At 43.3% G+C, this 110,448-nt stretch overlaps 4 protein-coding genes across 8 annotated transcripts; 2 read left to right on the top strand and 2 right to left on the bottom strand.

Annotated features, from left to right (window-relative positions):
- Nucleotides 1-41,961: 41,961 nt before the first annotated feature.
- On the bottom strand, nt 41,962-58,178 carry PTPN18 (protein tyrosine phosphatase non-receptor type 18). The gene is made up of 15 exons (XM_017662116.3): nt 57,896-58,178; nt 55,755-55,863; nt 55,421-55,497; nt 55,246-55,341; nt 55,093-55,131; nt 45,647-45,715; nt 45,033-45,095; nt 44,684-44,826; nt 44,258-44,324; nt 44,088-44,165; nt 43,914-44,003; nt 43,595-43,683; nt 42,738-42,946; nt 42,383-42,457; nt 41,962-42,159 (listed from the first exon to the last, which is right to left on the bottom strand). The coding sequence occupies exons 1-15, from the start codon at nt 57,986-57,988 to the stop codon at nt 42,092-42,094; spliced, it is 1,365 nt and encodes a 454-aa protein (XP_017517605.2). The 5' UTR covers nt 57,989-58,178; the 3' UTR covers nt 41,962-42,091.
- A 13,894-nt stretch (nt 58,179-72,072) lies between these two features.
- On the bottom strand, nt 72,073-82,437 carry IMP4 (IMP U3 small nucleolar ribonucleoprotein 4). Of its 2 annotated transcripts, none has more exons than XM_017662113.3 (9): nt 81,935-82,437; nt 81,717-81,825; nt 73,982-74,065; nt 73,163-73,272; nt 72,952-73,084; nt 72,710-72,848; nt 72,533-72,627; nt 72,343-72,416; nt 72,073-72,261 (listed from the first exon to the last, which is right to left on the bottom strand). In XM_017662113.3, exons 1-8 carry the CDS (start codon nt 81,935-81,937, stop codon nt 72,373-72,375), a joined length of 717 nt encoding a protein of 238 aa, XP_017517602.1. In that variant the 5' UTR covers nt 81,938-82,437; the 3' UTR covers nt 72,073-72,261; nt 72,343-72,372. The 2 variants fall into 2 exon arrangements, with proteins under 2 accessions (XP_017517602.1, XP_017517600.1); XM_017662111.3 differs by having other exon boundaries at nt 72,710-72,864; nt 81,935-82,428.
- A 131-nt stretch (nt 82,438-82,568) lies between these two features.
- VMA22 (vacuolar ATPase assembly factor VMA22) lies at nt 82,569-86,672 on the top strand. Its single transcript, XM_017662114.3, has 5 exons — nt 82,569-82,742; nt 82,818-82,921; nt 83,009-83,091; nt 83,696-83,827; nt 85,662-86,672. The coding sequence occupies exons 1-5, from the start codon at nt 82,569-82,571 to the stop codon at nt 85,772-85,774; spliced, it is 606 nt and encodes a 201-aa protein (XP_017517603.3). The 3' UTR covers nt 85,775-86,672.
- Nucleotides 86,673-100,786: 14,114 nt separating this feature from the next.
- PSMA4 (proteasome 20S subunit alpha 4) lies at nt 100,787-107,539 on the top strand. 4 transcript variants are annotated; one of them, XM_017645457.3, is made up of 9 exons: nt 100,787-100,925; nt 102,256-102,277; nt 102,523-102,565; nt 102,845-103,007; nt 104,252-104,329; nt 104,638-104,726; nt 105,176-105,306; nt 105,820-105,943; nt 107,084-107,539. In XM_017645457.3, exons 2-9 carry the CDS (start codon nt 102,275-102,277, stop codon nt 107,236-107,238), a joined length of 786 nt encoding a protein of 261 aa, XP_017500946.1. In that variant the 5' UTR covers nt 100,787-100,925; nt 102,256-102,274; the 3' UTR covers nt 107,239-107,539. The 4 variants fall into 4 exon arrangements, with proteins under 4 accessions (XP_017500946.1, XP_036866112.1, XP_017500947.1 ...); XM_017645458.3 differs by having other exon boundaries at nt 100,801-100,891; XM_073212243.1 differs by lacking the exon at nt 100,787-100,925 and adding an exon at nt 101,007-101,191.
- The last annotated feature ends 2,909 nt before the right edge of the window (nt 107,540-110,448 follow it).

Below are 110,448 nucleotides of genomic sequence, written 5' to 3'. Positions count from 1 at the left end.
CTATATGCTGCTTACAAGAGACTCACCTCAAACCCAAAAACATGCACAGATTAAAACTCAACGGATGGAAAAAGATATTTCATGAAAACAACAGGGAGAAAAAAGCAGGTATTGCAATACTAGTATCAGACAAAATAGACTTCAAAACAAAGAAAGTAACAAGAGATAAAGAAGGACATTACATAATGATAAAGGGCTCAGTCCAACAAGAGGATATAACCGTCATAAATATATATGCACCCAATACAGGAGCACCAGCATATGTGAAGCAAATACTAACAAAATTAAAGGAGGAAATAGAAGGCAATGCATTCATTTTGGGAGACTTCAACACACCACTCACTCCAAAGGACAGATCCACCAGACAGAAAATAAGTAAGGACACAAAGGTACTGAACAACACACTAGAACAGATGGACCTAATACACATCTATAGAACTCTACATCCAAAAGCAACAGAATACACATTCTTCTCAAGTGCACATGGAACATTCTCCAGAATAGACCACATACTAGGCCACAAAAACAGCCTAAGGAAATTCCAAAAGATTGAAATCCTACCAACCAACTTTTCAGACCACAAAGATAAAAAACTAGAAATAAATTGTACAAAGAAAGCAAAACGGCTAACAAACACATGGAGGCTTAACAACATGCTCCTAAATAATCAATGGATCAACAACCAAATTAAAATGGAGATCCAGCAATATATGGAAATAAATGACAACAACAACACAAAACCCCAACTACTGTGGGATGCAGCAAAAGCAGTCTTAAAAGGAAAGTATATAACAATCCGGGCATATTTAAAGAAGGAAGAACAATCCTAAATAAATAGTCTAATGTCACAATTATCAAAATTGGAAAAAGAACAAATGAGGCCTAAGGTCAGAAGAAAGAGGAACATAATAAAGATCAGAGAAGAAATAAATAAAATTGAGAAGAATAAAACAATAGAAAAAATCAATGAAACCAAGAGCTGGTTCTTTAAGAGAATAAACAAAATAGATAAGCCCCTAGCCAGACTCAATAAGAGAGAAAGAGAATCAACACACATCAACAGAATCAGAAATGAGAAAGGAAACATCACGACGGACCCCACAGAAATACAAAGAATTATTAGAGAATACTATGAAAACCTATATGCTCACAAGCTGGAAAACCTAGGAGAAATGGATAACTTCCTAGAAAAATATAACCTTCCAAGACTGATCCAGAAAGAAACAGAAAATCTAAACAGACCAATTACCAGCAACGAAATTGAAGTGGTAATCAAAAAACTACCCAAGAACAAAACCCGTGGGCCAGATGGATTTACCTCGGAATTTTATCAGACATACAGAGAAGACATAATACCCATTCTCCTTAAAGTTTTCCAAAGAATAGAAGAGGAGGGAATACTCCCAAACTCATTCTCTGAAGCCAACATCACCCTAATACCAAAACCAGACAAAGACTGCACCAAAAAAGAAAGCTTCACACCAAAATCCCCGATGAACGTAGATGCAAAGATACTCAACAAACTATTAGCATCCCAGGGATGCAAGGATGGTACAACATTGGAAAATCCATCAACATCATCCACCAAATCAACCAAAAGAAAAACAATAACCACATGATCGTCTCCATAGATGCTGAAAAAGCATTTGACAAAATTCAACATCCTTTCATGATAAAAACTCTCAAAAAAATGGGTATAGAGTGCAAGAACCTCAACATAATAAAGGTCAATAAAGGACAAACCCACAGCCAAGATCATACTTAACAGTGAGAAGCTAAAAGCTTTTCCTTTAAGATCGGGAACAAGACAAGGATGCCCACTCTCCCCACTGTTATTCAACATAGTACTGGAGGTCCCAGCCACAGCAATTAGATAAAACAAAGAAATACAAGGAATCCAGATTGGTAAAGAAGAAGTTAAATTGTCACAATTTGCAGATGACATGATATTGTACATAAAAATGCCTAAAGACTCCACTCCAAAACTACTAGAACTAATATCAGAATATGGCAAAGTTGCAGGATACAAAATTAACAAACAGAAATCTATGGCTTTCCTATACACTAACAATGAACTAATACAAAGCGAAATCAGGAAAACAATTCCATTTACAATAGCATCAAAAAGAATAAAATACCTAGAATAAACCTAACAAAGGAAGTGAAAGACCTATACCCTGAAAACTATAAGACACTCCTAAGAGAAATTAAAGAGGTCACTAACAAATGGAGCTCCTGGGTTGGAAGAATTAATATTGTCAAAATGGCCATCCTGCTCAAAGCAATGTACATATTTGATGCAATCCCTATCAAATTAACAACAGCATTCTTCAATGAACTGGAACAAATAGTTCTAAAATTCATATGGAAACACCAAAGACCCCAAATAGCCAAAGCAATCCTGAGAAGGAAGAATAAAGTGGGGGGGATCTCATTCCCCAACTTCAAGCTCTACTACAAAGTCACAGTAATCAAGACAATTTGGTACTGGCACAAGAACAGAGCCACAGACCAATGGAACAGAACAGAGACTCCAAACATTAACCCAAACATATATTGTCAACTAATATTCGATAAAGGAGCCATGGACATACAATGGGGAAATGACAGTCTCTTCAACAGATGGTGCTGGCAAAACTGGACAGCTACATATAAGAGAATGAAACTGTATCACTGTCTAACCCCATACACAAAAGTAAATTCAAAATGGATCAAAGACTTTACCGTAAGTCATGAAACCATGAAACTCTTAGAAAAAAACATAGGCAAAAACCTCTTAGACATAAACATGAGTGACATCATCTTGAACATATCTACCCGGGCAAGGGAAACAAAAGCAAAAATGAACATGTGGGACTATATCAAGCTGAAAAGCTTCTGTACAGCAAAGGACACCATCAATAGAACAAAAAGGTATCCTACAGTATGGGAGAATATATTCATAAATGACAGATCCGATAAAGGGTTGACATCCAAAATATATAAAGAGCTCATGCACCTCAACAAACAAAAAGCAAATAATCCAATTAAAAAATGGGCAGAGGAGCTGAATAGACAGTTCTCTAAAGAAGAAATTCAGATGGCCAACAGACACATGAAAAGATGCTCCACATCTCTTGTTATCAGAGAAATGCAAATGAAAACCACAATGAGATATCACCTCACACCAGTAAGGATGGGTACCATCCAAAAGACAAACAACAACAAATGTTGGCGAGGTTGTAGAGAAAGGGGAACCCTCCTACACTGCTGGTGGGAATGAAAGTAGTTCAACCATTGTGGAAAGCAGTATGGAGGTTCCTCAGAATGCTCAAAATAGAAATACCATTTGACCCAGGAATTCCACCTCTAGGAATTTACCCTAAGAATGCAGTACTCCAGTTTGAAAAAGACAGATGCACCCCTATGTTTATCGCTGCACTATTTACAATAGCCAAGATATGGAAGCAACTAAATGTCCATCAGTAGATGAATGGATAAAGATGTGGTACATATACACAATGGAATATTATTCAGCTATAAGAAAAAAAAGATCCTACCATTTGCAACAACATGGATGGAGCTAGAGGGTATTATGCTCAGTGAAATAAGCCAGGTGGAGAAAGACAAGTACCAAATGATTTCACTCATATGTGGAGTATAAGAAAAAAGGAAAACTGAAGGAACAAAACAGCAGCAGAATCACAGAACCCAAGAATGGACTAATGTTTACCACAGGGAAAGGGACTGGGCAGGAGGGGTGGGAAGGGAGGGATAAGGGCAGGGGAAAAGAAAGGGTGCCTTAAGATTAGCATGTATAATGTGGGGGGCATAGGGAGGGCTGTCCAACACAGAGAAGACAAGTAGTGAGTCTACAGCATCTTACTACGCTGATGGACAGTGACTGTAATGGGGTTTGTGTGGGGCACTTGGTGAAGGGGGGAGCCTAGTAAACATAATGTCTTTCATGTAATTGTAGATTAATGATACCAAAAATTTTACAAAATAAATAAATAAATAAAAACCAAAGCAACAAAACAGCAGCAGACTCACAGAACCCAAGAATGGACTAACAGTTTCCAAATGGAAGGGGCCTGGGCAGGAGGGGTGGGAAGGGAGGGATAAGGGGATTAAGGGGGCATTATGATTAGCACACTTAATGTAGGGAGGTACAGGGAAGGAATTATATCACAGAGAAGACAAGTAGTGCCTCTATAGCATCCTAACATGCTGATTGGCTATGACTGTAATGGGGTATGTGGTGGGACTTGATAATAGGGGGAATGTAGTGACCACATGATGCTCATGTGAAACTGGAGCATAAGATTGTATATCAATGATACCTTAACAAAATAAATGAAATAAATAAAATAAATAATACAGCCTGTAAGGTTGCAATTTCAGAGATCATGAATTTGAATAAGAATTTTAAAACTGATAGTTCATAAGAAAGACTTTTGAATTCTGAACTTTCTAACCCTTCAAAAAGCTCATGGGGTCATGATGTGGATGTTTCCAAAAGGCCTTTATGAGAAGAGGTTTCTCCATTTTGCAAAGGTTTGGGAAATTCAGACAAGGGCACTTTCTTTCCATGTAAGAGACAGAAGCAGCAAATGGTGAGAGTGCACACAGGCTGGTACAGACATCTTGGGAAAGCTGTCTTGCCCAATGTCATCTGCTTCAATTTTGGAAAATCTTTATTTTCAGGTCACCAGATGGAGTGCAGGCCCTATCAGAGTCTGGTGTTTTCTTAAGATGCTGTGTGAACCCAAGTCTATTCCCTGAAGTTTGGCAGCACAAGGGTTGGTTAGCAGCTCCTGATGAGGACCTTTCCACTGAGATTAAAGGGTCATTCTGGAGGCATCTTTCCAAGAGATGAAATCTCCAAGTTAGGTGTGATAATTTAAGGTTGTCATCTCCTTGGAGTACACTGTGAAAAGACTACTTTACCAAAGCATGGTTATTTTTAATAGAAGCCAAATAAATTGAAGTATTTCGTTTTACCAGCAGTGAGTCAAAGGAAGCAGGGGCAAGTGCATTGTTCATCCTGTGACTATCTTGAAGGATGAGAGTATATAAGTTCCAAAGCAGATGGATCTGAGGCTTACAAGAACCATCAGCAATGCTTTTGTCATGGTATTTGGAGGGTCTCTACAAATCTTGCCAATTTAGTCTTAGTAGTGTCATCAGTGAGTTTGACTAACCCTGAGGATTGAGGATGGTATGCACAGAGGAAGTATGATAAGACCAGTCTAACACTGCAGCGTAATCAAGGTACCTAATCAGTAAGTGGTTCCCTAATCACTATGAAGTTTGACAAGGGTTCCCTAGGTAGGGATCATCTTTGCTAAAAGAAATTTTAGTCACAGAAGAAGCACTGGCCTGACTACAGGGGAAAACGTGTTCAGTGAGAAAACACAAACTGTGACTACATCTTTATCCATGACATGGGGGAAGCTGTATGAAATCCATTTTCCAAACCTTAAGTGGCCCTTTGGGCAATTTAAAATGCCCCTGGGCCATATAGATAGGTGGGGCAAGTGAAATAAGCACATTTTGAAGCCTTATCAACACTTACCAATCAATAGTGTCTCACAACACTGTAATTTTGTCAGTAGACCAATGATTTAATCTATGTACAGTGGTAAGTAGTGGGAATTTTAGAATTTCAGGTAGGATAAGATGGTTATTTGGATGAAACCAGAGGTTGCTTTTCATTGAGATTAGGTTTCAATAGATTTCATTACATTTCATCAGTATTAGATTTCCAATAATTTTTTCTGGAAACTGTTGGGTGTCTCTGGTCAGTTTTCCAAATTATCACTTGGGAGAACATCCCTTTGCGTGATAAAGGTTTGGATATGGGCTTCCTTAAGAGCAGCATTTTTGGTTGAAATAGCAAGGTGGCGTCCTTTGGCCTTTGGGTATTTGAGTCTATAATGCCCAGGAACCTTGGTAGCCAGAGCTGCTGGCCAGAGTATAGAATCTAGAAAATAATGGGGCATAGTAGCCATTTAAAATTTTATGCCCATCATAGGTTAGGTAACTTCATTGTTTCCATAATGTTCCAAAGTCATGAGGTACCCAAAGGCATACTATCAGTATAGATGTTTGCAGTTTTACCCTTGGCCTAAGGTAAAAGCTTGAGTAAATGCATGTAACTCTATTTATTAGGCCAAAGTAACTAGAGGTACTGACTCAATGATTTCAAAAGTAGTTGCAAAAGCCATAAGCAACATGACATTTACCATTTTCATCCTTTAAATAAGAACCATCAGTAAACAATGAAAAATCTGCATTGGTTACAGAGTTTCCCATAAATTGTCACAGGGAGTGAAAAGGTGATCTGTCACTACTAAGCAGTGTGAGAGGTTTCATCTGGATGCAAATATAGTCCTGTTCTGAGGTCAAATGCCATAAATATAGAAGTTGAGTTTGAGCAAAGTGCAATTTTTCTTAGGAGACTTTGTCCCTTTAAGGACAAAAATTCTAACAAGTGGATACTGTCTTCCTATGAAGAGTTTTGACAATGGAGCAGAGAAGCCAATCTGGATATTGTAACCAAGTACAGCTTGCAGAAACTTTATATCATCCAAATCAGCTTTAAGGTTTGTGAAAAGGACTCTGTATGAAACCCTGTGGCATTACTATCCAATTGTTTTTCTATTTTTCCCAAGTGAAAGCAAAGAGATATTGGCTATCCTTATCAACTGGAATACTAAAAACACCATGCATAGATCAATTACAGTGTAAAATGTGCTTTCAGTGGGAGTGGATGTCAGCATCTTATTGGGGTTTAGGAAGAACAGGATACCAAGTGATAGCAATGTTATTTATTGCTCACAGGTCCTGGATAAACCTCCACCCTTAGACATTGTGTTTTCCCACTGGTAAAATAGGGGTATTATAGGAGTAGTGCTGGGGATGAGGCCCTGAGCCTTATAATCTTCTACTACAGACTGGGATGCCTTAAAGGACTTCTTTATTTATAAGGTATTGATTAATTCTGGAAAGATTTTGACAGATCTATTCTTGATGGGAGGTGCACTGTAGATTATACCAATACCAACTAAAGGTTTTGTCCATAAAGAGGATCCAATAGGAACAAATGATCAGTCCCCACACTCACCTATACTGCTATGGCTATATTTTCTGAGAAATTAAAGATGTTTAAGGGTCATTTAATTCCCCTAGTTGGGAATTAAATAGTTGGCTATTTTGATTACTACTATCAAAATATTGGATTATTTTCCCCTTTTGGGAGAAAGAAATTCTGGCATACACACAATCATGTATATATTTTAAAGAAATCATGGCCCAATAAATGAATAAGGTGGAGGAACTAAGGAGAAGAGGGTGTGTATATCTCAAGGACTTAGACAAAAGGGAATGGATTCAGAGACAGGAGCATACTGAGGTTTCCTTTAGGTCCCCACTATCAAAACTGCTTTAGTACTCTGAGTCATGGGCTGCCTTATAGCAGTAGGGTTGAGCATGGAAAATGTTCCAGTGTCAAAAAGATGGATTCATTCCCAGTTCAGAGTGGTTCTTCCAAGCCAATTAGGGAAGAGAACTGGGAAGATCCCCTGTAGTTCCCCAGAACGTGATCACTGTGAATTAGGACACTGAAAGGCTGGCTATAGTGCTGAAGGTGTCTAAAGTGCTTAAATTTGTAACAGTCTGTAACTCCAGGGGGAAAATATTTTCCCAGCCTGGGGCAAAATACCTTTGAAACCAAAATCATTCGAAGGGAGAAAGAAAGTGAGAGAAATCCATTTATTGATTATAAGCAGTCATACACTTCTGCTAGTCCATTTCTCTCATGACTCAGCTGCAAAAAGGAACTCCTCCAAACCTCTCCAGTCCAGATATGCCCTCACTATCCCTTGTAATTACCTACTGATATGGAGATGGCCTACTTCACTCCACCCCTTGGAAACACCTATTGATATGGAGATGCACTAAGGCCAGGTGAGAGATTCTGGAAATACTTCAATTTTACCCACAGCCAACTCCTCCAGAAAGCATGCCTCACAATCTACTCACTTCCCATCTTTTGCAATGGCCCCTGTGTCAGAAGATCAGAGCAATGTAACCAGAATAATGACATACAGTAGCAACAGCAATAAAACAATGATAATCCTCAAGTTGGAGGATTCAGGTAGGTTCAAAGTGCAATGCAGATTAAGTCCATAACTCACACATTACACAGGCAGTCAGTAGCTGAACAGGTAGGGAGTTCAGAGCAATCACCACACGACACCTGCAGCCACGGGGTGGGTCAAAGCCACAAGGACTGTAGAAGAAAATGACCTTAAGGGTGATAAAATACATGTTCTAATGACACCAGCATAGGGAAATCTTGTCCATCAGGTAGGATGCATGCAAGAGAGTGGTCCTGATATAGGACAGTGGCAGGAATGGGATCTTTTCCTGGTCGGGTACAACAGACTTTCACTCCCCTCCCTGTGGGAGTTACAGATGGGTCAGTATATAGGGCTACAGGGGGTACATGTACAGGCCATAAACATAAACCAAAATTTCCCTATAAGATTCTCTTACCTCCCAGATATTTTGGGTACACTATCATGATCTTTGGGGGCCACTGTGCTATTACTCCAGGAATACACAAGAGGCCAGCTTCCAGGACATTTCAGCAAGATGCCAGAACGGCCAGACATCACTGGACCAGGTGTTGAAATGTCCACATCCATATCCACTCAACAGTCTCCAGGACTTAACACAATTGGGGCTGGTAGCAGACTGAGGGAAAAGGAAATGATATGACCTGTAAATGTAACATATCTTATCTGGTCATATTCTGGTCTCAATAATTCCTGTTTGTTTGGCACATACAGTTGTATAGGAGAGGCAGCGATATGTGTTAGCATGACCAAAGGGCTGAAGGCTCCTTTTTGGGCATTCACATTCAAAAGCCATAGCACTGTCCATAAGCGAACTGACCAGCCCCATACACTGTTGGTGTCTGACTTCAGGTCAGATTTCAACAAACCATTGTACCTCTCTATCCTGCCTGCCCCTGTAGGGTTAAATGGTACATGAAACTTCCACTTAATTCCTAATTGCTGTACCCATTCTTGTAATATATTTCCAGTAAAGTGGGCACCTTGATTGCTCTCAATCACCTCTGGCCAGCCATAGGCCACAAAGAGACGCTCTAGGCCACTCAGTGGTTTGCTGATCTGCATGAAAAGAAAAAGCCAGTAGTCCAGTAACTGCATCCACACAGGTCATGGCGTACCGATATCCTTCTAATATGGGAATTGGCCCAATATAGTTTATCTGCCACCTGACAATGGGTACTGGCCCCTTTACTATTGTCCCATGTTGCAGTGGTGTAAGTCCCTCTTAGAGAACACAAGGCACTCCTTCTGGGCTCTGCTGACTTCCTCAAAGGTCAATGGCAAGCCCCAACAACGGGCTACAGACCACACTGTCTTTTGCCCCGTATGCAACAAATACTGATGCAACTATTGAACCACATCAGAGGCAGGCTTTCCTTGTAGCCAGCACACCTGGGCCAATGTATCTGCTTCATCATTCCCTGGGGATGCCAAAGGCAAATGGCCAGTCACATGATATACAGTAACAATCTTAGTCTTGCCAGAGGCCCATAGGTCTTACCACAGCTCTTGTCCCCTAAGCGGCCAGTGACCAACCATCCAGTTGGCATGGTACCATGTCGGTAGCCAAAGGGTCAAGCCCTGATAGACAGCCCAGCTGTCAGTGCAGACAACTATACGGGAGGGCTCCTGGGTGATCATGAGTCATACTGCCTGCAACTCAGCCCATTGGCTGCTCTTCCCCTCTCCATGTTCCATCCATAGTCTCAATCTTAGGGTGGAAAGTCTCAGCCCTCCACCTCAGGGGCTGCCCATGACTGGATCCATCTGTTCATTAAGCATCTTCAAGTATAGGGTCTTTTCCCTCCTGATAAACATTCTCAGCTACCATGGGGGTTCCTAAAAAAACTAAAAATAGAAATACTATTTGACCCAGAAATTTACCCAAAGAAAACAAGATCCCTGATTCAAAAACACATATTCACCCCTATGTTAATTTAAGCACTGTTTACAGTAGCCAAGATATGGAAGCAACCTAAGTGTCCATCAGTAGATGAATGGATAAAGATGTGGTACATATACATAATGGAATACTATTCAGCAAAAAGAAAGAAACAAATCTTACCATTTGCAACAAATTGGATAGAGCTAGAGGGTATTATGCTCAGTTAAACAAGTCAGGCAGATAAAGACAAATACCAAATGATTTCCCTCATTTGTGAACTATGCAACAACAAAGCAAAACTTAAGGAATAAAACAGCAGCAGAGTCACAGACTCTAAGGGACTAGTGGTTACAAAAGGGGAGGGGGGATGGAGGGAGGGAGAAGGGGATTGTGGAGTATCATGACTGGTGCACATGGTGTGTGTGGAGTCACAGGGAATACAGTGTAGCTCAGAGAAGACAAATAGGGACTCTGTGGCATCTTACCACACTGATGGACAGTGACTGCAATGGAGTATGAGGGGGAGTTGATAATAAGGGTGAATGTAATAACCACAATGTTTGTTTTGTGAAACCATCTTGAGTGTATATGATACCTTAATAAAAAAAGACTCTCAGCTACCAATGACTCAAAAGCAAGTTATTCCTGCTTTCTACTGGTATATATCACTGGTTCCAATAAGTGTTAGAGTTTTCCACTTAAGGGGCTGTTGGAGAGGGCACTACACTGCTGTATGTGCCCCATTTGGCCATTGCAGGCATCTGTACTATATCACTCCGTGGCCTTTGGGTCCAGTCTTGTACCCACCCATGATGGGGTAGGTGGTTATTACCTTGGTCAGAGCTGTTCTGGTGATGGACTCTATAGCTAGCAAGGCATACTATACAGCAGCCAGTTGCTTCTCTATCAAAGTGTACTGGACCTCTGCTCCTTTCCAGAGTTTCGGCCAGAATCCAATAGGTTGGTGAGTTCTTCAAGCCACTGCCAAAGTCCTCATCCATAACCATCTTCGGTTACATGTACATCTAGTTGACAGGGCCGTGATGAGTCCATTACATTCATGGCCTGTATGGCCTTGACTGCTCACTTAGCAGCAGAAAAAGCAGCTGCACATGTCTCATCCCAGTCCCACTTGATTCACTTTCATACCAACCAGTATAAAGGCCTCAGAATTTATGCCAATTTGGGAATAAACACTCTCCAGGAGCCCAAAAGACATAGAAACTCTTGTAATACTGCCACAATGGTAGGGGTAGAGAAAGCCTGGATCTTATCTATGACTGCTTCTGGGATAATTTCAGTTTTACTCAACCAGACACCCCCCAAAAACTTCACTGACAAACCAGGTCCCTGAACCTTGGTGCTGCACACAGCCTGTCCTTTCTTCTGTAGATGTTGCAGCAGTCTATGAACTTCCCCTTCTAAATCTGCAAGAGACCCAGATGTGGGCTTATCATCAATGATATCATACAGCTGCACCATTTGTGGTTTCTTCCATGTGGCCACGTCCAGGGCTACAAGTCTGTGACAAATGGTGGGACTGTGGAGATATACATGTGGAAGGACAGTGAATGCCACTGCCAGCCTTTCCACGTGAAGGCAAAGTGTTCTCGACTTTCCTGTGTTATGTCAACAGAGAATAATGTATTAGCAAGGTCCATAACCTAATGATACTCCATAGTTCACGACTGAAGGTGTCCATAAGGGCTCCTATAGAGGGGACGGCAGCATGAAAACGGGTGTGTGACTTTATTCAATTCCCTATAATCCATGGTGATATGGTAAGAGCTGTCCAGCTTTCTCATTGGCCACATCAGGGAATTAAAAGGACTGAGTGGGTTTTATGATGCCCACCTTCTCCAGCTTCTGCAGAGTTTCTCCAATTTCCTTGTGTCCCCCAGGCAATTTATACTGCTTAGTATTTGTCACTCAATGAGGTACAGGCAGTGCTACAGGTGGGTGCTTAGCATATCCTCTCAGAACTGCCTTTACCAGACATACCCTCAGTCTGAACTCACTGGCAGTGGTCTGTAACCACAGACTCTGCGGGATATGTACTCCCAAAATATATTCAGGGATGGGAGATACATACACAGTATAATCCTTTGGTGAGAAACGGTCTATCCCCAATTTTATTTGGGCTTTCTTCACTTTGGTTGCCTTACCCCCATAGCCATCTATCACAGCAGGGGTCCCAGGAAAACACTCAGCATTGCCATAAATCAGCGACCATTCAGCTCTTCTGTCCACCAGCATCAGGACACATTGTACATTCACAGAGGACACATGAATTGCTAATTCTACCTAAGGCCTCTGGTCCCCACCACATCCCCCAAGGGGGGGCCTTGATCCCCACATCAAACTGTGATGCCCAATCATCCTGTGGGGGTGAGGGCCCAGGTGGAGCCTGAGTACTGTCCCCCAGGAAGTCTTGCAGGGATACAGGCCAGACATGGGAGTTTGCCTCTCACTTCTGCATCCAGGACCTCAGCGGCTGGAACTGCTGCTCTGGCTTTAATTGTTTCCACAGTTCTAACAAGATCCTACTGGGCTTCCCATCAAGCTTTTCTTTCACTTCCCTGGCCTTTATCAAATCAACCCACATTTGGGTCCTTGAGATCTTTATGGGGCCCTTCGCACTTCTCCTTTCAGTTTTAGCCCATACTTCCTTCCTTGCCCTTATTGTTTCAACCTCCCCCAGATCTGCTAAAGTATGAGGAGCCTCACTTATGGGTTACCGTACATGGGGGCAAGAAGAGTCACAAGGGACCCAAAGAGATGGGAGAGCTGTATGGACCACCAGATTTCTCATTCCTATGGTGAACAACTCATCGGGGCCCTGAGAGTCTATTTTATAGATGATATTTTTCATGGCCAGCTCCCATAACACCCGCTGGAGCTCTGCATACATTTTCCAGCTAGTGGGTAAGTATGGTAAATTACCTTGATTAGGCCAATGGCTGCTGTTAGCCAATCCAGAAGCACCTGATTCCCTGAGGTGTGACAGGCACTTTGCAACTGCTGCTGGAGGGAAGGGTGAGTTGTCAGGGAAGCCAGTCTACCCATTGCAGAACCTGACATAACAATGTCTTCCTCCCCCATATCCCAGAGGCTCAAAATCCATGTAGACAGAGGTTCTGATGACCTCTGCCAATACCGGATACTCCTGTCCACCAGCTCATCCTGGATATAGGGACAGAGAATGGAGTGCTCCACAATGTGGGGACAGGGAAGCTCCTCCCCCTGAGGAGCTCACAGTTGTTGCATTTTTATTTTCTTAGTTACAACTGGGCAGACCTTCAATAAAGGAGAGGCTGGTGCCTCGGGCAGTGGTCTCGGTAACAGATTGGACCTCAGCCTCCCCCCCTCATCCTCTCGTGAAATCTCCTGTACCATCTCCAGGGATGAAGGCACCATTCTTTCCTCGCCCTGCCCCATGGTCTCCTGCGACACAGATTCTCCTGATATCTTCTCCCTCTCTGCCATTAACGTATCTTCCAGGAGCTCAACCCGTCTTGTCAATAAATGTTTTTCTTTTTTGAGACTTAGTCTACTTTTAAACACTCAACACATATTTACTGAGCACCTACTATATGCCACACACTGTTGTAGTCACTGGGGTTGCAGCAGTGAACAATAGCAGCTGCCCTCATGGAGCATATGATGTTCTGGTGTGTTAGTTGTTTAATGTGAAGACTTTTATTTTTATTTTTTAAAATTTTGGAATCATTAATGTACAATTACATGAGCAACAGTATAGTTACTAGACTCCCCCTATTATCAAGTCCTCACCACATACAGTCACTGTCCATCAGCATAATAAGATGCTATAGAATCACTACTTGGCTTCTCTTATACTGCCTTCCCCATGGACCTCACACACACATTATGTGTGTTAATCGTAATGCCCCTTTTTCCCCCTTATCCCTCCCTCCCCACCCACCCTCCCAAGCCCCTTTCCCTTTGGTAACTGTTAGTCCATTCTTGGGTTCTGTGTGTCTGATGCTGTTTTGTTCCTTCAGTTTTTGTTTCATTCTTATACTCCACAGATGAGTGAAATCATTTGATACTTATCTTTCTCTGCCTGGCTTATTTGACTGAGCCTAATACCCTCTAGCTCCATCCATGTTGTTGCAAATTGTAGGATTTGTTTTCTTCTTATGGCTGAATAATATTCCATTGTATATATGTACCACACCTTCTTTATCCATTCCCCTACTGTTGGACACTTAGGTTGCTTCCATTTCTTGGCTATTATAAGTAGTGCTGCAATAAACATAGGGGTGCATATGTCTTTTTCAAACTGGGCTCCTGCATTCTTAGGGTAAATTCCTAGGAGAATTCCTGGGAACTGCCTTTCTTAAAGGCATCCCATAGGTCATTGCCCAGCTCCTCCAAGTGATGATTAAGTGTATTTCTCTTAATAAACCTTTCCCCTATCTTGAGAAACATCCCACAATCCCAGCTGCTGCATATCCACTCAGAGTCTCTAAACAGTCTTCTGTCTCACAGAGGGCTAATTCCACAGCTTCTGGTGTCTCCACCTTTCCCCAAGTCTGGGGAAAGCCCCACTCCTCTAGGAGGTAGTTTACCCTATACCAATTCCCCACTAGGGGCTCCCCAACTTGAAATCCCACAGATAGGGAGCCCCTAGGTAAAGCTGCACACTCTACCACTGCTATGACTGGGGCCTCCCCACCATCCATAGGGGGTTTCCAGGTATCTCCCCACCATCTCTAGGGGAAGCCTGCCCAAGGGTCACACCCATGAAGACAGATTTCAGGTTCGGAGGTCCTGCTGACTACCTCCAGATATAACTCCAGGGGAAAAAATTGAGGGGCAAAGTACCTTTGAATCTGTAATAAAAGAAGGAAATAAAGTGGGACCAACTTGCTTATTTCTTACAAGCAGTCATCCACTTCTGCTCACCAGTGTCTCTCATGACAGCTTCAAAAAGGAAGTCCACCCAACCGGTCTGGTCCAGATATGCCCCAGCTCCTCCTTGTAATTACCTACTGATATGGAGATGGACTTCTCTCCACCCTTTGGAAACACCTACTGATATGGAGATGCACTAAGGCCAGGCAGGAAAATACTGAAATTTTAACCAAACAGCCTTTTTTCTCTTTTTTCAGTGTCCAGGCTCTTTATAATAATAGCAAAGCCAGGAGGCTTTTGGTTTCACGTAGGGGCCTTCATTTGCTGGAGTTGAAAGTTAAGAATTTTAGCAGTCGTTCTTTAAGTAACTTATCTAGGGTGCAAGCAAGCTGGTTTAGCAATTTAATTACTTGGAGCGAACAGTTTCCCATTCCATCTGGTATCTTGTACTTTTAACTAAAAAGAGAAATATCCAAGTTCAGCCCATTAATGAAGAGTGAAGTACTAACTGGTTAGACTCAACATCTAATGGAAGACTATAAATTTCTTTAAAGATGACTTTCACACCAAAAATTCCTTTTGGCTTCCCAGACCTGACTCCAGTGCACATGTGTGTGTCAGAGGGAGTCTTCCCATGCAAGACACCAAGCAATTCTGAAACACTAGCAGGGTGTCCAAGAACTAAATTCAGTCCTGATGCTATCTGCCTGAGGACAGCACCAGATTCCCAGGTTATGCGCTCCATCCCACAAAACCACCCTCCAGCCCAGACCCCAGGTGCCAGTTGTAAGGACAAGCCTGTTTCCTATACTTCTAACCAACTGGCTACAGATTAGAGGTTCCAACAACCTCCCCCTTAGGTTCTATTAATTTACTAGAGAGGCTCACTGAAGAACTGAAGAAAACAATTAAATTTACCAGTTTAATAGAGAACACTGTAAAGGATGTAAGTTACCAGCCAGAAGAGACACACATGGCAATGTCTCAAATAAAGGAGTGTCTATCCTCGTGGAGCTTGAGGCCTCCCTTGGTGGCACGTGGATACATTTTGGTTCCCCAGGCATGGAAGCATTTCTCCAACATAAAATCAGGATGCAAAAAAGGATATATATTCTCTTCCCAAGGGTTTTGTGAGGGCTTCACTGCACAGTCATGATTGACTAAATCATTGGCTCATGGCTGATTCAACCTCCACCCTTTGCCCTTGGGTAGGGTCAAAAAGTCTCTCAGTCACATAACAAGACACCTATTTCACTTAAAGGCTCTGGTGTTTCTTGGAACTGTGGATGAAGACTAAATATACCTGGGAAATACATATTAGGTTATCAGAATGACCAAATACATGTGTTTAATATAACTCATTATATCACAAAGGACAATCTATAATAATTGTGAACAGGTTCTTCAGTGTTTTCTTTTCCAGCCTTAACTTTTCCAATCAACAGACTTAGGAAAAGCTACTGTAATTGCTTGGGGGAGATTTCCAATGAGTGTTCAAAATTAGTGACCCAAGTTTCATATCTGTTTCTCTAAATCCCTTTCAGTATATTCCCACTATTGCCAGGCAGCTGCATCTGGGGAGGTCTCTCCTTGCATACCAGGTGAAACTTCAACCTGGACAGGGGAGAGTTCTTGACTCTGAATGAGAAAGAATTCTCAAGCAAGTCAGATGAGTATAGGTAAGGAAGGATTTCATTAAAATGAGAACAGCAGGGAATGGCAGCACCTTGAAGGCATCAGAGAGCCCAGAAGCTGAAATAGGACAGAGAGAGTGAAGACTTGTGCTAAAGTCTAGAACACAGAATTAAATAACAAAGTCGCAAAGACACGTAGCACTCAAAGAGCAGAGGGACAAAACATACTTACTTGAGCCATGAGAATTTATTTAAGGCAAAGAGTACATACTCAGAGAAATAGGAGTGTGGGCATACTCAGAGAGGATGTGCACTTAAGGGCTAGATTCTGTCTTTTAAGGTGTTCAAGGATGGGACAAAGGGTGTGGGTGGGGGTTGTTGGGCCAGGCTTGACTTGTGGTGTCAAGAGTCTCTCTCCAGTGAGACATTATGTCACCATCCACAGTCAGTCCTCTAGATAATTCTGCAAGATAAACTTAACACAAAGAATTTGTTTATCCTGTTCCTCTCCAAGGTAGTGGTGACCCTCAAGCAGTGGGGACATGTCATTTAGGACTGCTCGCCCGGTCTTAGGACAGGGTTGGTTGTTGGCTAATCACCATAAACTATGTGAGGAATCCTACCTCCTAACCCTGTTTTTTTAAAGGTATTATTGATATGTACTCTTATTAAAGTTTCACATGAAAAACAATGTGGTTAATACATTGACCCATATTATCGAATCCCCCCCATACACCACCAACAGTGTAGTAAGATGCCACAGAGTCAATATTAGCCTTCTCTGTGCTACACTGTCTTCCCCATGATACCCCCACCATGTGTGCCAATCATAATACCCCTCTGTGGATAAAATGAGAGTTCCTGAGGCCAGGATTCTCACCTGTCCCTGGTTGACTAGCTCACTGCACATCTGTGGGCAATACATGGCTGTTGACTCTATATAAAGAGCTCTGCCCAGTGCTCTGGGTGCAACACCATGGCAGGGCTGCAAGGCTGCAGGAGAGAAGAGCAGAGCAGAAGCTGGAGTGGTGGCAGTGCTGAGGATAGAGGCCCAGAGTACGGCTGTGCAGGACAGCTGTGCAGAGGCCCACAGGACAGCTTTGCAGACAGAGGGGCCCAGAGGATGGCTGTGTGGAGAGAAGGGCCCAGAGGCAGAGACTGGCTTGCTGCATACAGACTCGCTCTGAGTGAATGGGATTCTAGTGACTGCCCTGCCACCTAGAAATAAAGTTGGGCATAACCCTTTCACCCCAAAGAACGTTCTGCTGTCAATTTTCTTTGGTCACACTGAATCCACAGCAAACTTGCCCAGGGTTAAAACTCATTAGCAAGACAACCTCAGTCCTCCTCACTCTCCCTTCCCTTCTTCACTCCCCCACCCCTCCTCTTTGGTAACCACAATGCCCTCCATGGGGTCTGTGAGTCTGCAGCTATTTTGTTCCTTCAGTTTTGCTTCATTGTTATACTCCACCAATGAGGGAAATCATTTGGTACTTGTTCTTCACTGCCAGGCTTATTTCACTGAGAATAATATCCTCCAGGTCCATCCATGTTGTTACAAATAGTAAGATTTGTTTCTTTCTTATAGCTGAGTAGTATTCCATAGTGTATATGTACCACCTCTTCTTTATCCATTCATCTACTGATGGACACTTAGGTTACTTCCTTTTCTTGGCTATTGTAAATAGTACTGTGACAAAAATAAGGGTGCATATGTCTTTTTAAAACTGGCCTCCTGAATTGTTAGGGTAAATTCCTAGGAGTGGAATTCCTGGGTCAAGTGGTATTTCTATTTTGAGCTTTTTGAGGAACCTCCATACTGCTTTCCACAATGGTTGAACTAATTTACATTCCCACCAGCATTGTATGAGAGTTCCCACTCTCCACATCATTGCCAACATTTGTTGTTGTTTGTCTTTTGGATGTTGGCCATCCTAACTGGTGTGAGGTGATATCTAATTGTGGTTTTAATTTGCATTTCTCTAATGAATAGCAACGTGGAGCATCTTTTCATATGCCTGTTCACCATCTGAATTTCTTCTTTGGAGAATTGTCTATTCATATCCTATGCACATTTTTTTAATCGGGTTATTTGCTTTTTGGTTGTTGAGGCATGTAAGTTCTTTATATATTTAGGATTTTAACCCCTTGTCAGATGTGTCGTTTACAAATATATTCTTCCATACTGTAGGATGCCTTTTTGTTCTGCTTATGGTATTCTTATCTGTATTGAGGCTTTTTACCTTGATGTGGTTCCCATGTGTTCATTTTTGCTTTTGTTTTCCTTGCCTGAGGAGATGGGTTCAGAAAAAAGTTGCTCATGTTTATATTCAGGAGATTTTTGCCTATGTTTTCTTATAAGAGTTTTATGGTGTCATGACTTACATTCAGGTCTTTGATCCACTTTGAGTTTACTTTTGCATATGGAGCTAGACAATAATCATTTCATTCTCTTGTATGTAGCTGTCCAGTTTTGCCAACATTACTTGTTGAAGAGGTTGTCATTTCCCCATTGTATGTCCATGGCTCCTTTATCATATATTAATTGACCATATATGCTTGGGTTTGTATCTGGGCTCTCTAGTCTGTTCCATTGGTCTATGGGTCTGTTCTTGTGCCAGTACCAAATTGTCTTATTATGGCCTTGTAGTAGAGCGTGAAGTCAGGGAGTGTAATCCCACCTTCTTTATTCCTTCTCAGGATTGCTTTGGCTATTCATGGTCTTTTGTGGTTCCATATCAGTTTTGGAACAATTTGCTCTGGTTTGATGAAGAATGCTGTTGGTATTTTGATAGGGATTGCATTGAATCTGTAGATTGCTTTAGGCATTTGGGTCATTTTGACAATATTAATTCTTCCTATCCATGAGCACTGGATGTGTTTCCATTTATTGGCATCTTCTTTAATTTCTCTCATATATTGTAGTTTTTAGAGTATAGGTCTTTCACCTCTTAGGTTAGGTTTATTCCTAGGTATCTTATTCTTTTTGAAGCAGTTGTGAATGGAATTGTTTTCCTGATTTCTCTTTCTGCTAGTTGATCATATGTGTATAGAAATGCAACAGATTACCATGTATTAAGTTTGTATTCTGCAACTTTGCTGAATTCAGATAATAGATCTAGCAGTTTTGGAGTGGATTCCTTAGGGTTTTTTACGAACAATATCATGTCATCTACAAACAGGGAGTTTAACTTCTTCTTTACCAATCTGGATGCCTTTTATTTATTTGTGCTTTCGGATTGGTGTGGTGTAACTCTCTGGTTTTTAAAGTGGAATCTTAGCCTTAAGATGGGGTCCCTCCTGTTATTAGTATATTGTGTATATCTCAGCATTTTCATCATAGGCAGGGAAAGATAACCATGATGCTTGTCCCAGGTCCCTGCCTTATGTCACCATCATGCCAGTTTCTTCCAATGCTTTGCCTGGCCTTCAGCAACAAGCATGTAGATTAATTAATATAAATCTGAGAAACCAAGTTGGTTAAGTGTGAATAAACTGTGTTAAATTATCAACAAATTTTATGGGGGTCCTTAGTGACTTTAAGAAACTTTGTATGGTTCACAGTTCACCTCAGTTCAGGGAACATAAGAAACTTGGGATTTATTTTTAGATCCTCAGAAGCTTGGCTTTAAAGGGGCAGGTTAAATAGGTTCAGGATAAGAGGGAACAGAGGAGATGGGGGACAGAGCACAGGGAATAGAGGGAAATGGAAAGGGGAGGTGTGACCTGAGCACAGGTGGCTGCCATGTGTCTGGAGACAAAGAAGCAGGGGGATAGGAAAAAGAGGCTCAGAATCCATTTTGGCTTGTTCCAACGTTTGTTTGCTTCAGTTAATTTAGAAATAGTATTTTGCAAAAAGGCACACTTGGAATCTTGAAAACATTTGGAACCCTCAAATATCAATTAAAATGGCTCCCATTCACTTTCTGTGTTTTTTTGAACCATGGTTTTCTAATCTGATTCTGACAAAAACATATTAGGGGAGATTGAAAGTTCTCCATAGTGGCCATTGATGTTTTAAATTACTTTTGGTTAAGTTGGCCCATTTAGTCAGAATTGCACTTGAAGAAGAACCATATTTTCTATACCTAAAACTGGCTGGGGTCCAGATAGAGGGATGGCATTCTCAAAGCATTTTGATGGCTGATACCTCATTTTCTTAGAGGTGTTTCTCTAACACAAATGAATAATTCCTAACAACAGAGCTTCCACAGAACAGTCCAGTTCCAAAAGGAATCAGACCAAAGGCCAGCACAGTTTCACTAGAAACAGTCTAGTTCCAAAGTAAATGGAATGAAGGCTGGCACAATTCCATCAGGAACAGTCCAATCCCCAAAAGGATATGTACCCAAGGCCACACAGCTCCAACAGGAACAGTCCAGCTCCAAATGGGAGTCAGACCAAAGGCTGGCACTGTTCCACAGGAACAGTCCAACCCCTGAAAGGATATGGACTGAAGGCCAAAGAAGTACTTTGAGAAAGGACAAGCCTTACAGCATATCTTGGATAAAGCCTGGAGAGTTAAAAATGCAAAGCTTGCAGACCTTGAAACCCAGGAGAAAACTTACCCTCCAACTCTGGGGCCAGCAAGACAGCTGGGAGCTCAGTGAGCTCTGTGGGTGCATGTTTGCTCACCACACTCAGAGCTGTGTGAGGGGTCTTCTCAGGATCCCACTGTTGATTACCAAGTAACATTAACCTTAAAAATAAAAGTTTTTTTACCAGCAAAATGGGTTTGTTCAGAATAGCAGAGAATTGCAATCGGTGACAGGCAAGCTTTTATAAACCATAGGCAAACAATAAGCATGTCCCAAGAAAAAGGGGAAGAAGGCTCCGTTCCAGAGGAAGGCATGAGTTGGGAGGGTCATTTCTAAGCAAAAAGTCCACTGGAGGAAACTGAGAGTCCCATGTGTCGGGCTTCTCAATGGCTGAGTTGTGACAGTCTCTCATTGGCTGGGCTGTTGTGGGGAGGCAGGAAGTGGAAATGTTTTCTGCTTCTGCTGGATGGTTAGCTAAAGGGAGTAAAGCAGCTAAAACAGTATAGACTTGCAAGGTGTTCCTCTTTTATGGTGTGGTCTGCAATTGAGGAGTGCTGGTTGTGAGCAAGAACCCTGGTGGCCTCCCCACATCATAACAGTGAGGTTTCCCTTTTTAATTTTCACATCACTTTTTTTCTTAATATGCAAAGAATCTTTCCATAGAAAGGGATGAAAAACCGTGGTAAAATGACAAAGGATATGAATGCTGTCTTAGAGAAAAGAAATATACTTGGCCATAAGCATGTGATACATGATCGGCCTCACTGATAGATAAAAATTGTAAATTTAAGCAATGAAAGAAAACTATTTTATAAGCAAGTTCTATAAAGTTTGATAACACTCTGAAGGTAAGGTCAGGGGAAACAGCTACTTTCACTTCATCTTTGCAGACATTTTGATTGACAAGGTTTTAGAGGATAATTTGGCAATTGCTGCAAAACTTTAATATGTATATATGCCTTCTCATCAGCAATTCTAAGACTAGCTTTTGCAGATCCACCTACAAAAGTACACAAAAATAAATGAACAACTGTATTCATGTATAATTTTTCATAGTGAAAACTAGGGTTTTAAATCTCCACACAGGGGAACAGCACCAAGACAGGAGGTCGGTGTGCCCACGCAGTACCTATGTCTGCTGAGGCTATGCTCAGGGTGTGCAGCTGGCACAGAATGTCCATACATTTGAGTCCATTTGTATTAACATGAGTAGTAGGAGGCATCTATCATTCTTCACTTACTATTCTTTATACTATTTGAATTTTGTAAAGAACATACTACTTTTGAAATGTAAAACATTAAAGAAAAAGAAAACCTGTTACTTAAGGACAAGCAATGAACATAATTTTTATGTAATTAGGAGTTGATCATAAAATAGGTGAAATAATATTTTCTTTCCTATCAGAACTTGCCAGTATGTTTTTTTCTCCCATTGGTCACTTGCATCATTGGTCAAAATGTTGACATGGATATCAGAAAATTATTATTTTGCTGCACTCACTGAATAAGTCACTGGGTTTCTCCATACTGTGCTAGAAACTGGGTAGGAAATTAAAAATCTCATCACTTAGGGATAAGAAAAATTGAAGCACAAAGAATGCACATGACTACCCACAGCAGAGTGGATGGAGTCAGGAGAACGTGACCTGGGGCTACTGCATCTTTGTTCTCTGCTGCCTGAGAATAGGTCTTCTGCACCTAACTCAACTTGACACACACGCAGCTGTGAAGCTCTGACCACTGTCCACAGAGGTTAGATACAGGCCCATATCAACACTGATGTGCCTCACATCCTGGGACCCCTGCCACTCCATGGCCACCGGAGCATTACTGTCCAGCAGCACTTCCTGCCATGTGAGATATTCTGGATCTGTGTTCAACAGGCCACCACAGACCACCAGCACTTATACAGCACTGGGATCAGGGCTTGTGCAACTTAGGGACTGGAGCTTTTACACTGTTGAGTTTAATAAACCTATGTTTAGATAGTTGCACATGGTAACTGGCTATGGCTTTGGAAGACTCTGCAGAAGTGGGTTACAAGGAAGACTGGCAGCCTTTGGTGGGGTCTGCTTTGAGAACGCTGACAGAGCTGAGCACACCATGTTGCAGTGTGGCTAGCAGGACCAAGTAAATCACTTCTCAGGGTATTTTGTGGACAATGCAAGGATGAATAGAAAACAAAGAAGTAGTAGAAGAAACAGAAAAGGGAATGAGAAGGGGCATGTTTTTGAAATATGGCAAACTGGGAGGGCCTCCAGGGTTTGTGTCTGTTTTCTGACGGCTGTGGCCAGCATCCCAGCCTGCATGGTGTCAGGCTGCTCAGCCACTGGGAAGTGCCTCTGTTGCTTCCTGCAACAGAGCAGAGCGGACAGTGCCTGTCAGGACTGCATCCCAGTGGGTCTATTCCTAGCAATGACAGCCTAACCAACATTCCCAGGCACGTAGAATGGCAGCGAGAAATGTTACTGTATACTTTGGTAAAAAGGGCAATCACTTCGTAATGGATGGCTTACAAGTCTTGGTGTGCATAGAATGGATTTTCCACAAAATTAAACATGACTTAGTTTCTCCATGACCCAGTCTAGTGCGAATGGGGTGATGTGTGCACAACAGAGGAGTTAGCCGCTCTGCAGGCCAGCACTCAGTCCCTCTTGGATTCCTGTCATACATGATATGTATCAGTGCTTCCCAAGTGATCAACTAATGGGACACTTTTCAAGGCAATCACTCTTGAGAACATCTGCCAAATCATCCAGGGACCCCATTCAAGATATGCCTTTTCTAATTTATTAGAGAGTTTATTGCAAGCCAAATTCAATTTTACATTTTTTTATCTTTAAAAAAGTTCACACATTCTTTTTCATTTGTTTTGGTCACACATGTGGCTTACAAATATGATCATAAGATATACAGAGACTCAAGATGGCAGTGTGAGAGTGAAACAGAGAACTCCTCCCAATACCACATATGATATGAAAATATAGTTAATATAACTAATCCTAAAAGAGCAACAGGAAAGAAGGCTGTGCCAGACTGCACAAACCTGGAGAACAGAGAAGACCTCACAAAACAGGGTTAACATACCAAAGCCTTGATTCGGAGGGACCCAAGCCCTTTCCCCACCAGCTCACAGGCAGGAAGAAGAGAAACAGAGCAGGGAAGGGGTAGAAGACTAGGACTGCTGAACACCCAGCCCTGGAGATCTGCTTTGGGAGCACAAACCTACATTGCAAGGTGCTCTGGAGATTAGTGGGGTTGGAAAGCTAAGACAGGCGGAATACTTGGAGAGACTGAGATTACAGCCATTTGTGAAGGATAGGGATCCACACCCTGCTGCTCTGGGACAAATGAACGGCAGGTGGTCTGAGAGGCTTCCTAGCAGTGAGAGGGCTGCTGAAGGGGTGGGTTTTTCACAGAGCTTGCCGCGTGGGAGAAGGGATAGGTGGACAAGGTTGTCTGGGTGCACTCTGCCCAGGAGGTTGGGAACTTTCAGGAGCTTCAGGCGCTCAATCCCCCTGGCTGGCTATTGGGCTCCAAGGCCCTCACTGTGATACGCAGCCTGCTGCGCCTTCATCCTGGCCTACCGGCACTGCCTCGCAAACCAGCAGTCCCTGCCCTGAGTTCAGGCAAGCCAGAGGGAGGCCCCTTCTACAGCAGCTACAGACTCAAAGCACAGAGGCTTACACCTCTGCGCTTGGCCCACTGGCTCTGAAAGTAGAGACAGGCAATGCAGCCAGAAAGCAAGAAACAGCTCTTTCCTCTGCCCAGGCACCGGCACAGATATTCTGCAATCCCTGACATCACTCCAGAGGCTGAGCAGCTCCAGAGACTAGAGTTTCTGGGCAATAGCGGGCGCCACATACAAATATGAAACGTCAAAGAAAACTGGTTCAAACAAAAATTGCACAAACACCAGAAAAAGATCCAAATGAAACTGAACTCACCAATCTTCCTGAAAGGGAGTTCAAAATAAACTCATAAAGATACTCATAGAGGTACAGAAAAATATTCAAGAACCCAGGGATGAACTTACAATGGAGATTCAAACATTAAGAAATTCCATATCTGAAATGAAACATACAATAGAGTGACTTAAAAGCAGATAAGTAGTAGAAGAGATGGTAAATGGAATAGAAATTAGATAAGAGGAATACAAAGAAGCTGAGGCACAGAGAGAAAAAGGGATCTCTAAGAATGAAAGAATATTGAGATGACTCTATGACCAATCCAAATGGAACAATATTTGCATTATGGGGGTACCAGAAGAAGAAGAGAGAGGAAAAGGGATAGAAAGTGTCTTTCAGGAGGAAATTGCTGAAAACTTCCCCAATCTAGGGAAGGAGATAGTCTCTCAGGCCACAGAAGTGCATAGATCCCCCAAAACAAGGGATCCAAGGAAGACAAAACCAAGACATATAATAATTAAAATGGCCAAGATCAAGGATAAGGGCAGACTTTTAAAAGCAGCCTGAGAGAGAAATAAGATCACATACAAAGGAAAACCCATCAGGCTATCATCAGACTTCTCAAGTCTGCTTACAGGCCAGAAGGGAGTGGAATCATGTATTTAGTACAATGAAGCAAAAGGGCCTCAAAACATTCAAATTTGAAGGAGGGATTAAACAATTTTCAGATAAGAAAAAGCTGAGAGAATTTATCTCCCACAAAGCACTTCAAGAGTGCATTTAGAAGGGACTGCTATACATGGAAGTATACCAAGGCTAAACAGCTGTCACCAGGGGAAATAAAACTACAGCAAAGAAAGTAGAACAACTGATTACTAAGCAAATTCAAAATCAAATCAACTACCCCCAAAGTCAATGAACAGATAGATAGACAGCACAGAATACGATTCCTAATATATAAAGAATGGAGGAGGAAAAAAAAGGAACATTTAGATTTCATTTGTAAAAGCATACTGAGTTAAATTAGACTGTTAGATAGTAATGGAATTACCCTTGAACCTCCAGTACCAATGAATTTAAAGCCTGCAATGGCCTATCAATAATCACCCTAAATGTAAAAGATCTGAATGTACCGATCAAAAGACACAGAGTCACTAAATGGATAAAAACACAAAACCCATCCATATGCTGCCTACAAGAGCCTCACTTCAAACCCAAAGACATACACAGACTGAAAGTAAAGGGATGGAAAAAGATATTTCATGCAAACTAATAGGGAGAGAAAAGGAGGAGTTGCAGTACTTCTGTCAGACAAAATAGATTTTACAAAAAAGAAAGTAATGAGAGACAAAGAAGGGCATTACATAATGACAAAGAGGTCAGTGCAACAAGAGTATATAACTATTATAAATATCTTTGCATCCAACACAGGATCACCTACATATCTAAAACAAATACTAACAGAATGAAAGAGGGAAATAGAATGCAATACATTCATTTTAGGAGACTGCAAAGCACCATTCACTCCAAAGGACAGATCAACCAGACAGAAAATACGTAAGGAGGCAGAGACACTGAACAACTTATTAGAACAGATGGACCTAACAGACATCTACAGAACAATCCATCCAAAAGCAACAAGTTACACATTCTTCTCAAGTGTACAGGGAACATTTTCAAGAATAGGTCATATACTAGGCCACAAAAAGAGCCTCAGTAAATTAAGAAAGATTGAAATTGTACCAAACAGCTTCTCAGACCACAAAGGTATGGAACTAGAAATAAATTACACAAAGAAAATGAAAAAGCCCACAAACACATGGAGGCTTAAAGACATGCTCCTAAATAATCAATGGATCAATGACCAAATAAAAACATAGATCAGGCAATATATGGAGACAAATGACAATTCAACGCAACAAAATATGTGGGATGCAGTGAAGGCTTAGCTAAAAGGGAAGTACACTGTATTACAGGCCTACCTCAGGAAAGAAGAACAATCCCAAATGAACAGTCTAAACTCACAATTAATGAAACTAAAAAAAGAAGAACAAATGAGGACCAAAGGCAGTAGAAGGAGGGACATAATAAAGATTAGAGCAGAAATAAATAAAATTGTGAAGAATAAAACAACAGAAAGAATCAATGAAAGCTGGAGCTGGTTCTTTGAGAAAATAAACAAAACAGATAAACTCCTAGACAGACTTATCAAGAAAAAAGAGTCTACACACATAAATAGAAGAAGAAATTAGAAAGGAAAAAACATTATGGACACCACAGAAATGAAAATAATTATTAGAGAATACTATGAAAAATTATATGGTAACAAACTGTATAATCTAGAAGAAACAGACTTTCAAGAAAAAAACACCCTTCCAAGGCTGACTCAGAAAGAAACAGAAAATTGGAATAGACCAATTACCAGCAAGGAAATTGAGTTGGTAATAAAAAAACTACCTAAGAACAAAACTCCTTGATGGTTTCACTGCTGAATTTATCAAACATTTAGTGAAGACCTAATACCTATCCTCCTCAAAGTTTTCCAAAAAGTAGAAGAGGAGGGAATACTCCCAAACTCATTCTACGAGGCCAGCATCACTCTAATACCAAAACCAGGCAATGACACCACAAAAAAAGAAAATTAAAGACCAATATCCTTAATGGACATAAATGCAAAAATACTCAACAAAATATTAGCAAACCAAATTCAAAAATACATCAAAAAGATCATACACCTTAATCAAGTAAGATTTATTCCAGGGATGCAAGGATGGCACAAGATTCGAAAATCCATCAACATCATCCACCACATCAATAAAAAGAAGGACAAAAAGCACAAGATCATCTCCATAGATGCTGAAAAAGCATTCGACAAAATTAAACATTCATTCATCAAAAAAAACTCTCAACAAAATCGGTATAGAGTGCAAGAACCTCAACGTAATAAAGGTCAATAAAGGACAAACCCACAGCCAAGATCATACTTAACAGTGAGAGGCTAAAAGCTTTTCCTTTAAGATCGGGAACAAGACAAGGATGCCCACTCTCCCCACTGTTATTCAACATAGTTCTGCAGGGCCTAGCCATGGCAATCAGACATCACAGAGAAAGAAAAGGCATCCAGATTTGCAAGGAAGAAGTTAAACTGTCCTGTTTGCAGATGACAGAATATTGTACATAAAAAAACCCTAAAGAATTCATTCCAAAACTATTAGATCTAATGTCTGAATTAATACACAGATATCTGTTGCATTACTATACACTAAAGATGAACTAGCAGAAGGAGAAATCAGGAAAACAACTCCTTTCACAACTGTATCAAAAAGAATGAAATACCTAGGAATAAACCTAACCAAGGAAGTGAAAGACCTATACTCTGAAAAGTACAAGTCACTCATGAGAGAAATTAAAGAAGATACCAATAAATGGAAACACATCATGTGCTCATGGATAGGACAAATTAATATTGCCAGAATGGCCATTCTGCCTAAAGCAATCAACAGATTCAATGCAATCCCTATCAAAATACCAACAGCATTCCTCAATGAACTAGAGAAAATAGTTCTGAAATTCATATGGAAACACAAAAGACCCTGAATAGTCAAAGCAATCCTGAGAAGGAAGAATAAAGCAGGGGGGATTATGCTCCCAACTTCAAGCTCTACTACAAAGCCTCAGTAATCAAGAACAGAACATAGACCAATAGAACAGACTAGAGAGCCCAAATATAAACCCAAGCATAGGAGGTTCATTAATATATGACAGATGAGCCACAGATATACATTGGGGAAATGACAGCCACTTCAACAACTGATGTTGGCAAAACTGGACAGCTACATGCAAGAGAATGAACCTCGATTATTGTCTAACCCGATACACAAATGTAAACTCAAAATGGATCAAAGACCTGAATGTAAGTCATGAAACCATACAACTCTCACAAGAAAACATAGGCAAAAATCTCCTGAATATAAACATGAGAAACTTTTGCCTGAACGCATCTCCTTGGGCAAGAGAAACAAAAAAAAAATGAACAAATGGGACTACATCATACTAAAAAGCTTCTGTACAGCAAAGGACACCATCAGCAGAACAAAAAGGCCTCCTACAGTATGGGAGAATATATTTGTAAATGACATATCCAACAAGGGGTTAATATCCAAAAAATATAACGAACTCACACACCTCAACACTCAAGATGCAAATAACCCTATTAAAAAATGGGCAAAGGATATGAACAGACACTTCTCCAAAGAAGAAATTCTGACTGCCAACAGGCACATGAAAAGATGCTCCACATCACTACTGATCAGAGAAATGCAAATCAAAACCACAATGAGATATCACCTCACATCAGTTAGGATGGCCATCATAGAAAAGACTATGGACAGTAAATGCTGGTGAGGATGCAGAGAAACGGGAACCCTCCTACAGTGCTGGTGGGAATGTAAACTACTTCAACCATTGTGGAAAGCAGTACAGATCCTTCTCAAAAAAAATAAAAATAGAAATACCATTTGACCCAGAAACTCCACTCCTAGGAATTTACCGGAAGAAAATAACTTCTCAGATTTAAAAAGACATATGCACCCCTGTGTTTAGTGCAGCACTATTTACAATAACCAAGATATGGAAGCAACCTACATGTCCATCAGTAGATGAATCGGTAAAGAAGATGTGGTACATATACACAATGGAATACTATTCAGCCATAAGAAACAAATCCTACCATTTGTACCATCATGGATGGAGCTAGAGGGTATTTTGCTCAGTCAAATAAGAGGTAAATAAAGACAAATACCAAATGATTTCCCTCATTTGTGGAGTATAACAACAAAGCAAAACTGAAGGAACAAAACAGTAGCAGACACAGAACCCAAGAATGGACTAACAGTTGCCAAAAGGAAAGGGGCTGGGGAGGGTGGGCAGGAAAGGAGGGAGAAGGGGAATAAGGGGTATTACGATTAGCACACATACCATGGGTGAGGGGGCACGGGAAGGCAGTATAACACAGACGCGGCAAGCAGTGACTCTATCAGCATCTTACTAAGCTGATGGATAGTGACTGTAATGGTGTACATGGTGGGGACCTGATAATGGGAGGAATCTAGTAACTATAATATTGCTCATGTGACTGTATAGTAATGATACCAATATCAAAAAATTTTCACTGTAAGTGAAAAAAGAAAGTAGAGCATGATCACAAAAGAACCCTGTGCAGGAACCTCCTTTAGGTTTCAGCTTCTCTGAAATATGAGAGGAAAGCAGGACAGGAGTGGTGGTTTATTAAGTGTACACCCTTGGGTCTCCCCAATAGGCCACCTGATGGCCCAGACTAAGTCTCCCTTTTCATATCCCTTCCAGGGGAGTGTTTTATCCTGCTGCCCTTAACAATCACACCTCACTGTCCCAGTGGGTGACCCCCTTCATGGTCAAGCTACCCCCCAGATCTAGAGAAAATCATTTTCTCAAAGGAACTTTTGAGAATACATCCACAGGGTAGAATTCTAGTGAGCTGGTTTCTTAAAGGGTAGGTATTGCCAAATAATTACTGAAAACAGTTACCCCAATATATTCTCCCACTGCCATTATATGAAAGCACCAATTCATATGCTACAGGGTCTCTGTGGTTCCCTTGCAATGAGCTGGCTAGGAGTGCACTTAAGGGTAACTGTCCCTGGTAGTTAACTTAGGAGACAAGTAACTGAAGTCAGCAATCACAGCTCACCAGATGTCATTTCCTCAGGATGCCCTTCCTGACACATCCTTCTCCTCCCACACTTCTTACTGGACCTTGATATGCCCATCCATGCTCCCCTGAACTGTTCATGGCACTTTTCATACCAGACAGGGTAGCACTCCCTGGTCCTGTGCCTCCCCTCCTTCTCCTGTCCTGCGGGGCAGCATATCACCCATGTCTGTTTCCCTTTACTTATGTCTAAATATGTCTGTCGTATTTGGGGAAAAAAAGAACTACGGTTGAATCTTCTTTTTAAGGGGGATGTCATAATCATGAAGATTTTCCCCACTCCACAGAACAAACCTAAGGTGAGAAAGAAGAAACCCACTAAAATATCCATAGTAATTGCTTCTTATGTGTTTTTTCCATCACTACCAAGTAATTCTCCAGTTCTCAATGGACACTGTCCAGGCATGCCGCAAACTTAACTCAGTTCTGAAATCAACGTGGAGATAGTGTCAGATCCCACAGGTAAAGGGCACAGTCCCACAAGACCACCCCCACTTTAGATGCCAATCTCAAATCCAGGTTGCCTATGCCTCTGAACGACAGGCTATAAATAAATTGGAGGTTCCCACAACCCTTCCTCAGGTTCAGGTAATCTGTGAGTGGCTAAGAAAACTCAGGAAACGTTATTTATGAAATTACTGGTTTATTACAACAATATTAAAGGATATGAATGAATAGCCAGATGGAGAGATACACAGGGTGAGGTCTAGAAGTGTCCCAAGTACAGGAGCTTCTGTTCCTGTGGAGTCTGGGGTGTGCCGCCACCCCAGTAAGTGTAGGCGTTCTGGTCCACTAACCTGGAAGCTGTCCAAAACTTGCAATTGAGGGATTTTTATTGAAGTTCCATTGCATAGGCATGATTGGTTAGATCATTGGCCACTGCTAATCTCAATGGTCAGGACCCCAGCACCCATGTTCAAACTTTCTAATCATACGGCTGGTCAGCCTCTAGCCCTAGTTACCTGTGGGCTTTCCAAAGATCACCTCAGTAACATGACTCAGGTGTGGTAGAAAGGGGTTTGTTATGAATAACCTGACACCCATTTCACCTTGATGTCTCCGAAGCAATTTCAGGAATTGAAGACAAAAGACTAAGTGTTATAACAAAAGATGCTCCCATCCCTCTTACTGCTTAAGAAATTTCAAGGGTTTGGGGACCTGGGAGCCAAGAACTGTAAGTGAAGCCCCAAATATATATTTATTATGAATCTGTTATCACACTGTTACTATTTCTATGTTGACTGATTTAAGAGCACCCACTGTACAAATGACAATGTAAGTCTGAAATATTTCCTGGTAGTTGTAGAACTGCTGATCCCCCAGTCTTGCTGGGGCCCTGACCTGTTTGAAGAAGTTAAGGATTGAGAAGGCTGAACTTTAGACATGGATACACTTTAGACCTCTTTCCCACCAACAGTTTTCCTTTCTTATTACATTCGATAAATATTTACCATGGGAGAATCCAAAGACTTTTAAAACTGGGATCCTGCTCTCAATGATATGTTAAACAAGAAGAGGTGAAAATTCCTATTTCTGGCACTTGAAAAAGTGCTGAGGGCTGGAGAGGTCATGGCAGTCAGCCTGTTGACCCTTGTCAGCCACCAATCCCCAAACAGACAGGCCTCTTGGAGAAGTCATCCTCAAAGGCAAGGCTGCAGAGCCACAGGTTTCCTGAGATCTATGGATCCCATTGAAATAACTTCAAATGCATTTTGCATTTACATTTGGACATTCATCTCCTGAAGCTTCTGAAATAGATTAGAATGCTGGTGTGGCTTTGCAAGCACTTGCCTTTCTCATAAGTTCTTAAGGATTCATGTTCCCTGGACCAATCTGTATATTCTAAAAGAAATGTGCCCTAAAATAAGTAAATAAAACAATTCTCACTACTGGATAATTTATTCATACACTGACCCTATGTTTGGGCTAAATTTAGCTATTATCACGTATTGGTAGCTGCTCAGTGAAATCTTCTGTGAGTCATGAGACTACAGCTGGCATTCCAAGCTTTGCGACAGGGCCACAGGTACACAACTGAGCAATTCTGCTTACTAAACTGAAACCCCCAGACTTTTACCAAGCACTGTTCTGTGCAGGGTGTGTGCCAAACATGGAGGCAGCAAAAAGGAGCAAGACACATCCTGATCCACCAGACTCCCCGGCAGCGGCAAGAGAACACCAGCCCGGGGAAGGGGTTAGTGGACATACCAGATGCTCAGGGAATAGGAGAGCAGCGTTCTTCCCAGGGCAGGAAGGAGGTGGGCAGGGTCTTGTGCAATGAGAGAGACCCTGACTGAAGGAGAAAGGCAGGAGCCCTCTGTGAAGGCAGCACCTTTTGCTGGGAGTGACGACGGCATGTGGGTGCGGATGGAAGGTGGGGAGAGGTGGTGGGAAAGGGAGCTAGGCAGGCCCAATTATGGAGGTTGTTAGCCTCTCAGCAGCCACAGACCTCAAGGATTCCCATGCATGTTAATATTGGAGAAGCTGGCTGGGGTGCCAAGGGCATAATGCAAGTTCCTCACTCTCCTTCTGTCTGCAACATGGGATCAGACAGCTACTGCCCGATATCCAGCAGCATCCGGGGTGTCAAGCTCTTTTTTCTGAAGGTGATGGGATATATATGCAGGGGGGATCAGTGAAAAGAAGCTGAATTAAGAGTTAGGAAACAGAAACGTTTCCATCACTGTGTCAAATAGCTCTGTGCATCTGGCATTAAAAAGAAACCCAGCCACAGACAGAGCCTAGTTTTTCTCAGAGACTTCAATTTCTAAAACAAACAATACCAAACACAGAAGAGAAGTAAAGTCAGAAGATGTTGAAAACGTAAAGGAGAGAGGAGTGACTCCTGCTCAAAGTAATGGGCAAGAACTGTATGGAGGTGTCACCCATTGACCCTATTGGAAGCCAACCACTCAGAAGTTGTGTTTTGTGGGTGCTGGTGGGAGACACCAGATTACTGGGTCAGAGGCAGCGGAGCATGAGCAACATGCATGCCTTTGCCAAGCCCCAGTGGGCATGGTAGAGACTGATGCCATTCACACAAATGGGCTGCATCACAGCTGAGGAACAGCAAGCTCAGGGAACATTCCAGAGGGAGACATCACCTCCCTCAAAATTTCCTGCTGTAAACACAGATGGCCCAGGTGAAGTGTGCTCAGGCCTTGCATTCTTGGAATACTGACTTTATGACTTTCCTATGGCTGCTGTAACAAATGACCATAAACTGGGTGGTGTTTTAAACAACCATTTTGGAGCTCAGATGTCTTGAATCAAGGTGTAGGCAAGGTTGGTTTCTTCTGGAGGCTCTGAGGGAGAATCTGTTCAGTGCCTCTCTGTTAGCTTCTGGTCCTTTGCTAGCAACCTTTGGCATTCCTTGGTACTTGGGCACATCAGTCCAATCCTGCCTCCATCCTCACTGGTCCCTCTCTGTGTCTGTTTCTCAAGGCTCCCTCTTTTTTCTCGTATAAAGAAGGACATCAGTAATTGGATTGAGGGCCCATGCTAAATCCAGCATGATCTTAAGGAGCTTAACTTAATTATATCTACAAAGACCCTTTTTTCAAATGAGGTCACCTTCACAGGTTCCCTGAGTTAGGATTTAGACATATCTTTTGGGGGCCAATATTCAACTCACTACACCCACCAGACATGCAGGAAAGGAAAAGAGCCATGGAGGATCACTGCCCCAACAATGAGTGTCTTTTAACAAGAGGGTAGCTGTTGTGTCAGCTTGAGGTGATGCTTAACATGAGCAGTAATGAGCATGGAAAGGTTAAGAGGTAAATTTGAAACAAGGTTCCATATTTTACCAAAAATAAAGAACTGTAGGAATAAATGGTGTGAGATAAATTAACTTGCACATCTATTAAATACCAGACACTGTTCCTGGTGCTGTGAATGTAGCTGTTAACAAAACAAAAACCCCTGCCTCCATGAAACTGACATTCTGGTCTGGAGAGACAGATTTAGTATAATGTGAGGAGGTAAAATTTCCAATATATTAGGAGTGGAAAATGGGAGAAAAGCTTCCCAGGCAAAGAGAATAGGCAGTGCACATCCTAAGGGAGGAGCAGGTTTGTGATTAGATGAAGGATGAGGCTAAGCAGGCGACAGTAGGAAACTGGGAAGGCTCTGTGGTTGGATATTCCTGCAAGCTAACAGGTTAGCTTCATGCATATACATACACAAATCTATATATCATCAGACCTCAGAGTCAGAGAAACAGTGTATCACTCATTGTAGAAAGAATGGCTGGAAGAGTATCTTAAATCAGTTTCCCAACCACAGGGAGACACAGGTATCACCCTGTGTACAGTGAGTTCATATCATGGTAAAGGAATCCTGAGATTAGGAGGCATTGAGATCTTCTCAGGACTGCTGATGACCTGCCTTCCTTCTTCTCTCAATGTAAGCAAGTACCTCTTGGAAGACACAGAAAAGGGTCTCTGGGCATATCACCCTGGACAAGGGCTGATCTCCAAGGAATAGTGGGGGAGTGTACTTGACATGTTGGACATTTTCTGTCTTCTGTTTGCTGTCCAGTCACCCTAGGAAGCTGGTGAGTGCCCTGTGCCTGGACATGCAGGAACATAAGGGAGCAGGAAAACTATCTCCCAAAGTGGGTAGAGATGTCAGGGAACAAGAGCATCACAGGGACAAGGCTAGAGAGGTAACAGCCTGTGTGTGTGGACACCACCATCAGCACATTGGCATGTATTCTGAGGGTTCTGATCACATGAATTTAGTGATCTGACTTCAGTTACAAAGTGCTCAGTATAGCTTCTATGTGAAAACAGACTTCAGAGAAGCATGGGTGAGGTAGGGAAGCCATTTTAGGAGGCTATGGTGGGGCTGGCTGCAGCAGGTGACAGCACAGGAGGTATGAGAGGCAGTCAGATTCTAGGTGTGTTGTGAAGGTAGAACTGACAGGATCCACCGACAGTTTACCTCATGGAGAAGAGTCTCCAGAAGATGGCTCCCAGGTGTGAATGCAGAGGGAGCCACCATGAGCTTCTTTCCCACCTCAGTTCAAGTAGGAAGATCAGGACTTCAGTTTTGGAAACGTTAAGTTTGGGTTATGCAAGTGGGGACACAGATATAGTGTTCCCTCGTCTATATTTGAGCTAAGATCAAAGATTCTGGGTTGTGTTTTAAAGAATTCAAAGCCTGGATCACTCACTAAGGGGTGTGTTTGAACAAAGGGGCCCAGGGCTATGCCTTTGGTCAGGAAGAGGAGGGCAAGAGATGAAGAAGAGAGGCAGGGGAGGCAAGGAAGGAGGCAAGTGTGGGCCACAAAACACGCAAACAAAGCAAGTGACTCCAGGAGACAGCCCAGTGCTGCTGAGCAGGGAGTGTGATAGGCCTGGGAGTGGTGCACGGCAAGGACCTTGCCAGTAGCAGTTTTAAGGGCGTGGAGGCAGGAGACAAGAGAAGAGAGGGAGACACAGCAGAGTCAGCTCTTCTGAGGAAGCAGAGGAGCAGGGCAGGGCAGCACAGCACCGGGAACAGGAAGTAGGGTCTCAGATATAGATTGAGACAATGGTTGGGGAAAGCTGCTTATTTGGGAGGTTCAGGGGTGAAGTGAGCCAGGGGAGGGAATGCAGCTGGTCAAGGATCCCTGATAAAGGCAGAAGTTCTTGACTTTGAGGAGTTTCAAGTCTCCCCAGTTTCTGCCACAACTCCTACATCCTTTGCTAATCATACATAAACCGTCCCTCGGCTATCTGGACAAGATAGATGTGGCAAAGGCTCCCTGCTTTTCATTGGGCTGCCCTTCTGACAATAAAGCTTTCTCTACTCCGACCTGATGACTCAGAAATTGAATTCCTGCACACCGGGCATGCAAATTGTACTTGGGGGTTTTTGGTAACAGAGGAAGAGGAGGCTGGTCCTCAGAGTAGGGTGGGACAGTGCTGGACCCAGCACCACAGGAGCACACACAAGGCCAGAGTGGATCACTGGGAGCTCTGCAGAAATGGGATGACAAACACAATCAGAAGATCTGAGGAAATGAAAAGTGGTCAGGGTGGCCAGAGCACAGTGCACAGATGCAGAGAATAATCTGAATAGTCCAGATGTCTAAGTCCTGCCATTTAAGTCCTGCCAAGTTTCTTGTGCTTTTCTCAAAGATATATGCTTATGTGCATTCATCTAAAAATATATTCTTTAAAAGTAATTTAATATACTTTTTTTTTTCACTTTACAATGTGATTTGGAGATTTGTCTCCACCAGTGCACTGAACTGCTCTCAATCCTATTTCTTTTACAGCTGCATAATATTCCATCATACCACTTACTTAACCAGGACCTCATCCAAGAACATTTAAAGTGTTCCAGCCACTTGCTACTGCAGACAGTGCTATAGTGCAGGAGCTGCTGTAACAGACATTTTGGAGTTCTCTAAGTACCCACATAGGATAAATGCCTAGAAATGAAACTTGTGGCTCAAAGAAAATGTGCACTTTTAAATAGATAATGTGAGAGGGCTCTTCACAGAGGTTTATGAATGTATACACTGACTGGCCCTATATGAGACCATCTTATTGTGTTGGCTAAGATTGTGTTTCCTCATCTTAGCCAACACATTGTTCTTAACTTGTTTGATCTTTGCTAACATAACTGAAAATGGGCATCTTAGTTTAATTCTAATTCTCATGTTTTTTATTATGCATGAGGCAGGGCATCTTTGCAAACTTTTATTTTGAGTTGCTGGCCTTATTGATTCATAGGACATTTTCATATCTCAGAAAATAGCCTTCTGTTTGATCTCAGCTGTAAATTTTTTCAAGTTTATCATTAATTTTATGACTATGCTCATGGTGATTTTTGTGAAGTTGAAATATTTTTCTGCATTAAAATTTATATTTCTTTTGGGCTTCTGATTGATCTTTAACAAGGACTGCCACAGTCCAAGATTAGAAAGAAATTTTCCCATAATTTGTTTTAATCTTTTTATGGTTTCATTTTATATTTAAATCTTTGACACATTAGATTTTATCCTGCTGTAAGGTATGATGTATGACTCCAACTTTTTTTTCCTAAATGGCTAGTTATCTCAGCAACTTATGTTAAATAAAACATTTTCCTGCCCCTAATTTGAAATGCAGCTGTTTAACACAACACTGTGTACAATAGCCAAAATATGGAAGCAACCATAGCATCCATCACCAGATGAATGGATAAAGATGTGGTATATATCCTGTGGGTCAAATTGTAGTATTTCCAGAATATCTCGCCTGGTTTTAATATGTCTGCGTATCAGTAGGCGTTCAGAGGTGGAAAGAAGTATGACTTCAGTGCGTTTGCATCATTCCTCAGGGGTGGAAAGAAGTTCACCTCCGTATCAATGGGTAATTACCTGGGCAAGGAGGGCTTACCTATACCCGAGAGGTGAGGGGAGGGCCGGTTTTGCTTCTGCTGGAGCAGGAAAGAGAGAAACGGCCCCAGACTGCATTTTTAAGCAATAAATGGATTTTAAACCTTATTTCTCCCTTTGACTGATTTCAGTTTTTAGAGGTATTTTGCTCTGGGATCTCCTCTCCCTGAACTTACAATACAATGGACTATTAGCCACAAAACAGAATAAAATCTTGCCATTTGTAACAACATGGATGGATCTAGAGGGTATACATGGAGTAAAGTCAGAGAAAGAAAGACAGACACCATGTGATCTCACTTGTATGGAAAATCAAAGCAATAAAACAAACAAAACAAGTAACAGACTGGAGGTTGCCATGGGGAGGGGGGACAGGAAGGGTAAAATAGGTAAATGAGAAAAAAGTGAGCATGTTTCATATCTTTATCCAGGTGATGGTTACGTGAGTGTATACGTGTCAAAATTCATTAAACTGTATACTAGGATTTGCATATTTTATTGTATGTACCTCAATGTTTAAAAATGCGACTGTTATCAGAGACAAGAGCTAGTAGGTTTTAAGCAGGAGAATATGTAATCATATTTACTTTAATTTATTTATGTCTTAGATAGAGCATTCTATATTATCACTCCAGCTATACAGAATTGTTTTATTCTTAGATAATTCCTGAAAAAATAGATCTTCTTTCCTATGTTTGTTGAAAAACTCCAGATTCACTCTTGCCCTAAAAAATCTTATGTGGCAACCCTATGATAGATGTAATCAATTTATAGACTAGGAAACTGAACCAGAGAGAAATTAAGAAACTTGCTCAAAATGACACAACTAGTGAGTAAAGGCCAAGGAATTACCCACTATGATATAGGCCTACTTAGTTTAAAGAGACATTAAATTATGTCGGGTCCACTGCAGTTCTTTCTGGGCTCTGTAAAGTGAGGTAACAAAGTTACCTCTATAGGGAGTTTGCTCTGAAGATTAATAATTCAGTCCATGCGCATACCACTCCTTAACTTTTTGTATTCATTTAATGATTTAGGGGCTCTTTCACTCAGAGCCATATATTTATTTCTACGCCACTAAACACTGAGATCTAGATCTGGGCTTGAATCTCAAACTAACAGCTGTCTTCTCTAAGCCTCCTTTTCATCTTTAAAATGGCTCAGCAACAATACCTACTAACAAACATTGTTTTACAGATTAAATGAGATGCGAAGAGCGTAGCTCAACGCTCTTCTGCAGGCTCTGCCTTCCAATACTATGGACTTCAGTGTGTTGCTGGGCTGGTCATAGGAGTGCTCTTCCAATTTCAGAGCTGCTCTTCATTCTGTCCTGGATGGGCAGCTAGGAATTACAAACAGCTCAGCTTCAAATATAATTTCCAAAAAAATCTTACCTGAATCTGTCTACTGTAGCCCCATAGTCATAGTTTCTGGTAGGAGACTGGGCTGAGTGGGTGCCAGCCTCAGACAGATCTCAGGAGACCGATGCTCTCACTGGCACTGGTTTCCCTTCCCTCAGGAGGGAAATATGCCTCTTTCTCCTTCCATAGGCCCCCTCTCCTCCGAGATACTACTGCTCTTCCCCTTTTGGTCTCCAGAGCCAAACAAATCTATTTCTGGCTTTAAGGTTGATCTACACTCTAAATGACACTTTGCCTCTTGTCTGGTACCAGCAGCCCTGCGGATTCCTTCTTGCCTCTCTCCATCAAGGTCAGCTACAACTTTTGCCTGAATTTGGACTCCAGGTGATTCTGGCTTCCTGTTCCCCCTTAAGCCAGGGAATTCCTAGGTTTCCCAGTAATTCCTGGTTTCTTCTGGCTGAGCTTCTTGTGCAGCACTTGACAAATTAAGTCACTGCCGGCGAGCATTGATGTGCTCAAGGAAGGCAAGTTTCATCCTCTTTTTACCAATACTCAAGGGCAAATGACTTGTCTCAGGACCTACATGGAATGCAGGGGCCTAGCGCTGATAAGGATAAGTCTTAACACTTATCCAGCGCAGGAGACACTCCTGATCTAAGACTTCATATCTTCTCTTTCACTGAACTCTCAAACAGTAACTGTATAAGGAGTGTGGTCCTGCCTTGGCAGGTGGCAGACGGAAGCCTTGGTGCTCCGTCCTCATCAGACAGGACAGCTTTCTAATAGCATGGTGGGGGCACTGCACTGAGGGGAATGGCTGCAAGCTAGCCTAGATGAACCTGGCACCGCCAGATAAACATTGTCAAGAAGATGGTATTGGGAGGAAAGCTTACAGAACAGGACCAGGGTTTTGAGGCAAGTGTAAATTTACTCTGGTCTTTCTGTCCATCTGCGGTTGTGTAGTTTGAAGATCTATCTGGATGGGGGATTGTTTGTTCTCTGGCTGGGTGGCCCACCTGTCTGTTCAGCTGGAGATCTCTCTTGCTGCTTGCTGCTGTTTTTCTGACTTGGGATCTGCATGTCTGTCCAGGGTCTTATCAAGCTGGGAGTCAGTCTGTCTGCAGTTCACTTTTCAACCTGAGTCTCTCTACTTGGGGGTTCACCGGTCTGGGTAGGAGTCTGTCAGTCTGGGGTCAATCCATCTCCCTGTGAGGCTAGAGGTCTCACTAGCTGCAGATTTAACTGCCAAGCTGCCAGTCTGGGTGCATCTGCTGTCCAGCTCAAGGGTTAGGGGGCCTGTGTAGCCAGGCCTGCGTCTGACCTGTTGGGGGATAATCTGTCCAAATGGGGGTCCACCTTTTCATTTGCGTTGGGGTCCAGCCAGCCAGCTTGGGATCTAGCTGGCCAGTTGGCCTGGAGTCTATCTATTTCTCTGGCTGCAGATAGTGTCTCACTGTCTGGCTGGGATAATCTAAGGGTCCATCCATCCTAACTATCTACAGAGTTGGGGGTCCATCTGGCAGGCAGAGATCTAGCCTGTTTGAAGAGATCTGCAATGTACGGGCCACTGGGAGATGGTCTGGAAAGTGGGGGAATGCCTGGCTCACAATGCTGATCTGAGGGTCCATCTGTCCATCTGGCCTGTTGACTGCCTGGGGGCCCACCTGGCTGTCTTACCAGCAGGAGGTGTATCAACTTGTTAAAATGTGGGTTCTGTGCACCTGGTGAGTGGGTGGGTTCAATCTACCTGTCTGCCACTTGGGAGGATGGCTAGCCGGTTAGGGTTATCTGTGCAATCAAGTTGTTCTGACTAGTGGAGAGTCTGTCAGTATGTCCAGCCACCTAGCTTGGGGTCTGTCTGTTCAGCTGGGAATCTGTTCATGTGTTTAGGAGTCTGTCCACCTAACAATACATCTGGATGGTGTTTGGCTGGCTGCCTAGCTGGGAAGAAGATGTCTTTTTGACAGTCCCTTTGGCTGGGGGCAGTCTATCAGGCTGTTGGTTGGTCTCTCTCTCTGGCTGGGGGTCCATCCATCCAGCTATGGGCTTCCCTCTGAAGGTCTGCTTGTCTAGGGGTATGGCTATTTGCCTGTCCAGGTTGGGCATCCATCTGTCTGTGCACCTGGAGATCTTTTTACCTGTCTGAAATCAATCAACTTGCCTGCTGTTATGCCTAGTGTGGAGCTGTCTGAATGGAGAATGGGGGTTCCATCATTCCTTCTCAGGATCCATCTCTCTGTGCCTAGCTGAGTGTCTTGAGTGAGGGAGGCTCAAACACTGAAATGGGCTAGTCCACTATGTGGTGATGGGGACGGTCTTCAGAAACCCATCTGCCCATCTTCCCCATCACAACTGGGAGCTGAGTTTAGTCCCTTGGGCTTGGGCCCATTCCAGATGCTCATTCTTGAATCTGTTCATCATAGCCTCACCAGCCATTATCTCCCAACTATCTTCCCCAACCTCAAGCCTTAAACGTTATAATTTATAATCACTGGGGCAAAGCCCCCACATTTCCAACCCTGAGAAACTTTTATTTTAATCCAGGACCCACATTCCCCTTCCCAGCACTTCACACAGCAGAGAATGGCTGTCAGCTGTCCAGAAGCCCCTGTGGGGCAATAGGCAGGTGGGGTGCAACACTCACACCCGGGTCCACTCGGCAGGAGGGTCCCGGGGCCCTTTAGGCCTTCCAATGCGCAGGTTGAAGCCTGGAAGAGGAAGGGCACCATGGGTCTCGCGGAGTGGCTGAGGTGTGGAGAGGTAGGTAACTTCTGGAAGGCCATTCCAAGCCTTTGTGCCCTCCTGGTTTACTGCAGCCACATCCACGGGACTCCACGAGTGTGAGCCCCATGTCACCATCCCTACACCTCAAACTCCTGGGGTTCAGTCAAAGCTACAGAGTCCCAGCGAGCCGGGCTTTGACTGACTTACCTAGCCCACTGCTCTGAGCTCCGTCCACCACATCCTCATAGGCGCCGGGCCCGGCTGGCCTCTGGTCAACCGGAACTGCAAACAGGAAACCAGACCCAAGATTAACCAACCCACCAAGCTCTAAGGACCCATCCAGGAACCGAGACGCCTCCTTCGGCCCGACGAGGCAGGATGGGAGCGGAAGGGGCGGGGCCGAGACACCGGATGGCCTGGAGGCTACGGTGCGCCCGGGGCACTTCCGGGCGTGGCCAGGTGAGGCCCGCAGTCCCGGAGGCGTGGGCGCGCGGACCTGCGAGTGCGGGTGCTCGCGGCCGCCGCAGGGCGGACTACCACGGGCACCTCGGCCTCCACTCACCAAAGCCGGGAGGTGTCCGCCGCGCGTCGTCCGCGGGAGCCTGGGACCGGCGCGCGTCGTCCGCGGGAGCCTGGGGTCGGCGCCCGCGCGGGGTCACCTGGCTGTAGAGCGGCGCTCCGTCCGCGCCCGCGCTGGGGACCCCGCGCTTCTGCACGGCCGCGTACGTGTCGGCCATGGCGCGGGCCGGGGGCGCGGGCACAGAGATGCTCCTGCGGGTGCGGAGGGCGGGGAGGAAGTGAAGCGGCGGCCGGGGGGCGGGGGGAGAGCGCAAACCGCAGGCTTCCTCTCCGCCCCGGCGGCGCGCCGCTCTGGAGGGGCGGCAGGCGGCTGGGGGTGAGGGGCTCTCGTTTCTGTGTCCCCAGCGGCCGCAAGTCCGGTAGATGAAGGAGGGGAGGGGTCGACTTGGCAGGTGAATGGGCAGGGCATCGGTATTGAGGGGTGGTCGTTTCTGTAAATGTTTAGTGAATAGAAGAATGAGGAAGTGGCGTCCGCCCTCAACGGGAGGAAGGGGATGGCCTGAGATTAGAGAGCTGGTCTCAAGGAGGAAGGTTTAACTTGTCTGCTGCAAAGGAGGGTCACTGTCCGTGGAGCACCTGGCATGACACCTGACAAAGGGGCAGCATCTAGAAATGTTTGCTGAATTAACTGTTGGGAGGTGGAGGGCGGAAGGGGCAAGGAAAGGGCCGACATGGGAGCACAGGGCCAGCCACGGAGGCAGGGAGTAGAGTCATCTTGGGCAGGGTCAGCAGAGCTCTCTTCAAAGGGCCAGTGGCTATTTGGTAAACTTAACAGTGAAGACAGGGAGCATGAAAGCATGAGAAATTGGAAAGGGAAGAATGAGGGGTGGAGCTAGGTACCTGAGGACGCTGCCTGGTGCTCGAAGTATGACAGGAAGGGCCTGAGAAATCCCGAGGGACAAGGCATCATCGTAGAGTGGGGCACAATTCTGGGGAAGGACAGGATGGTAAGAGCGTGAGGCTTCCAAGGAAACCATCCAAGCCCTGACATGAAGGTGACCGTGGACGTCACTGTGGGGTCAGCTTAAGAGGGGATGGTCTGCTAAGGGAGCAAGGAAGAAGACAAAGGTGGATATCAGAGTGAGTCAGCCCCTGCTCTCAGAAGCAGTCCATGGGTGCCATGGTGGACAGAAGGAGAGTAGCTAGGGGGTTTGGGTACCTCTTTGAGGTTCTGGTACTGGGGACCTGTGTTTTGCAGTGCTGAGCAAAACATCTGAGCCACAGTCTGGTACAGGAACCTGTACTGCTCCTGGTGGGGGATAGAGGGGTCACCATAAAGGGAGAACAAGAGAAGGGATGTGTCCTTTCAAAGAGGAAAACCCAAGGCTCACACCTCTGTCTGCACAGCCGCAGGCCGCTGCCTGCGCATCTCAAGGACCACATCAAAGAGGCTGAAGTTGGGTGGGATCATCTGGGGCAGAGAGACGTAGCACGTAAGTAGGGCCTCATGGGCATGAGACCACACTTTTGGCCACAGTGCACACACATACACTTTCTTCATACCTGGGTCAGGAGCAACTGCCTCACATAATCCACAGTGCACAGGACACCTGTCCGCCCACAGCCAGCGCTGACGAGTGAGATTCAGAGCAAGCTTGGTCAGTGCTGCCCACAACCACTTTCACATAGGGCATTTGGGACTGGGGTGAGAGCTCTAATGGGGAATCCCCTGCAACACCTTTTGATTCCTAGAATCCCTGGACTTTAAAAGGAAAAACTTAATAATTGCTCACATTTATCAGGCATCCACAGTGCTCACTCCCCAGAAGGCAGTCTATACCAATACATGCTGACCGTGTGAGCAAGTGTGATCTCAGGTTTCTCAGAATAGACACTCAGACTGTAGGACTGGCTCTAAGCCCTGCACTGCCTTTCTTACTCCACATCCCCTCCATCTTGCCAGACCCCCATAAAGCCCATTTCCTAAACCTGCAGTGGACACAGAGGGGGCTGGGCCGAGAGCCCTGGAGGCGATGGGCTTCCTCCACCATGGCAAGCAAATGGTCAGGACTGCTGGGGACCCCTCTGTCTGGCCAGGACATATACTGCAGCTGGTACACAGAACGGGATTCCTGAAACACAGGAGAAGAGGGGTAAAGGACAAAAGAAAAGCACTGTTGAGTACCTACTACATGTTAGGCCCAGTTCTGAACATCCTCCATTTTAATCCAACAGATGATAACTGAGAAGATGGGTACTTTGTTAAAGCCCATCTTAACAGACAAGAAAACAGAGGTAACAGCTCTCTTCATGTGGGAGCCTTCTCCTCTTTCAGTACCTTCTGAAAGGTGACATGGAGGGTCCTGAGAATTATGTCTGCATTCATCCATGTCTCTCTTGTCTAAGGACGTGGGAAGGGGAAGAATGAACATTACAGGCATCATGAGATAAATTTACAACAAAACATTTCTGATTAAAAATCAAATACAACATTTTAAAAAATTCATTTAGCTCAAACATTCCCCATGGCTTTTGGGAAGAAAACATTTGACAGGAGGGAGGAAGAGGAACAAGGTCATTTACAGTGAAAAAGATTTACTTTGTTCTAAAAAGTTTCATTGTGTTAAGTAACAACTGCACATAAGACTTGAGGTGAAAGGTTTTCTTGAGTCTTCTGAATTGGTGAGGGAGATAGTGACTAAGCATCTAACCAGGCATGTTTATATTACAGAGATAACCTACCTCTCACCATAGCTAAAATAAAAAGCAATGCATATACTAAGTTCTGACTATTTGCATACTAATACAGTGTTCCCTGTAGTGTGAGGGACTGTGGGAAAGCTGTTCATCTTTCAGTCCCAGCCCAAAATCTTTCCACTCTGAGTGTCTCTCATGAAACCTCCCACATCCAAGACTCCATAAAACACTGTTCCCACCTCCGCCCCAGCTCACCAGAGTGATGTAGAAAAGCCCAATCTGTAGTGGTTCCTGTTCTTGGGCCCAGTAACGCTCACACTTTTTCTGCAAAAGGCAAGGGAGAAAGGACGGAGAGTGGAAAGGGGCAGTCTTCTTCAGAGTTCCAGCTCAGTACAAGCAACCCCCCCACCGGACAGCCCAGGCAGCATTACTGGTAGAAGCACAGGCAGCTACAGCTCTAATGGAGGCCAGCTGGCAGAGCCTCCTCAGACTAATCATTAACAGACTCTAGCTTCTAACTAACCAGGAGGAAGACAATGCAGAATGTCTACTATAAGTAACTAAAAAAATGACAAAATATAGGCATTGCAGGACTGCGACCACTTAACATGGGAATCAAACCCTATGACCACCCCAGCTTACTGCCTAGAGTGCAGTCACCAGGCTGCAGGACACAGAGAGCCAAATGACCCCACTGAGTTGAGGAGCCAGAAATCATGGCTCAGGAAAGTCAAGGCAGCTAGAATTTGAAAGGCAGTCCTGGAAAGAACAGGTATGCAAAGAAAAGCAAAAAACACCAGAAGCCTTCATAGTAGTCACCTTGGGTATTTAGCGAAAGATAATCCGAGCACATATAACACAAAACCCTGCGAGGTTAGGCAAGAAAAACTTCCCATGAAAGAATAATAACTAGGGACATATAAGATGAACATTTCCCAGAGCTCACAATAGGACCAAAATAATTTACATTGTCCCCAGTTAGAGTAGAGAGACTGACTGATTACAAGGGGCATTCAGTATGGAACCTAAGAGGACCACATACTGGAAGTAGAGCAACATTAGTTCTAGAATAAAGTTTACTTAGACCTGCCCTTTTAAAGCATAAGAACAAACCTTAAAGTGTCTAAACATCCAATAGTAACTGCTTTCCAGAAAAAGTTCAACACTTTAAAGGAAGACAACAAAATCCAACAGTTGACCCATGTAAAACTACAAATATCAAGCATCCAATAAAAACTAGGCATACAAAGAAGAAAAAATGACCCATAATAAGAAAAATCAGTTAATACAAAAAGACCTAGTAGAGATGACAAGAGAAAGAAAGCCCCTAAAACATCTTTTATTAATATAAATATACTCAAAGATGAAATATACTCAAAAGATGAATGCAATGAAAAGTGACATACATTAAAAGAGACCCAAATGGGACTCCTAGAAAGAAAAAATAAAATTTATGAAATGAAAATTTCACTGTCTAATGGCAGATTGGACACTCAGCACTGGACATGAAGAGATAATAATACAAACTATCCAAAATGAATGAAAAAAATGACTAGAAAATAAAAGAACAATCAGTTACATTTGGAGGTAGACAAGTGGTCTAATACATATGTACCTGAAGTCCACAAGGAAGGGAGAACAGAAACTATATTTGAAGAAATAGTAGAAAATTTTCCAAATTTAAGGAAACCATGAACACAAAGACAAGGTCAATGAATCCTAGGGAAAATAAACAAAATACTATGGAATTTCTGAAGATATTGGTAAGCTGATCTTAACATTAACATGTTAACATTAAAGAGTATGTCATGGATACCCAAGACTACCCCCTGGTTTGATGATTCACTAAGAGGACTCAGCACAGAGTTGCATTCATGGCTGTGATTTATTACAGTGGAAGGATACAGAATAAAATCAGCAAAGGGAAAAAGTGTATGGGACAAAGTCTATGGGAAACAAGGTGCCAGTTTCCAAGAGTCCCCTCCCCATGGAGTCACTCAGAATGTGCTTAATTCCTCAGCAATGAGTTGTGACAGTATGTGTGAAATGTTCACAGGGAAGGTCATGAGGGACTCAGTGTCCCAAGTTTTTTTGTGGGGTACTCTATGCGGTACATAGGCACCCTCTGACTAACATGTACCACAACTTCAGACTCCCAGAGGGAAAACAGGCGTTCACATAAAACACATTGCTTGTATAAAGATTTACGCGTAGTAAGCCACTCTTAGGAGAAATTTAACTTCCAGCCAAAAGCCAACCTTGCAGAAAGCCCTTTATAGCATAAACAGTTATGCCTGCCATGTAAACTTTTCTGCAAAGCAAGTTAACCCAGAATAGCCGAGACAATCTTGAAAAAAGAACAAAATTGGAGGCCTCACACTTCCATGATTTCAAAACCTACTACAAAGCTACAATAAAAAACATGTAGTACTGGCACAAAGATAGATGTATCCCAGAATAAATACTTTTGTTTATCAGCTGATTTTTAATAAGGATATCAAGAAGATTCAATGAGGGAAGCATAGTCTGTTAAATGGTGCTAAGACAACTAGATATCTACACTCAACATAATTGGACCCCAGCCTAACACGATATACAAGTATTAACTCAAAATGAATCGAAGACCTAAACACAGGAGCTAAAAATATATAACAATTAGAAGAAAATATAGGAGTAACTCTTTAGGACCTTTGACTATGCAATGACTTCTTTACATACAACACCAAAAGCAGAAGCAAAACAATAGACTGGAATTCCTCAAAATTAAAAAGTGCTTCAAAGGACACTATCTAGAAAATAAAAAGACAACTCACAGAATGGGAAACATATTTGTAAATCATATGCTGATAAGAGGCTTGCAGCCGGAACTCCCACAACTCAATAAACAGTAACCCAATTAAAAAATAGGCAAAAGATCTGAACAGGTATTTGTCCAGATAAGATAAATAAGCACATGAAAAGATGTTCACATCCTCAGGTAAATGCAAACCAAAACCACAATGAGATACCACTTCCCACCCAAATAAAACAAAAACAGAAAATAAGTGTTTGTGAATGTATGGAGAAAGTGGAACCCATACGCCTTGCTGGCGAGAGTGTAAAGTGGTGCCATCATTGTGGAAAAAATAAACACAGAATTGCCATATGATCCAGCAATTCTACTTCTTATATTTACCCAAAAGAACTGGAAACAAGGATTCAAAGCAGATACTTATACACCAATGCTCACAGCAGCAGCATTCACAATGGCCAAAAGGCAGAAACAACCCAAATGTCCATCAACAGATGAATGGGTAAATAGAATGTGGTATATATGTTAATGGAATATTATTTAGGATTAAAAAGAAACTCTGATCCATGCTACAACATGGATGAAACTTGAAAAAATCATAATAAGTGAAATAAGCCAGATACATAAGGACCAGTATTCTATGATTCCACTTTGAACAGTCAAATTAATAGAGACAGGAAATAGAATAAAGGCTATCAGGATCTGGGGGAGGTAGAATAGGGAGTAATTGTTACATGGGTTATTCACATTTGGGATGGTGACTACATTTGGGAAATAGATAGTACTGACAAAAATGTGAATGTACTTAATGCCTCTATTGTATACTTGCAATGGTTAAAATGGCAAATATAATATGTATATTTTACCACAATTTTTTAAAAAGACAGTGAAATTCCACTTCATATCAAGTAGGATGGCTATAATAAAAAAATAGACAATAACAAGTGTTGGTGAAGATGTGAAGAAACTGAATGCCTCATACATTGCTGATTGGAATGCTGTTGAAAACAGTTTGGCAGTTCATCAAAATATTAAAAATAGAGTAGCATATGACCCATAGATTCCATTTCTATGAATACACCCAAGAGAATTGAAAATACACTTCTACACAAAAACTTGCACACTAATGTTCATAACAGCATTATTCATAACAGCCAAGAAGTGGAAACAGCCCAAAATCTATAAATTAATGAATAGATCATTAAATGTAGATCCCTTCACTGGATTATTACATAGCAATAAAAAGGAGTGAAGTATTGACACATTTTATAACATTCCTGAACTTTAAAAATATTATGGTAAGGAAAGAAGCCAGTCACAAAACACAACATATCCTGTGATTCCATTTATATGAAAAGTTTTGAGTAGGTAAATCTATAGCAACCAAAAATAGGTAAGAGATTGTCTAGGATGGAGGCTGGTGGGAAAAAGGGAGTCACTGTAATGAATACAGGGTTTTTTTATGGGGTGATAAAAATGTTCCAAAGTTTACTATGGTAATGTTGCATAACTCAGGAGTATTCTAAAAACAATTTAACTGCACACTTTAAATAGATGAATTATATCTCAATAAAGCTGTTTTTTAAAAAAGATAATCTACAGCAAAAATAATAGTATACTATGGAGTATATTTTATACTTGGAATTAAATCTATGGCAACAATGGTACAAAGCATGGAAAGGGAAAATTAAAATATGCTACTGTAAAGTTCTCACAATTTATATGACATGGCATATTATTTAAATGAAGACTGTAGCAAATTAAAGATATCCATTGTAAACACAAATGCCACTAATCAGCACATAATACAAAACAGTAAACTAAAGATTAAATGATGACTATGAAATTATCTCACAAATATTCTCCATATGAAAGAAGACAGAAAAGAAGGAACAAAAAACAGACAGAACAAATAGAAAACAAATAGCAAGATGGTAGATTTAGACCCAACTTTATTGATAATTATATTAAAGACCAAATACTCTAATTAAAGGCAGAGATTGTCAGACTGAATAACAAGTAAGTCCTTATAATATGTCTTCTACAAGAAACACAGTTTGAAAATAAAGGTGGGCAACACTTAAAGCTACAAGACACATTTAAGAGAAATTAAAGAAGACACTAAAAAATGGAAACTCATCCCATGCTCTTTGCTAAGAAGAATTAATATTGTCAAAATGGCCATCCTGCCTAAAGCAATCTACAGATTCAATGCAATCCCTATCAAAGTACCAACAGCATTCTTCAACAAACTGGTATAAATAGTTTTAAAATTCATATGCAACTACCAAAGACCCCAAATAGACAAAGCAATCCTAAGAAGGAAGAATAAAGCAGGGGGGATCTCACTTCCCAACTTCAAGCTCTACTACAAAGCCACAGTAATCAAGACAATTTGGTACTGGCACAAGAACAGACCCACAGACCAGTGGAACAGAATAGAGTCCAGATATTAACCTAAACATATATGTATGGTCAATTAATATATGATAAAGGAGCCATGGACATACAATGGGGAAATGACAGCCTCTTCGACAACTGATGTTGGCAAAACTGGACAGCTACATGTAAGAGAATGAAACTGGATCACTGTCTAACCCCATACACAAAAGTAAATTCAAAATGGATCAAAGACCTGAATGTAAGTCAGGAACCATAAAACTCTTAGAAAAAAACATAGGCAAAAATCTCTTGGACATAAACATGAGCAACTTCTTCATGAACGTATCTCCCCAGGCAAGGGAAACAAAAACAAAAATGAACAAGTGGGACTATATCATGCTGAAAAGCTTCTGTACAGCAAAGGACACCATCAACAGAACAAAAAGGCATCCTACAGTATGGGAGAATATATTAATGACAGATCCAATAAAAGGTTGACATCCAAAATATTTAAAGAGCTCATGCACCTCAACAAACAAAAAGCAAATAATCCAATCAAAAAATGGGCACATCTGAACAGACACTTCTCCAAAGAAGAAATTCAGATGGCCAACAGACACATGAAAAGATGCTCCACATCACTAATCATCAGAGAGATGCATATCAAAACCACAATGATGTATCACCTCACACCAGTTAGAATGGCCACCATCCAAAAGACAACAACAAATGTTGGCAATGTTGTGGAGAAAGCGGAACCCTCCTACGCTGTTGGTGAGAATGTAAATTAGGTCAACCATTGTGGAAAGCAGTATGTGGGTTCCTCAAAATGCCCAAAATAGAAATACCATTTGACCCAGGAATTCCAGTCCTAGGAATTTACCCTAAGAATGCAGGAGCCCAGTTTGAAAAAGACACATGCACCCATATGTTTATCACAGTACTATTTACAATAGCCAAGAAAAGGAAGTAACCTAAGTGTCCATCAGTAGATGAATGGATAAGAACATGTGGTACATATACACAGTAGAATATTATTCAGCCATAAAAAGAAAAGAAATCTTACCATTTGCAACAACATGGATGTAGCTAGAGGGTATTATGCTCAGTGAAATAAGCCAGGCAGAAAAAGACAAGTATCAAATGATTTCACTCATCTGTGGAGCATAAGGAGAAAGAAAAAAAATGAAGCAACAAAACAGCAGCAGACTCACAGAACCTAAGAATCGACTAACAGTTACCAAAGGGAAAGGGACAGGGGAGGATGAGTGGGAAGGGAGGGATAAGGGGGAAATAAAGGGGTCATTACTAGTAGCAGACACAATGTAGCGGGGGACACGGGAAGGGCTATACAATACAGAGAAGACAAGTAGTGATTCTACAGCATCTTATTATGCTGATGGACAGTGACTGTAATGGGGTATGTGGGGGGGACTTGGTGATGGGGGGAGTCTAGTAAACATACTGTTCTTCATGTAATTGTAGATTAATGATATCAAAGTAAAATAAGATGAATAAAAAATAAAGGTGGACATAGATAAAAAGTAAAAGACTGGAATAAGATACTACGCACTCTAAAGTAATTTAAATGGTTAACTATTAATATTAAAGTACACTTCAGAAAAAGGATATTACCAGATATTAAAGGGACATTACATATTGGAAATATCTTGCTTCAACAGGAAGCCATCATCCTAAGTGTATATGCCCTAAATTGTAGATTTAAAATACCTTAAGCAAATACTGACAGAACTAAAAGAAATAGGTAAGTCCAAAATTAGAATTGGAGATTTCAACACTTATCTTTTAACAAATAATAGGGTGAGCAGGCAAAACATACTAAGAAAATAGTAAGAAGTAAGATTTGAATAATACTATTGACAAACTTGTCCTAATTGACAGTTATAAAATACCTGGGAGATTTCAACACCCCTCTCTCAGCAACTGATAGAATATTTACAGAAAAGAAATCAGTAAAGAAATGTAAGATAACAGTGAAAATATAAAAGTTATTAAAATGTCTTTCAAAAAAGACGCAATTTGATGTAATTGATATTTATAGAACATTACACTCAACACAAGCATAATACACACTCTTTTGAAGTGTATACAGAATATTTACCAAGATAGACCATATTCATAGCCATAAAAGAAGTTCCAGAATACTTAAAAGAACTGAACTCATATAAAATAGTTTGATCACAATAGAACTAATTAAAAATTAATAACAAGAAGATAAAGGAGAAGTCCCCAAATATCTGGAAACTAAACATAGCCATGGTCAAAAAACCATGGGGTCAAAGAAGAAATCACAAGGGAAATAATAAAATATTTAAAAGTAATTGAAAAAGAAGACAAAAGTTTGTGAGATGTGTAGCAAAAGCAGTGCTTAGAGAAAATGAATAATATTAAGTGCCTATAACAAACAACAAATGTTAGCAAGGATGTGGAGAAAGGGGAACTCTCCTACACTGCTGGTGGGAATGTAAATTAATTCAACCATTGTGGAAAGCAGTAAGGAGGTTCCTCAAAAAACTCAAAATAAAAATACCATTTGACCCAGGAATTCCACTCCTAGGAATTTACCCTAAGAATGCAGGATTCCAGTCTCAAAAAGACATATGCAACCCTATGTTTATCACAGCACTATTTACAATAGCCAAGAAATGGAAGTAACCTAAGTGTCCATCAGTGGATGAATGGATAAAGAAGATGTGGTACATATACACAATGGAATATTATTCCACCATTGAAGAAAGCAAACCTTACCATTTGCAACAATATGGATAAAGCTAGAGGGCATTATGCTCAGTGAAATAAGCAAGGCAGAGAAAGACAAGTACCAAATGACTTCACTCATCTGTGGGGTATAACAACAAAGCAAAACCTGAAGGAACAAAACAGCAGCAGACTCACAGAACCCAAGAATGGACTAATAGTTACCAAAGGAAAAGGGACTGGGGAGGGTTGGTGGGAAGGGAGGGATAAGGGGAATAAGGGGCATTACGATTAGCACACATAACGTAGGGGGGGCACGGGGAAGGCAATATAGCACAGAGATGACAAGTAGTGACTCTATAGCATCTTACTATACTGATGGACAGTGACTGTAATGGGGTATGTGGTGGGGACTTGATAATGGGGGTAATCTAGTAACCACAATGTTGCTAATGTGATTGTACACTAATGATACCAAAAGAAAAAGAAAAAAAATAAGTGCTTATATATATAAAAAAAGAAAAATCTCAAAATCAATGATCTCCATTTAAGAAAGTAGAAAAAGTGCAAGTTAAACCTAAATAACCAGAATGAAGGAAATTATAAAGGTAAAAGAAGAAATTGATGAAACAGAAAATGAAAAAAATGGAGCAAAAGAATAAAACTAAAAGCCGGTTCTTTGAAAAAATAAAATTAATACCCTCTAGCAAAGAAATGGTCTAACTTTTTCTATACAGGGCCAGATAATAAATATTTTACACTTTGGGAGCCATACAATCTAATTTGCAACTACTGAACTCTACCATTGTAACATGAAAGAAAGGTATAGACAATGTGTAAACAAACTAATGTGACTGTATTACAATACATTTTATTTACCAAAACAGGCAGCAGGACAGATTTACTACAACAGCTAAAGTTAGTATAAAAGTCTTTACACTAGCCAGAGTGATATGGTAGAGATAGAAAAAACAACAAAAGGGGCACATCACTACAGATTATACAGACTCCATGATCAACCCAGTCAATCCAGGGCAATACTTACCCCACCACACACCCCTCCCCACGGAGCAGGCCAGGATGCAGAAACCAGTGCCTTCCATGTTGACACATGTATTGAGTAACTAATTTATACTAACAGCAAAACAAAGATCCCTGCCCTCATGGAACTTTCTTCTAATCAGGGATACTGAGAATAAACAATGTATATAACACATCTGTAGATTGTCTTGCATGTTAGGAAGTGGTAGGAATTATGAAAAAAAAAAAAAACAAAGGAAAGTAGGACCAGGGAAGGAGAGTGGGAGTCCTGGGAGTTTTAAATGGTGTGAAATAATTCCTCTCATGGAGGAAGTAGCATTTGACAAAGACCTGAAGATGGTAATGGAGCAAGCCAAGGGGAAGAATGCCCCAGGCAGAGAAAACAGCCAAGGCACAGGCCCTGAGCTGAAGCTGTCCCCAGCACTTCCAGAACAGGTAGAACAGAGGGATGAAAGGGGAGAAAGGTGGGGCGAGAGCGCAGAGCTGTACCAAGGAGGTCACAGTGTCATAGGGCCTTACCATTTGTATTGTGGAAGGGGGAGGAAAGACTAACAAGAGAGGGGTTGCCAACACCAGAGGGAGGAGCCCCATGAATACAAGGAGAAAGATCAACAAAAAATTAGAGAGTAATAGTGGGCTTTAAACAGAGCTACAGTGGGGTCATTCCAAGAACTGGGCCCTTGAGTCTTGGGATGAGGAAGGACCTGGCAATATTTCCTCTGCCTCCTCCCTGCACAAGGAAGCATTCTAGGGGGCTAAGGACACCTACCCGTCCATTCTCCATCTCTCGACAAGCCATCAGGATCACCTACACAAGAGGGGTAAGGGGAGAGGGAGATGATTTGGGTTAGGGGATGGGGGTAAGTAAGGCCAAGGGAGGACTCCAGATGGTGGCCCCACCTCACCCTCCTCCAGAGCTAACCTTGACCCCAAACTCCCAGACCAGGCGCCAGAAGTCTAGCAAGGTGTGAGGCAGGGGTCCTTGCGTGGCAATGTAGGCCTGGCTTCCATCTGTGCCCTGCAAAGGCTAAGTTCACTACCGAGATCCTGCTGTCACCCTCCACCATGTCCACCCCTTCCCTGACTCCCAGCCTGACCCGGATGAAGTTGCCATTGATGTAGTCGCTGTGGCCCTCCTCATGCAGCAGGGAGAGGATCACTCGTGTCTGATCATCTGCCAGCAGGAAAGGGAGACACATGATTTGGGGGCAACAGCGGTACCAAGGCCCCAACAGCCTCCCAGATGAAAGCCAGCGGGGGCGGCACCCCTGGTCAGGTTCCCATCGAGATGCCCTTGTCAGGGCTTCGGAGGAGCAGCGCTGGGGATCCCCGGTCTGACTCGGAGGAAGCACACTGGGAGACCAGTCTCGAAGCGCGCAGGGCTCGCTAGGGCCAGGACGGAGCAGGCACGCTCCCGAGGCCTGGACTTACAGGGTAGCACGTCTTTGTAGCGGTTCTTCCTCACGTTCCCTGGCAAACTGCCAGCCTCAGTGGAGCACAAACTGTCAGTCTTCCAGGCGGCTGAGCGGGCACGGATGTCCTGGCGGTAAGCACGTGAGGGGCAAGGCAAGGAGGAGAGAGGGAGAAGGGACCCGCTCAGAGACCTGGGACACAGAGGCACTTGGGGATGGGAAGTGCGGGCAGGGCAGGTGAGTACAGACTCTCAGATGGCACAGGGCCCAGCCAGTTGTAATGATCCAATAATAAGAGCGACTCAAAGTGCTTTCTCTGTGCCAGGCTCCCTGCTGCAGGCACTGAAGTGGGTACTATTATTGACGTCCTCACCTTGCAGGTGAGAAGCTGAGCCACTACATGTTTGAATGACTTGCCAAAAGTCCAAGCCAGGAAGTGGCACAGTGAGGATTGAACTCAGACCTCTCAGCATTTACCCACTGCACACTCAATCCATGTCACACTGTATCGTAAACAATAATTGTAATGGAACATTATGTACTTAATTAATAAACAATGATATAGGATACATATGACAATATACAGTACGTATGAATTATGTATGATGTTACTATGTAACTAATGTATACTGTTACTTTTATTATTGCTAGATTATCATAGTGAATGTTGTATTACCACCATCATCAGGTATTCATAATCATAATGATAATAAGTAACACCTACCAAGGCACCACTGGGTTTCAGCCACAGATTCTGAGTGCTGCATTTATGCCCATACTATTATTTAAGGCTTCATGGACACTAGAATAATGGGTACCTCTACTGCTGTTTGTACAACACAGAGGAAGAAACGAAAGCTGAGAGAGGCCCGAGTCTCCTGTGAATGTAGGAGGCTGGCCCGGGGGAGCTGCCATTGCTCACCTCCAACCTCCCCATGCAGGGTCCTCAGCACTGCCTCCTACCCCAGACCCACCCCAGGCCTAGACAAGCATGACATCATGTACCACCTGGGTGTTGTATGTTTACATTCATCATGTACATTTTCATATTGAATAAATTATATATTTTGCATTTATTATACACTGAAAATACAAAGTCTATTTTTATATTTGTGTGAATTATTTAGATTTTATACTTGTTTAACCTGTTACATTTTGTATATTAGGAACTGAGTAACTGCTTATTTTATAAATTACAACTTTATATGTATTTGTTTATTGTTTTATGAAGTAACATATTATGTTACTTATTTTTATTTATTTTATATTAATAAAATTAATAAATTTGGTTCTATTATGTATTTTCACTGATTTAATGATTATATATTCATTATATAAAGTATCATATACATATATTATCACTTATTTTTGTATATTTATTTATATCACATACATATCTAAACTTGATATACATGTCACCATATATTGTGCTTATATATTTGTAATGTTTTTATATTTGTTACATAAGTTACTACATTTAAAGCATCTCATCATGTGCACTATGCAGCAGTAGTATTCCTTACAATGGCTTTCACTACCCCACTGTAATGTTTAGAATATTTATAACCAGTGAAAAAGGCGCCAACACAGTGAGCGCGTAAGATGTGCTAAACACTTTCTACCCGCAAGAGTTATTCAATCCTCACGCCAGAGTAGTCCCTAGCCGTCCACATTTCCCCCTAGGAAATACAAGGCCAGGGCGGCCGGGAAAGGGCCCCGGGGCCACAGCTCAGGTTAGAGACCTGCGTCCACGCCCTCGCCGCAGCAAGGCCTTTTGGTTCCGCTTTTCCGACTCCTTCCTCCACAGGACCATCCGAGTGGCAGCCAGGCCGCCCGGAGGGCTTGGGCGACGGTGGGACTCCAGGCCTGGCGCGCCCCGCCCGCCCCACCCAGCGACAGGACCCGTCCGCGCGGGCCGAGGGCCAGAGGGCGTGTGAGCCTCTCCCTCCTCCCCGCCCGGCCCCGCCCACCGCGGACCTCGCCCCTGGGGCCTGGCGGGCAGGAGGGTGAGGCAAAGACAGGAGCAGCTACAGAGAGAGGCGCGGGCGGGAGGGAAGTACGCCTCCCTGCGAGGGAAGAGGTAAAGCGCCGCGGGCGCAGAGGACTGTCCAGGACGGGGAGTCAAGACGGACGCGCAGCCGTCCACACTCGCCCACTCACTCTGAACTCGCTGGCGAGGACCGCCCCCTCCCGGCCGCCCCGAGCCTCCAACTGATGCAGGAAGCTCCGCGCCGCGTCCAGGCTGCGGCTCATGGTGCCCCGGGCAGCGAGGTCCGCTCTGGCCGCTGTGCTCGGCGCTCGCAGATCCAACAGACGGTGAGCAGCCCGAGGCTGGAGGCAGGGACCCCGCCTCCCACTCGCCAGCCAATAGAAGCGAGCAGCGGCCGGCAGGGCGCGCCCCTTCAGCCAACGACGTGCGGAGCCCGCGCAGCCCCTCCCGCAGGCGCCGGTGACCGGGAGGTCGGGGAGCCGGGTCCAGCGCTGCGCTTCCCGTTTCGTGGCTGCCGTGCTTGCCCACTGAGTCCTCACAGCCCGACGGACCCTCCCTCCCGCTCTGACCCGGGTCCTCGTCCTGGGCCAACCTTGCAGGGCCCGCGCTGAGCGAACAGCATCCCGGTTCGGTGTCCCCAGAGCTTGTCTAGGCTCCGCCGCAGTAGCGCGGCAGCTGGGGGTGGGGACGGCCACAGGGATGCAGCTACAGCTCCTGCCTGGGGGACCCCGTCTGGGTCTGAGAGAGGTCGGGGAGTGGCAGCAAGGAAAATGACCCTCCGGACACGCACGCTGTGTGAAAGACCGAATGGAAACGTATGCTCCTGTGAATTCACAATTAGTGGGAGTGATGTGGGATTTCACATGTGTGTTTCCTGAGGTTCCCTCTTTTTCTGGTTCGGGCTAGGAGGGGCTGGGGGAGCCAGAGGGTAATTGCAATTTGAGGATCTCAGCCCACAGAATCCTGTCGGGAAACTGAGAACTGAGGCCCTGGAAGTGGGTTTCAGAGGACGGCGTTCTCAACGCTGCTTTAAAGAGCTTCCCTTTTTTGTCTGTCCCATACCCTTACCTTCAGAAAACGGACAGGAAATCGCCGGCGGACAGCTGCTTCCCCTATTCTCAGGGTCACCAAGGGGAGGCTGGGGACAGTGGAGGGGAGCCTTGGGACCAAGCCAGCACGGGTCTCCTCTCCAGAGTCAGGAAAGTAAATTCCCAGGGTGTCACTGGAGGGGGCGTCTGTGGAGGCTCGATGGAGGTCGTTGAATCAAACGGTGACCAGTGAGGTGTGCTTTGTCACTGAGGGGTCGACATGGCTCAGGGTGCATATTTAATCCATTAGGGTTATCAGAGTGTTTTAATTCAGAGATGTTTTAAGTGTTTATATTTGTTATATGTATCAACGTTGAGGGCTCCTTTGCAGAGCCCAATAGTGACTATCAGGAAAATCACTAAGATTTCATGGATGGCTGTTGGAGACTCAGGGAGGTGAGACACAGAAGTATCAGTGACCTTTGGGAAAACGTGGAGGCTCAATGGAGGAGTCGTGGACACTTGGGTCTCCGAACACTCATGAATAATAATGGCAGTCACTCAGGACTAGTGGACACCAGACACATGGGGAAGAGCCACTGTGGGATCATGAAATGTTTTTGTGTACCCTCTTGGTAGTGTTATTGGAGGTCAGTGGTCACTGGAAACTGGTGGTACCTGGGAAGCAGAGGCAACACTGAGGGGTCAGAGGGCCATCAGTACTGGTGACTGAGGGGCAGGGAGGCTGACCTAGCAACTTGGGGTGACTAGCTGAGCATCTTCTGTTCCTCTAGGGACTGGGTCTGTTCATCAAGTAAGGTAGGGGTTAGGGTGGGAATATCTGTGTATATGTGGCTTGGGGGAGGATCTCTCTACCCTTCTATTTTGTTACAGGCTGAAGACTTACTGGCAAAAGGAAAGAATGTCAAACTAAAGGCCTGGGTGGTTAGTTGACTGGATGGGTGGGGTGTCTCTGCTTGGGTAACATCTCTTTGCCCAGTTAGGGGGTGGGAAGGCTGGCTGTCCTTGACGGATTCTGCCTTTTCATTGCCTGGGGTTACCTTCCCAATTGGCTGGAGGGTGGGGGTGTTATCTGCCCACAGGTCTTTCTGGATGTGTGGTTGAGTGTCTTTCCTATCTGTCCAAGAATTTGTCTCTTTGGCTGTCAATCTTTTTTTAAAATTAGGGTATCACTGATAAACAATCTTATGAAAGTTTCACATGAGCAACATTGTGGTTTCAATATTCACCCATATTATCAAGTTCCCCCCACACCCTATTGCAGTCACTGTTCATCAGTGTAGTAAGATGCTACAGTCATTACTTGTCTTCTCCATGCTATACTACCTTCCCCATGACCTACCTATATTGTGTGCTAATTATAATGCCCCTTAATCCTCTTCTCCCTCCCTCCCCAACTCCTCCCCTTTGGTAACAGCTGTCCCTTCTTGGAGTCTGTGAGTCTTCCGTTTTGTTCCTTCAGGTTTGTTTTGTTGTTGTACTTCACAAATGAGTGAAATCATTTGGTACTTGTCTTTCTCCATCTGGCTTATTTAAATGAGCATAGTACCCTCTAGCTCCATTCCATGCTGTTGCAAATGCTAGGATATTTTTATGGCTGACTAATATTCCATCATGTATATGTACCACATCTTTATCCATTCATCTACTAATGGACACTTGGGTTGCTTTCCTATCTTGGTTACTGTAAATAGTGCTGTGATAAACATAGGGTTCATATGTATTTTTGAATAAGGGATCTTGTTTTCTTCCAGTAAATTCCTAGGAGTGGAGTTCTTGGGTCAAATGCTATTTCTGTTTTTTGTTTTTGAAGAACCTCCATATTGCTTTCCACAATGGTTGAACTAATTTACATTCCCACCAACAATGTTGTAGGGTTCCACTTCCTCCACATCCTCACCAGCATTTGTTTCATGTATTTTCATGTTGGCCATCCTAACTGGTGTGAGGTGATATCTCATTGTGGTTTTAATTTGCTTTTCCCTTATAATTAGCAATGTGCAGCAATTTTCATGTGCCTGTTGGCCATCTGAATTTCTTCTTTGGAGAAGTGTCTGTTCAGATCTCCTACCCATTTTTTAATCAGGTTGTTTTTTGGGTGTTAAAGTATGCGAACTCTTCATATATTTTGGATGCTAACCCCTTATCAGATAAGTCATTTACAAATATATTCTCCCATACTGTAGGATGCCTTTTTGTTCTGCTGATGGTATCTTTGCTGTACAGAAGCTTTTTAGTTTGAAGTAGTGCCATTTGTTCATTTTTGCCTTTGTTTCCCTTGCCCAGGGAGATGTGTTCAGGAAAAAAGTTGCTCATGTTTACATTCAAGAGACTTTTCTGCCTGTCAGTTTTGATGGAGTTCGTCTCCTTGGAATTCTGTCCATCTAGAGGCAATCTGTCTAGTCAGGGGCTATGTGTCTGTCTATTTGGGGATCTGTCTATCTGGTTAGGGATCTTTTGGCCGGTGAACAGAAGTGGCTGAGGTTGTGGTCCACCTGTTGTACTTCCAGCAGCACTGAGTGTCCTGTCTTTCTGGCTGCATGTTTATTCCCACTCCATGCCCCACTCTTGCTGTCTAACCTGCCTGCCCTCCTGATACTGATCAACCCTTTCTCTCTTCAAACATTCGCAATTTCCTAGCTTGCCCTCTGCTAAGCTCAGGTTGGGTGTGGGGGATGGGAAGGCCTCCAAGCCACCTCCAGCAGTCCTGCCCCATCCCACCTCTCCCTTCTCCACAGAACTCCAACCTGTGTTCTTGGAGTGGGATTCACTGCTGATGGTGGCCCTCTTGTTCACCCTATTGCTGGCAATCCCATGGAACAGGAGCAGCTGACATTACCCCTGAAGATCCTGAGCACCCCAATGCCACATGCCACATGCCAGTCTGCTAACTGCTTGTCAGCTCTGTGTTCATTGAACTCAAAAGAGTCACATGAACTGGGTGCTGCTGGAGGGTACTCAGGGAAGCTTTCCCAGTGTTGTAGGAACCCAGTCTGTGCTTATGTTGCAAAGGGAAAAATAGTAAGCTTGCAATAGAGAAACCTGGCAGATATCACCTTAACCATGGAAGCTTGTGGGGAGATAATTTGAGACTATTGACAATCCTACTGTACAGTTCCTCTCTAGCTTCCTATTTCTGCTAGGCCAAAAAATGGAAGAATACATTTGAAAAAACTTTCCAAATGCTCCACTCTTTTAAGAACCTGTTGGCCCATCCACAAGTCTGGCATTTGGCAAAAGCAAAAACACCATTCTTTCCAGTTATGGCAGTGATTGGAGTTAACTGCCTTTGGGAGGACATTTTTTAGTTTCCTCTAACTTTTCTCAGGAGTTCTCAGTTGAAGATCCCTCCTGGTCCCTTTCTGGGACTAGGGTCAGAAGCTCAAGGCTGGGGGAACAGTCAAGGAAAAAGCCACCCTACTCTTTCTTGGTCCCACTGTCACCTCTCCCAACCCCAGCTCAAAACTGCCCTCCAGTTCTGCTTCAGGGAGGAAGGGTGAAAGCCTTCTTCCTCATCTTTAAAAAATGACATCCTTAAAATGTTCATACCAATTTTTCCCCAGGCTGGCCTGACATCTTTCAGGGCTATGCCTGGGCATCTTCATCACCCAGAGTGGGCTGAGATGCTTGCACATGCCTTTGGATGAAATAAACTCAGCCCTGGTTTCTCTGAGATGACAGCTTGGGTACCTGTGAGCTCCAAGCAAACAAATGCTCCAACAGTGATGCTGGGACTTCTAGTCTGGCTGCTTTGTGTCCTTGGCTGGCAGTTTCTACACCAGATTTTTGCCCAGCCCAAGCACACATCTGTGTGTGACACTATTTGGAAAAGATCAACTGGCCACACTGTTTTTAAGCACAGGCTGGCTGGGGTCTTGAACAGCCCTGTTGTGGGTGCTGAATGCAGAGCCCGTGGCATTAAAACCAAAGGGAAGTATGGATCTGTCTGCACCAGCTTCTGCCACCGAACTACAAAACCAGAGAATTAAGTGCACATCTATGTCTGGGTAAGCACTAACATCTCTGGAATGGTTTCTGTAATGAAACGTAAGGTGAGGGTGCGGGCATCTCATGCTGTGGCTGCTGCTAGGTGATCTGAAGTCTTAGCCAATGCACTGTGGTAGGGGACTAGAAGGAGGAGGGCTGTCAAAACACTGTAACTGGCATATGGCATTGTCAGTTAGAAGGTTCTAGAAATCTTATGAAAAACCATAAGGACTTATTAGAAAATTTAATAAGGTATTAGTTAAAGTATAATACACACATCACACATCTACAAATTACTTTTCTATGTACAATCAAAAAGGAATTTGAAACTATAATGCAAAAAAAGATTTCACACTAATTTCTTAAAAATAGGCACCAAGTTTCAAACCATAGTAAGTTAATAGAACTAGGCAATGACATTAATGTACGCTAACATCACAAAGATGACACCCAGACATTATGAGCCCCCTGGTAAAAGAACCCAACATTCCCGTCAAGTATACCTATGAAAAAAATTTGAACCTGTACCTATTGAGCCTCTAAATCAAAATATTAATTTAGTAGAAACACAAGGGCACAAGAACATGTTAAATGATGCTAAAGGGACAGGATCAGCAACACCCGGACAGTGACAACTCCACAAAACAAACCAGTCCTGAGTAAATTAAAAAGAATTCTATAGAGTAAAAGAGACTTATGACATACACAAATGCTAATAGCAGCATTACTCATAATGGCCAGAATGTATAAACAACCCAAATTTGAACTGATAAATGGATAAATAAAATGTGGTACATACATACCATGGATTATTCAGCAATTTAAAAAAATGAAATACTGATACATGCTGTAACATGAATAAACTTTGAAATTATAATGCTAAGTGAAACAAGACAGTCACAAAACACCACATATTGTATGATTCCATTTATAGGAAATGTCTAGAATAGGCAAGTCTATAGAGACCAAAAGTAGATTAGTGGTTACCAGGGGCTGAGAATAGAGACATTTGGAAGGGATGGGGATGACATGGGGTGGGGTTTGAGAAGAGCCGAAATGTTCTAAAATAAGATTATGAGGATGGTGATACAGCTCTGTGATTACAATAAAAAACTTTAATTGTACACTTTAAATGGGTGACCTATGTGATGTGTGAATTATATCTCAATATACCTGTTATTAAAAAAAAGACAAGAGACTTGTTAACCATTTGTAATGAATGGACTTAATTTGAATCCTAGGTTCAAACCAACAATCTGTAATCAGGGAAAGATCAGCACTAACTGGCTGTTTGAAATAATATATTTAGTTAAATAATAATATTTATAAAATACAGTGTTTGGAATTGTTAATTTTTTAAGTGTGGTAGTGGCATTGCTATGTTGTTGAGCCCTTATTTTTTAGAGATATATATGGAAATATTTATGGATAAAATAATGTAGTATTTGGGGTTTCCTTCTAAATAACCAGTTAGAGTGGACATAGGGAGTAGGTGGGGCTATGAAGGAAACCAGACCAGTCAACCAGGCTCATGGACTCACTGTACAGTCCTACCTGCTCTTGTATGTTTGAATTTTTCCACAATTAATAGATTCAAAGTAATCTATCAATATAGAGCTGAATAGTTATTTCTATACAAAGAGAGAGCAAACAGGTCACAGAGTGCGTGAGCGCGTGCATACACATACACACACATTAGTATTTGGAAATACTAATAAGTACTTGGAAGGATGAACCACCTCTATCATAACTGAATACATACAAATCCAATTAGGAAACCATTTTGCAACTAGATCTTGGCAAAGATGAAAGACCTGAGAGTACCCAGGTCTGGAAAAGACACAGGAGACAGGCATTTAGCTCTGTAGGCAATGGCCAGACAAACAGCCTCTTGGAGGACAATTCAGCAACATCTACGGTCATTTTAAAGACAAAATTCCACTTGTAGTAAAGTACTCATCAGATATACTTGCATAACCATGCACACATCTGTTCAATGATGTTTCTGAAGCAGGGTTTGTGTAGTAAAAACAGGAAACAACTTGAATGTGCAGGCATTAAGAAGGAGGTGGATTCACCTGTACTAGATATCCTACGCAATCTAGGAGGTATCCTAAAGAGACCATGAAAGGGAAACACAGCAAGTTTAAGAATGGTGTACAAAGCATGATCCCTTTTGGGTTAAAAAAATACAATGAATAGAAAATGTCTGGTCAGATTTTTTTTAAGTCAATAGTCAATAGCCTCTGGAGAAGTTACCATAGAAATTCAAAGCATTGTAAAAGAATTCTATGAAAAATTATATGCCAATAAGTTGGACAACCTAGAAATTCCCAGAAACACAATCTTCCAAAGCTGACCCATGACGAAACAGAAAATCTGAACAGACCAATTACTACTAACAAAATTGAACTGGTAATCAAAAGCTCCCAACAAACAAAAGTCTAGGACCAGATTGCTTCATGCATGAATGCTACCAAACATTCAAACATTAGCTAATACCTATCCTTAAAGAATTCCAAAAAACAGAAGAGGAGGGAATACTTCCAAACTCACTCTATGAGGTCAGTATTATTTTAAAAACAAAAGCACAACAACAAAAAAAACCCCTAAAGACCAATATCCCTGATGAGTACAGATGCAAAAATCCTCAACAGAATATTAGCAAACCAAATTCAAAAATATATCAAAAGGATCACCCATCACAACCAAGTGGGATTTATTCTAGGGATGCAAGGATGGTACATTATTCATAAATCGATGTGGCACACCACATTAATGAAAGAAAGGATAAAAACCATATGATCATCTCAATCAATGCTGAAAAAACTTTTGACAAAATTCTACATTCATTCTTGATTAAAACTCTCAACAAAGTGAGTATATAGGGGACGCACCTCAACATAATAAAGGCCACATACAACAAACCCACAGCCAACATCACTGAAAGCTTTTCCTTTAAGTTCAGAAAAAGACAAGGATGCCCACTCTCACCACTTTCATCCAACACATTACGGAAGTCCTAACCACAGCAGTCAGACAAGAAAAAGAAATAAAAGTCATCCACACTGGCAAGGAAGAAGTAAAATTATTTGCGGATGACATGATACTATATAAAGAAAACCCTAAAGACTTCAACAAAAAACTGTTAGAACTAATAATTTCATTCAGCCAAGTTGTAGGACACAAAATCAATACACAAAAATCTGCTGAATTCCTATATAATAACAATGAACCAGAAAGAGAAATCAGGAAAACAACTCCATTTACAATAGCATTAAAAATAAAAAAATACCTAGGAATAAACCTAACCAAGGTGAAAGGCCTTTACTCTGAAAACTATTACGGCACTGATAAGAAAAACTGAAGAAGACACAAATAAATGGAAATTTCTCCAATGCCCATGGATAGGCATTGTCAAAATGGCCATCATGCCCAAAGCAATTTACAGATTCAATGCAATCCCTATCAAAATATCAATGGTAATTTTCAATGAACTAGAATAAATAATCTTAAAATTTTTATGGAACCACAAAAGACCCTGAGTAGCCAAAGCAATCTTGAGAACAAAGACCAAAGCTAAGAGTATCATACTTCCTGATTTCAAACTATAATACAAAGTTAATGGTTAAAACATGGCACTGCCAGAAGAACAGACCTATAGATCAATGGAACAGAATAGAGAGCCCAGATATAAACCCAGCCAGATATGGACAGTTAACATATGACAAAGGAGCTATGAATATACAATGGGGAAAAGACAGTCTCTTCAATAAATGATGCTGTGAAAACTGGATGTGTAAGACAATGATACCAGATCACTCTTACATTATACATGCAAGTAAACTTGAAAAGGATTAAATACCTAAATGTAAGACAAGAAACCATTAAACTCTTTTTATTTTGCTATTGTTAATGTATAATTACTTGAAAAACATTATCATTACTAGACTACCCCTATTATCAAGTCCCCACCATATACCCCATTACAGTCACTGTCCATCAGCATAGTAAGATGCTATAGATCATTACTTGTCTTCCCTGTGTTATACTGCCTTTCCCGTGTCCCCTCTGCCCCCGCTACATTGAAACCATAAAACTCTTAAAAGAAAGAAACATAGGCAAGAATCGCATAAACAATCAATATGAGACATTTCTTTATGGACACATTTCCACACGCAAAGGAAATAAAAGGAAAAATGAATAAGTGGGACCACATCAAACTAATAAGCTTCTGCACAGCAAAGGAAACCTTCAAAAAAAAGAAAGGCAATGTATTATGTGGGAGAATGTGTTTGCAAATGACATATCTGATAAGGGGCTGATATCCAAAATATATAAAGAACTTATACAACTCAATACCCAAATAATCCCATTAAAAAATGGGCAGAGGACCTGAAGACATACTTTTCTGAAGACATACAGAAGGCTAACAGACACATGAAAAGATGCTCAACATCACTAATCATCAGGGAAATGCGAATCAAAACCACAATGAGATATCATCTCTTACAAGTCAGAGTGGCTACTATCCATAAGACAAGAAATAAAGAAGTATTGATGAGGATGTGATTAAAAGGGAACCTTCCTACACTGTTGGTTAGAATATAAACTGGTTCAACCACTGTGGAAAATGATATGGAGGTTCCTCAAAAAACTAAAAATAGAAATACCATATGACTCAGCAATTCCCATATGACTTCTGGGAATCTACCCAAAGGAAACAAAATTAATAATTCGAAAGGATATATGCACCCTATGTTCACTGCAGCATTATTTATAACAGCCAAGATATGGAAGCAACCCAAATGCCCATAGATAGACGAACAGATAAAGAAAATATGGTATATATACACAATGGAGTATTACTTAGCTATATAAAAGGAAAGCTTGTTATATGTGAAAACACAGATGGACCTGAAGGGTATTATCTTAAGTGAATATACCTTGCAGAGAAAGACAAATACATATGATTTTATTTATATGTGGAATCTAAAAATAAAAAAAAGAACAATAAAAGAAATAGATCCATAAATATGGGCACCAGTTGGTTACTACAGGGAGGTGGGTAGGATGATGGGTGAAATAGGTGAAAGGACTAAAGCAATACAAACTGTAAATTGTAAAATAAATTAGTCCTAGGAATGGAAGTACAACATATAGAAAATAACTAGTAATAATGCAGTACCTTAGTATGGTAGCAGGGGGAACTACACTTACTTTGCCAAGCACCTAGTAATATATAATCATTAAGTCACTATGCTGTACATCTGAAATAAACATAGTATTGTACATCAATCTTATTTCAATAAAAAAAAGTTTTTAAAAAGTCAATAGTCTCTGAGAGAAGGGCTGGATCATTGCAGGTACAGGAAGGAGGAAGGTTTATTTTTCACTGTGTACCCTCTGTATGTTTTTTAACATGACGATGTGTTGTTTCTACAATTTAAGAGGTATCACTATTAGAGAAATATTTGCAACATCTTTAAGACTCTTGAAAGCCAATGGAGAAAATCAGTGTCTCCCTGCATTCCAAGGAATGGGCAGAGAACCCAGAAGGTAACTCACAAGGGGTCAACGTCTACTCACAGGAGCACTATAGAGTATAGTCTCCCCCTCCCTGGATCGCCAGTGCACCCACCCCCTCCCGCAAAACACAGCTGTGTTCACTCGCCTAGAGATAACGCAGTCCATTCATCAGCACCTGACCGTCCCTATTCTGCACACTGGTACCATAACACACATGGCATCTAACAATACTTCTTTAACACCCTATATCTTCAGGTTTTTTCCAATGGCTTCAGTGATCCATCCACTCTGTGCCTGCATCCTGCTCATGTAAATGCAATCCTGTTGATGGGCATCCAAGCTGTTTCCCTACTTTTGCTGCCACAAAAAGCATCCTTGCACAGTTATTACTCTGCCATGCTGGCAGTGTGAATGTCAGGCACATTCCTGAAGGGTTACTGGATTAGAGACTAGGTACACATTAATATGTATCTTCAAAGTTCTGCACCTATTATGAAGTCCATTCCCCCTTTACCAACCACATTCAGACATTTTGAACTTTGCCAATCTGGTTAAGACATAAATGGTCTTAATACCAACTTTCTGATAAGAAATATCAAAAGGCTTAGACTTGAACATCTCACTGGATTATTTCTAGGAATGTACCCTAAAGGAAGAATAAAGGATGGTGGGCAAAATGTTCACTGCAGCCACTTTGGTGGACCTAACCCAAAATGCACTTCATTGTTGTGTTTAAATTTTTACTTTTTTGTGTAAGTGAAAATGAATACATTCTCTCCCCTAAAAATTACAAATTCATACATGTGGAATAAATTTCTCCATCACCTCCTGTACCTAATTCTCAATGGCTTTCAGAATCCATTAATGGTTGGCATGTCACCCTCTAGATTTTTTTATTTAAAGATTTTAAATAATTTATAACAAATACAAAAGCTGCTTTAGCAACTACAGAAGGCATTTTTAATTATTTTCCTTTAATTCTTTACACGAAAAATTTACAACACACATTAAAGTGGAAAGACTATAACAAAACTCATTTGTATCACCTAAATATGACAGTATTTTGCTTCAGCTACTTTTTCCACTTCTGCAGAAGCATTTTCAAGAAGTACGTGGCTAATATTTCACCCCCAAATACTTCACCCTGTAAAGTAACACCACTGCCAGGTCAACCAAAAAGATTAACTGTAAGTTTGTTAAAACTTGTTAATTTTTTATTTTGAAATAATGTTGTTCATACAAAAGTTGAAAAAATAGGACACAGATCTCCCACACACCTCAACTTGTATTCCCCACTTGTTAATATTCCTGAATATAGAGAAGAATCCTAAAACTGGAGTATCAGGTAAGCCCAAGCACAACAGCCCTCTGTTCCGCCACTGATGTCCAGCCTGGAAAGGTGCTCACACTGAACACCAAAGCCCAGGCCTGCCTTATCTCCATTTCGTCCTTTGCATTTCAAGATTACACAAGTACTAACTGATCTCTTCTAGGGTAGTCTAACAAAAGATGCACAAATATCCCTTTAGCGTTGTACTGCCCCTCAAATCCAAGGATCCCCATGAGCCTTCAGGACATTATCTGTGCAATACCCCAGGTGCTACAGTGGACATTTCCCCCAACTTCTCTCTTTAATTACCGTCATTACATAGCCTCATTTTACAAACTCCCTTGCTCTAACACCCAGGCAAAGCTGTGCCCAAACTGTCTCCAGTAGCATCCCAGAGACCACTTCTGACCCTAGGAAGCCGACTCAAAAAAGTAGGACATTTTAAATGCTAAAAAAACTTGCTGGACTTTACCCACAGGTTCTTCCACCAGCAGGCTATCAGGGTCATTTCTCCCAAGTGTCACCAACATTAGATACTACCCACCCCCCAGTGGCTTAAACACAGCTGATGAGCAAAATGCAGACCTGTCCTTCATAAAGCCCTCCACTGCTGGTGAGCCTGAGTGTGTTGGGTTCTGTGACCAACCTGAATTACTCAAAGGCTTCTTTACTGCAGTGGAGACCACAGTGGAGTTTAAATGGTTTGCATCTTGCTTATCTTCTGTCTGACCCTGGCTAAGAGCTGGCCCACAGCACCAAACTCTGCACTGAGACTTCTGTGCTTAGATTATCAAAAAATAAATCACTAGTGAACAAGGGCATGCCCTGCACTTGGTAAACAGTAAACACAGCCATACCTCATGATGCTCACGTGGGAGGATGCTGAGTGAGCAGGAGGCATCCTCACCCTGCCTGAATTTGCATGAGGTGTAAGGGATACACAAAACATGTCTACTGAAGGTGAGGCATGGGCACATGCAGTTGGATGAATTGTGGCCTCCAAAAGTTATGTCCACAGCCTAGTTTCTGGGAAACCGTGATAGTGATTTGGAAAAAGAGTCTTTGCAGATGTGATTAAGCTCAGAATCTTGAAATGAAAAAGTCATCCTGGATTTTCTGATGGGCTATAAATCCAATGACAAGTGTCCTTATAAGAGACATACAGTAGAGGGAGCCTATGTGAAGACAAAGGCAGAGACTATCTTGACGCAGTCACAAGTCAAGAACACCAGAGCTGGCAGCCACCAGACACTGAAGAAGGGATTGGAGATGGAGCTGACACTTTTATCTTAGAGTTCTTGCCTTGGGAACCATGAGAGAACATCTGTGGTTTTAAGCCACTCAGCTTATGACAATTTGTCATGGAACCAGAGGAAACTAATGCATTGTATTACTTTTATTTTTGTACATATACTGGGATTTCGATAACTTACAATCTTAATAGTGTACTCACTTGTGAAGTAAGGCTGTGGCAAGTTGGGAGGGGTCCTGGAAGGCCCTGCAGAAGGAACTGAATTCACCTAAGGGCCAGAAGCTAGAGACATCCCATGAAGTCCTACCTCTTGTTCTTCCTAAATGCCATGGCCGGCCCAGTAGGTCCTCTGTTCTCCCTCAAGACCCGTTTACTGGCAGGGCTCCCAGTAACGTAACCCTTATGCGCAATGTCCACCTCAAAGTCTCCTGCTGCTTTGGGCCATCCTGTAGCTCTTAGGCAACCGCATAGGCCTCCATCACTCTCTACTCCCACATCTGACTTGTTTCTTCATAGACTTTGCATGAGTTTGCATGAGGTATAAGGGCTACACAAATGTACATCCCTAGTGGGATGGATTTCTTTCTTAGAATCATCACTCCACTCCATGTCAATTTGTGTGCAGTCTGTAAGGTTTTGACACCCATTCCTTGTAAAGCCAGAGTCCTTGGGTACAAACTAGGAGTGGGCAGAGAGGAAGGGTGAAGGGAATGAATATGGAAGGCTAGACAAGATCCCTACCTCTCCTGGGCAGCAATGCCTCCCGTCCACCATGTGACCTCAGACAAACCCCTCCCTGATGGGAGGTGGAGAGGTGTGCAGCAGGTGGCACACTATGTCCCCAATGAAGAGAGCAGTGTGTGCCAGGAGGGTGGAGGGATCCTGCTGAGCACTGAGTGGGTCCCACCCTGCTCCATTCAGTCCTGAGCAAACATGACGTGCCCCATTACCGGGCCCACGCCCAGTGATGGGCTCTCATAGGGCCTCTGACTCCCAGGAGACGGCATTACCACAGCTGCCACAGCTAACACCAAAGCCTCTGCAGTGCTATGGGGCAAGCCGGCATGCCAGGCTAGCCTTATCCTAGATCCAAGGATGTTCCAGATCTGTCAAGTCCCCACCTAAAGATACCCCATGGTCATCGTCCTTCATACTCAGCCAGACAGTGGGCCTGTCCCAAACACTCAGGAGCAAACAGAGCACGTGGCACACAGACTTTATTCTGACCCCTCCCCACCTCCCAGGTCCAGGTTCACATCCTGACTGGCGAGTGGGCTCACTCAGCACTTAGGAAGACCCTCTTTCGTGCAGTGTTGGTATAGGGGTGCCAGCGCCACTCCACATCTGCTGTGGCCTCCTGTTCCAGCGTGCCCAGGCGAATCATGTACACTGGGAGAGTAGACAGAATGTTGTCACCTACACAGCCAGCATTTCCCCACAGCAAGACATGGTATAAAGCCCCAAACTCACACTTCAGCTCAAAGCGGGGCCCAACCTCAGTCAGCTCCACACTTCTGTGATTATTCTTCCTGTACACATGGTGCCTGGAGCAAGGGGCACATGGCAGGGGTGAGGAGAGGCAGGAAGCAGCTGCGGGTGAACAAACAGTACAGGGACACAAATGTCAGAACACCCACTAGGGCCCAGCCTACACACCCACCTGAAGGAGATGTAGTCATCCTGGTTTGCAAAGGTGATAACCCGGTGGCTGTCATCTTTGGGCACAGGGAACAGGTAACGGAGTATATCAGAGACCTAGGGCAAAGGGAAAGAGACTGTCAAATGCCAAGCCTGCCACCCCCTTCCCCCAGCCCTCACCCCATGGCCCCAGACTCACCCGCTTGCCCAGGCGGGAGGAGAAGCCATGCAGGATGAGGTGAGGCTTGGCCTCTGACACGGTGCCCAGGTTGGGGATGTCATGCCGCATGACCACGTTGCAGAGTGTGAAGTAAGCAGTGGGACCGAAAGGCAAGTGGCTGACAATAAGCCCCACTGGCAGGGCCAGTCAGGCTGTCAGAGACCCTGTCTACTCTCAGACAGTCAACTATGCCGACACCCCGACCCTCCCACCAGCCTTACCAGGTGTGCCTCGGTGCTCATGGACAACCAGCAGGTCAGTGACCCCATTGGCTTTGCAGGCTCGCACTAGTGCCCCAACCTCATGCCGGCCACGGTTCATGCGCTGGGCACCTGGGAACACCAATTTCAGCTCCTGCACATGAGCGCACACCCATTAGGGCTGGAGCCACTGGGGCCTTCAAATCTCCCCCTCACGCCCCACTATTGGTACCTTTGCAAACATCTTAAGGCGGGAACTGGGGTCTCGTGAGGTAGTAATCATGACCTTGGGATCTTCAACCCCTGCCCATCGATATTCATCATCCATGTGGTTGGTCACACCTGTCAGAAACATGAGACTCAAGAATGTGGCAGTGCTTGGGAAGTGAAATGCTAATGTGGGGGTGGCTAATTGTGTCTAACAGCACTGTCTTGACAATTCCCTCAGTAATGGAAGCGCTCCACACCCATAATAAGCAACAGCATGGTCCCCAGCCACAGTGGCTCCAAGCAAAAGCGCAATGGAGGAATTGAATTTTCACATTTGATTTAGCTATAGTCCAATTCAGCTGTGTTGATCTCGTGGGGCTAGTGACTATGTTAGCATAAGTCTAGATTCTGTTAAGGTCAAAGTTAACAGACTCTTTTCCCTCATAATAATTATAGCGTTTGCGATTCCTTTCACATTTCTTAAATAAGGTAATGAATGAAATATTTGAGTGCCATGAAGTGCTGGGAGCTGGGGATATGGCAGTGAACAAAATGGACACCTGTCCTGCCCTGCAGAGCTCACATTCTGGGGAAAGAACAATTAATTGACAAGCGAAGCCAAGAGTAATGGAGAGATGCTGTATTGTGTCATATAAATGGAACCGGAAGCACTTGAGAAGAGCTCTGAGGTGCTGTCTGTGCAGAGCTGTGAGGGCACAAATGAGGGGACCAGGAGCAGGAGCCATGAAGCCTCTCCTCAAGAGTGTCTGAGCAATGACTCGGAAGCCAGTAGGCCCAAGGGACAAGGAGAGGAGCTGGCCCACAGTGCAGGGAAGGTCACCTTCACCGCCGGCATCATCAAACTCCAGGGACCCCTGTAACGCCAGAGCCTCCCTGCGCAACTCAGTTGGAATCAGACGGTTCTCTGTGGGGAGAAGGCAGAGGGGCTGAGTAAGACACATGCACGAAATTCTCAGTTTATGCAATGCTGTGGCATATAAAACTGTAAAACCTTGATAGAAAATATGTTTTATACAATTCTGAGCAGAGAATTGATACATGATTATCAGGGTGGGGGAGGGATGACAAACCAATTTAGTTTCATTTACATGCCAATCTGGTAATAGTGGTTAAAAAGACTTCATTCCCGAGTCTCATGGCTAAGGGCTTTCTAAAATAATCACAAGTATGCATTGCTTTTAAAGTTAGGGAAAAAAAGTTTAAAGAATAAACAGATTGCTTTTTCTGTATGAGGGTGGACCAGAAACCCTGAAACCCTCAGACAACACAACTGCTAACCATGATGCTCTGGGTCAGAGATTTCCTCTGTGAACTAAACGTGGACCTGGTAGAGGAGCCAGGCTGTGGCCATGCACATTTCCGAGTACACAGTTGAACATGAGCATGCCCTTAGATGCAGCACTTATCTCCAATATGCCCTGGAGGAACTCTGTGCACACCTGAAAGAGAATGTTCATAGTAGCAGTGCTGTTCCTAAGTGCCCTAAACTAAATATAAAAACAATCTCAACCCCAAGCACAGGGAAATGGATAAGGACCCTGTGGAATAGTCACCAAAAGGACCTTCCACTACACTCAATGGATCTTAGAAACAACGCTTAACAAAAACATAAAGTCGCAGAACCTAATACTACCTTTAAAACTAAAAACCAGACAGATTAAAGATGGTGGCATGAAATGAGAGACAGAGGCTTCCTCCTAAAATTGGATACAATTAGAATATATAGTTGGTGCTACTAATCCTGAGAGAGCAACAGGAAAGAGGATGGTGTCACACTGCACACACCTGGAGAAAAGAGCAGACCTCAGCGAACGGGGTAACGTACCCGAGCTGTGCCCCAGCGGGACCCGAGCCCTTCCTCCACCACAGCTCACCGGCAGGAGGGAGAGAAACGGAGCAGGGAGGGAGTGGAGACCTGGGACTGCTGAATACCTAGCTCCGGAGATCTGCTCTGGGAGCACAAACTGACACTTCATGGTGCTTTCATGAGACATGCATGACTACCGGGTTGGAAAGTTAACACAGGCAGAGTTCCTGGGGAGACTGGGATTTCGGTCACTTGTGGAGAGCAGGGATCCACATCCGGCTGCTCTGGGACAAAAGCTTATACCTGTGTGACCGGCCCACTGGCTCAGGCAGTGGAGACAGGCACAGCAGCTGGGAGGCAGGGAACAGCTCTTTCCTCCGCCCAGGCACCAATACCACTACCCTGCAACCCATGACATTGCTTCAGAGGGGGAGCAGCTCCAGAATAGAGCTTCTGGAAACTAGAGGGCGCCATATACAAAAATGAAACGCCAAAGGAACCTTGTCCAGAGTAAAATTGTTAATACAACTCCTGAGAAAGATTTAAATGATATGGACATCGTGATTCTTCCTGAAAGGGAGTTCAAAATAAAAATCATCAACATTCTAATGGAGGTACGGAAAGACATCCAAGAACTCAGGAATGAATTCAGGTCAGAGATCCAATTATTGAAGAGCACAATGGAGGGTATTAAAAGCAGGTCAGATACGGTGGAGGAGACAATAAATGAAACAGAAACTAGAGAAGAGGAATACAAAGAAGCTGAGGCACAGAGAGAAAAAAGGATCTCTTAAGAATCAAAGAATATTGAGAAAACTGTGTGACTTATCCAAGCGGAACAATATTCACATTATAGGGACAGCAGAAGAAGAAGAGAGAGAGAAAGGGATAGAAAGTGTCTTTAAGGAGGTACTTGCTGAAAACTTCCCCAATCTGGGGAAGGAGGTAGTCTCTCAGGGCATGGAGATCCACAGATTTCCCAACACAAGGGACCCAAGGAAGACAACAACAAGACACATAGTAATTAAAATGGGAAAGATCAAGGATGAGGACAGACTGTCAAAAGCAGCCAGAGACAGAAATAAGATCACATACAAAGGAAAGCCCATCAGGCTAACATCAGACTTCTCAGCAGAAACCTTACAGGCCAGAAGGGAGTGGCATGATGTATTGAATGCCATGAAGCAGAAGGGCCTGGAACCAAGATTACTTTATCCGGCAACATTATCATTTAAATTGGAAAGAGGGATTAAACAATTCCCAGACAGGCAAAAACTGAGAGAATTTACCTCCCACAAACCATCTCTACAGTCTATTTTGGAGGGACTGCTACAAATGGAAGTGTTCCTAGGGTTGGATAGCTGTCACCAGAGGTAATAAAACCACAGGAAAGGATGTAGAACAGCTCATTATGTAGCAAATGCAAAATTAAATTAACTATCCCCAAAGTCAATCAAGGGATAGACAAAAAGTATTGAATTTGATACCTAACATATAAAGAATGAAGGAGGAAGAAAAAGGAGGAGAAATAGAAAAGAACCTTTAAATTGTGTTTGTAACAGCATACTAAGTGAGTTAACTTAGACTCTAAGATAGTAAGGAAAGTAACCTGGAACCTTTGGTAACCATGAATCTAAAGCGTGAAATGGCAATAAGTACATACCTATCGATAATCACCCTACATGTGAATGGACTGAATGCACCAATCAAAAGACAGAGTCACTGAATGGATAAAAAAGTAAGACCCATCTATATGCTGCCTACAAGAGACTCACCTCAAACCCAAAGACATGCACAGACTAAAAGTCAAGGGATGGAAAAAGATATTTCATGCAAACAATAGGGAGAAAAAAGCAGGTGTTGCAGTACTAGTATCTGACTAAATAGACTCCAAAAAAAAGAAAGTAACAAGAGATAAAGAAGGACACTACATAATGATAAAGGGCTCCATCCAACAAGAGGATATAACCATTATAAATATATATGCACCCAACACAGGAGCAACAGCATATGTGAAACCAATACTAACAGAACTAAAAGAGGAAATAAAATGCAATGCATTCATTTTAGGAGACTTCAACACACCATTCACTCCAAAGGACAGATCCACCAGACAGAAAATAAGTAAGGACACAGAGGCACTGAACAACACACTACAACGGATGGACCTAATAGACATCCATGGAACTCTACACTCAAAAGCAACAGGACACACATTCTTCTCAAGTGCACATGGAACATTCTCCAGAATAGACCACATACTAGGCCACAAAAAGAGCCTCAGTCAATTCAAAAAGACTGAAATTCTAGCAACCAACTTTTCAGACCACAAAGGTATACAACTAGAGGGCTTAACAACACGCTCCTAAATAGTCAATGGATCAATGACCACATTAAAATGGAGATCCAGCAATATATGGAAATAAATGACAACAGCAACACAAAGCCCTAACTTCTGTGGGATGCAACAAAAGCAGTCTTTAGAGGAAAGTATATAGCAATCCAGGCATATTTAAAGAAGGAAGAACAAACCGAAATGAATAGCCTAATGTGACAATTATCAAAATTGGAAAAAAGAAGAATAAATGAGGCCTAAAGTCAGCAGGAGAGATATAATAAAGATCAGAGAAGAAATAAATAAAATTGAGAAGAATAAAACAATAGAAAAAAATCAATGAAACCAAAAGCTGGTTCTGAGAGAATAAACAAAATAGATAAGCCTCTAGCCAGACTTATTAAGAGAAAAAGAGAATCAACACACATCAACAGAATCAGAAACGAGAAAGAAACATCAAGACGGACCACACAGAAATACAAAGAATTATTAGAGACTACTATGAAAACCTATATGCTAAGAAGCTAGAAAACCAAGAAGAAATGGACAACTTCCTAGAAAAATACAACCTTCCAAGACTGACCAAGGAAGAAACAAAAAATCTAAACAACCCAATTACCAGCAAAGAAATTGAAGCAGTAATCAAAAAACTACCCAAGGAAAACAACACCGGGCCAGATAGATTTACCTCGGAATTTTATTAGACATACAGAGAAGATATAATATCCATTCTCCTTAAAGCTTTTCCAAAAAATAGAAGAGGAGGGAATACTCCCAAACTCATTCTATGAAGCCATCATCACCCTAATACCAAAACCAGGCAAAGACCCAAACAAAAAAGAAAATTACAGACCAATATTCCTGATGAATGTAGATGCAAAAATACTCAACAAAACATTAGCAAACCGAATTCAAAAATACATCAAAAGGATCATACACCATGACCAAGTGGGATTCATCCCAGGGATGCAAGGATGGTACAACATTCGAAAATCCATCAACATCATCCACCACATAAACAAAAAGAAAGACAAAACCCACATGATCGTCTCCACAGATGCTGTAAAAGCATTCAACAAAATTCAACATCTATTCATGATAAAAACTCTCAACAAAATGGGTATAGAGGGCAGGTACCTCAACATAATAAAGGCCATATATGATAAGCCCACAGCTAACATCATACTGAATAGCGAGAAGCTGAAAGCTTTTCCTCTCAGATCGGGAACAAGACAGGGATGCCCGCTCTCCCAATTGTTATTCCACATAGTACTGGAGGTCCTAGCCATGGCAATTAGACAAAACAAAGAAAAACAAGGAATCCACATTGGTAAAGAAGAAGTTAACCTGTCACTATTTGCAGATGATATGATACTGTACATAAAAAACCCTAAAGACTCCACTCCAAAACTACTAGAACTGATATCGGAATACAGCAAAGTTGCAGGATACAAAATTAACACACAGAAATCTGTAGCTTTCCTATACACTAACAATGAACCAATAGAAAGAGAAATCAGGAAAACAATTCCATTCACCATTGCATCAAAAAGAATAAAATACCTAGGAATAAACCTAACCAAAGAAGTGAAAGACTTATACACAGAAAACTACAAGTCACTCTTAAGAGAAATTAAAGGGGACACTAATAAATTGAAACTCATCCCATGCTCATGGCTAGGAAGAATTAATATCGTCAAAATGGCCATCCTGCCCAAAGCAATATACAGATTTGATGCAATCCCTCTCAAATTACCAGCAACATTCTTCAATGAATTGGAACAAATAATTGAAAAATTCATATGGAAACACCAAAGACCCCGAATAGCCAAAGCAATCCTGAAAAAGAGGAATAAAGTAGGGGGGGATCTCACTCCCCAACTTCAAGCTCTACTACAAAGCCATAGTAATCAAGACAATCTGGTACTGGCACAAGAACAGAGCCACAGACCAGTGGAACAGATTAGAGACTCCAGAAATTAACCCAAACATATATGGTCAATTAATATTCGATAAAGGAGCCATGGACATACAATGGGGAAATGACAGTCTCTTCAACAGATGGTGCTGGCAAAACTGGACAGCTACATGTAGGAGAATGAAACTGGACCATTGTCTCACACCATATACAAAGGTAAACTCAAAATGGATCAAAGACCTGAATGTAAGTCATGAAACCATTAAACTCTTGGAAAAAAACATAGGCAAAAACCTCTTAGACATAAACATGAGTGACCTCTTCTTGAACATATCTCCCCGGGCAAGGAAAACAAGAGCAAAAATGAGCAAGTGGGACTACATTAAGCTGAAAAGCTTCTATACAGTGAAGGACACCATCAATAGAACAAAAAGGAACCCTACAGTATGGGAGAATATTTTCATAAATGACAGATCCGATAAAGGCTTGACATCCAAAATATATAAAGAGCTCACACGCCTCAACAAACAAAAAACAAATAACCCAATTAAAAAATGGGCAGAGGAACTGAACAGACAGTTCTCCAAAGAAGAAATTCAGATGGCCAACAGACCCATGAAAAGATGCTCCACATCGCTTGTCATCAGAGAAATGCAAATTAAAACCACAATGAGGTATCACCTCACACCAGTAAGGATCACTACTATCCAAAAGACAAACAACAACAAATGTTGGTGACATTGCGGAGAAAGGGGAACCCTCCTACGCTGCTGGTGGGAATGCAAGTTAGTTCAACCATTGTGGAAAGCAGTATGGAGGTTCCTCAAAAAGCTCAAAATAGAAAGACCATTTGACCCAGGAATTCCACTCCTAGAAATTTACCCTAAGAATGCAGCAGCCCAGTTTAAAAAAGACAGATGCACCCCAGTGTTTATCACAGCACTATTTACAATAGCCAATAAATGGAAGCAACCTAAGTGTCCATCAATAGGTGAATGGATAAAGAAGATGTGGTACATATACACAATGGAATACTATTCAGCCATAAGAAGTAAACAAATCCTACCATTTGCAACAACATGGATGGAGCTAGAGGGAATTATGCTCAGTGAAATAAGCCAGGTGGAGAAAGACAAGTACCAATGATTTCACTCATTTGTGAAGTACAACAACAAAACAAACCTGAAGGAACAAAACAGCAGCGGAATCACAGAACCCAAGAATGGACTAACGGTTACCTAAGGGAAAGGGACTGGGCAGGAGGGGTGGGAAGGGAGGGATAAGGGCAGGGGAAAAAGAAAGGGGGTCTTACGATTAGCATGTATAATGTGGGGGGGCCACAAGGAGGGATGTGCAACACAGAGAAGACAAGTAATGAATCTACAGCATCTTACTACGCTAATGGACAGAGTGACTGTAATGGGGTTTTTGGGGAGGAGGAGTTGGTGAAGGGGGGAGTCTAGTAACCATAATGTTCATGTAATTGTAGATTAATGATAATAAAATGAATAATAAAAAAAAATTCACGAAGAATACACTAGAACTGGGCTTTCCAATATAGTTTCCCAAAGCCGTATGTGGCTATTTACATTGAATATAAATTAATAAAAACTAAGTGGAATTAAAAAAAAAAACAAACTAAAAACCTACCAATATGATTAGGAATACAAACAAGTATGATCTAAGAGTGCATGCGCATACACGTACAAGCAAGCCAAGTATATTTTTAAACAATATTCAATATTTTGATTATCTAAACTGGAGAAAATATTCCTGAATTTCAATATATTGACCATTTTTCATTTCTCAACATGGGTAGATAGGTCACAGGCATTTAACATTACGGTTAACCTAAAGGTATACATACCACAAGTTCTTTGTATGTCTGAAACCTAGGAAAATCGTAGTGATTCTATATTGATGAATCATCAGATTGGAAACAAAGCTCCACCCATATAAGTACCAACAAAATAGGGATAAATACGGTGCTCCAAATTGGGCATGTGTGACAAACTATTAGTAGAGCAAATAGAAAGTGGAAAAAATGCGGCAAAGTTAGATTCCTAATCTACAACGCAAACAAAATTAAGCTCTACACGGATGAACAGTTTTACAATGCAGGATAATCATAAAAGCGCTAAAGATAAACATTCTTATTACCTTGTACTAAAAAAGGCAGCAAGAAAAATCACGGGGGTCAAAATATCTAAAGGACCATGGGAAAACTTTAAATTTGGGAAGAACTGCATACACACGGTTAGCAAAAATAATAGGCAAGCTGTAAAATAGGGTACTGCATCATAAATAACAAGTAATTCACACCATCAAGGGAGGGGCATTTGCAAACAATCAGGAAGACCCAACAGGTTAAGAGAATGGCCAGAGAATACTTGAAAAGATGCTGGGTCACACTAACACAAGTGCTAAGTAAACGCGTTTACACCGTATGGTCTTTACAATGACAGGAGCGCGGCGCGGAGGCGGGACAGACGTACCTTCGAGCGCCCGCCGCACCTTCTCCTTCCGGTCCTGCGCCGCTTGCCGCTCCTCCTCGCGGGCCTTCCGATACAGGTACTCCCGGCGCAGGCGGGCCTCCCGGCGCAGCTGGGAAACCCCGGCTCCGGTAAGCCTCCCGGCCCCGGTGTTCCCCGACCCGCCCCCAGCCTCCCGCGAGCCCCCACCTCCAGAGCCAGAGCTCAGACGTCCTTCCTACCATCCTGAGCGCTGCTTCCACGTGGGCCCAGGAGAATCGGCCAGCACCGCTGCGCAACGCCCTCAACCAAGGCGGACGAATACGCCTCTCTAGGTCTTGCCGCTGCGGCACATGCCCAGCGTTAGCATGGCGGAAGGTGGGTCGAGTCGTACGGCGATTGGCCAGTCCGGAGGCGCACGCCCTGTGGAGCCGCCGATAGGCTGGGCTGCCGTTAACAGAGAGGCCCGCCCGTCGCCTCACTACCTGCTTAGGTCTGCCGGATGCCCAATTTAAGGTGACGAACCTCTGAAGTCAAAATAGTTGGCTGCTCACAAAGCCAAGCAAAGAAAAAAACAGGACAACAACTGGCCTGAACGTAGCCTTCTGGAATTAAATTCAAAGCGTCTCCTTTCTTAAAATGGTTGCCACATAGCTACGCCTCCTTCCGTCGCCACAGTGGCAGTTCTACTTTTAAAAAGGCGGACTCGGAACCACCTACAGCTCTGGCTGGCTGCCCGGCTGGGGAACAGGCTAGCGATCCCCCAGCACAAACGCCGCTCGCGCGGCCGCCCGGGACCTCATCCCCGCGGCGTTTCGGCCCAGTGGGACGCCCTTTCTGAAGGCGGACACGCGCGCCTATTGGCTGTCATGCAGCATGGCGGGCGGTGATTGGGCGGCCTGGGAGGACGATGACTCCGGCCCTGAGCTTGGTGGTACCATGGCGGCCACGGGCATTCGGGCCGAGCTGGATGCTCTGCTTCTACAGCTTCTCGGGGACCTGGAGGAACTAGAGGCGAAGCGGGCAGCGCTAAACGCCCGGGTCGAGGAGGTGGGAGCCTGGGGCGGGCGGCGGGCGGGCAGGAGGAGGTAAGCTGAGTTTCACCGCTCTCCTCCCTCTTCCTAGGGCTGGCTGTCCCTCTCCAAAGCTCGCTACGCCATGGGCAACAAGGCGGTAGGGCCTCTGCAGTATGCCTCCCGCATGCAGCCTCAGGTCCGCTTGTGCACCAGGTGAGGAGCCTTGAATCCTGGAGGAGGTGGGCGGGCAGGATCCAAGCCGGGGCCACTAAACGCCCATTCTCCTTTCTCGGTTCTCAGTGAGGCCCAAGAAGGAATCCAGAAGTTGTGGGTGGTGAGAGCCGGCCGCCAGACCCCAGAGGAGGTGGGGCCCCGGGAGGCAGGTGAGTTCCCCTTCTTCCTCCCGATGTCAAAGAAAAAATGCACAGGACAGTTGAGGAGATGATTTTATTAAGGCTGTTGGGACAGAGAGAGCACCCCAGATCAGAAGAATAGGATGTGTCAGCAGGGCTCGGTTTTTGCCTTAGACTTTTGTAGAGAGAAATAGACATTTTACAGGCGAGGTCCTTTACGGATGGGATTGTTTTGCAATTGGGAAGTCTTAGCTGAACAGAAAATGTTTATCTCTGTGTCTAGCTAGATTCAAGGGACAAACTTATAATTTCAGTTTATTCACAAGAGTTAGAGTTGGAGCCTTTCAGCATGTTCAGGTAAATGGAAAGGTCAGTGTGTAGCCTTGTCACTTGTACAAAGGGTATCACCTGATGGTTTTATGAGAGTCCTGAAAAAGAGTGGACAGAGACTAATCTGAATCACAAGGGATAGTGTGGTTCTTTGTGGTAAGCTGTTTTCCAGAACATAAAAGCTGGGGGGATTTTCCAACTGTCAATATTTAATGGATCCTGATCTCAGATCACTTTCAACATTGTCACTGAAAAGACAAGGCCAGGTGGCAAGATCCTCAACCTCTAGCCTTTTTTATTCTAGCTCTGCGCAGGCGCAAGGGTCTCACCAGGACCCCAGAGCCGGAGCCCTCCCCAGCCCCCCAGGATCCCCTGAACTGGTTTGGAATCCTAGTTCCTCACAGTCTCCGGCAGGCCCAAGCCAGCTTCCAGGAGGGTAAGTGGACACTGTCATTCAGCCATGTGGCCCTGGGCCAAATACAGACCCTCTTTCTACAGGGAGCACTGAGGCACCAGTGCCAGGACCAAGGTTAGTCAGCAAAGTATTTTGCAGGTTCTCTCTGTTGCAGACATTTTTTGCAGACCTGCTTTTTTTTTTCAGAAAACATTTATTAGTCATAGTGCTCCAGGCTCATGATCGTTCTGGGGGTACAGGAAGAAATGAAACAAACATCCCTTGTAGAATGTAAATTCTGTTCAGGGGAGAAGGACAGCATGCAAATAAGTAGACAAATAAATAAGTATAAATAAGAACATAAACATAAATTTTATTATATTTTATATATAATAACAGGTATAAAGGACTATTGTGAAGATGGGGCATGGTGGATGGAGTGGGACAGGAGTGGGCTGGGGAGCTGTTTTATGAAGGGTAGCCTGGAAAGGCCTCTCTGAAGAGATGAAGGAGAGAATTTTGTGGGTGATCTGGGGTAACAGTGTTCTAGGCAGAGGGATCAGCCAGGCAAAAGCCCTGAGGCAAGATTGCTTCTAGACTGGCAGGGGGAGGCCATTGGGCTGGAGTGGAGTTGGTGCAGCAGGGAGTGCAGTAATTGAGGTCATAGGGGGCTAGGCCCAGTTGATTTTAGGGCTGTGTAGGCCCTGATGAGGACTTTGGGAGTGATGGGGTGGCTCTGAGCAGAGGGTGACAGGAATCCTATGGGTGCTGTTTGGGAATAAACTAGAGCAGAGGGAGGAAGCAAGTACCAGGGAGCAGCCATGCTTAAGATGCAAGCAGAAGCACTGGAGGGCAGGATAAGTGGTGGGAACCTGCATGTTCTGGGAGTAGAAGCCACAGGATTTCTTGGCAGATCATGAGTAAGGGAAGGAGAGGAGCAAAGGATGAGTCCATTGTGTACAACCAAAACACCTGTGAGGATGGAGCTGCCTTCATGTGGTGTGGGAGGGCTGTAGAGCCTCAGTGGAAGGGAAGTTAGGAGTTGGGTGGTGGGTATGTTCCTTGTGCTGTGTGGTAGAGATTTTGAGCAAGTGATTGGGCCCATGTATCTGATGATTGGAAGAGGCTTGGTCTAGAGAGAGAGATTTGGGAGCCCACCAAATAACACTGGTGTTTAAATTCTCAAGATTCTGACACAGATGCAGCATTAAAGCTGAGATGGGTTGGGATAAGCAGAGGACCCAGGAGTGTGGACAGAAGGTCAGAGAGAGTGAGGGAAGAAGCCAGTTGAGACTGAGATGTAGCAGTGAGGCAGGAGCAATGACCAGAGAGCAAAGAATCCAAGAAGCCGAGAGGAGAAAATGTTTTCTGGAGGAAGGACTCAGATGTGTGGCCTTCAGTCAGGCAGGTTGAAGACAGGACTGGCCAGTGACTGGGCCATGTGGAGGATCCGGAGGACAAGTGATGCACCAGAGAAATCAAGCGAAAGCCACCCAGAGTATGGATCACTCTTGGGGGTGGAGGAACAAAACAAGTGGAAGGAGAGAGGGCAAGAGCAGTGAGGAAGTGATGATGGAGGAAGGAAATAAGGGCATGAGACAGTGTCATGGTTGTGACTTTTTTGTTCTTGGTAGATGATATAAGGGGGTCAAATATTCCTTTTTGGGAGGTGACATGTTAGCAAAGACCTGAAGGAGGTGAAGGTGAGTCCAGCAAGGTTCTGGAGTAGTCAATCAAAGCTATACCTGGAGTGTTGTAGGAATAGTGTGGAGGCCAGAGAGGCCTGGGGCCCTTCCAGTCCCTGGGGATATCCAGAGCCCTTGAGACAAGTGTCACACCACAGATACCATGATAACAATCTCACCTCTTCTTTTAGGCCTGCAACTGGCTATAGACATGGCCAACCTTCAGATCTGCATCATTTGGGGTCGAAGCCAGCTCCAGGGGCTACAGGAGAAACTTAAAAACCTGGAGCTTGGGGATGCCTAACCTGGACCACAGAGGCAGGACAGCAAGCAGTTCTTCCTGTGGCTGCCTTACCTTGGGCCTTCCTTTTCAGATGGCCCTGCCTCAGCTAATCCCCCCTCCTTAAAATATCTCTGGTCTGCATGTTTCCAACTTTTGTTAGGTATGAAAGTTTGAAGAGGCAAACTGAGTAATGTTGAAAGTCACTACTGTGAAACCACTTCTAGAAGCTTGTGTTTTTCTAGGACACATTCATGTGGGACAGGTGCAAAGCCATTAAGTTAGTTCATATTAGTGAACAGCCAGCACATCATGGATAGATCGGCTGTGGTTTCATTACAGGATGAAATACTGCACACCTAGTGGCAGGGAAGGACAAAAAATAGTGCTTAAGTTTCACGAAATCCTCCAAACAGATTTTAATGAAGAGAAAAATCATACACGGATGAGTCCACATCAATAAAAACACATCTGAGTAGATGGGTAGCCCTTGGCAGATTTTAACCCAGAAAGTAAAAAAGATATGACTTAGATTTTTAAGGGAACTCTGAGACCTTTCAGGTTTTTAAAAACCTGCCTTTATATTTTCAGAAGTGAAACCCAGCCTCTCAATTTGTTTGAAGGGCCAGTTGTATTTCCTGTACTGGGAACTCTGTCCTGCTTAATTTTCTTATTGTTTGTTGATATTTTTAGCAGGAGCTAATTTTTGTATTTGAGGGAAATTAGTTCTTTGTTCATAACATGAGGTGTAAATGTGTTTACCCAGTTTGTCTTAACTTTGTTTATGGTGGTGTTTTTTTTAACAATTTTATTGAAAATTAAAATACATTAAACTGTATGAAAATTGAACAATTTAATGAATAGGGTGAGAGCTAGTTTTTTTTTCTTAGTCATTTTTTCTAAATAAACTTGAATTTATCAACCAGTTTTATGATTTCTGGATTTGGGGTCGTAATTGATGTAGTATAAAGGAATTCTCCAGTCGTTTCCTCAAGAACCATTGTGGGTTCAGTTGAGGCATTCATCTTTTTTACCATAGGTCCAACACACTGTGGTCAACCCCTTACTGCTGATTTGAGATGCCACCTTTTTCTTTCCCTTAATCCCAGTGTATACCTGTAACCATATTTTCAGCTTCCATCATTTCATTGATTTTACTGTCAGTTAAGACAGGCACCTGTTTCAATTCTTGAGTCTTTAACATCTACTTTAGTCACATAGGGCAGATTTGTGGTTGGTTTGGGGGAATGTTGAGCTTGAGCTCTTCAGTGAAGCACTCAGAAGATATCCCCTTGATGAGGAAAAAAGGACATCCCTTCCCACACATTTTGTTGAATTTCAGAACAAAATCCAGCTATCAAATTAAGTGCCAACCAGTAAGATTTTGAAGCCAAGAAGATAACATGCTTTTCTACGGGAAAGATTCACGTGGAACCCCGGTCCTGGGTGGGGTCCTTTATTTTAGATGTCAGCTGAGGTTGAAAGTCGAGCAATTCCAGCGGGGTCGGCCCGTACCCAGGCGACGTCAGCAAACCGCCCGGACTCCAGTTCCTCGGGGGACTTCCCCGCCCACCTCGTGTTCCCACGGCGGGGCAGTCTGGAGAAAAGCAGCGCCTTGAGGCCGGGGCTCGCGCAGGCGCAATGAGAACGGGATTCCACCCGTGAGACGCTCTGGACAATTAACTGCATTTTGCGACGTGCGGATGCTAAGCTGATGAGCGATGTATGTGTGTATGTATGTATATATATAGAAAGAGACGAGAAACAGTTACTGCATCCTCCTATGTGGGCTAGCGGTTAGAATTCCCGTTTTCACCTCAGTGGCCTGGGTTTGACCCCTGGTGTAGGGACAATACCTTCTAATTTCTTAGTTTTTTTCCTTTCCATGGGATATATTTGCTAGGTAAAAGCCTCAGGCCAAATTGGGCGTTTCTCTCCATTTGATCCTGGAGAAGTTGAGACCCCGGAAGCTCTGGGCCCCATTTTGAACGTTTTTAGTTTACGTAACATCATTAGCCAGCTGTTTTCTCTATCAGGAACTTATTAATTATAAAAGATGCTGTGTACATAATGTAAAAAATATTATAAATGTTTAATATTGAATAATAACATTTTAAAAAATTTTGAGTATTATTGTTAAACTCAGCTGCAAAGAGAGACCCCTGCCACAGCTGGGTGGGGGCGCTCCCTCCCTCCCTCCCCCTACCAGAGGAAGAGAGAGCTGAGTGGGGGCTGGTGGACAGGAGAGAGGATGGGGAGAGAGGGCGAGCGGGGAAAAGGCAGGCGATGGCTGAGGCTGTCACTGGGCGTTTGTCACAGGTGGATCTGAGTCTCTCCAGAGGTTTAGGATGAAGTACTTAAAGGACTGGAGAGGGCCAGCTGGAAGAGGTCCCTGACATTCTAACTTCTCTGGTTTTGCGGCTGCTTTGTTTTGTTAGAGTTCCTGTTTTTTTCTGAGTATTCAAATGTTACGGAAAATACTGAAAAGCCTGGACTGGGTCACCGACGGAAAAACCAAGCGGCACTCGGAGGTCTTGCAGTGTTGAGGCTTTATTTCACACCGGTGAGCTCAGAGGGGAGCAATCTCCCAAAAAGTCTGAGCCCCGAATAAAGGAAAAGGGAGCAATATATATCTTTCTGCTTCCTTATCTGTAACATTCCTGTGTGCACAGCAAGCGAGCAGACAAGGGGGAGGGAGTTTAGGGAGTGAACCTTGGGAACCCTTGCTCAGCAAGGTGGGAAACCAAGGGAGTGGGGTTTTTTGTTTGTGTTGAGGGGGTGGGGTGAGGCGGAGGGGAGCCACCTCGTAAATTACTGTCCTCGTGTAGTGTTGTTTGTGTTGAGGAGGGAGGCGAGAGAGTGGAGTCACCGCTAGGTTGCTGTCATTGTAAATCTTCCCTATCACAAGGGCTTGCCGACCTGGTGCTGCTCACCACACCCCACACCCCTGCCTCCCTTTTAGGGAAATGACTTACGAAAAGAACTTCCACACAACTCTGGCCCACTTCCCATCAAAAGTGAAGCCAAACCACACTGCTGGTGGGAATGTAAACTAGTTCAACCACTGTGGAAAGCCGTATGGAGGTTCCTCAAAAAGCTCAAAATAGAAATACCATTTGATCCAGGAATTCCACTAACAGGAATTTACCCTAAGAATGCAGCACTCCAGTTTGAAAAAGACAGATGCACCCCTATGTTTATCGCAGCACTATTTACAATAGCCAAGAAAAGGAAGGAGCCTAAGAGTCCATCAGTAAATGAATGGATAAAGAAGATGTGGTACATATACACAATGGAATATTATTCAGCCATAAGAAGAAAACAGATCCTACCATTTGGAACAACATGGATGGAGCTAGAGGGTATTATGCTCAGTGAAATAAGCCAGGTGGAGAAAGACAAGTACCAAATGATTTCACTCATCTGTGGAGTATAAGAACAAAGGAAAAACTGAAGGAACAAAACAGCAGCAGACTCACAGAACCCAAGAATGGACTAACAGTTACCAAAGGGAAAGGGACTGAGGAGGATGGCTGGGGAGGGAGGGATAAGGGCAGGAGAAAAAGGAAAATGGATTATTTGCTTCACATTATCAAGGCATTATTATTAGCATGTATAATGTGGGGGTGTGGCACGGGGGAGGGCTGTGCAACCCAGTGAAGACAAGTAGTGATTCTACAGCATATTACTATGCTAATGGACAGTGACTGTAATGGTATTTGTGGGGGGGGGCACATAATGTTCCTCATGTAATTGTAGATTAATGATACCAAAATAAAATAAATAAATAAAAATGAGGGTGATTTTAGAGGAAAGTATTGTTTCAATAATGCAGCCTTATCTGTACTAAATTCTAGTACTAGTCATTGGGACATAGACTAGATCCAGAATTCTAGTTTCCCCAAAATATGTAGCTATGAGTCTCCAGATGTTTTAGTTTTCTCCCATCATTTAAATTAAAATTTTACTCTTTCTAGTCCTCATATTCAGCCATGCATTCTTAATCTTGTCAAGTTGCTCCAAAAAGGAAAATCCAACTCCAGATAGTGCTACTTAACCTAATAACACGATTTGTCCTATTTAGCCTAGAAGCCATAAAACTGCAAATAGTAACTGAAAGGAAAGGAGCGACACACAGCAGCAATTCACCAGAGAATTCCGCTTTATTAGGGAAAGGTGTTGGGTTATGTAGGAAGGGGCATGAGCTGATTGAGGTGTCACTTCTACGGGGCTGTTGGCTGTTGGCTAGGTGCTGGGATTAGGGGGGGTGAGGAGTGAGTTCGCCATCTTATGGGTGGGGGCCCTTCATTCCCCCCTTTCTCCTCTAAGGGGTTGTGGACGTTGCTTTCTCTCTGACTGCTTCCTGCTGAACAGGGGCGGAGAAGGGAGTGAGGGCTAGAGGACCGGGAGGAGAGGGTTGATAGGACTCCCCGCAGTAAGGACGGGTAGATGTGGGCTTCTTCAGGTTGGAAATCAATGAAGGTTCCCTGTAACCATAGGTCGAGGACTTGTTGATTCCAATGGTGGTGCCAAGAGGATACGGGTGCCAGAAGCCAGGCGTCTGCGGCCATTGTTTCTAGGAACAGTTTCCAGCGGAGAGAGGGGTCCATCTCAGTGGGTGGTGAGGAGGTCACGTGAGGGTGAGGGATCTTCTGTGGCTAAAAGCTGGTAGTTCCTGAGTAAAAGATGGTTGAAAGTTTGATTAGAGATTTTTCCAACTTGGGATTTTGATGAACTTTATTATACAGAGTAAGAAGAGACAGGTGATTAGAATGATTATTATGGGGCCTGCAATGGGCCAGAGCCAGGTGAGGAGGGGGTTTGTTAGTATTGAAGAGAATGGGTTGGAATTGGAAGCAGCGTGGAGGCTGGAGGCAAGGTCGGTGAGTTTGGTGATGTCAGTTTCTACAATGCCGGATTCGTTACTGTAATAGCTGCACTCTTCCCGGAGGAAGACGCAGGTGCTGCCCTTCTCGGCTGTAAGCAGATCTAAGGCCTGCCGGTTTTGAAGGGCGACCTTAGCTAGCGAAGTGACCTGTCTTTGGAGAGAGGCCAGGGAATCGGCAGTGGATGCCAGGGCTCCCTCAACTTTGGCGTTGAGATCTCTAATTGCCCATAGAGAGTGACCCAAGGCTCCCCTTGAAAATCTTGCCTCAATGGCTGAGGTGGCTAGGGAAATACCGACTATAATGGGAAGGAAAGCAGCCCTTCTTGTGTGCAAGGGCAAGGGAGGTTGGAGCTCAAGGAATTCTGCCATGCTGTAAAGTGTAAGCTGTGGGATTAGGGTGATGAGAATGCAGGGTGTGCTGGAGTTGGGAGGCAGTGAGTTGAAAAGACTGCCATTACACTAAAAGAAGTGTCCCGGTTGCGTGAAAGTCTTAGAGCCGGAGGTAGGGGTGTAGATAGAGAGGCAGTGAAGTGTGCTGGAGGGGGGTGGAGTTGGGCTTACGCAGTGGTGGATGGTGAGATTATCTGCGTATTCTGGTTCCCATAGGGGTATGTCTGCCAGGGGGCAGAGGAGTTGTCCTTCTGCATGGAAGGAGTAGTTGGAAATATTAAGGGGCACTTTGGCCAGCAGTGGGCACTGTAGTGATGCGCACAAGAAACAATTGGCAGTGTTGAGGGTGTGGTTGAGAAAGATGGTGGTGTCTTGAATGAGCTGTAACCAAGAGTAGGAGAAATTGGAAGAGGGGCGGGGATAAGAAGATGAAGAGGCGCCGTCAATAGTTTGAATAGTGACTTTTTCGGAATGTCTGATATCTGATGCAACTTGAGAGATCTGGGAATGAGAGGGAACATATTTTCGAGAGATATGAAGGGTACTGTGGGGGGTCAAGGACCCCCCATAGTAAACTGAGGCTGTGACTCCGGTGGCCCATCGAGAGTCCCAGGGATCTGGAATTGATAAGAAGAATGAGCCATTGGGATATTTCATGAAACGGTGGGAAGAGTAATACTGTGGGTACCGGGAGTTACCCATGCAGTGAATGGTGCAAGACCAGTAGGGACATCCTCCATAGGTGACTGGCCATCGCCTGCAATAGGCTTGTTTTTGGTCATAGAGGAAGCAGAGGTAGGGAGAATAAAGGTAGCTGCTAGTGAACACTGGTGGAGGGAGGAAAGTGGAGGTATAAAGGCTCAGAGCAGCCTTTCAGAGGGCAGTCTGATGTGGCAATGAGGGCAGTAACTTTTGTTTGATGCTGTGTGTAAGTCTGTCTGACTTTGAATCGCTATACAAAGGAGGCTGGGGTGGCGGGGAAGACAATAGGAATGAGGAGAAAAAGCGAGAGAGCAGTAAAGGAGGAAAAAGTCATGATTCGGGTATGGATGGCAAAGGGGGTGAACGGGAGATGCAGAGTTTCAACGGGTGATTTGGTTAAGTAGGGTTTTGTCTTCAGGAGAGAGAAAAAAAGGATTGTAAAAAATGGATCAAGGATTGGGGGCTAGGATGGAACAGATCGTGTAAGAAGTGGAGAGAGACTCTGTCCTGGGAACAGAGGGTGTCTTGTGATAAGGTTAAAACCACAAGGGCAGACGGATTGTTGTCTGGTGTGTCTTCTGATAGGGCAACTGCCCGGGCTACTCTGTCGGCTTTGTTGTTACCTCTTGCAATGGGGGAGTCATCCTTTTCATGTGACTTGCAGTGGACTGTGCCTAGTTGGTGTGGGAGTTGTGAGGCCTCTAGGAGTTTAGTAATTAAGGCTGAATTAGTGATGGAATTTCCTTTTGTGGTGAGGAGGCCTCGTTCTTTCCATACTGCCGCGTGAGACAAGAGAATGTGGAATACATATTTGGAGTCAGTGTACAGTGTGAGAGACGTGTCCCGGGCCAGAGTGCAAGCTCTGGTGGCTGCAATGAGTTCGGCCTGTTGATTGGTTGTACCGGGGGGTAGGGCTCGTGCCTCAATGACTCTCCAAGGGACACTACTGCATATCCTGTGTAGTGGGTGCCTCATGTTTAAAGGGGGACCCATCAGTAAACCAGGTGAGGTCGGAGTGTGAGAGGGCTCCTTTGGAGATCGTGGAGTGGCACTGAAGGAAGTTGTTAAGGGCTTCCAGGCAATCATGCGAGGGAGTGTGAGGACAGTGGGGTAGAGGAAGAAGAGCGGCCGGATTCAGGGGCTGGCAGGGGAGGAAAGAAATGTCTGGATTTTGGAGGAAAGAGGACAGTAAGGTCAGGAGTCTGGAGGGAGGGAGAGTCTGTAAACTTTTGTAGGTTAAGAGATCTTTTAGGTGATGTGGGGACAGAATGGTAAGGGGCGCCCCGAATGTTAGTTTATGAGCTTCTTTCTGCAAGAGCTGCCCAGCGGCTAATGCCCGTAGGCAGGGGGCCCATCCCCGAACTGTGGGGTCTAATTGCTTGGAGAGATAAGCTACTGGGGCAAAGGATGGGCCATAATATTGGCCTAGGACTCCTAGAGCTTGACTGGACCTCTCATGAATGTATAATGAGAAGGGCTTCGACAAATCAGGGAGATGGAGAGCTGGGGCTTCCACTAGGGCTTGACGGAGCTTAATGAAGGAGTGTCGGGGTGAGGATGATAATGGTTCTTCAGGGGGGCCCTTGCTGAGGTCGTATAGGGGTCTTGCTAACAGGGAGAAGTTAGGGATCTACGCTCTAAAATACCCAGCCAGGCCTAGAAAGGAAAGGATTTCTGTCTTGGTTTTGGGAATGGGCAGGTCAGAGAGGAGCCATTTTCTGTCTAAGGTAATGGACTTTCTTTGTTGAGATAGAAGGAATCTGAGGTAAGTGACAGAAGGGGAAGAGATTTGAGCTTTGATGGGGGATACCCAGTAACCTCTGGAAGCTAGAAGGTTAAGTAGGGAGGCAGTGTCAAGTTGAGACTGTTCCCACGAGACACTGCAGAGTAGAAGATCGTCCACGTATTGTACTAAGGTGGACTCGGAGTGATCATGATGAAACGGTTTGAGGTCCTGAGCTAGGACCTGTCCAAAAATATGGGGACTATCTTGGAAGCCTTGTGGCAAAACTGTCCAAGTGAGTTGTTCAGAATGTCTTGTGTATGGGTCCGTCCAGGTGAAGGTGAAAAAAGCTTGGGAGGAGGGGTCCAGAGGGATAGAAAAAATGCGTCCTTGAGATCTAGGACTGAGAAGTGGGATGCCAAGGCAGGGATCTGTGATAAAAGGGTGTATGGATTTGGAACTAAGGGATGGATAGGGACAATGGCCATGTTGATGAGGCGAAGTTCTTGGACAAGGTGGAAAGATCCATTGGTTTTTTTTTTTTTTTAACAGCTAATATGGAGGTATTAAACGGGGAGTGAGTGGGCTGAGGTAATTTTTGTTTAAGAGATCTTGAATGATGGGTTGGATGCCTATGAGGGCTGAAGTGGTTAGGGGGTATTGGGCCTGACAGATATACTGAGAGGGGTCACGTAATTTGATAGAGGCAGGAGGACATAGAGCCACGGAGGGGCTTGTAATGTCCCAAACTTTGGGATTTACAGGGTGTATGAGGGCGGAACCGGAGCTTTCATTGGGTAGAGGGGGGTTGTCGGCTATGAGGGCCATGAGAAAGGGAGTACTGGGGGCTGTGGGAGTGGATATAGTTATGGAAACGTGGAGGAGAGAAAGGATGTCCCATCCTAGTAAAGGGATGGGACACTGGGGCATAACCAGGAAGGAGTGGGAGAATGGTATGGGATTGTCTTGGATTGTGCATAAAAGGGGGGGGGGTTTAATGGGAAAATCTGTTTACCTCCTACCCCGACTATAGGAGTAATGGCAGGCGTGGTAGGGCCCCGGTATTCTTGCAAGACTGAGAAGGTGGCTCCTGTATCTAGGGGGAAGGAGATGGGGCGACCGTCTACTGTTAAAGTAACCCTGGGCTCCTGTTTGGTGATGGAAATGGTTGGGCGAGAAGCCCCCGGGCCCTGTTAATCTTCTTCTGCCAGCCCCACTACGGCAGGCTTAGGATGGGGGTTGTTCGTCCAGCCTCCCCTTCGGGTGGCTGGGCAATCAGACTCTCAGTGGCCCTTTTTGTGGCATCTGGGGCATGGGGTGGTAGGAGATCTGGGGGAGGGGCACGCCCTTGACCAATGTCCTTCTTTTCCGCACTTGAAACAAGCTCCTGGGGGGGGCTTGTTTGTAGAAGGGTACCCAGGTTGTGGTTTTATCAGCTGGGCCAACATTTGGAAATTGGCCTGATCAGCTTTTTGTTTACAGCGTTCTTTCTCCTCCTCCCGGTTATGGAAGACTTTAAAGGCCACTGTTAGGATCTCAGTCTGTGGGGTAGCGAGGCCCTGTTCTAACTTTTTGAGTTTAGCTTTAATGTTGGGGTAGCTTTGAGCTAGGAAGTATGTCATAAGGACATGTCTTCCGTCAGGCGTTTCTGGGTCCAGGCTGGTATGCTGTAATAGGGCTTGAGTGAGTCTGTCTAAGAACTTGGAGAGACTTTTCTCCCTCCTTTGAATTATGTCTTGGAGCTTTTGAAAATTGACTACTTTACGAGCTGCCTTTTTCAGACCTGCTATTAGGCAGGAGGCAAAAATATGTCAAGAGCAGAGACGCACGGCGGTGTTATAATCGCAGTGTGGGTCTTGTTCGGGGACAGCGGTGGGGCCAGGGGGATAGGTGGGGTCAGTCCTGTGGGTTTCTGTAGCGTGTGTTTGGGTGAAGTCCTAAACTCGTCTACGCTCTTCAGGAAGGAGGGTATTGGCCAGGAGCATGAAAATGTCATGATGTGTGAGGCTGTATGACTGGAGGGTCAATTGAAACTCTCTGATATATGTCCTGGGATCAGTGGAAAAGGAACGTAGGTGTTTCTCAAGTTGGGCTAAATCTCCTAAGGAGAAAGGGACATGAACGCACACGATGCCTTTGGATCTTGCTACCTCCCGGAGGGGGGCGATAATTTTGGGAGGCCCTCGGAACTGAGTCTGAGGGGGACTGAAGGGTTCTGGCTCAGTCTGTGGGGGAGAAACAGGTGATGAGGGCAAAGACGGAGGAGACCCACAGGACGTAGTTAAAGGGGGGCTGAAAGGCTCAGGCTCAATCCGCAGGGGAGGGGCAGGTGAGGGAGAGAAGGCGGAGGAGGTGAGATGGGGAGGAGATGGTGGGGGAGGAAGGGAGAAGGGATGTTGTAGGAGAAGAAGGGGAAGGGAGTGAACAGGAGGCTACGGCGGTGGTGATGGTGGAGGAAGGGGAAGGGGCTGTTGTAGGAGAGGAGGGGGAAAGGGGTGGGTGGGAGGCTTCTGCGGGAGAGATGGCTTGCAGACTAGGAGAACTTGGGGGGAGGTGGGGGGAGGAGGAGGCTGCGGCAGCGAGGGAGGAGGAGGCAGAAAGCTTCGATATAGGGAATCTCCTTCCATTTTTTCAGGCACTGGCAGTAGTTAAAGAGATGGCGAGTGATGTTAGGATCAAGAATTCCCCCTGCGGGCCATTGGTTGTTATTGTCTAGGGGGTATGTTGGCCAATCTTGGGAGCAGTGTTTACGGAGAAGTTTTGGTTTTATATCAGGCGTCAGGGAGAGGGTGGCCAGATGCTTGAGCAGGCATTCAAGGGGTGAACTTTCAGGGAGGGATGAGGAGGCTCCCATGGCTGAAGGACAGAGAAGGAGACAAACAGGGGAAGACGAATGGAGATCCTCGGACTGGGAGCAGACCACAAGGAGACAAAGGGCATCCCCGATGATCCTTGATGGTCTGCGGAAACTCGTACACGAGTCGGAATTTCTTAGGAAGTGTGGGTCGTCACCCAGACTTCCCTAAGAAGGCAGAGTGCCAGAGTCACGAGGAACCTAGTACTAGGAATTTTCGGCGGAAGGAATGGAAGGAGGAGGGGGGGAAAAGGGAGCGTTCTCATCCACAAAGGAGTCACCTCGTTTATGGCTGTTGGAGGAGGGGCCTGAGGGTCCGCCGCAGCTGTGAAGGCCTGAGGTGGGGAGAGTTCCCTCCTCGTCCCCGAGCGTCAGGGCCTTGCCGGATGATCACGGTCAATGGCGTTGCTATAGCTCCGGGAAGAGCGGCCCGCTCCGGGGGGAAAACTCACCCAAAGGCCAGAGAGGGGTGGTGAGTGTGAGAAGCCAGCGCCGGAAAAAGAGGACGAGGGCAAGCTGCTGCTGGTGTCGGGGGAAGATGGGGCCCAGTTGGGGTGTTCCGTCTCCCGGGTTTTGGCACCAATGAAAGGAAAGGAGCAACACACAGCAGCAATTCACCGGAGAATTCCGCTTTATTAGGGAAAGGTGCTGGGTTATATAGGAAGTGGCATGAGCTGACTGAGGTGTCACTTCCACGGGGCTGGTGGCTATTGGCTAGGTGCTGGGATTAGGGGGGGCGAGGGGTGAGTTCACCATCTTATGGATGGGGGCCCTTCAGTAATAGAAATGGAACCCGAATTAGAAGCGCTAATCTTCCGAGGCCCTCTCAACTGACCACTGATGGAGACCTAACTGCACCCTTTATGCACCCCCTCTCAGGATGAAGCAGCCAGAGCGGTTGACACCCCTTTTCCCTAGCAGCAGCTAGGGTCTCTATCTGCAGAGAGGGGAATGAGACAGGGTCCTTGAGCTTAGACAGAATAGGGTGAGGGCCTCTGGAAAAAGCAAGGCAGGATATTTGCAGTCAGAGCAACGTAACTACATACAAGGAAATCCCCTACTAAAACTCTGTGTTAAACATTGAGCTCTAGAGGCATTCTTCAGTGAAATCAGTTAAAGCTCAAAAGGCCAGGAGAAACTTGGCCTGGGATGTTTGAGTGTTCTGCAAATAAAAAAGGGTATCTCAGAGTAACCGGTGACTTCACTGTAAACTGTGCTAGCAAACAGACAACAATCCAGCCCACCTTAGTGGCAGGGCAGGTGGTATAAACCCATACCGTAAGCCCTGTCTTCACATGCTCAAGGTATGTTTGGTGTGGGATGTATCCTTCCTGCTCTAATAGATTATCCCGGAAATAGTCATGAAAGATTTCTTCGAGCTCTGCCGTCTGATTGTGACGAAAACTTGAAGCTTCTAGATCCCACCTCTGTTGCAGTTGCAGCTGTATTCATCCTGCCAGTTTCTGGACTTGTCGGTGGAATGCGAAAAGAGATGTCTAAGCTGGCCTGTGTATACAATAGGACAACGAATTTGACCCCTTCTGTATTATCTGAACTCAATCAATAGCTAGGAGAAGTGCGAGTTGAGGTGCTTCAGAATCATGCTACTATAGACTGCCTGCTGTTAAAAGAATGTATGGGATGTGAACAGTTTCCAGGAATGCGTTGTTTTAATTTTTCTGATTTTTCTCAAACTATTCAAAATCAGTTAAACAATATTCATCATATTATTAATAAGTTTTCACAAATGCCTGAGTTACCTAACCAGTTTTCTTGGTTTCATTAGATATGGCCGGTAATTGTAGGTCTGCTTTTGCTATGTATCTGTATTCCTGTTATGTTAACGTGTGTATGTAATTTAATTAGTAGTTTGTTAAAACCTATACATGCTTATGTTACTCTACAAGAAGTCATGTCAAAGAAACAATCTTCTCATATCTTCTTCCTTTGCTACTTCTATAGCTTTTTTTCCTTCCTAAATGCAGCCCTTTACTAGAATTCGTGCCTCATACTTAAAATGACTGTGTATCATAGTCTTTCCAGCTGGTAAAGATACCTTAAGACATGTGCTGGATGTAGAATCCATGGGGCATAAATCTGCAAAGAAGTAAAAAGCTAACCTTTTCAAAGAATATTGCTTCTCTCTCACTTACCAACTTTACATCTCCCTGTATGGCCACGGAAGATGGATGGCTAGCCAGAGATGGCTAGTAAGATTCCTCAAGGAAGGAAGAACCTAAGACAGGCACAGTCACAGGGGGGCCATCAGGTGAGAAATTCGGGGGGTCAACTGAGGTGAGGCTTAGAACCTCATGCCCCCAGTTTTGAGAGAAATCTTCTGCACCCATGGCTGTTTTGTTGCCCTTGTCTAGCTCAGACTTTCCATCTTTATATTACATCACAAGATTTAAAAAAGATTATATTTTATGAAAAAGTAAACTGTGTTAAAAAACTTTCTATTAGAAACTAATCTTTATTACATTTACCCACTACTTCAGCATTTTATTTAAAAAAGGGGGAAATGTGGGATTAATATATAAATCAAGTATAAAAATCAAATGTATAATCATACATGACTTGATTATTTTTCCTGTAATTCCTGATAAGTGATCAGGAACATTACAAACAAGACCAAAACAGTTTCTGTGACCTAATTGCGCTTGCTATTGTTTTCAATACCATGTAATACATCATGCCCCAGGAGACTGGAGACTGCTGCCAAGGATTAAGTTTAGAGTTAGTTAATGGTTGTCTATTAAGTCCCCCACACAGAATTCTATTGTAGTTAACATGTATTTACTCAATAAATTCTATGGGTGCCCTCTCAGCACCACTCTTGCGCTGTTATACCTTGAGCCCCCTGGCTGGACCTTTAAGATCTTCGATATCTCATTGCGTCTCCTCCCTTGTCTGCGGGTCAGAAGCAGGAAGGGGACGGACAGAGAGTGCCCTCACCAAAGGGAGCATCCGAGGGCACCTCCTATCATCTCCCCACAGCCTCGGGGAAAGACCAAATAGAGCACCTGGACTTTGTCCACGGTGCTGCCGAGGTAAGCATTGGGCCAATGAATGCAGGTCACAGACTAATGTTCAGGGACTATCATTGTTGGGAAACTCGCAGCTGGAACTGAAGGCATTGAAGGCCTTCTACTATTTGATCTCTCCTTTACATTTCTTCCTTTATTTCTATTGTTTATTTCTATTGTCTCCTTCATTCTGGTCAGACTGAACTACCCTGTCATCCAAACTCGTCAAACTCTTTCTTACATGTTATCTCAAACTCATTCTTCCATTTTACATAACTGATCCTTCTTCTTTTGATTTAAGAAATTTTACCTTTCACTTAAAACTGTTCTGCAGTATGAACTAAGTTGGCAGGGATCTTTGGAAATTACATATGTTATACTTCCACTTGAGGATGCTTTCAGATCATCACCTGTCTGGGTGTGGCTCTTAAGCCATTTTGCCTTGGCTGACCTCCTTGTGCGCCTGGCAACAGAAATGATAGGGAGACCTCAAAATGCAATTCATTCCCAGATTATCTCCTTTTCAAAGCCCCAATCCCCCAGTAATCGTTTTTCACCCTCATGAAAAGGACCAAGTCCCTGCCCTCTGGACTGCGTCTTAGAGTAGGACTATGAGCAAATGACTACACATTAACACAGACCTAGTCAACCTTCTCTCTTGATGAAACTCAAAACACGAATAGTAGATAATTTATATAGGGACTGAAGCTGGGAGAAGGGTGGAAAGGAGAGATGGATAATGGACACATAACATAACAATTTCACTAAAGAAGATAAATGCTGCGTCTGTGTGGTTGAGACAGGGACCGGGGGTGTAGTCAGAGTAGGGTGAGGGCCTCCGGAGAAAGCAAGGCAAGATATTTGCAGTCAGAGCAATGTAACTGCATGCAAGGAAAACCCCTACTAAAACTCTGTTAAACATTCAGCTCTAGAGTCATTCTTCACTGAGAGGTCCCTTACATTATAAAGAAAAAGGAGGCAGTTGGGAAGGGCTGCTTTGAACAAAATTCTATCGTTGAAAAGCAATTCAGGATGGTGATGGCTTCTCATTGGCAAGGAGAAAATCTTCCTTCTTCCTACTGGGGTTGTAAAGTAGGTTTCTTCCTGCCCGGAAATGTGAAGTAAGCTGCCTGGGAAAGTTCCTAGGTGAGGGCTCCCCCTTCAGGGATTTCCAACTCCATTGTAAATAAGGAATCCCTTTATTAATTTTCACACTATCCTGATTTATGACTGACCAGTGCTTAAAAGAAAGTGAAAATGAAATATGAGCACAATGAGGAGAAGGAAATTAGCTGTAATTCCGCTTGCTTTAGGCTGAGGTCTTCCCTTCCTCCTCCCCACGCGGTAGTGCCCCGTCCAGGTGACGAGGCCTCTGTCCGAGCAGCCGCCCCCGCACTCCCCGCCTCCAGGAAGGCACCCGGCGCTCGCTCCGCCCCCAGGAGACTTCCGTGTCCTCGGCTGCCCCGTCCCCCGTGGTTCTGCGCACGCGCGGGGGCCATACTAGCGGCGGGCCCTCAGGTGCAGTTGTGCGCTTTCTCCGGCGGGGTAAGGTGTTCAGGTGCGGATCTCGGCTCTTTAGTGTCTCCTGTCCGGTAAGCCTTTGCCCCCGGGACGCCCGCGGAAGCTGCCCGTCGTCGCCGCGGTCGTGGGTGGTGTGTGTCGCGGCACAGCGGGTCCCGGCCTGCAGCCTCCGCGGAGCTCTGGACGCGGTGACTCTGCACCCGCGGCCTCGGTGATAGGCCGGTCGCGGGACTGCCCAGCCGCCGCTCTCGGGCTTCCATTCGCGTAGCAAGTACGGCGGGGCCGGGCGGGTGGTCAGGCCCGAGGAGTCGGGCGGCTTCCGTTCTGGGAACAGTCGGTACGTTAGCCTCCTGGATGTGCAGGGAAGCCGCGTCGAGCGCGGCTGGGCGTCGGGTGTGGGGATGAGAAGTGCTTCCGCGCGAATCGGAGCTCGCAGCAGGCCTCTAGCTGTGGCCTCTCGGCCCTGTGCTCAGGGCCATCCTTCCTTTCATCCGCCTGTTGCAACAGCTCCATGACTGGTCACCCTGCTCTCGGTCTCTCACAGCCAGAGTAAGAGTCCTCGCTGTAAAATAATGCCTTTGGCTCTTTGCTCAAGAATCATTCGGTGGAACCCCATAGCTGAAGAGAAAATTGAGTTTTTACCTGGGCAGCGGGCCCGTCAGGACCTGATCGCAGGTTATCTTTCCAGTCTTAATTCCCCATATTCCATCCAGTATCTGGGAAAATGGGCCTTGGAGTCGGAAGTGCGGTTTCTCCGCCAAGTGCGTGCGGAGTCCCACGCTGTCCTTTGCAGGGTTAGTAGTGATGAGGCCGATTACCGCCCCCCCGCCGTCCAGTAGTTCAGAATCCTCTGGCACTCTGTGGAGAGTGCACGTGCCTCTTGTCATTCAAGGCTCTACGTGATCTGGGGACTTGCTTGGCTCTCTAACGCCTTCGGGTTTTTTGTTGTTTTTTTTTTTAACTTTAGTAATTGGTCTCTTGCCCATTGAGCGGTCTATCCTGTTTCAGTGCCCTTTGATCAAGCTTTCTCTAATTAAAATGCACTTCCCTATCCTTCCTTTTAGACCTTCCACCTTATTCCTGCCTCTCCTATTTCTAATTTGTGCTCATTTTTTGTTTTTCAAAAAATACTTTCTTGATTTTTCTCCATCCCTTTTCCCACTCTGCACTTAGTGCCCCTATTTCCACATTGCTTTATAATTGTGTGTCTCCTTCCCTCACCCCACTGCCATACTGTAAGCTCTTCAGGAAAGGGATTGGTCTTATCCATCCTGGTATTTCAGCGTCTAGCATAGTGCCTGGTGCGCCCCAAACGTTAGCTGAATGAAGGGAATGAACAAAACAGGTTTTTTTTTTTATTGCAAATTTTTTCTTAATAATGATCCTATTTTCTTTTTACAGGAATTAAAGTACAGAAAACATGGTGAGTTAATACACATGCCAAAAGCTGTTGCCTGTTCAACGGTATTGCTTGTACTCAGCTCATAGACTTGCATGAGAAAATTAACTGGAAGGAAAAAGATATTGAATGGTGTCCTTTTCCTTATCAGTTTCCTCTCACACACCAAACTTTGTGTACCAGGATATGTTTTATAAGATGATTGGTGACCTTGCAGGAGTTGGCTTTTTTATTATTCATAGGAATCACTTGTATGTTTTCCTTTGCAGTCTCGAAGATATGACTCCAGGACCACTATATTTTCCCCAGAAGGTAAGATGGAAATTGGTTAATCTGTCTCAAATATTTTAAAAAATGTAGTGTTTGGCTTTTAGGGGGAAAGGACCTATAAACTTATTTTTATACCTCCTAAGTTGTTTTATTCTTTTTATACTTTGAAGTAATTATGGCCACCAGATTGATTTACATGCATCATAGAAGAGAGAGAATAGGACTCTTATTCTTAGCCTGTCAGCATTGTTGTTTTCTCTTGGACCAGTGGTGCAGCAGCACAGAGGAGAGTCTTGGTTTCTCCCTGCTTGTGTTTTGTAGGTCGCTTGTACCAAGTTGAATATGCCATGGAAGCTATTGGACATGCAGGCACCTGTTTGGGAATTTTAGCAAATGATGGTGTTTTGCTTGCAGCAGAGAGACGCAACATCCACAAACTTCTTGATGAAGTCTTTTTTTCTGAAAAAATTTATAAACTGAATGAGTAAGTGAGATCTTAGTCTAGAATATCTCACTTTCATGCATAAGTGAGATTTCACATATTTGGGGAGGGCTGTTCTATGTGACATGGTAGAATTGAAGTGACCAGTTTATTGTGTTTTACTTCTGACAGTTTTTGCTTTTACTTTGCTTGAAACCTCCTTGAGACCTAGGACCATGTGTTAGTGGAGAAACATCGCATTGTATAGTGATAAGAGTACAGGCTTAGTAGTCACATAGATTTGGGTTAAATCTGGGCTTCGCTGATAGAAGCTGTGTGACTTTACACCAATTGTCTTAACTTCTCCAGGCCTCAATGCCTACAAGAGTGATGGTGGCAGGTTAATAAAATAAAGTAAATGAAATAGTCTAGTATCCGGCATATGGCAGGCCCTCAAAGTATTTAGAATGGCTACTTAAGAATTCTGTTGAATTATATTGAATCTTCCCAAAGGACATGTGTCCTAGAGGTCAGGGAACAGTTTAGCCACACTCTGTGCACTTGCTGCAGTTTCTGTGATGGTTGTGTGGGGCTTTGCAGCTAGCAAAGAGCTATATTTGTTGAGCAGAGATTTTTCCTTCAGCGATGGGCCAGGTGAGGGCTGTTGGAGGGTATTTTTGATACACTTATTGGAGGAAGTGTCTTCCCTCCACAGGGTCACTGCTGGGCCCAGTCAGCAGTTTACAGGCTTAACAAGGCATAGTGACAGAGGGTGTCTAGGCTGTAGGAGATTCAGGGCAGACCTCAGGGAATAGGAAGCAAAGAAAGAAAATGCACCCCTAGTTTGAGCCTAGCCGTGGATATTCTAGGCAGGCCTGTAAAATAGCCTCCTCTTAGGTCCCCTCATGAGAACCACCATCAGTCCAGGGTTTAGGAGTTGAGAGAACTCACTACCCAAGAACAAGCAGTAGTCTGTCTTTCTTTCTGACAAAACTTTTTTTTCTTTGATGCTGAATCTTATTGGGATTTACTTTAGCTTCCCAGTGTTTTTTCCTTTTCTTCATTCATAAGCTGGTAATGACAAATGTATTGGAGGGGTGCATTTGTTTATCTTTCATGTTGAATGTCATCAAATTGAAAGCCTTCTATAAAGATAAAACTTCCATAACTTTTGTCTGAAGGGTGTAGCAGTTGTGAAGAATATTAAGAATGGTGAATTTCTATTAGAATATGGTTCTTTTAATATTTGTAAATACCCTTTGAAAACATCTTCCCTGCTTACCGGTCATATTTTTCTTTTACTCAAGGGACATGGCTTGCAGTGTGGCAGGCATAACTTCTGACGCTAATGTTCTGACTAATGAACTGAGGCTCATTGCTCAAAGGTATGATCATAAGTAGTGTAATTGAAGGAAGATACATAAATTAGTTTCAGTATTTGTAAGGAGAACTCATTTGCAAAGATTAAAGTCATTAAAAATCTAATTGAAAATTGTAGGTTTATTTTTTTAACGGATTTATATAATGTTGTTTACTGTAGGATCTGAGGATGTGCCATGCCCTCCCCACCCTTCAAATTATAAATGACTATTATGATGTCTCCAAGGCATATATTTCTTTTCAGAGGGTATTTTGCTTAGAGAGTATTTGTGTTCTAGAGAAAACTATTAATACGCCAATCTTTTTATCCTAGGTATTTATTGCAGTATCAAGAACCAATTCCTTGTGAGCAGTTGGTCACAGCGCTGTGTGATATCAAACAAGCTTATACACAGTTTGGAGGTATTGAATATTTTAGAAATTTTATTTCAGAAAGTTAAAATTTTTTATGAGTCATCTTTTGAGACAGTAAAAAGGCATTGAATTATGAACAAGTAAACACTTCATACATTCCTGCTCATGAAGTTACTGGGTCCAACTGTGTAGATTATCACATATGTTTTATTAGTAGACTATTGAAAGGCCAAATATTTTGTATCTAGAAAAACTGATTTTTACATAATAATGAAATTCAGCACTAGTCTTTTGTGTCTCTATTCCCTCTCCTGGCTATGTCCAAATCCAAGAAACAAAAGTGGAATTTTTGATAAGCTTTTCTCTGGTGGCCAGAACACAAAGCAATTTATGAATGGTTAATTTCATAGAAACAGTTTAGCCACATTGACTGAGTTCAACTATAGTGGTACTGAATTTAAATTGCTCATGTTTGGGGTTTTTTTTCTTTGTTAAAGGAAAACGTCCCTTTGGTGTTTCATTGCTTTACATTGGCTGGGATAAACACTATGGCTTTCAGCTCTATCAGAGTGACCCTAGTGGAAATTATGGGGGATGGAAAGCCACATGCATTGGAAATAATAGCGCTGTGAGTATTTTTGTATTGCTTTAAAATCTAGCAAAAAGTCTAATGACTACCATAATTTTGAAGTAGTGATGAGTAAAAGCAATATTCTAAGATAGTTGCAACGACCTTAAGTTGATATGAAAATGTCTATGATGTCTACTGGTGATGAAGTTGCCAGTATTGCTGATACTAGTGTGATTTATTGTCTATATTTATATACTTCAAAAAAATGCTAATTTTCAATTAAAAGTTGTGAAAAAAGTCTTTTTTTCACATCCTAGTTCACAGATCCCTTGAATTCTATCACAGATCCTTTGGAGAACTGAGGAACCCAGGTCAAAGACTCCATCCATAGAACATCAACATCCACCCCCTTCCTCACCCCACTGTATTTCTACCCTCCTTGCCATCACAATTGTTTATATCGGTTTGAATGCCAATAATAATCTAGGTATTATTCTTTTGACTAACCTGTATTCCTAAAATATGTAGAAATTTAAAGAAAGTTTTAGAAATTGATTCTTTGTTTTATAGGCAGCTGTATCCATGTTAAAACAAGACTACAAAGAAGGAGAAATGACTTTGAAGTCAGCACTTGCTCTAGCTATTAAAGTCCTAAATAAGACCATGGATGTTAGTAAACTTTCTGCTGAAAAAGGTAATTTATGTTGACTCCTCAAATGTATTCACTTGAGTAAGGGAATTAAGTTGCTACTATATTAGGCCTTTAACAAGTTATTTTAGTTCATTGAGAAAGCAGGCTTGTGAGTTATGTGGCCTTATACCTATTTACTAAATGAGGACACTGGGGCTTAGTGAGTTTAAATGATTTTATCAAGGTCAACATTGGTAAGTTATGGAGCCACAATCCCACACCACATTCCAAGCTTAAGGATTTCAGCCTGAGTTTTCAATGTTCATAGAGATCTGAGCCATGCTACTTTTAGTTAAAAATTATCTTACTCCCTGACAATTGATACCTATTCACATGTATACATATAATATGTATGTAGCTATGTAGCTACATATTTCTATATGTGCATGGTGTACTGTATCAGAGGTTTCACATTTATATGAGTTGTGTGCCTGCTCTGTTGAACCTACTCTTACGTTAAGCCCTTGTTTGCAGTTTGAGTGCTTTATTTAGCTTAAGTTTTATGACCACGTAAAACAGTATTTCTAAATAAACATATTGCCAAAGTTGTGGTAAATTAACATACTGATTTAGTTTAGGATAACTTGGCTCCTGATGTTCCTTAGAAAATGCCATTTACTTGCAGAATACCCTTTGTTGTCTATCTCTACCTAATTTCCAAGAGGGTACTAATCAGTTTTTCTCTACTCAAAAAATTCCTTCTCCTCTTGATATCAATGTACTTTTCTTGTCCATAGCCATGGAAGCTGCTTTCCATGCCTTTTTTTGGAAAGAGATTTGAAAAGCCCCTGAAACCTAGGTGTAACTACTGGTTAGAGATTCTGGCTGAACCTTCAGAGGTTTCAACTGGAAATTGTAGTTCCTGCTGGTCATCACAGCTAATAGCAGGTTGGCTGAAGCAATTGGCTGGTTGTACTTTCTTCAAGACAGTGACAGGATGGCAGTTCAGAAAGGCGAAGAGAAGGAAGATACTTAAATAAAAATACTAATAAAAACATTGCAAGATCAAAGGTACTCAGCATTACTACAGAAGAGTGGTGAACTAGGGCTCAGGAGCTGTGAAGAGGTTAAACTATGATAGCCTGTTAAGTTTGTTTACCGAGTGTGCCTGCCTATAATACAAATGTATGTGTTTGCTTCTAGTGGAAATTGCCACACTAACAAGAGAGAATGGGAAGACAGTCATCAGGGTCCTCAAACAAAAGGAAGTAGAACAGCTGATCAAAAAACATGAGGAAGAAGAAGCTAAAGCTGAGCGTGAGAAGAAAGAAAAAGAACAGAAAGAAAAAGATAAATAGTAGACAAAGTCAGGGATTTTATCATTCATTCGGGGTACCATTTCAGTGTAAAAGCTGTCCTACTCTTCCACATTGAGAAAGCTTTGACTTTTTTAAACTTGTGTAGTGGTAAAATAGGATGGTACCAGCTGAATTGGGTCATTATTTCTGTCCAGTTGAACATTGTAATAATGATTACTCTTCATGGACATATTTAGACTCTGCCCCTCTTCTTCTTTGGAATAAAACTTGGAAAGAATAGAAATGGCGAGGGAAAAAATTCTGTGTAGCAATATTTATTAAAGATACCAGGATTAACAGAGCCATGACCTTTTCATGCTTTATGTATACTGTGGCAGCCTTTGCAGGTACTTCTAAATAGGATGTTAAAATTGACAGAAGTGTGACATCATAAAAAAAGGTGAGAATTGTGCATTAAAGGTTTCCTTTGCTGTCATTCTTCTACCATCTTAGAGAATCTCTAACCCAATTTAAGCAAAACAGAGATGCCCTTTTCTTAGGCCTCTGATAGGGTAATAACAGATGAGGTCTATCCAGTGTGTTAAGAATTACATTCCTCTGCTAGGTATTGCCAGCCTTTGATGTTGATGGATATTCATGTTGGACTTAAAAATTGTGCATTTGTGTGTGCACATTACATTTGTGTACACATAAACTACTATAAAACATGAAAGGATAATTAAAATGAAAGCCCTCTATATCCAATACCCAGCTTCAGAAACAAACTATTCAGTACTTCTGAAGCCTCCATTAGATCTCCTTCCTCTCGATACCCAAGAGATAACCACTGTTTTGGGTTTGTCATTGCACTTACTAGGGTTTTTACACTGGTTTTCTGCCCATCTACTCCAGGTGGTCTTAGGTCTGTCAGAGAACCCCACTTCTTTTAACTGAGGTGGGCATATCCATCAGGCTGGCCAGATAACCCATCTCTGTATCCAGGGATTGGTTTGAGAATGAACATGTGGGCTGAGCCAAGCCAGTATTAATGTGTAGGTATGAGGAGAATGCTGAGGATCCTGTAGCTAGGACAGGCTGTTCACAGACAGCAACCCAAGCCACAGGAAAGGTGGTGTGCAGAAGAAATTAAGGCCACAGAGGAAAAGTGGAACCAAGAGGTAAGAATAGTTCAGCTTTGGCTGAAGGGACCTCCATTGCCAGCCTGTGCCGTCATATGTCACTTAGGTTGGTGTGCTTATGATAGAGTCCTCTTTGATAGAAGTGCTATTGAGCAGTGGTCTGTGGACAGAAAGATTTAGCATAACTTGGGGTTTGTTAGAATTGGAAATTGTGGTGTCCCATCCCAGACCTACTGAATAAACAGGAGAGCCCAGCAATCTGTTTTAACAAGCTCTGCATGTGTTTCTAATGTGTCCTAGGTTTGAGAAGTGCTTTGCTAAGTTAGAATCACCAGGTCAGTTCTTAAATTGTAGAGCTGTACTCCATACCGGTCAAATCAACCTCTGGGGTAGGACTCTCATATTAGCACTTATCTAAGTGTTTCCAGATGATACATGTGGAGACTGAGGTATGAGAGCCAGTGCACTGAGCCATAGCTTAGGCTTCTCAGCTGTTGTCAAACAGGAGATCCCATCCTAATCCCTCATAAGTGCTCTTAAGGAATAGAAGTGTTTCACAGTTTTCTGCAAAGACAACCTCACATGGTGGTGTTCAGGTGGGACTTCAACCTCACAAGGTGTTTCCAAGTCCCACTGACATTGTGCTTTTTCAGTCTTATAAATTTCTCTTTTACTCTAATTTATTCACTTGATGCATATTATTCTTGGTGGCTATACTCTATAGTCACAGTGAACACTGAATTAGCAAATACTGAACCATTGTTCCTAGGGGAAATACTAGGTTAGGTTCCTCTGGGCCTCTGATCACACTATTTTCATCTGCTGATCATTATATAACTTTTTATGTGTGTTTCTGTTGTTTAAAGACAATTTAATATACATTGTTAATTCATTAATACTGAACTCATGGCCAACAGCACTAAAACTCATGCTTAAGTGAAGCTTATCTAATAGATCTACTTTGTCCATAGATCACATCAAGCCTTCTTGCACTTAAGAACACTAGCCAGCCATAGCAACTCATTGACATTCATTTACATCTCATTGACCACACTTACCACAATTAATAGAACCATCATCTACACAAATTATTAAGTGACTCCCATTTTAAAAACATGTTTGTTGCTACTACTACTGAGTCAGTAAAAAAACCATGTTCCAAGATTAAAGGTGGTATTCTAATTAGGTATAAGCACATTGTTACCTACCTGTAATGTTTCAATTATCTCTTTAATTCCATCAATTACAACAATGGAATCAGAGTTATAAGGACCTTTCAACATAATCTACTCTCAGTCTTCTTACTATTAAGTATCATGTATCACAGGTAAACAAGTTAAATTTCATCTCTAAATGCCCCTGATTGAGCTATGACCAAGAACCCTGATAGAAACCTCACATTTGATTTAGAACTCTTGGCTCCTGAGACAACAAGCCTTATCATTTATAGTAAGTAACCCATCTAAGTTCAAATCAATACTCTTTGGAAGGCAGTGGGGATCCTGTCAAATTTGCATTTTATTGTAGGCAGGTGTTTAATGCCATTTAATGAGTGAAAGTCTGGTTTGATGAATTTAAATGGCCTGTTAGCTATCTTAGCATGTGTACAACTCTGATACCTCTTATATATCCATTACTATAAAAATTTTTATGCATAGATTTATAGAAATTTTTCTTTTGACTTACGAGTCACTGGGTTGCAATTTTATGTTTTATTTTTGCATAGGAAAAACATCAAAATGACTAGTGAGAAGATTAATATTATCTGACTCATCATTTCTTGCTAGTGGTTATTCAGATTCAGAAGTGTATGGGATACTTCCTTAATAATTAGTCTAAAGCAGTGGTTCTCAACTGGGAACAATTTTTCTCTCAAATAGAAATTTAATAATTTTTGGAGACATTTTTGATGGTCACAGCTGGCAAGGGACAGAGTATGTTACTGGTGTCTAGTGGGTAGAGATCATGGTACTACTGTAGACCCTACAATGTACAGGACAGTCCCCCCAACACAGAAGCATCCAACCAAAAACGTCATTAGTGCTAAGGTTGAGAAACCTTGTGCTGAAGTCTCATTAATGATGATGTGTGACGAGGCATAATTTCTCATAGTATGATTTAGAATTATGTA

The sequence above is a fragment of the Manis javanica genome, chromosome 8 (assembly GCF_040802235.1).
Source record: "Manis javanica isolate MJ-LG chromosome 8, MJ_LKY, whole genome shotgun sequence".
Taxonomy (NCBI): Eukaryota; Metazoa; Chordata; class Mammalia; order Pholidota; family Manidae; genus Manis; species Manis javanica.
Note: the sequence above shows the minus strand (reverse complement) of the source record. Positions and strands in the feature narration are given on the sequence as shown.

What these genes read in the sequence shown, in the direction of transcription:
- VMA22 (XM_017662114.3), top strand. Translation starts at nt 82,569, where the DNA reads ATGGCGGGCGGTGATTGGGCGGCCTGGGAGGACGATGACTCCGGCCCT. An exon ending in CAGGTCCGCTTGTGCACCAG is followed by an intron (nt 82,922 to 83,008) that starts GTGAGGAGCCTT and finishes CTCGGTTCTCAG; the next exon opens with TGAGGCCCAAGAAGGAATCC. An exon ending in GGTGGGGCCCCGGGAGGCAG is followed by an intron (nt 83,092 to 83,695) that starts GTGAGTTCCCCT and finishes TTTTTATTCTAG; the next exon opens with CTCTGCGCAGGCGCAAGGGT.
- PSMA4 (XM_017645457.3), top strand. An exon ending in CTGAGGCTCATTGCTCAAAG is followed by an intron (nt 104,330 to 104,637) that starts GTATGATCATAA and finishes TTTTTATCCTAG; the next exon opens with GTATTTATTGCAGTATCAAG. An exon ending in AGCTTATACACAGTTTGGAG is followed by an intron (nt 104,727 to 105,175) that starts GTATTGAATATT and finishes TCTTTGTTAAAG; the next exon opens with GAAAACGTCCCTTTGGTGTT.
- PTPN18 (XM_017662116.3), bottom strand. Translation starts at nt 57,988, where the DNA reads ATGAGCCGCAGCCTGGACGCGGCGCGGAGCTTCCTGCATCAGTTGGAG. An exon ending in AGTACCAGAACCTCAAAGAG is followed by an intron (nt 43,684 to 43,913) that starts GTACCCAAACCC and finishes GTCCTTCCCCAG; the next exon opens with AATTGTGCCCCACTCTACGA. An exon ending in GCACCAGGCAGCGTCCTCAG is followed by an intron (nt 42,947 to 43,594) that starts GTACCTAGCTCC and finishes CCGCACCCGCAG; the next exon opens with GAGCATCTCTGTGCCCGCGC.
- IMP4 (XM_017662111.3), bottom strand. An exon ending in TGATGATGCCGGCGGTGAAG is followed by an intron (nt 73,273 to 73,981) that starts GTGACCTTCCCT and finishes TGTTTCTGACAG; the next exon opens with GTGTGACCAACCACATGGAT. An exon ending in GCCTTAAGATGTTTGCAAAG is followed by an intron (nt 73,085 to 73,162) that starts GTACCAATAGTG and finishes GCTCATGTGCAG; the next exon opens with GAGCTGAAATTGGTGTTCCC.